At 39.8% G+C, this 144,179-nt stretch overlaps 1 protein-coding gene and 1 pseudogene across 2 annotated transcripts; one reads left to right on the plus strand and one right to left on the minus strand.

Moving 5' to 3' along the window:
• Positions 1–19,051: 19,051 nt before the first annotated feature.
• LOC126106439 (uncharacterized) lies at positions 19,052–88,152 on the minus strand. Of its 2 annotated transcripts, none has more exons than XM_049912720.1 (5): positions 88,015–88,152; positions 87,056–87,250; positions 57,929–58,074; positions 44,915–45,105; positions 19,052–23,418 (listed from the first exon to the last, which is right to left on the minus strand). In XM_049912720.1, exons 2-5 carry the CDS (start codon positions 87,247–87,249, stop codon positions 23,167–23,169), a joined length of 783 nt encoding a protein of 260 aa, XP_049768677.1. In that variant the 5' UTR covers position 87,250; positions 88,015–88,152; the 3' UTR covers positions 19,052–23,166. The 2 variants fall into 2 exon arrangements, with proteins under 2 accessions (XP_049768677.1, XP_049768676.1); XM_049912719.1 differs by lacking the exon at positions 88,015–88,152 and adding an exon at positions 87,335–87,790.
• On the plus strand, positions 70,250–70,367 carry LOC126106931 (5S ribosomal RNA; annotated as a pseudogene).
• Positions 88,153–144,179: the final 56,027 nt, after the last annotated feature.

Here is a 144,179-nt window from a genome sequence, read left to right on the forward strand (position 1 = left end):
CCGTTAGACATTCTTTCTCGTCACTATTCACTTGCTGATACACATTTTTTTCTCCTTTCAAGGCCAACACTTTGTTTCCTTTGGCATTCAGAAAGAAAGCAGTTTCATCTAAATTAAAAGCTCTTTCGGGACTTTGAAGAATTGACTTAAAATTGTTCTCTGTTAAATATTTATCTATCTCATCAAACCAGTTTCTTATAGCCTCCGGCTTTACTCCTGCCCTACTTGATGTCAGATTTTGTGACATTCTAATCCCAATATTGGGATGGCGCTTCAGAAAAGCACTGTACCAAGTTTTCCTTGGGCGGTTATAAAAAAAGGGATTTTTATGTTTCAGTTGTTCAATCAGGTGCCGCACACTGTCCAGAAGTTCGAGTTTTTTTATGGGGAGTCCGGCCTTAGCCATAGTACAAATCCAGTGTTCTAATAAATTCTCCTCTTCTTTGGTAAGAACTGTATGAGGACCCATGCAATTATTTCTAGGCATCTTCCCTCTGGCTTTGTACATTAAAGTAATTCGAGGAACCGAGAAACTTTTTGCTGCTGTAGAAACAGGCATTCCTTTAAGTACTGCATCGATGGCAAGCTGCAGTTGTTCCTCTGGATAACTGAGCATCTTCCCTTTTAATGGTGGCATTATAATGACCTAAATAATATAAAACATAATGTCAGAAATTCACAGTACTTGAATGCCAGTAGTTGACATGGTATGAGCTAGTGGTTGACATAGTGTGTCAACTACTGGATCTATACATGCAACGATAAATTTAACATAAACTCCACAGAGCTAAGCTTATGAGGATACAGCTAATGAAAAAGGTATTAAAAAGTTGTTGGACTCAGTAGTAGACAGATGTGTCAACTAGTAAAAATGAGGAACATATTAGCACCAGTACTTGACACCTGATCCCTGACCATACCATAACCTAAATTCACAAATATTTCAGAAATTTGCTTACTTTGTTTAATACTGGAACCATCTAAAAAACTATACACAAAAAATAATATTATCTTATGTTTGCTTTGCCACATCAAAAAACTTACCTCCTTATCGATTTCGAGAAGAAAATCAACAAAAGCAGAGAAACACAAACACACTGTTACAAACAGAAGCACCCACTTCAAGATGGCTGCTAGAAAAATATGATAGTTATCAAATTACACTGTAGATGGCACCACCATACATCAGTCACAACTCTCTCTCTGAATAAAGCGATTTTCTTGTTTTAAGAGCTTTTATTTGAAAGTGTCAACTGCTGGTGTTTGTCAACTACCAGTGCCTTTACCTTACGATCTGAGAGAGAGGAAAAAAAAAAAAAATCTAAAGGTAACGATATCCAACTCCAGGATGCTGGTAGAACAGTGTAAATCAGTACAGCCATTACTGATAAAACATTATAGTTTAAGTCATCTTGTGACTTACATTCACACAGCTTTACCGACAGTGCAAAAAATTTTAACAATAAAATATTGTTACTGAATGACAGACGAAAATTTCAATGCTTCACACTGCACGCAGCATGAGAAGCAAAAATTAGGCCATGTATTGCAGATTACTCTTACCTCGAAAAGTGATGCGTTGATATTTTCAAAATCTTTTCTGGAATTGATGAATTGAATTCTCTAGGTTTAGTGATAATTTTCCCTTCTTCTTATTGTTTATTTGTTTTTCCCTTTCTAAATGTAAATTCTTCATTGTTGTCATGAATATAAGAGTCATAAGACGGAAAGGACAATTATGATGACACAGAAGATGAAAATCAGCAGGCCTGTGTTGTAGGCCTATATGTAACACAATGCTGTGTGATTGTGGGGGAGTGAATAATCAGTCTTGTGCGTCAGAATTAACTTTGCAATAAAATGAGGCTTATAAATTGGCATCGGATTTCGTTACCATGCAAATGAGTGAAGATCAGTTCATTTTTTGGACCATGCTGTGAGCACTTAAGGTTCTGCCAATGGTGGCCGATCCATTGCATCATCGTATTAAGATGACCAGCAATGAATATTTGCAGGAAAACAACAATTATTAGATGAGGTGTGTGGTTTGAGGTTTTCGGGTGCTGAACAGCGTGTCATCAGTGCCCAATTATTAGATGAGGACAAGGAGGAAATTAAGTACTACAAATGAATAAAGTAAGATTAATATAATTCAATTTATTTAAACAATCATTAAGAAATCACCCATCTGTTTACTAACACAACTACGACAAGACAGAGTATGAAACAATAATGAGACACACTAGCATTTGTCTTAAAAATTAATTTGTATTGAAAATAAATCAGAATATATCTCTGAAATTGGGGAACTGTGATGATAATGATAAACTGTGGGATTACAAATTCCTACAGGAAACTTATTTGATTAAAGAATCATCAGTGTGGTGATGAACCAATCGTTGGAAGAAAGAAATCGGATGTCCATGGCCATAGTGAAAAGACAATTTGAAATTAAAGTGCACTTTTTTGGGAGTTCTAGTTAATTCTTCATTTTTCTGAAAGAGCGAGGGAAAAGTGAAGGATTACTGTAAGCAATAAAGAGCAATGCAAAATACGCATTCAAAAATGCAAAACAGTGATCATGTTACTGTTGAACATTTTCTTCAAGATTTTCTCCCCTTTCATTTAACTGAACTTTGCATTAAACTTGTTGTACTGCGTGTACAAATACAAATGTAAATATCCATTTAAAAGTTCATGTCATCGTTAAATGTCAAATCCATACAGTATAAATAAGAATCAAAAGTAACAGACCTACCTTTCCATTTTTAAGTTACTCCAGGAGGTACCTATTTAAAAAATTAAAGAATATTGGGGAAATGTTTAGATTAAAGTTCATTTCTTTGCACCCTTGTATATCTTGGTAAAATTTGATGCATAATATCGGTATATATGCACATAAGGGATTAGCCATATCAAGTGAAAATGAATTTATGCTTCGTAATTTCACTACAATTAATAATTTTATCATAGAGAATGCCAGATGTTTATTTGGGACACTTAAGTCACAATGTTAATTTTTTTAATAAACATAAAATAGTTTTGCACAGTGAGTTTACATGGAATCTGAGCCAATAAGTGTGTTAAGTTAGGTCATAAAGAGTCTGATGGAGACTTCCTATAGATTATACTTAAACCCCTGCCCCCTACCCTTGCGCACACACGATTCCCATAATTACAGGTGGTGTAAACACAAAATGTTTTTTATATTAGTGATTATTAATTTTATAATAACCAAAAAAACCTGAGACTTTTTTTTTCATTCGACTTGATAAGTTGCTGTATTGTTGAATGCCTTGGTTAAATGGTGAATTTTTAAAGGGAAAGGTGGGGTAGGCACTTTTTCAACACAATTTTTCATTTTCTTTTATCCTGTCACTTTCGTATTTCTCCTGAATTCAGTGATGTTATTTTTAACAAGTACTGGTGTAACAATTGTACATTTTTTACTTATTTAATGCAGTCTGAAATATTTGTCAAATACCTCATTTTCAAATTATAAATATTTTCTGACTTTGCCTTTCCAACATTAGCAGTTTAAAAAAATTAAAGACAGTACATAGTTGTAAGCTTAAGTTTCCAACTTTAGTTCAACATTTTCCATACTGGAGCATTGTTGGGTAACTAAGAATGACCACAATGTTTCTTCCAAGATTTTTATTTATTGCTTTAAGTAAGACAGTTATAAGTTCGACGATTGTTCTTGGCGCAGTCCTTTAATAGGCATGGCCCTGTTGGATGTGTTGCCTTCCTCTGACCTCTGAACTAACTTACCCATCCAGTTGGTAGGGGAGACCAACAGTTTAAAGTGGATTGAAAACCACGGCACAACTTGACATTTTCCACACCAACAAACATTGACAGAGGTGAAAGATGTGATATGTGACAGGTAAAAAATCCAAGGAATTGACTGGGTACTGAGCACATGACCTTTGAATTTGTAGAATGGCACTTCATCGCTGAATCATCAATCGTTATAAAACATTTACTTCCCACAAGAAACTTTACTCCTTCATTGAAGACAAATTTGTTTTTGAAGAGATTTTGTAGAGGATTCAATTTTATGTATGTCATTATATAGGGTGAGTCTAAAAGAACTTAACAACTCACTTACATATACAACTTTACTGAGATGACTAAGACATGGTTAAGGTGTCATCTTCTAGCGCAGTACTTCAAGTTTCATCCACTAGGAACAACAGAAAACTGAAAATCGTGTGGTTAATCTTCTGTCTGGTAGCAAGAGTTTCATTCACTTATTATTGCAGTGCTGAAATCCCACCACTAGAAAGGACAGAAGACTAAAAAATCAAAATTGCATTTATCACAGGACCCGAACATGCTCACTGTGTTGGATGGAAAAAAGTCAGCAACAAGGGTTCAATGTAAATTTCTCACTGAGTACCTTAAGGAAGATCCTAGTAGGCGTACAGTTTACTCCTATTATCAGAATTTCGTTCAAATTCTTGTAGCATTCATCATAATGAAACTCAAGGTCACCCATGAGTTTCTGATGATGTCATTGAGCAAGTGACAGTTTTATCTGCAGTCCCATGACATTGACATATTGTGAGAGCTCAGAACTCCTCAATTGCCTGATTTAAGTGTGTCAAGAAAAACATTGCACCTGAAATCATACAGAGTGGCATTGCAGACATGATTCCAGATTTACTGAATAAAGTGCGGCAAGAAATTGAGTTCAGATGGGGTGGGGGCATCTGCTGTATGTTCAGCCATAGTAAAAGTGTGGGATGAAACTTGCAATATTTTGCTACAAGATGAAACCTATACTACCCATGCAAGCCTGTTAAATAAAATTCTGCATGTAATTAAAGTTGAAAAGCCCTTTTAGAATCACCCTGTATAATAAGGCCATATCGGTCAATCGTACAGATTTATGCTCCTGCAAACATCGAAAAAGTAGCAGGCTCTCTTCATAAACTATGGGTTTGTCTGAAGTTTCTCCAGATACTCCTCCCATGTGGTCACACCTACTGTACGGCAGTCTGTACGATAGAGGCAAGCAAGCCAACCCACCTTGCCAAGTTCCACAGTCCATGAAGCACTTCGGAATACAACACTTACTGCTATGCTCCCATCTACCTATAGCTGTGTTAAAGTAGTTGAAATGTTTTGGACTTAACAGAACTCAAAATCTTCAATTGTGAGTATTTTTGAGAACTGCGCTGTACTGCTGTAGGAGATGATGTCCGAGCAACTGACCTTCGTATCTGGTAAGTATGAATAAACAGTGAGGTTACCAGCTCCCGAACAAATATTTAATAAATATGAATGGGGGTGAAATGACTAACAAGTTTATCATACAATGAGGAGTAAACCAACAAAATGACACTCTCTCACTCCCACCTCAATCATATTGGCGTACAAAATCACTCACACCCCATGTAAAACAATGGAAAAGGGGTGAAATGTGCTACAACTGGGATTAAAACATGAGTAAAATAATAAAGGAGCTAAAATAACAAGACAGGGAAATGTAATTAGCTGCCACCCGAAAAAAAAAGAACCAGTCACCCTGATAACATGTGAAGAACCTCTCCCTAAAATGTTAGGAAACAGGCTGGACATTTCACAAAACCTTAAAACTTTCACCACTTTCATTTCACCATCACTCAAAATGTGGGCAAATCTGCCACGGCTCTGTGGACTGAAAATATAATGCAGTCTAATAAAATATGGTGCACTGTGATCAGTATGCCACTACCATCACGCATTGGAAGGTCCTCTCACTAGAGCAAGAAGCCGTGCGTCATACGGCTATGGCCTCTGCAAAGGTGAGTAAGGATGACCTCACCCACCCTGCATGGATGAAATGATGTACACCATGGCCATATTCTGGGCTTTACTAGATGCAGCTTACTGTCTGTCACTTCCAGCCACTCCTCCTTATATTTATGCACAACTCTGTACCTCAACAGTGAAGTGATAGCATGCAGAGGGATGGAACTCTGAACTATCTGAAAATCTTGACATGCCTCCTTGTCTGCTACATCTGCCCTTCTGTTCCCTGCAATACCCATGTACCCTGGCACCCAGCAGCGCACTACCTTCCCCAGCCTTTGCAGTCAGAAGAAGGGGGAGGGGTCCTGGACATCTGTAACACATCTCATCTGCTCCAGTGCCTCCAAGATCACGCATCATTCTGTGTCGAATACAGTACACTAGTGAGGCAATCTTAACTTGAGGACACAACCAGGGAAAAGAACAGAGTAACCAACAGAGTGCCCTTGTTTAGAACCAATCATAAATACAGCTACAGAGTTGTGGTGCTCAGTTAAAATCTCATAAAACAATATATTAAAAAAATATATTTAAAAAATATGGAGAAGTGCAAACTCTCTTGTACTGCATTAAATCTAATGGGCGGTTGGCAAAGAGGTGTTTCACAGCTGGACAAGCAACAGTATGGTGTGCTGGGGGAAGTGGGAGCAGAGACAAATTTACACTTCTAATGCAACCATGAAGAGTTACTGCAGGATGGCAAGTGCAGTTCACCAGCCTCAGCACAGAGACTTGGTATAGGGCTGATCCCCTCAATCTGTAGGTAAACAGGCCTCATTGACCCGTACACTGAGCACCCATAGTTCAGTCGTGATTGGAAAAAAGGCTATATGAAACTGGAGGAGATGTGCCCTGCCCACTCCACAATATCTGTGGATAAGACATTTCAGGATATTTAGTGCCTTCTGGGCTTTTGCCTTTAGGTGTGGTAACCACAATAGGTTTGAGTAAAAAATGAGGCGCAGAGCCTTTAAAAGGGAGAATGGTGTCAAACATTCGCAATTCAGGTAAATTAAAAATATGACAAGAACAATTAAAATGAGCACACATGCACACGCACACACAAACAATCAGCAGAAAACTCAAAATCAGTCTTTGCAGCTCGCTCCTCCAGCCACTGCAATGCAAGTTCCAATCGACAATTCTCTGTCCCAAGACTGGAGGAGGAACAGAAGAGAATTTCAAAATCATCCACTATTACGGAGCACTGTATAGGATTCCTTAATGTTGATATGATACTGTTTATGATTATGGCAAAGAGGGCAACACTTTAAACACTGCCCTGAGGAACACCATTCTCCTGCTCAAAACAGTCCAACAGCACATCACCAACTCAGGAACTAAAAAAGCACTTAGAGAGGAAGGACTATATGAAGATTGGGAGGTGGTCACAGAAGCCCCATTGGTGGAGCTGCCCTAGAATACTGCACCTCAAAGTAGTATTGTACACCTTATTCATATCAAAGAACACACCTATACAGTGATGATTGCATAGGAAATCCTGCTGAGCAGCCTCCTCTGGCAGGGTCAAGCTGTCGACAGTAGACCAAAATCTCCTGAATTCACAGAGAGCTCCTAAGAAGTTGCCTGGTTTCTAACATCTGGACTAGATGATGGTTAACCATTCACTCCTGGATCTTTCCTACACAGTTCACACAGGCAATCCTCCAGTAGCTACCACGGCACATTAGGTCCTTCCTTGTTTGAAGCAAGGTATCAAAATGGTCTTTCTCCATGAGGTGGGAAAGTGGCTTGTCTGCCATATCAGATTAAAATATCCAAGGATGATTCCTTTTGACACTGCTGGCAAATGTCGGAGTATGCTGTACTTGATTTGACCATGACCTGGTGCACTATCACAATCTTCAGGCAGCACAGAACCCAGCTCCGACATGGGGAAAAGGCAATTGTAAGACTCAAAATTGTTGGATCTCAAATCCAACTTGTTCCTTGCCAGAGTGGTAAACACCAGATCCTAGCTGGCATGGCAGCAGTCGTTTTAAACTGCCCTGCCAATGTCTGAGTGGTCTCTGGGAATTGTTTGGAGACAGACTTGTTTCAGCACTACTACTATTGGTAATCAATTGTATTTACTGAAAATCCTCCCGATGGCTTTCCGTACTTGGGTAGAATGAGTGGAACAATTTATAGAATCCAAGGACACTTGCCATGATCCTTTGTTTCTCTCTGTAATTACATGCTGAGCCATGGCTCTTGCAACTCAAAGGGCTTCGAGGTTTTCTGCTGTTAGGTGACAAACTGCCACAGAACTGCACGCCTGAACCAGATTCCTGAATAGCACAGATCAGTCAACCGAGAGATAGGTTACCTCTGAAGAATATCTGAGGACTTCAGGACGGAGACGTCAGTGACAGCACTCACCCCTGGACACTGTCACGGCATCCAAAAACAGCCAGCTGGATGAAATGCATCCTATCAGCTCTGCTGACCATTCATTGTGGCTGTGTGCTTTCAGCAAAAGCTCCATCCAGTAGGTGAATATGGAATGGAAAGAGGTCACTGGAATGTAGCTAATTAGTGATTTCCCACTGAACAGAGTCCTCAAGAGCTCAAGAGCAGAGGAGAGGTTGATCACTGTGGATGACCCAGTAGCAGCACAGGAAAGAGTGGGAGCAACTGTGTTGAGGATTCACAGCTCTTGAGACATCACAAGACTGTCCAAAACCCAACCCCAGGACAAGTAGAGGTCGGGTCGCACAATACAACATAGGCACTGAAGTCTCCCAGTATGAGCAATGATGTTCTATATGATCTGTTATGGCCTCAGAGTCTATCGGATTTTGTGGAGGTAAATACAATGAGCAAACAGTGATCCTCTGGTACACATCAACTTCAACTGTAGTTGCTTGCACATCAGCAGCTTGGGAGAGAGCAGAGGAGTGGTGTGCATTATTGACAGAGCCACTCCTCCCGAGTCGCATCATCCTTGTGATGAAGACTATAGGCCTGTAGTACAGGGGCATCAGACACTTTAAAATACATTTTCTTTAAACACAAGTGCAAGGGGTGTTCCTGTGCAAGAATTTCAGTTCCTCCACTTGTTTCCCAAAGCCATTCATGTTCCACTGTAGCATGAGAACCATTTATCATGGGTGTAGCACTCTCACTGTCTTTCTGCTGTGGAGAGGAGCCTGTAGTGGATGGAGGCTGGGGCAAGATAAGTGCCCCAGGCCAACATCAGTGTCCATCAGCTCTAAAGACAGATCATGAAATACATCAGAGAGAGCTTTCCTGTCTCTGTCAGCAGCTGACCCTTTACCTATGATTTTTTTGCCTAGGGAGGGAAGGAAGATTGGGTTTAATGTCTCATCTACATCGAGGTATTTAGAGACATGGAGCCCAAGCTTGGATTGTGTCAAGGTTGGGTTAGGAAATTGGCTGTGCCCTTTCAAAGTAACCATCCAGGCATTTGCCTGGAGTGATTTAGGGAAATCACAGAAAACTAAATTTGGATGGCCAGATGTAGATTTGAGCTGTCGCCCACCCGAATGAGAGTCCAGTGGGCTGATTTGGTTTTTTGCTTAGGGAAGCTTTGGAACCATAACTGTGGAGGTGGTAGTGGTAGTAGTAGTGGTAGTGGCAGTACTGGACAGTCGACCAGACTAAACCTCTGGTGCAGGAAGCTCCACACTGTCAGCAACCATGGCCTTTTCTGATGTCCGGAAGCAGGTACAGGCATCAAAGTAACTGAAACAGGATAAAATGACAAATGCATGTCCTTGTGCTGAGATTAGTATCCATTCTTCTAGCAGCTTCAATCTTCTGAACTGGCTTTTTAAAAACAGAAGCACAGGAGGTAGTGAAGGTGGGGAGGGGGATGGGGGAGGAGAGGGGGGGGGGAGACACAACATGGCTTTAGATATCATTTTGGCCTCACCATATGGGATTCACTTCAGATTTAAGTTCTTATCATTTATTCTTCGAGATACATGCTGCAGTCCCCATTCTAGACAGGGTGATCCCCAGAGCTATTAACACACTTCAAAGGAGATGGACAGATTCCTCCATGGGTGGTATCACATTTGCCACAAGTGGCTTCTCCTTTACACTCAAGAGTAGTGAGTCCAAAGTGCTGGCATTTAAAATCACGCATTGGGACATGAATGTAAGGCCACACACTTAGGTGAAGGAAACTTGCCCTGACATGCTCTTGAAGTTCTGTGCTGTTAAAAGTATATTCGAGTCTGACTTAAGCAAATCGCCATCCTCCCTTTTTTTTATGTCAACAATGACTTCTTGGACTCAATCAGCTTTAAGTTCATATTTGGTAATGTCCACAAGATCCCTGCAAGTAATAATACATTTTCTGTAGTTTAAGATGTTATGGGGCTCAGTCGGCTTTCTGAAGGTTTGTCACTTGTTGGCAACTTGAAGTTTTGATCAACAGTGTCCCACTGCACAATCACTTGACTCACTAAGATGCTTGCAATGCCCTCTAAGCTTTTTTGAATGTAGAAAGGTAAAACTTTCTCCAAGCTGCCCTCTTTCCTGTTAACTATTAAAAGCACATTCAGATTACCAGCATGTGCCCTGTTACTAGAGACAAAGGTCCTGCAACAAATTCTAAATCAGAAGGACTGTCTGCACAAGTCATCTTGTTTGAATGGGTGTCGGTATTTACCAGCAACTGACCCATTCTGCTGGGAGGAGAAGGAAAAAATTTCAAGGGTTCCATCACAGTCCCACGAGCAGCTACGAAATCAAGGGCCACCTATACAGATCCCCACATGCCTAGGTAAGCCACATACAACTGGGATGCAGAAGGTTCCCCAGAGGTTGCCTGTTAATGACTATTTCACCTCAACAGTGACACATCTCATCAGTGTGCGGCACACCATGAGATGGTTGTTGTTGTTGTTGTTGTTGTTGTTGTGGTCTTCAGTCCTGAGACTGGTTTGATGCAGCTCTCCATACTACTCTATCCTGTGCAAGCTTCTTCATCTCCCAGTACCTACTGCAACCTACATCCTTCTGAATCTGCTTACTGTATTGATCTCTTGGTCTCCCTCTACGATTTTTACTCTCTACGCTGCCCTCCAATGCTAAATTTGTGATCCCTCGATGCCTCAGAACATGTCCTACCAACCGATCCCTTCTTCTAGTCAAGTTGTGCCACGAACTTCTCTTCTCCCCAATCCTATTCAATACTTCCTCATTAGTTACGTGATCTACCCACCTTATCTTCAGCATTCTTCTGTAGCACCACATTTCGAAAGCTTCTATTCTCTTCTTGTCCAAACTAGTTATCGTCCATGTCTCACTTCCATACATGGCTACACTCCATACAAATACTTTCAGAAACGACTTCCTGACACCTAAATCTATATTCGATGTTAACAAATTTCTCTTCTTGAGAAACGCTTTCCTTGCCATTGCCAGTCTACATTTTATATCCTCTCTACTTCGACCATCATCAGTTATTTTGCTCCCCAAATAGCAAAACTCCTTTACTACTTTAAGTGTCTCATTTCCTAATCTAATACCCTCAGCATCACCCGACTTAACTTGACTACATTCCATTATCCTCGTTTTGCTTTTGTTGATGTTCATCTTATATCCTCCTTTCAAGACACTGTCCATTCCGTTCAACTGCTCTTCCAAGTCCTTTGCTGTCTCTGACAGAATTACAATGTCATTGGCGAACCTCAAAGTTTTTACTCCTTCTCCATGAATTTTAATACCTACTCCGAATTTTTCTTTTGTTTCCTTTACTGCTTGCTCAATATACAGATTGAATAACATCGGGGAGAGGCTACAACCCTGTCTCACTCCTTTCCCAACCACTGCTTCCCTTTCATGCCCCTCGACTCTTACAACTGCCATCTGGAGATGGTGTGACTGTTTGTAAAACGTTTTTACCATCCTTGTAATCTGGGCAGTCAATCCAAGTGCCCTGTTTCCTGATGATGATGATGTTTGGTTTGTGGGGCGCTCAACTGCGTGGTTATCAGCGCCCGTACAATTACCCACTCTTTGCTCAGTCCAATTTCGCCACTTTCCTGGATGATGATGAAATGATGAGGACAACACAAACACCCAATCATCTCGAGGCAGGTGAAAATCCCTGACCCCGCCGGGAATCGAACCCGGGACCCCGTGCTCGGGAAGCGAGAACGCTACCGCGAGACCACGAGCGGCGGACGCCCTGTTTCCTGTGGCATGCACAACATTCCATTGCCACACTGTACAGTAATAGCTGGAGTATGCCCAGAACGTAAGGTGAACAGAGGATATGCAGCACCTACTAGTCCCAAGCTGAGAAACAATGGGGTAGCCAAGCCCATACCTAGCAGACGAATGCTGAGCTCTTAAGGTCTAAATGCCATTTGTATACAATAACTCACATCACACCAGGAGACAAGTATTACTAGTCACATCCATACAGGATGGAAAGATTGGCTGTGAGGCTTACCCATATGAATTTGATCTAACAGGGTGGTGGTAGGGTGTTCAAGATTCGAAAATCGAGGGACAGACTTCATAGGACATCAATCAAAGAAGGAATACTTCAACCCACATGTATTAAGAAAACTCTAGCAATTATGCCCACCAGACTATGTAATCCAGGCTAAATTGTTTGGGACATTTATTATCTAACTTTAAAACTGTTGTTTGAAGACCAAGAAATATAGGATTGACCTCTTGACATCTCTGCAGTTTCAATCAAATGTGACCCATTTTAGTAATTTATTGTAATTTCATGCTATTTTTTGAATGTATATGCACAAATATCTCAACCAGGGGAATAATTACTACATATAGTTTGCCATGGCTAAATTTGTATTATTAAAAAACTAAATAATAATAATAATAATAATAATAATAATAATAATGTGGTAGAGAGTTGCACGTTTGCAGTTAGAAGGTTTAGATCTTTTTAACCTAGAGGTCCTCATGCAAAATGTAATAAAACGCAGACAGTCCTCTTCAGTCATTGTCCATTATTTCTTGAAACAAACTCTGAACAGCAGTCCCAAGTGATTTTCTGTATCAGAGGGTTTGTTTTATTTAGCTTAACACCCACCCCCCCCCCTCCCCCTCCACCAAAATTGTAACTGGTTTCTTTGATACAGGAAGAGGCATCGACAAGTTTCTGCAAATGACACAAACAATTACACAGGCCAACAATGGAAAAACTTTTTTGCTGAAAATATCTTATTATTATGTTTTTTAGGGTGGGTAATCCAAATATGATACTTAAAAACGGTATCACCCACCATTTCTTCATATTTTACAATTAAATTTATTAAATTAAGTAATTTTTTAAATAATATAACAGCTTTTATATAGTTAAAATAATATAAAAAGGAGGTGTAATGATTGTATATGACATTGGTAGCACTGCTGAAAAACATTTGCTGGCAAAAAAAGGTCGATTCTATTTTTGTGTTAATGGATGGTGTATTGTTTACTGTTAACCGAACTTCACTTTCTGGTTTCCTGTCAATGTGCTCAGTACAATGTCTAATCGTGGTTGTAAAAACACTACTGACAGTTTTTGTTATACTTGTGGTGAATTTATGATTAAAAACACAAAGAAACATTACAGACTTTGTGAAAAAGGTTTAGCTATCATACTTTGGATCTAAACTTGGTGATCAAGATTAATCTTGGGTGCTGCATGCGGTATGTTATGCATGTGTTGAAGATCTGAGAAAATGGTCCAGAAAGGAGAAAAAAAGCCGTTAGATTTGCTGTTCCTATGATATGGAGGGAGCCAAGAAATCACTCAAATGAGTGCTACTTTTGCACTGTTGATATTAATGGTCGTAATTTGAAAAACAAGAAGGTAATAATCTACCCTAACCTTCCATCCGCCACCTGACCAGTAGGGCATGGTGTAAATTTGCTGGTTCCTGAACCACCAAATGATTTAAATTATATTCCAGCAGAAGTATTTTCTAATGTACAGTCTGATTTAGATGAACCAGTTGATGATAATTCCATTGTAATACAGAAAGCCTAGAGCCAAAATTGTTTACTCAGACCAGGCTTAATGATTTGGTTAGGGATCTGAGCTTAACAAAAGGAAAAGCTGAATTTCTTGGCTCTAGATCAAAAGAAAAGAACTTATTGACACTTGGAACCAGCATATAGATTTATAGAAAGAGAGGGCAGCAATTTTCCAAGCTTTTTCAACAAGGTGATTTAGTGTACTGCTCAGACATTCCCGGTCTGATGAATGAGTTTGGTATTAAATACAAAACGGAAGACTGAAGGCTGTTTATTGATTCATCCAAAACTAGTTTAAAGGCTGTTTTATTACACAATGGTAACATGTATGCATCTAAAAGAAGGTGTCTTTGTCAGACCTGACATTAGAAAATTGATGTTTGATGTTAACTTTGAATCCACAATGACCTTAAATGAGAAAGAAGCATGGGTGTCATTCAAGCAAGTCATTACAAAGTTCTTAGGACATGAAAAAGACCCACAATATGTTTCTATTATAACTACAATGTTAAAGAAGTTAAAACTTTTAGGATGTTTAATGAACCTGAAAGTTCACTTTTTGAACAGTCACCTTGATTACTTCCCGGACAATATGGGAGATGTTAGTGAGGAGCAAGGAGAGCGTTTTCACCTGGGCATTAAAGTGATGGAAAAATGCTACCAAGGCCAATGGAACATCAATGTGATGGGGGACTACTGTTGGTAACTTCACCCAGAAGTTCATCAAGCGACTCTTCGTAGAAAAAGCTACAAATGTAGCTTCAAAGAAAAAAGAGAAAGAAAATACAAACCAATTCCAGCTGACATGTGAAACCTCTATTAACACATATGATTGTTTTACGTGGCTTACTGTAAATACAAACCATGTTTCTGTTGTAACAAAGCGTTTCATTAATTTCCGCACTTAACAGTATAGCATAGGATTTTTATACTATATAACAAAAAGAATATTGCTCAAAAACTATGGGTGATACAAAAAAACTAAGGCTAGATTTGCATTCAGCTCATAAAAATCAATAACAAATCAGCTATCAAAGTAAAAAAGTTTCTTTTTAATTTTTCGTTGGCCTGTGTTATCTGAATTCGATCTCAATTGTATGTTGTGAAGAAGGAATTAACTGACTCAAGGTGCACACTATTAATTCAACATCTTTGGTAGGTCACCAATTTGCAACATGTTATACTTCTCTTTTCTCAGAACCTGTGCACAACATTTCCAGCTGCATAAAAGGGCATGTCTTTAGTAAACTGCTCATTCAGAGTCAATAGACTTTTGTTTAACTTTCTGCAGTGCAAGACCACTGTTTGCGGTCAACAGGGAGTTGCTCTTTAATATGACACTGGAAATAGTGCCTTGGTAATGCTAGTAGTCTCCTAAATTTTCTGCTGTTATCAGACCTCGTACAAAGACTCTTTTGGACTCTTAGGGTTTTGGCAACACAGCGTACTGATGCATATGAGATAGTCACAAAGTTTCAATCATCACCTCAAAAATTGTTACTTGATTAATTTTTTGTTCGTTTGCTGATACACGTCTGCAGTCCCAGTACACACCGAAATCTGAATGAATATTCAAGTGATAATATAGAGATTGTTTTCATTAAGTACCATGTTTGCAATGTGATTATGTATTGTTCATCTTTGTTTTCTTTTTTTTCCAGTTAAGCAGTTATAAATGAAAAAATTTGAAACAGACACGATAACTTTGTATAATTCTAGAGACAATTATCATTTAATATGTCTTTCTGATGATCACCTAAATTGTGCTCACATTATGTGCAGCCAAAGCAGATGTTTTGCATGTCACAGTAGATCCCTGGGCTAAACTTCAGTATTAGTCCAGACATCATATCTGTCACAATGAAATTTATCGAATGCAATTCTGTCACTGGATCTGCCATATTATGTAATCAGTTATCATCATTAGTTGGCAAATGTTATGCCATATTTTGCATATATTCATAAAATATCAACATCCAGTTTATGGGATGGCAAGTTTTACCATCTTTAGCAGTACATAAATTCCTTGTCTACATTTTAGTATCATAGACATGTAAGTCCATGTCTTAATTGGTTCCAGACATCAGCTAAGTTTTAATCATCACTGGAAAATGCAATAAGATTAAGCCAACCTAAAAAATAATTTGTCATATTGACTGGATAAATAGTAAACACTCCCCCCCCCCCTCCCAATAGGTCCTCTGCATGTCTGGGACACTTGGATATGTTACGTGTGCAAACATTCAGTGGCAGCTGAACACACTGAACAAACAATTACTAATTGAAGTGCCTCTTAAAGAGGTGTCAACAAAGAATGCCAGTGAAGAAAATCTGATTCTGTTTGAGAAATTTATTTACAAAAATAATATGCTGCTTTTTAAATTTTATCTATCACAAACAACTATATATATATATAAAGAAAGATGATGAGACTTACCAAACAAAAGCGCTGGCAGGTCGATAGACACACAAACAAACACAAACATACACACAAAATTCTAGCTTTCGCAACCAACGGTTGCCTCGTCAGGAAAGGAAGGAAGGAGAGGGAAAGACAAAAGGATTTGGGTTTTAAGGGAGAGGGTAAGGAGTCATTCCAGTCCCGGGAGCGGAAAGACTTACCTTAGGGGGAAAAAAGGACGGGTATACACTCGCGCACACACACACATATCCATCCGCATATGTGGAATGTTTCCCTCTATTATATTCATATCATTAATTTGAACCCAAAGTGGAATGTTTCCCTCTTTTTAGATATATTTTTCCCACGTGGAATGTTTCCCTCTATTATATTCATATCATTAATTTGAACCCAACATACGCGGATGGATATATGTGTGTGAGTGTATACCTGTCCTTTTTTCCCCCTAAGGTAAGTCTTTCCGCTCCCGGGATAGGAATGACTCCTTACCCTCTCCCTTAAAACCCAAATCCTTTTGTCTTTCCCTCTCCTTCCTTCCTTTCCTGACGAGGCAACCGTTGGTTGCGAAAGCTAGAATTTTGTGTGTATGTTTGTGTGTTTATCGACCTGCCAGCGCTTTTGTTTGGCAAGTCTCATCATCTTTCTTTTTAGATATATTTTTCCCACGTGGAATGTTTCCCTCTATTATATATATAGTTATAATAGAAGGAAACATTCCACGAAGGAAAAATATACCTAAAAACAAAGATGATGTGACTTACCAAATGAAAGTGCTGGCAGGTCGACAGACACACATACGAACACAAACATACACACAAAATTCAAGCTTTCGCAACAAACTGTTGCCTCATCAGGAAAGAGGGAAGGAGAGGGAAAGACGAAAGGATGTGGGTTTTAAGGGAGAGGGTAAGGAGTCATTCCAGTCCCGGGAGCGGAAAGACTTACCTTAGGGGGAAAAAAGGACGGGTACACACTCGCGCACACACACACACATCCGTCCACACATATACAGACACAAGCAGACATATTTAAAGACAAATATTATATATATATAAGGGAGAGGGTAAGGAGTCATTCCAATCCCAGGAGCGGAAAGACTTACCTTAGGGGGAAAAAAGGACAGGTATACACTTGCACACACACCCTAAGGTAAGTCTTTCCGCTCCCGGGATTGGAATGACTCCTTACCCTCTCCCTTAAAACCCACATCCTTTCGTCTTTCCCTCTCCTTCCCTCTTTCCTGATGAAGCAACCGTTGGTTGCGAAAGCTTGAATTTTGTGTGTATGCTTGTGTTTGTTTGTGTTCTATTGACCTGCCAGCGCTTTCGTTTGGTAAGCCACATCATCTTTGTTTGTATATATATATATATATAGGGAAGCATTCCACGTGGGAAAAATATATCTAAAAAGAAAGATGATGAGACTTACCAAACAAAAGCGCTGGCAGGTCGATAGACACACAAACAAACACAAACATACGCACAAAATTCAAGCTTTCGCAACAAACGGTTGCTTCATCAGGAAAGAGGGAAGGAGAGGGAAAGACGAAAGGATGTGGGTTTTAAGGGAGAGGGTAAGGAGTCATTCCAATCCCAGGAGCGGAAAGACTTACCTTAGGGGGAAAAAAGGACAAGTATACACACACACACACACACACACACACACACACATCCGCATATACACAGACACAAGCAGACATTGTGTCTGGGCAGAGATGTCAGTCGAGGCGGAAGTAAAGAGGCAAAGATGTTGAAAGACAGCTGAGGTATGAGTGGCGGCAACTTGAAATTAGTGGAGGTTGAGGCCTGGCAGATAACGAGAAGAGAGGACATACTGAAGGGCAAGTTCCCATCTCCGGAGTTCTGACAGGTTGGTGTTAGTGGGAAGTATCCAGATAACCCGGACGGTGTAACACTGTGCCAATGTCTGCTTGTGTATATGCGGATGGATATGTGTGTGTGTGCGCGCGCGCGAGTGTATACCTGTCCTTTTTTCCCCCTAAGGTAAGTCTTTCCGCTCCCGGGATTGGAATGACTCCTTACCCTCTCCCTTAAAACCCACATCCTTTCATCTTTCCCTCTCCTTCCCTCTTTCCTGATGAAGCAACTGTTTGTTGCGAAAGCTTGAATTTTGTGTGTGTTTGTGTTTGTTTGTGTGTCTATCGACCTGCCAGCGCTTTTGTTTGGTAAGTCTCAAAATCTTTGTAGGGAAACATTCCACGTGGGAAAAATATATCTAAAAACAAAGATGATGTGACTTACCAAACGAAAGCGCTGGCCGGTCGATAGACACAGAAACAAACACAAACATACACACAAAATTCAAGCTTTCGCAACCAACGGTTGCTTCATCAGGAAAGAGGGAAGAAGAGGGAAAGACTAAAGGATGTGGGTTTTAAGGGAGAGGGTAAGGAGTCATTCCAGTCCCAGGAGTGGAAACACTTACCTTAGGGGGAAAAAAGGACAGGTATACACTTGCACACACACCCTAAGGTAAGTCTTTCCGCTCCCGGGATTGGAATGACTCCTTACCCTCTCCCTTAAAACCCACATCCTTTCGTCTTTCCCTCTCCTTCCCTCTTTCCTGATGAAGCAACCGTTGGTTGCGAAAGCTTGAATTTTGTGTGTATGCTTGTGTTTGTTTGTGTGTCTATCGACCTGCCAGCGCTTTCGTTTGGTAAGCCACATCATCTTTGTTTATATATGAGAGAGAGAGAGAGAGAGAGAGAGAGAGGAGAAATCTTCTATGAGGGGTATTCAAATATAAACCCATCTGAGAAACACTTGAATAGGGTCACAAGGATGTTAGAAAATTATTTTTGCATACAAGGACAGAATGCAAAAAGAGAAACAATTACTTGGAAAATATGTTTATTGGGTCCATTGTTCATCTTGCATGATGTGTCACTACTGGATAGCAAAGACTGAAAAATATTTATCTTATTTTACAATAATTTACACCAGTCATTCACATAATTTACGTTTCATAGGCGCTCTTTCTTTTACACAGTTTCCTAGCGCTAAGACATAACTATAGCTGCACTCAGTTGTCAGCACACACTGCCTTTATTTTATTACTATGCACCACTATGGTACATACCTTGATGAAAATAAAGATAACCAACTCTGAAACGTTACAGCCAAAAACTGAAGCTAACCTCAGCAGTAATTAATGACGAATATTGCTACTGCCATAAGCACAAGTGAATTTTTCTGAGCGAAACGCAGTGAATCTTGTGCTTTTAAGTATTACCCACTCCCAATTCAACAACATAAATTTGGAAATATGATCAACTTATTTATGTGCCTACTATAGCTCAACACTGCATTATACAGGGAGTGGCCTTTTTTTTTGTTTCTTTTGTTAAGATTTCATGGTACCCCTCTCCTTCAGGATTTTAAACTATCACATTCCTTTGCTTTATTTCTATCTTTGTGAGAAACTTCTATGTAGACATTCTACACACCAAGCAAAAAATATTTCATGATTGTCCTTCTCCAGCATATATAGTGAAGTAATTTAGTGTATACTGTAATCTACATTCAAACTGGAAAGTTAAGTTGTCTTGAGGATAATCAGAACATCATAATTTTTAAAAAAAATTGATAAGAATAGATTTAAGACATGAAAAATAGTTGTAAAAGTTTAATAATAGTACAAATAACACTTAAAAGCATACCATAAAAACAATGGAGGCCACAAATGTCTTGCATAACTAACACAGTCAACAGTACAAAGTCATATACAATTAGACACCAATCAGTTACAAAAGAATGATCACACTATTTATGACACTCAAGAATGAGCAGAAAAATGACTATTTTGATGTAGTTAAGTCGTGAATCTTTAGTGGCACGACCTCTGAGAAATAAATAAATTATTTTGAGTAACTGGATGGCTGCTTCGATTTTTCCACACACTTTGCAGAGGTGGGAAAGTATTTCTGGAATGATGCAATGTTTTCTGCAAAGCAGTTGAGTGAAGTAATTCAATGGCCCATCTTATTAACCCCCAAAAGAAACTACAAAATGCCACAGCAATTATTCAAATTATTCTAACAATAATTACTTCTCCTCTTTCAATAAATACAACATTCAACATTACAACAAGTCATAAACAAAACAACAGAATTATAACATCTGAACAGATCACTGTCTAGCCCTTACAATCTCACAGAAGCATCAGAACACCACCATCAAAATATGTTTTCAGAATACAATGTTTCACACATGATTCAACAACTTGATAATTATGTTTAACACTTCAGTAACCAAGGCACCTGACAAGAACAATCACTCATTAATTAGTTATATTAACTCATTGCTCGCTGTTAATTTAATGATGTTATCATGTATGTATTAGTGTAAAAGTCTGATGTTGGTTATATGCCTTTATAATTTAAAAGTTGCATTTAAAACAGGCAGCTGCGGTTCTGTTAATAGGAACCAGCCATACTATTATATGACTTGTATTTCATCTGTTTTATGTTTTAAGTCCATTAACTGGACAGATCATTTCACTTCAGATATAAAGATATGCGGGTCATTTCACGAGTTGTTGTGATGTAGTTTACTCTTGTGATAAAACTGCAGCTGAGAAAATTCACTAAATATGGCACACAAGTCTGCTGTAATGGTCTTCAAAAGATAAGGGGGTAGTTATTAAGTTATTTGTAAATGTAAGTAGTTTTATTACACACACAATAAGAATTCAGAAGTATATCATAGAGGTATACTTCAAATTAGTCCCCAGATTTACCAGTAATGGGTGTTTAACAACACAAGCTGACTGTTACATCAATCACTGACTGACAGGTTAATTAATAATGACCAAATAAGCCAGAATCTCTCTAGCTCCAACCAGATGATATGTCTTACCAGTGTTCTGCCATGGAGAAGTAATATTCTTACTGTTAAATTTCAATAAATTCCTTCCTCCTCAGAGAAAGACCAGGAACACTTTCTAACACACTCCTAGCTGCCAGTTCACAAACACATGGTATTCATTTGTGTGTGGCATACACATGACCAGATGTGTTTCCAAACCTTAAGAGTTACCACATGTTCCGAATACACAGCATTGTTGCCACTTACAAGGAGGCAACAACAAAGTATCCCATAAGGATAGGTCAGTATTCTGGGAGCTGATAAAAATGGTAATTTGAAGCAAAAATATCCTTATAGGCATATGCTCTGAATCAGATTAGTCCTCAGAAAACACTTATCATTATGCAATTGTTTTATTTTTTTATTTGTGTTTGTTGTAATTGATTATTTTTCAGGTTACAGGTTTTCTACTGTTCAAGCTAAGTTTTTATGGAATCCACTGTGGCTTTCATTGCATTTTGTGCAATGCATCTCTGTACTGAGATAAGAGTACAGTCATGTCTGTGATGCAACGTATCAGTTTATCTCCTATATATCATTTCCTTTGTGGATTTAAACGTTCACCTGATCCCATAAAGAGAAAAATAAGTAGGAGATCCAGGTGGCAGGTAATGGTAATGCCACAACCAATGCACCAGTTAGGGAAAGTACTGCTGAGGAGTCCTGCCCCCCCCCCCCCCTCTCCCGCAACCCACACTTGGGTAAAATGCTAGAAGTATGAGTCATTCTTTGTACGCGTAAATACACACTGTGTTTTCACATTTTTAGTGACCACCTACGCAGTGAAATGGTGACCTGTTACATTTGCATTCATACAGTAGTTGTGCAAAAAAGTAAATAAATAAATAAAGGTTGATATCCATGTCCATACTCTGCAAACCAATGTGAAATGTGTGGCTCAGCTACAAACTCACCATGGTAGCAAATATATTTGGAGCACAGATGTTTGAAGAAAGAGGATATACAAAACAAAAAATGCACTTTACTGAGGGCAGGGGGGTGCACATGAAATCCTGAAAACCATTTAGAATATTTGTATTCATAACACAATCTTCCTGCTTCAAATGATCATTTGCCACTGCCCAAAATAATGACTTACCATTCTGCATGCATAGATAATAGGATGTGACTACTTGTATCATAAACACAAGAAGAGTGTTGCTCTGTAGAAGTTTGTCAAGCTAGAGACAACAAATATTGGAGGAAACGGCTGAAGTCCACCACTTCGGTAAGAATTTTGCAGTAAGTGTAAGCTGAAAGCATTGCAATGTGTTCAGTACCAAGAAACAAAATAACAGATTCATTTCCACATCCATGATGCATACTGTTAATTTCTCTAATTGGTCTTTTGTAATTCCAACCTAGTTATAATTGTTCATCTGTGTGACTGACATGTTTATTTTTTGTTGATATTGATCAAGATTAATGCAGTGAAAACCATTGTCACCAATATTCAGATAACAATGCCTGTGAGAGTTTCTGTTGTAATCTTATGTGATTAAAGATTTAGCTTCCGTCTTACATGCATTCGGTACTGTTAGTGGTTGTTGTTGTTTGTGTATTTGTTTCACGTAATTTTTCTGATAGCTCAGTCTCTCAGGGGCATATCCTAGAAATAAAAATTTAGAACTTTCTCTATGAATTGCATGGTCATGGTGTCTGTCTGCTGACAACATACTCATTAATTATTTCAATCTGTCGTATGTTTCTACCTCTTATTGGAGTCAGCTTCCACTGCAAATTACAGACTGATACAAGTACCTGACAATATTCTTGGCAACAAACAGAATGCAAATATCATACAGGCTACAATACTTTGTTTTTCAAATACCATTCAGTACTTGAGATATAGAATAAATACATTATAAAAATAATACAATACTCAGCAACTCGTTGCAGCTGCCAACAATATTTCAGTCACAACAAGAACAGCCTTCTTTGACAATCCAAAGAAGTACTATTACCTCTAATCCTACAGGGTGTATAGCACACACTGCTATAGGCTCCTCAGTGTTTCCCTGTGGTGTACATTAAACACTATATTCACAGCGCACAAATTTTGTTCAACAAAATAAATGTATACTACGAATCAGATTTAAGCTTCTTGAGAAGTGAGATAATTTGCTTAGATGCTATATTGGACTCGTAGAGTGACAGCAAGTGGTCCGGGAGAGCCGTATATTTGCGAGCCTCCAGGTCGATGCAGAGAAGTATGTACCAGGCACTGCTGTTTTCTAGTGGGGGCTGTCCCATCAGCAGTTCCCGTGCGCGGATCATTAGCTGAGCTATATCGTCTGATGCATGTAGCTGCAGTTTCTCTCCATTCATCACCATCTGCAATCAGAGCAGCACTCACATTATTCACAGAATATCTTAAGACTTGTCTTCAAGCTGAACTGGGGGAGGATACATTTGAGTTCATTTGAGTTCTGGAAAAATGCAGGAACATGTGAAACAGTGCTGATAATACAACTTAAATTTAGGTGAAAAAAAGCATGGCAATGTTTACTGGAACTTGCACTCCGGAATTTTGAAGATAGTAGGGATAAAATACAGGGAGCAAAAGGTTAGCTATAATTTGTATAGGAACCAGACTGCATTCAGAAGAGTCAACGGAAACAATACGTCAGTTAGGAGTGAAACAACACTCCCACTAAACCCCCGATGTTATTCAATCTACACACTGAGCAAGTAGTAAAGGGAATTGGAAAAATTTGCAAACAAAAATAAAATTCGACAGGGAAGAAATAAAAACTTTGAGGTTTGATGAGAATTTTATAATTCTGTCAGATGGCAAAGGACTTGCAATCAGCTGACTGGAAAAGATAGTGTTTTGAAAAGAGGTTATAAGATAAATATCAACAAATGTATAATAAGTATACCAGAATTTAGCTGAATTGATCAGATGATGCCGAGGGAATTAGATTAGGAAGTGAGTCACTAAAAGTAGCAGAAGAGTTTTGTTATTTGAGCAACAAAATAACTGGTGATGGCACAAGTACACAGGGTAGCAAAGAAAGCTCTTTTGAAAATGTGAAATTTGCTATCATAAATATAAATTAAAGTGTTAGGAAATGTTTTCTGAAAGCATTTGTCTAGAAAACAGCCTCAAATAGAAGCAAAACGTGAACAATAAACAATACAGAGCACTACCTCTACCCCTGTTCTTGTTGTACACCTCAGTCTCCACAAGTATGAAGCCTTCACGTGTCACGCCAAACCTGGCAAACTGCACCATCAGGCAATCCTGACTGATGTGTATGATCAGTGTCTTACAAGGCACTCATTTGAAAATAATACAATTCCCAAAATCAGCAGATACCACACTGCAATAAAGACTTTATACTCAGAAGTGAACAACAACTTATTCTAAATAATTTATTATGGCTGCAAAACTATACACAAAGGAAATGTTTGGAAAATACTGCAATGAAACAGCAGCCTCTGCATATTAAATCAGTCTCCAACAATGGAACATTGAGGATGGATTGTAACAATATTATGAGAAGGAAAGTAGCTACTCACCAAATAGCAGAGATGCTGAGTTGCAGATAGGCACAATAAAAGAACTCACACACACACACACACACACACACACACACACACACACACACACACACTGCAGCAACTGAAAACCACACTGGTTGCCTGAGACTACAGGTGTGTGTGGGGGGGGGGGGGGAGGGGGGGGGGCTCATGTATATCTATTGTTGACAAAGGCCCATGGCTGAAAGCTTTAGTTTAATTGTGAGAGTCATTTTGTTGTGTGTATCTGTGACTCAGAATCTCTGCTATGGTAAGTAGCAACTTTCCTTCTCAAAATACTGTTAATGCATTCTCCTATATTTTAGAAGTTAATGGCATCTGTTAAATTATAATGTTATTTCCAGTTTGATGATGTGAACTTTTAAGGATTCCTTAGCTTAGCAAGTTAGCAGTTTACAGTCGGTGGCTGTTCTGCTTTGAATTGGTAAATTTTTTGGGGGAAGAGAGGAATGTGAAGATGAGAGGAATGTGAAGATGACAGGAACAGGAGCTGACTGAGGGAATAGCATTTACAGCTTTAGGAAGGAGAAAGAACAATAAGCATAATATTTAGTGCCATTTTTTGTTGTTTAATTGTGCTCTTCTGAAGACTACCTGAGGAGTCATTTAAAGCAACAACAATGCTTTCAACAAACTTTTCGCAGATGCGTTCTTTCAGAAAACCGTTCTCAGATGCCTCCCTTCAGAAAATTGTTTTCTTTAGATTTTCAGGATGACATATGCACTTAAGTCTGTCTTCCACTGTCACATCTACTGCTTCCTCACGTACATTCTGCACATCTTATTTCTGCATATGCAATTTCTTGTTAACATTTCTTTCACTAAGGCTCACATATTTTCTATCATGTTGTAATGAAAGTGGTAGCTGCTACCATATTTAATCTTTAAATCAGAATGCTTCTTCCATCACTGCATTTTCTGTATAAGATTTTGGAATTCTCCACTGTAGTACCAGCCCTCTTTGAAAGTGATCTTGTCGTTTTAAGACGTCTGCTAACTTCTGATTTTTAAGATATTTGCCACAGTCATGAAATTCCAATAAAGTACAATGATCAGTGTATTTCTGGAAATCGTCCAAATCAGTGACAGTCCTCCGTCAACTAATATCCTTTTATGAAGATTGAAAATTAATTTTGCTGATGAATGGATAGTGGCATTAATGCCACATCCCTTCCCACATTTATTCCATTTTTTTTTTCTTTCTTTTGTTGCTATGTTTTAATGCACACATAGAAAGATTTTTTTAAGGGGGTTCGCTAATAGATAGGGTCACAAAACAGACTCATCAAAGGATGTGCCAGATAATCACATAGATTGAGAATGGCAGGGCGAATAAGAGCTATATCATACTGGAGCAGAGAGAGTGGAGATTAACCTACCAGGGTGGGCGCCGAGAAATGTTAATTTACTGTTCCAACTAGGCTGATGCATTACTTGCACTGAGAACTTGTTAATAATGATTTCAGTATCACCCATTTCATCAGAAAACGATCACTACAAATTTTAGTTACTGTCAGTGCTTATTGATTGGAAGGATAGACCAATCACAAGTCCACCCTGAGAACGCAGGTGCCAAACTGCTAAGATAGCTCACTAGCAGTCTACGATCAGTTTCCGAGGAGGTAATACATGAAACTGCATATGAAATCTGATCTCACGTAAAGGCGGAACATTTTGTTGAGAAATTGCCTCGGATGAAGTGCTTGTGCAATGTTGTGTTAATTCAAGGCAGTCTATGATTACTTTTCAAGGTGGCAACATGAGAACTGGTGTGTGAGGTGCAACTCCACATCCAGCAGAAGTAGCTGTTGTGGTTGCCTCAGAAAACATATTTATGGATCTCATGCTAATTCAACAATCATGTACAGCATTTTTGTGATTTTTGTAGTGCTCAGGAACTACAGATTAATGACTGGGAATCTGGCACAAAACTGCTACGGTCATTAGTGCCCAGTCTGTGACTTAGGAAAAGACAGAAATGGGAACGAAACACAAAAAATTGGAGAAAATAAAAATACAAGGAAAGCTTAAAAAACCACTATAGAAGGGGGTTGTTGTCCCCAAAAAGAGCTTCAAATGACTGACGTCATCTCACTGGCACTAATAAACTCGAGAACATGATTGGCTGAGTGCGTGTCATCTGCTAAAATGGAAGATATATCAGGCAACAGCTGGAGACAGACGCGTAATGGAGTAAAATAGGGGCACTCAAGTAAAAGGTGTCTTACTGTCCACAGCTGAGAGCAGTCGTGGCAGAGTGGGGGAGGATCGCCACATAAAAGATGTCGATGGCTAAAACAACAGTGCCCTATCCGGAGTCTAGTTAAAATTACCTCCTCCCGGCGACGCGGTCGGGAGGAAGAGGTCCAAGCACAGGGAAGAGCTTTCACATCCCGCTATTTATTATTGGGAAGTGTCGACCAATGTGCGTGCCATAAAAGAGTAGCACGACGACATAAAACACTCCGTAGATTGGCGAAGGGAATCGTGCGAATAGCTGGCCGAAGAAGAGAGACTGCAGCCTTGGCCGCTATATCGGCTGCCTCATTTCCACAGATACCAATGTGTCCTGGGATCCAGAGGAACGCCACAGAGACACCCCCCAATTGGAGCAAGTGGAGGCAGTCCTGAATCCGATGGACCAGAGGGTGGACAGGGTACAGAGCTTGGAGACTAAGGAGGGAGCTGAGAGAATGTGAACAGAGAACATACTGTATCCGCTGACGGCGGCGGGTGTTTTGGACAGCCTGGAGAACAGCGTAAAGCTCCGCAGTATAAACCAAACACTGGTCGGGAAGCCGAAATAGAGTTGGGGTGTCATCAACAATATAGGCACTCCCTACACCTAACGATGTTTTCGAGCCATCAGTGTAAATAAATGTGGCTTCCTTCATTTGTGCACATAGAGCAGCAAATGCCCGACAATAAACAAGTGAAGGGGTACCATCCTTGGGAAATTGACAGGTCACGGAGCAGGCAGGTCCGGGAACAGAGCCAAGGCGGTGCTGTACCCCAAGTTGTCAAGAAGGTTTTGGGAAAGCAGAAGGAAAGAGAATGGAGCAGTTGACGGAAGTGGACTCCCGGTGGTAGTAGGGAGGAAGGGCAGCCTACATACCCTACATCCAAGGAGGCGTCGAAAAAAATGTCATGGACCGGATTAGCAGGCATGGAAGACAGATGGCTAGCATAACGACTGAGAAGGACTGCTCGCTGATTGGACAGCGGAGGTTCAGCAGTCTCAGCATAAAGGCTTTCCACAGGGATGGTGTAAAAAGCTCCAGACACTAAACGTAATCCACGGTGGTGGATAGAGTCGAGACGCCGAAGAATAGACGGCCGAGCAGAGGAGTAAACTATGCTTCCATAGTCCAATTTCGAGCGCACTAAGGCACGATAGAGGCGGAGAAGGACCACTCAGTCCGCTCCCCAGGAGGTACCATTCAGTACACGGAGGGTGTTGAGGGAGCGCAGACAGCGAGCCGAAAGATAGGAAACGTGGGAGGACCAGCACAGTTTTCTGTCAAACATAAGACCCAAGAATTTAGTAACGTCTGAAAACGGAAGGTTGACAGGTCCTAAATGTAAGGAAAGTGGAAGAAACTCCTTACGACGCCAAAAATTTACACACATGGTCTTACCGGAAGAAAAGCGAAAGCCGGTTTCGATGCTCCAAGAGTGGAGGCGATCGAGACATCCTTGAAGACGTCGTTCAAGAAGGCTGGTCCGTTGAGAGCTGTAGTAGATTGCAAAATCATCCACAAAGAGGGAGCCTGAGACATCGGGAAGGAGACAGTCCATAATTGGATTTATGGCAATGGCAAACAGTACAATACTTAGCACGGAGCCCTGGGTACCCCGTTTTCTTGGGAGAAAGTACGGGAGAGAGTAGTGTTCACCCGCACTCTAAATGTGCGCTCTGCCATAAATTCGCGAAGAAAAAGGGGCAGCTGACCTCGAAAGCCCCAAGAGAACAGTGTGCGGAGGATGCCTGTCCTCCAACAGGTATCGTATGCTCTCTCCAGATCAAAAAATATTGCTACTGTTTGGCGTTACCAGAGAAAATTGTTCATAATATAAGTGGAGAGAGCAACAAGATGGTCAACTGCAGAACAATGCTATGGGAAAGCACATTGGGCAGGTTTTAAAGGTCTGCGGGACTCCAGCCACCAAGCTAAACAGCAATTCACCATGCGCTCCAAAACCTTACATACACTACTCGTGAGAGAAATGGGGTGATAGCTAGATGGGAGATGTTTGTCCTTTCCAGGTTTCGGGGAATGATGATAGCTTCCCGCCATCGTCTGGGAAAAGTACTGTCATTCCAAATTCGATTATAAAGGCGAAGGAGGTAACGCAGACTATGGGTTGATAAATGCAGCAACATTTGGATGTGAATACCATCTGGTCCTGGGGTGGAGGAGCGAGAAGAAGAGAGTGCATGTTGGAGTTCCCGCATGGAGAAAACAGTATTATAGCTTTCGCGATTTTGAGAGGAGAAAGCAAGAGATTGCACTTCCGCTGCACGTTTCTTCGGGAGAAACGCTGGCGGGTAATTTGAAGAGCTCGAAATCTCAGCAAAGTGTTGACCCAATGAGTTAGAAATTGCGACGGGGTCCACTAACGTATCATGCGCGACAGTGAGCCCAGAGACCGGGGAGAAAATAGGTGCGCCAGATAACCGTCGAATCCGACTCCAAACTTCCAAGGAGAGAGTGAAAGTGTTAAATGAGCTAGTAAAGAAGTTCCAGCTTGCCTTCTTGCTATCGCGTATGATACGACGGCATCGCGCACGGAGCTGCTTATAGCGGATACAGTTGGCCAAAGTAGGATGGTGGCAAAAAACGCAAAGAGCACATCGCCACTCACGTAGTGCGTCCCTGCATGCCTCGTTCCACCAAGGAACTGGGGGGCGCCGGGGCAATAGGGAGGTGCGTGGTATTGAACGTTCCGCAGCTGTAAGAATAACTCTGTAATATGTATGACCTCATCGTCGACGCTAGGAAAGTGACAGTCATCGAATGTCGCTAGAGATGAAAAAAGTGTCCAATCGGCTTGGGCAAACTTCCAGCGTCGCGGGCGCATATACGGCAGTTGAGGCTGCAGTCTAAGGACACATGGAAAGTGGTCACTCGAGTGTGTATCGTCAAGGGCGAACTATTCGAAGTGCCGAGCTAGCGGAACAGTACCAACCGAAAGGTCCAAACGAGAGAAATTTGTCGTGGAGGCAGACAAAAATGTAGGGTCCCCAGTGTTGAGGCAAACAAGATCTGCTTGGTGGAAGACGTCTATCAATAGTGAGCCACGCGGACAAGGATGTGGAGATCCCCAAAGCGGGTGGTGGGCATTGAAGTCCCCAACCAGCAAATAGGGGGGTGGAAGCTGACCAAGAAGATGAGGAGATCAGCTTGTGCCATTGGTGTGGACAATGGAATGTATACAGTACAAAGAGAGAAGGTGTATCCAGAAAGGGAAAGACGGACAGCGACAGCTTGGAAGGAAGTGTTTAAGGGGATTGGGCGATAATGGAAAGTATCATGGAGAAGAATCACAAGTCCTCTATGTGCTGGAGTGCCTTCAACAGAGGGGAGATCAAATCGGATGGACTGAAAATGGGGGAGAACAAAGCGGTCGTGGGGACGCAGCTTTGTTTCCTGACGACAGAAGATGACCGGTGAGTAGGATCGTAAGAGGATCGACAATTCATCCCGATTGGCTCGAATGTCGCGGATATTCCAGTGGGTAATGGACATAAGGTGAACAGAAAATGGAGGAATGTGACCAAGGTTGCCATCAACTCAACGACTGCTCAGAGCTTGCGACCGACAGCATGTAACGGCATTCAGCCGAAGGCAGAAGATCCTGATCCATAGGTTGGTGAGGAGCAGCTCCTGCCACAAGCGATCGGCCGGTTGATCAGCCGCCAGCAGTGCGCCTCGGCGACACAGAAGACGGTCGAGGGCGGTTACCACCATGTGATGCTGTAGACGAGACACGCCTTTGCGGAGAAGGAGAGGAACTGGGTTTCTTATTAGCCTTCTTGGAGACATGATGTTTACATGAAGGAGGAACCAATGGTTGTGAAGTTGGGGTACGTAAAAAATCTTCACAAGTATGCTCTTTTTTTGAAGTCTTGATGTCTGACTTTTGGGCTCGAGACTTAGCAGAACCCGATGAAGGGTGAGCCATAGAGTGAGCAGGCGAAAGTGGGGAGGCTGAACGGGCGATCTTTGCGCTCGCCGATTTGACGACCGTGGCACTAAAGGTAAGGTCACAAGTCTGAGTGGCTGCCTCCTTTGTTGGCCGAGGAGAGGCAAGGACAGTGCTCTATTTTCCTGTCTGAGGCACAGTGGGCTTTCGACTGGCGAATAATTTTCGAGCAGCAAAGGTCGACACCTTTTCCTTCACTCTGATTTCCTGAATTAGCTTTTCGTGTTTAAAAATGGGGCAATCAAGAGAGGAAGCAGTGTGGTCACCCATACAGTTGATGCAACAAGGGGATGGAGGTGGACAAGCACCCTCATGGGCATCCTTGCCACACGTAACACATTTGGCCGGATTGGAACAGGACTGGCTGGTGTGATTGAACCGCTGACACCAATAGCAACGCATAGGGTTTGGGATGTAAGGGCGAACGGAAATTATCTCATAGCCTGCTTTGATTTTCGATGGGAGTTGAACTTTGTCAAATGTCAAGAAGACAGTATGGGTTGGAATGATGTTCGTGTCAACCCTTTTCATGACTCTATGAACAGCCGTTACGCCCTGGTCAGACAGGTAGTGTTGAATTTCCTCGTCAGACAATCCGTCGAGGGAGCATGTATAAACGACCCCACGTGATGAATTTAATGTGTGGTGCGCTTCCACCCGGACAGGGAAGGTGTGTAGCAGTGAAGTACGCAGCAATTTTTGTGCCTGGAGGGCACTGACTGTTTCTAACAACAAGGTGCCATTTCGTAATCTGGAACAAGACTTTACAGGACCTGCAATTGCGTCGACACCTTTCTGAATAATGAAAGGGTTGACCGTGGAGAAGTCGTGACCTTCGTCAGACCGAGAAACAACAAGGAACTGTGGCAATGATGGAAGGACTGTCTGTGGCTGAGACTCATTGAACTTACGCTTGTGAGCAGACATAGTAGAAGATGAGGAAAACATTGTGAAAGTATCCCCCATGATTACCGGCGTCTCCGATGGCGCGCTCCTTCCTTGTGGGGGGCCTCTCTGAGGGCACTCCCGCCTTAGGGGATTGTTCACACCTCAGGTCACACCTCCCGACAAACGGACGGAGGGACCAATCGGCACTTTCGGAAGGTATCAGCTTGGGTAATCACCCCTCCCTGGGCCTGGCCGTTACCAGGGGGTACGTACGTGTCCTACCTGTCTACCTGGGGCGGGGAATTACGCGTTACCCCGTCACCGGCTACTCATGGAAATGCATGGGTCGGCCTTCAGACACGCACAGGGAGGAAAAAAGAGAAAGGGAAAAAACAAAGGGAAAGGAAAATAGAGAGGTCTCAATCGCCGCAGCGGAGAAAAGGGCAAAGAGAAGAGGCAAGGAAAAGAGAAGAGGCAAGGAAAAGAGAAGAGGCAAGGAAAAGAGAAGAGGCAAGGAAAAGAGAAGAGGCAAGGAAAAGAGAAGAGGCAAGGAAAAGAGAAGAGGCAAGGAAAAGAGAAGAGGCAAGGAAAAGAGAAGAGGCAAGGAAAAGAGAAGAGGTAAGGAAAAGAGAAGAGGTAAGGAAAAGAGAAGAGGTAAGGAAAAGAGAAGGACAAAGGAAGGACGAAGACTTGCAAGCAGAGAAAGCAAAGAATGTGTTACATTTTCGAGCGTCCGTCTCCGGACGTAGGCACAAAACATACTCCCACAGGGGGAGAAAGGGAAGGAAAGAGGCGGAGGTGGGAGGGGGGGGGGAGAAGATGTGGGATGGGGAAGGATGCGGAAAGGGAAGGTATGGCAGTCCGGAAAGGAAGGAAGGCCACATTAGCTCGGGGTCCCGTGCTCGCTATGCACGTATCCACAAAAGAGTTGTGGACCCCCTGGGGGGCTTGTTGAATTTGTTTTACTAGTTTTGCAATTAATAAAAATTACAAAATTAGTAGGCATCCTAACATTTTATGATTCTTATTATCCTTATCATATAAACCTACCCATTTGTCACATCGTTATATATTGTTTATGGCACAAATGTTAGAGCTCATGACCAAAGGAGAAGAAACCAAGCAGAACGACAGGTATGGGATACATCTTTTAGAAGATGTGAGGTAAGCAACTGCCTCCAGTTGTGCAAGGGAAAGTGATCAAAAACATTTCTTGCTAAAATCCACCCGTTGTTAATCCCAACACACCTTTAAGGTGGAACATTTCATTTACTGTAACCCACTGTGTAGTGTAGGGGGGTCAAATCTGCATTTATTCTGAGACTATATTTTACCACCAACCCTTACACGTTACACTTGGCATCCCTGTGTGTGGATGTGTTATTTAAGTGGCAGACTACATTTTGAACAAGAGCTTTTGCGTTCCTCATAATATTTGTTACAGGATTCCATTGGACACGATTCTATAAATATTCTCTGTACGGATCATAGTGAAACATGATGCACCTTTAACGCTGCTGTTTGCAGTACTGATAAGGTATTGTTTCTCTCACTATTGTCTGAAACTGCAAAGAAATTCATGTGCCTCATACACGATTCCCTTTGTGTGTACTGAAACTCAGTCATCTTAACTCTCGAATGAAAATAGCAATACTACCCAATGAAAATCACTGATCTCTTTGCAAACATAAACCTCCATGCAGCGCACGTTGTTTTAGCAACCTTGAACACAAACATAAAAGAATGCTGGATAGTGGGTAGCAACAAAGTTGCAAAGCCATGAAAGCAACAGCATAAATGAAGTGGAGCACTACCACATAAATCCCATAACTAATAACTGCTCATTTGGTAGCTGTCGTTCTTTAAAATGCTAATGGGAAAAGTTCGAGGTGGAAATGACTTTATGGCAACAGTGTAAGCTTAGAGTTACAGACCAAACTGGACAAGGTCACAGGCTTCTCATTGGCACTTACAAAACGAAGGAAGACGAGGGATCGGAGAACTGGCCTACACTTCTCTGCCAGCAATTTCTCTGCTCCCTAGTATAGTGAAGAGCTACCAAAATTAGTCTGGGAGGAAACATTTTATGGCACAACTAAACTAGAAAAGAAGTGATACATTGTTGGGGCACATCCTGAAACATCAAAGGAATGGTTACTACTACAATGCAATGAAGAGGGGTAGGTAGAGGGGGAGGGGGGGCAAAAGCTGTAGGACACGGCCAAGGCTTGCAGTTCAAATGCATGTAGCCCACAGTAGTTATTTCAGATGATGAGGCTTGCACAGAACAGACTAGCATGGTGAGCTGTATCAAACAAGTCTTTGGACTGACGACCACAACATTCTAAGACAGAAATGCCAATTTATTGTAAAGTACAGTACTGTACAGAAGTAAAGCATATTGAAAAAAGGCAAACATATTTGTTAAATAAGATATATGTTGGCTCATAAAAAAAGGTAACAATCATGAAAATAGCCAAAACATGAAGCCTATTATTAACACTTTGAAAGGCAACAAAATTTCTTCCACAGCAATAAAAAGTTAATAGTTATATGGGTGCAACCCCAAAAAAAGGTGCCCCACTTTTGATGACGTAGCCGCACTGTTGTGAGTGGCTATGCAGACACAAAGAACAACCTATTGTCATGGGTGACAAAACTTGTGCACTCCACTTTACACCTGAGACAAAACAACAGTCACATGAATGGAGGAATCCCTCCTCACACAAGCTGTAAAAATTCAAACGCAGTCGGCTGGTAAAGGTACGGCAACCGTGTTTTGGGTCTGGAATGGGGTACTGTTGATCAACTTTTGACTACATGTACAATAATAAAAGCTGACAGGTACCGTGAAACACTGAAAAACTCAGAAGGACAATACAGAACTGGAGAAGAAGAATTGTTAGCATGGATGTAAGCATTGTTCACAACAATGCGTGCTCAATCATCCCCTTCAAAACCATCAATCTCCTGCAAAACTTTGGTTGGAACGCCGTCAACCACCTACCGCACAGTCCAGACTATGGACTGAGCGTCTGCCCCCTCTTCTCTAACTTGAAGGAACATTTACCTGGACAGCAGTTGGGCTCTGATGACAAAGTGAAAGGTGAGGTTTGATGATTCCCAAAGAACACTGTATCAAGCTGGTATGACATGGGCATTGTCAAACTGCCTCAGTGTCTACAAAAAGTTGATTGTGTAAAAAAATAAAGCATTCTTCAACTTTTAAAATAAAAACTATTGTAGAAAATCCAAGAATATAGGAGACCTTACTTTTGGGATTGCCCTCATATGTTTACTCCTAACAGCAACACTTGAATGGCAGCAATGTGGCACAGCTGCTCCTATCCCAAGAAAGTTATACACAGGTTTGGAAAGCATTCCGAGATGGCTAACAGATTGCAACTACATTTCTCAATACATCCTGGCCACAATCTGTAGCGGGATGACTCAGACACAGTGCTCACAGACAATCAGGACAGCAAGGAAATTGGAACAGGACATGCCTTATACAGTAATTCAATTTAAAATTTTCCTGGTACTTACAGCATTGGAAGGTCAATGCCCAGACATTAAGTCACTAAACCAGTACATGTACTTCTCAAAAAATACTCCAAATAACTGACTTGAAGATGTGAAGAGCTGAGCGTTGCTAACCATAAAAAAAGCTCTGAGCTGCTTTTATGCAGACCTACCTACAGCTCTATGCATAGCAAGTCACCAGTTTTATTCTCACTAGGCAATGTTTTTAAAAAATTTATTTGAATTTTTATTTACCATCAAACTGAAATATTTATTAACAAATACTCAGTTACAATTTTTAATAATGAGTACATTTTTTAGTTTCAATTACTAATCAAACAAAAATGCGAGTATTCTTCGTAATTTAAAATTTGTGTACAGAAATTCCGAATCTAAAAAAGAAAATGTACTTTCATTTCTACAAATTACAGATAGATACAAACATAGGGAATGGTACATAGTATTAACAAATGTGCATTGGCTGGGTGGCCCAAAGTTGCTGAGCAACAGCAGTGTTAACACGCACTTTGTTATTTTACATACACAGGCAGCAAGTAGACCACTGTTCCAATGGGCTGCAGAACACTGCTGGACAACAACAGTATGTACCATGAGGGTGCAGTTGCAAAATAATTTGCATTAAGGTTTGAAAACTATCAAAGTATACAATACCTGTACAATATAGCTGATTCTGGCAACAACAACAACAACAACAGTTAGCTATGTAAGGGTATGTGTCAGGGTGCTCCAGGTAGACTTAAACAGTATATTAATGAAAAAAGGAAATGGTTTTAATATAAAAAAAGCAGTGTGTGCTGCAACGTGTTGGTCGGCTTGCATCATCTTCATATGATTAAAAATTCACAAACATGTGTAGTGACTTTTGCGACGCCACATATGTATTTGCTAAACAACACGTCCATTTGACAATAAATATAGACTTCCAGTAACTGTAAATAAAAATATATTTGTCTAACAAGAATCAAACCAGGGCTCTAATGATTACAAGACTAGAACACTATGCACACAGCAACAGGGTGCCCTTTTTAGCTGGATTGAAATTTTATATAATTAACAGTAACTGAATCTTCAAATTTTCAAAGTTATTTCTTTGACTGTTGCAGTACTGCATTACTTAAATGATATCCAGGCACTGATCTTCAAATCCTGCAAGAAGGAATAAAATTGAACATGTATGAGCAGTCTGCAAAGTCTGCCCACAAGTAACACTCATACTTCATTACATCTGTGGAGCACAATATTCTTTTCTTTCACAAACATGAAGTATTTGGCATAAGACACTGAGACACAGTACCTCTTCAGTGTCAGAACTCAAATCAGAAACCTTTCTGCATTTCTTTATCAGTTTCCTAATGGAAGAAAAGCTGTTCACAAGAAAAAGTTAAACAGAAAATGTACATGACCTTGACTGCATCTCTGTGCAGCTGGGCAACTCTTCTACATTTAAGTTGCAGTACTGACATAGTGAGTTCCTGTCACTCATCAGAATGCAGTTTTGTAAAACAATAGTTGGTAACTACATTTCCAAAGGACACAGTATCTAGTGCAACTGAAAAATGCAAACTGCGCAAGTACTGGAACCTCGTCCCAAACTGCTGACAAAGTTGACAACTTTTGTTGATAAAACTACTAAGCGTATGCCTCGAGGTAACTGTAGCAAACAAAATGATGGATTTCCTGCACGGAATTTGTCCATGGACGCACTAATTTTATCACACATGTTAATTCACTGAGCAACAGAATTAAAGGATCAGTTTCTCGAAACTCCATAATTCCCACACATTGGGCTCATAAGTTTTGAATTTGGCTCATAGGTGCATATGGCCTTCCTCTGTAATAGTGCAAAAACAAGACAACGTGCAATGTCATCCTCAAGCTCGACAACACCTCAAATAGAAAGATATCGACACTTGTGGGGAGGGGGAGTGGCTACAGCTCAGTAGTTCATGTACTGTGTAAGACGAATTAATGGTGTCACATAGGCACCATATTGCACCACAATTCTGCCTAATGCCACCACGGACATGTTACATGATCGGAAGGAGGTCACGGCCCCTCTTATCTACATTTCATCACTTCTTTTGACGCGTCTATAGTTCAATTCTTTTATCTTGGCGGTTTGCGCATGCCCGCCCAGACACGGGAGATTGCTGCATTGCCAGTTGTACACGCAAAGAGAAGCAGCGCTACTATATACTAGTTCGCAAACTTACGTTTAGGGGGGAGCGCGCAGTCTATGAAGTAAAGCCACCACGGCCACATTAACCCTTTTGCTGCTACAGAGACGTGCTCCCCGCATTCCACGATGTGCGCGATTTTGTCATCATTGCATTGCTCGCATGTGCAGACACAAGGTGTTTCGACTGCTTTGACACACTTTATCATTTGATTTCATAAAAACTATTTGGCCCAAAAATTTGATTTTTACACATCTTCTTGACTGATACCTTCTCCCCACAAATGACTTAATTTTGTTTTGATGTTCAACGCAGTTATTATGCAGCATCAGATGTAGTAAACCATTGCACGAAATTTTGAAGAGTTTGCAGAGGTAAAAGTCCATAGCGTATACTTTCCATATGAACGATTTTAGTTGCCACTAGAAATTTCAAAAAATTACATTCAAACAAATAAAATTCAAGAAGTAAGACACTTCAATATTGTTTTTAAATGAAGAAAATATAAAGCACCAAACAAGGTTTGAACTCAGAACCTTTCGCTTAGCAGCCATTCACTATGACCATTACACTAACGCAGCTCGTCATTCAATGCATCTTCCGGAGGACTTTAAAATATCACGCAAAAACCGACAAACACTGTTGGTATTACTATGAATTACTCACGTTTCGTCAAAGTACAATAGGAAATAACAATTACCGCTGTTCTTTATTGCGAAAAAAAAAAGCGGTTAGTGAGAATGATACAAACACATTTCCTTGCTATCGCCTGAATTAGGAGGCTTATTGCTTGTTTGGTTTAATTAGTTAATAGAATATGAAGCAATTGGTATAAAGAATGCTTTTTCCAAACTTTCTATAAAAGAAAGTCTGCTATCAAGACATTGCTTTTGTTCAAGTACTTTACTTATGACTGAACGTTTCTAAAACTGAAGACACTCGTCCATGCTCTGCACTGTAGTCGAGCTCTGGCAACGTCGTTCTCTGTTCATTGGCTGACTGTGTTTTGCGACGTCAGATGCGCAGAACGAACCTAAACTCGCCCGCCTTCATAAATGATGCGCACTTTAAGAAGAGGTTAGAACCCTGATGCCCAGTGTTGAAACCACACGGTTTTCTTATGAATGGCTGATGAAAACATTCCAGAACTGTCATGAAAAGATTGTAGGTGGTGCATTAATGAGCTTCAATGAAACCACCCCTTTCTCTGGAGCACTTATTCCCACATATCTGGTGGTCAAAAACGACAATTCGCAGTATGATTAGCAACACAAAAATATTCTTCATGAACTCTCACACTGCTGACATCTCAGACATTTCACCCCTTCTCTTAGGACATTGTGGGACTGCATTCCCATCGAATGTGACTGCACTCATTTGGAGCTCAGCACGACCACAATTTTTGCTCTCGTGTACAGATTGGAAGCACAAGCAGCTAAGGGTGCTCATGCTTTTTCAGCGCTACTATTTTGTGTCGTCCTGTGACATGGTCGCGGGGCACATGCAACATTGACACGTGCTTGTATAAAATGGAAGAGAGTTCCTCCAAGACCCCCAGTTCAGCAAAACCCTCAGTGACACCAGCCCACCTTTACTGAGGACATACAACTGTACAGACAGAACCCGTGACCACGTCTTAGACACTCGCAGACTGGTAACCCCTACGCCACACACTGATTCTGAATGGCCTATTATCTATCAGGAGGAAGAGCAGCATTGTGGCAGCGGAAGAGCAGCAGTGTAGCCTGCCTGCAGTTGCCTGGTACTCCCATCATGAGTTCTGTCTGTACATGTGCATTTTTAAAATTCTCAATACAGATGGGCAGGTGCCAAATAAGCTTTTCCTAAACTGGTCTTAGGGGACCCTTCATCGTTTCATTCAATTGTGTGTCAGTGACACATACCCCCATAATTAAGCAACAATAGGACACAAAACAGGAGCACTGAAATAGCACAAGCACGATTAGCTGCTTCAGGTCACATTCAAATTTCACTGCACAGTCCATAACGGTTCCAACCTGTACACGAGAGCAAAAATTGTGATCACACTGTGTTCCAAATAGGAGCAATCAGATTCAATTGAGATGCAGCTCCACAGCATCCTTAGAGAAGGGCTGAAACACCTGAATGTGTCAGCAGGTCAAGGGTTGTGCAGAACATCTTCCTGTCACTTATCACACTGCAAACAGTTGTTTTATGCTGTGAAAATTGTGGGAATTAAAACCCCAGGGAATGGGGTGGTTTCACTGACACGCTTTATGCCACCTCCCACCCCCTCGGCCTTTTTGTGCCAATTCTGACCAGTGGTATGCCTGGAATGTTCGTCCTCAGCCGCTCATCAGACGGTTTGTTTGTTGTTGCTCGATTGCATGGAGGGGGGAGGGGGTGCAGAGGAGGGGACCAAACAGAGAGATCATTGGTCCCATGACGTAAAGTGACAGAAACTGAGGGAGGAGCAACACGAACAGAACAGTCCAGTCAACAGGAAAGTAAAATAGGCAAACAGACAGAAGGAACACCAGGAGGCAGGAAGAGTAATGAACGGGAAAAGGAGGGGGTGAAGCAGGGGAAGGCCGAGAGCAGGGAGCTCTCCAAAGGTGATACTCGCGATGGGGCACCAGCACCACCACCGATGCACCCTGATTTCCACATTGTACCATGATCCCAGCACAACGGGGCCACCACCATAGGAAGAAGCAGCAAGAAAAGGGAAGACAAAATGGTACAAAAGACCAGAAGAAACATAGGAAAAGGGGGGATGGAAGAGAACACGGCCAGCATTGAGGCATAGCCAGAGGCCTTCCAAACTACTCCCAGTGCTAATCGAGGGAATCCAATTCTGGAAGGAAATTCAGGTACTTAAATCTGAGAGAAAGAAACACTTTCGTGAAGAAAACCAAGGACTGATGTAACCATGTGAGGGTTACCATGACAAACAAGGAGAGTAGGAAGACATATTTACTGTGTAGGGCTTAAAAAGGGGGGCTGTCCATCAAAATATGGACCACCATGAGGGAGGCAGCGGCAACTACAAAAATGGGAGGGAGGGGTGATGTGTTACGAACTAAAAAACCATGGGTCAACCTGGTACTGCTGATAGGAAGCCAGCAGAGGATGATATATTCCTGTCTGGACGGGCAGAAGGAAAAACGCCACGCAGCGGATGACCCCTTGTTCGCAAGATGAGTCTTCCATAACAATTAGCGCAGACAGGCTGCGGAGCACAGGAGCTCTCCTCATTGAGGGGGCATCCACGTTCACCACAAGGAGCGTCCAGTCTACAGCAGAAAAATGTGCCAGGACATACGGCTTCATGTGACATGAATCAACCCTAATCCTGACCACCTCTGGGATGGTGTCCCCCTCAAATGCCAGAATGAAGATGCTGGTATCGATGCAACTATCCTTTTGGCCTTTCTGAACACACCGAACAAAATGAATGCCCTGTTGTTCCAGATTGCCCAGGAGTTCCTCATCAGTTTGAATGGTGAGGTCCCAATGAAAAGTAACACACTGACTACATTCCATTATCCTTGTTTTGTTTTTCCTCGCCAATCATTCTATAACAGCCTTTCAAAACACTATCCATTCTGAATTGTAGCATGTAACATGGCAGTGTGTAACTCGATTATTTGGTGCATAAGAAACAGTTTGCTGTAATCAAGTTTCTAACTGGAGAAAACTGAAAGCACGAATTCGAAGAATTCATTCACCCACGGAGCACCCTCTCTTTCAGCATAACAATACCAGACCACACACAAGCGCTGCGACATCTGAAACAATCCGACATCTTGGGTTCGCTATCGTCAATCATCCCCCATACAGTCCTGAGTTGCCCCTAACTGATCTTGACATGTTTCCAAAACTTGGAGAACACCTTCAAGGACCTCACTTTCATAGTGATGAAGTGGTGCAAGCAGAGGTGAGGTTGTGGCTCTGTCAACAAAGTCATCCATTCTAGAGTGAAGACATCAACAAACTAGTCTCTCAGTGAGAGAAATGCATTTGTTGCCAGGGTGACTATGCTGAATATGTAGACATGAAGGATAAAGATGTACCATGTTAATAAAATTTATTTTAGTTAAAAAGCTTTACAACTTTTTACATAAAGAAATTGGAGAGGCATTACTTTTTAGCATGCCCTCGTACAATATCATCAGCAAACCTCAAGTTTTTATTTGTTCTCCCCGAGTTTTCCTCGATTTTATTTACTACTTAATGTAAGGATAGAATAAAAATGGGGACAATCTACAACCCCTGTCCGACTCCCTTGTTAACCACTGCTTCCCTTTCATGCTCAACTCTTACAACCACAGTTTACTTTCTGTGCAAGCTGCATTTAATTGTTTGCTCCCCGTATTTTATCCCTGCTACCTTCAAAATTTCAAAGAGTGTACTTCAGTCAACATCGTCAAATGCTGTGAGTCTGCAAATGATATAAACATATGTTTCCCTTTCCTCAACCTATCTTCTAAGGTAAGTTGTAGTGTCAGTATCAAGTCGCATGTCCCTACATTTTTCTGAAGCCCAGACTGATCTTACCTGAAGCCATCTCATACTATTCTTCTGTAAATAAGCTGTGCCAATATTCTGCAACCACGACTTACTAAATTTATGGCTCAGTAATATTCACACCTTCAGCACATGCCTTCTCCAGAATTAGAAATTATACACTCTTCTTTAAGTCTGTGTGTACTTTAAACAACCTTTTAATTCAATAACAGTACAGCAAAGACAATGCTTCTTACCAGTAGAGTAAAACCTCCACTGCACAACATATCATGAAAAGTGTCCTAATGCTCAATAAATTTCGTGTGCAAGTTTACATTGTTGGTGGGAAGCCATGAAAATGTTGGCTGATGGCTAATGCACTTCAAAAGAGTTTATTATAAAGTGAAACAGCTATTGACAAGTACACATATTTTTGAGATGCACTTACAGCACAGATACACTGCACATTCGACATTAACACTATGAGGGAGAGGAAAGCAGAGGGACATACAGTGGTAGTGATTATTTAAGCATTAAATTATTCTGTGAAGTTGAAACTGAAATCTTGTCAGTACAAATTACAAAATAATATTTTACATTGCTTACAGCAAACAAGTACGTGTTTGCTGAAATTGACACCGAGCTTAAATTAATCAATACCAGCCGAATTGTACCAATATACCTCTAATTGTACCAATATACCTCTGCTACTAGCATTTCCTGTGATAAGTGTCAAGTTTACTGAAAACGTTGTCTCTCTCTCTCTCTCTCTCTCTCTCTCTCTCTCTCTCACACACACACACACACACACACACACACACACACACACACACACACACACAAAGAAAATCAAAGAATTACGATTATAAGTGTATTCCTTTATAATGTTTCACCTTTGTGCAATGAGAAAGTATAATTAAAAATAGGCGTTCAACATGAAAACAAAAATTTTAGATATATTTTTAGTCACACTGGATATTAACCAAGTGGTGAAATTCATTGCTCATGTTACTTACATAGACTGAAGAACTTTATTTCCAACAACAAGCATCAATGTAGGGATGGCTCAGTAATATTCACACCTTCAGCACATGCCTTCTCCAGAATTAGAAATTATACACTCTTCTTTAAGTCTGTGTGTACTTTAAACAACCTTTTAATTCAATAACAGTACAGCAAAGACAATGCTTCTTACCAGTAGAGTAAAACCTCCACTGCACAACATATCATGAAAAGTGTCCTAATGCTCAATAAATTTCGTGTGCAAGTTTACATTGTTGGTGGGAAGCCATGAAAATGTTGGCTGATGGCTAATGCACTTCAAAAGAGTTTATTATAAAGTGAAACAGCTATTGACAAGTACACATATTTTTGAGATGCACTTACAGCACAGATACACTGCACATTCGACATTAACACTATGAGGGAGAGGAAAGCAGAGGGACATACAGTGGTAGTGATTATTTAAGCATTAAATTATTCTGTGAAGTTGAAACTGAAATCTTGTCAGTACAAATTACAAAATAATATTTTACATTGCTTACAGCAAACAAGTACGTGTTTGCTGAAATTGACACCGAGCTTAAATTAATCAATACCAGCCGAATTGTACCAATATACCTCTAATTGTACCAATATACCTCTGCTACTAGCATTTCCTGTGATAAGTGTCAAGTTTACTGAAAACGTTGTCTCTCTCTCTCTCTCTCTCTCTCTCTCTCTCTCTCTCACACACACACACACACACACACACACACACACACACACACACACACAAAGAAAATCAAAGAATTACGATTATAAGTGTATTCCTTTATAATGTTTCACCTTTGTGCAATGAGAAAGTATAATTAAAAATAGGCGTTCAACATGAAAACAAAAATTTTAGATATATTTTTAGTCACACTGGATATTAACCAAGTGGTGAAATTCATTGCTCATGTTACTTACATAGACTGAAGAACTTTATTTCCAACAACAAGCATCAATGTAGGGAACACGGCTTCCTTCAATGAATTTATGTAGGCCCTGTAAGAAACTTGGGGAAAACATTTGCATAAATGTGCTTAGCACTTCTGTAACACTTCCATTCTACGACACACTATTTCATCAGTGGCTTCTTGTACATCACTCATCATTAACTGTTCTTCAATCTTCTACAGTAACAGTCGTGACAATTCCAGTGTAGCCAACAACTTTCTCAGAACTGCTTTGCGAAGTGACAACTTTCATCCCAGAACACCCAAACCATGGACTGCTGCTTAATTTCCGGCTTGTCCACATGTCAAAGTCTTATCTCCTGTTGCCACATTGTACACAAAATTTTGTATTTTCTTGGTTGAATTTTTAAGTATTTCCTTACATCAATTGCCAAAAACCTGTTTCAGGGCTGTGATTAAATTGAGCAGAATCCACCTAGACCAGACTTACCTCACAACTAAACGTTCACACAAAAACAAACATGCTGCTGTCTTCAAAGTGCCTAAGGATACTTTTATCTCGCGCCATGTCCCGTTTTTTGGAACAATAACTAATTTTGGTCACTCTTCATGAAATTCAACAATGACAGACTCAAAACAAGGAGAAAATTCAGCATACCAATGGACATTTATGAGGGAAACTGGTTACATAAAATGCCATGAAGCGATTTGAGGCACTATTATCAAGTTAGACGTTCACAAGAATTGTTGGGGGGGGGGGCGGGGATGCCCAATGAAAACCTCCACACAATCTCTCCCCATCTTCCACCACTGTTTCTTGAAACACTCACTGAACTACTTAGTCAATTCCTGAGCTGCCATTGTTTTAACAATAGCAAAAGACAAATTTTAAAACAATAGTAATGTTAAATTCCAGTACCATTTATAAAATCTTTAAGCTGATCCTCATATTTTTAATGCACAGCTACATAAAAGTTTCAATTTCACCACTGTCAAGCGATTTTCTGCTAAAATCAGTAATCTGCAGCAAATCTCTACCTGCTGCGTGAAGATCTCAATCTTGGAAGCGCTGCGCCCAAGCACCATGCCGAGGCAGGTCGCCAGCGGGGCAGCCAGGACTCGGAGCGGCAGCCCATTCCTCAGCACCACCTTGTGGTACAGGTCACCCAGCAGGCACACAAAGTTCATCAACTTGGCTCCACCGTCTGCTGCCAACATCTTCTCCCGATCTAATTTGCAGAAAGTTATGGGATTATTTAAGATGCTGGACTGGAAACCAATTTTTGTATAAAAATTAGAAACAGTTATTTGAAAATAAAAAAGGAACAGCTACAGTTTTTATTTACCCAGTGAGAATAAATTAATGTTGACAGCATTTTACGGGCACTACAAGTAAATGAATATTTTGCATTGCATGTAGAGGATGTTTGGAAATTCCCGTTACAAACTTCTAGTACTTGTAGAGGGGAGAGAGTAGATTTCAAAATGGAACTTATGTCTGTCTGGTTGGTTGGTTGGTTGGTTTGTGGGATTAAAGGGACCAGACTGCTACAGTCATCGGTCTCTTTTTCCAAAACTTAAAAACACCCACACAGAAGAAAAACGAACAATGGAAAAGACAACAGACAACACAGGACAAGAAAGACAGACAGAGACCAGACAAAAGGAATTAAAATCACACAGAGTGTGACAGTGGTTGGCCGACCATAGAGACAAAAAAGGAAAAGGCAACCACCGAGAAACACACTAAAAAGTCAGACTAAAATCACAGGCCACAGGCCAGAATCAACACAAAAAGACAAACACTTAGATGTCTGGAAACTTACTATTTCTGTGCTACAACCATTTGGAAACAAATAATTGATGCAGTGTGACCCTTTTACAATTTTGCTCATTAATAGCAAGCACTTTGATGAGTTCTCTTCAATGTGGTGTAGTACGGCCTCCTCCACTTTGGGTATGCAGTGTCTCCTCGGAGCATCGTAGTCCGCTGCTGACAGTGAAGGTATCCTTCCACAAAGCTGTTGTAGGATTCTGGTGAAAGGGTATGCAATGGGAGTCGGACATCGCAGAGAACAATCTCGATAAAAGTGACAAGCAGCTCTTCCATTAATGTGAGTTTCTTGTCAGTGTATTCTGGAAACATGTACACAGTCCTTTGCTCTAACACTCACAGACATGTGAATGGGGCTCAGACTAGTCAGACAGGTAGAACAGATGTCAAATGACATCAGCCGGACTGACGTAACCATTTCCCACTGTGACTACACTGCTGCATACCTCCCTAGCAAACATTTTTTCAAACGGCTATAGCACAGAAACAGTATGTTTCTGGATGTGGGTTCATATTCAAAATATTGTGTACTCACTCCTATCTACAAGTCCTAGAATCCTAGAAGTCTGTAAGGGAAATTTTTGAACACACTATATGCAGCTATCTCCAACACGCACAAATATCAGACTAACAATATTTCAATAAGTGTATAAAAATCTCTTTGGCAACAATAATTGTTTTCACAATAAGTTGTACCATTAACAGCTAGCTTACAAACAGTGTGGACAAGTGCATTTTACTTCGTCTCTTAAATAAATGCACTATAATGGCATCTTGTGTAAAAATTATTTGCACAAAAACTACTTCTTGCTTCATTATGTAGAACTTAGACGGTTGTATTGCACTTTCAGACTCCAGCGGCACTGCTACACTCTGCAAATGGATATAAAACTTCGAGGGCATCTCCACATAACAGATAGGAAGAATTCCTAAACTGTGGTTCACGAAGTCAGTTGAAGGACAGACTAGCTTAATTATCACAAAACTCAGGTGGGTAAAACATGGCCAGTTATACTGTACACCCCTTGTACACTACCTACAGACTCACCAGCTAAACTGAGACATTTCTGGAGGTTTAGAACAAGTGGGGAGTTTTTGCAAGGTTCTGTGGATATGGACACCATAAAGCCACCAGCTATCGTCTGGCAAGCAACAGCACGATTGAGCGATGGCATCATTCCCTCAAAGCTTCACTTGTGTGTCATGATACCACCTGGACGAATGCTCTTCTGATAGTCCTCCTTGGTCTGCAGAATACTTACAAGCCACACACGGATTCCTCAGCAGAAAAACCGGTTGATGGCAAAGCATTTGGTCTCCTGGGAGAATTTATTGATGCAAATTCTCTGCAATCACCACCTCATGATCATCTAGACTTTATACAACATTTGTGGCACCATATAGCTTGCATCCCTCGCAAGTCTCTAGACATGACATACCATTAAATTATGTGCTAAATGATTTGGACAATTAGTTGCACATAATGATTTTGTATGGACAGCATGAAACCACCATTACAGCCTCCTTATACTGATCCAACGGGCATTTTAAGGAGAGTTACATGGACACTAGACACTGTGGCAAATGGCAAAACCACAACCTTCTCTCTTTATTGCACCACGCCCACCTACAACTTCCAAGAGGCACTTCCAGCTGAAGCACCAAGCAGACAAGATCATTTTCCGGTACCGGCACCACACCCACAACCACAGTGACAATAACTGTCCTGCACTTTTTCTTGATGGCACTTCACTTCTGCCATGAGGACCACTGTAGTATCAGGCAGCTGTCATCTGCCATATGTGAATGGTAGTGTTAACAGGGCTGTTAAAGTTGTAATTATGCACAAACCAGTGATGCCGTATACAGCAGCAGCTTTTGCACAACTAACCCTTACCCATGAATTTTTTACGTAGTTATGCAGTTTTCCCATCACACCTATTCTGATATTTGAGGGACTGATCTACATTCATGTATAATGTTTCCCATGCCTGTTAATTGAGTGTGTTATTCAAGAAAACAAACTTCTTATATTCCTCACTCCCAAGAGTGCTAATTCAGGATCTACCACTCGACTTTATAATAACAAGGATTGGATTGCCTAATTCAAGCAGTATCTGACAAATATATTTAAAAGTTCTAAATTAATGTTTGGCCCATCCACTGGTAACTGCATAACTTTTTTTAGGTTTTCCAAATCAGTTTTTTTACACTTACGAGTCAATCATTTGCCATTATATGTTTCAGAAAAAGTGGAAGCAAAGAAATTGTTATAAATGATTTGTCTGGTCCCAAAATCATACACACAAATCCATCTGGATCTTCTGAGATACAGTATTCACACTCTCTTCAAATTTTAGAACAATCATTTCAGATTTGTCAATGAGGTCATGTACTAGGCCAACCCATTTACAGTGTTGTAAAAAAACTTCTGATTTTTGCAGTTGCATTTTCTTTGCACTTTGACTATGCATAAATAACAAAGGGAATAATTCTACAAAATCTGCTGGGATCCAAACTGACAAATAACTCTTGACAGTGCCCAAAACCCATAAAATTTCCGCTCATGTATCATCATCCGATAATAAACAGGATTGCACTGTACGGTATTCTACAGAATGATCTGTGGCTCGGAATACACTGCCTTATTTGATACTGGAACTCTTATTAAAAAACCATAAATAATCTGTACTAGCTTAATAAATTGTACTTCCAGGTTAAAATCTGCTTATACATTTTCTCAAAATTGGGACAAAATTCACAATTCCCTCCTTCAAAGTATTAATAAAAATACTTCGGAGTGATGTATGACTGATTGTGTTGAAAACTGTAGTTGAAGATTTGGAAAATTGCGTGAATGTAAGTGGCAGTGACTTCTGCAAATATGCACTGAAACTCTGGTACTTCACGTTCTTGGCGTGACTTTCCAAAGCACTTTTCCCTGGCTGGAAATGCTGATCACTTTCTTGCACCATGTAAAAATAGCATATGTACTGTTTTTGGGATCAGGAGCAACCCCTGAAAACAGAAGCTCATAAGGCTTTTGATATTGTGTTGTACTTGTACACGATTTCGACATTGAGACTTTAACATCCTCAAGGTGAAAAAACTAATATAAATAAATTGTTGACATGAATTTGTTTAAAGTCGTACTTCAATTTTGTTCTGTTCATTCTTTATTGTTTATCCATATGTCGTTGGACACACAGTGTCACCAACTCTGATTTCCAAGAGTGGGATCTTCTATTTGATGGTTTCCACAGTTGCAGATTTTATTTTTTTATGTCATTAGTGGGTTTTCTACCTTTATTCAACTGCTTAAAAGTGAAAGAACTGGCAAATACGCAAAAACATTTGAAAGAAAGTGGTTTTCTCGGTTCCTTGGACCATGTACTTTGCGCTGCTTGGAACTACTGACTGCAATCCAACATAGTGCGGCTTCGCAGTTAAGTAGCCATTAGACTGTGAACAGTCACTTGTTTGCAGGTGATTTGTGTTGATGTGTAAGCAGAAAAATGAATGAAGAAGCTACACCGAGGTTAGCGATGTCTTATAATTCCGTTGACAAAGGGTAAAGCAAGAAAAACTATTATAAACATTGGGCTGCGACAAGGAGAAAATAAAAACAGGCGAGTACATTTGTGGGGTGAATAATTGCTCAATGCTGATAATTGTATTAATGCAATCGCGAATTACCCCATGGTGAAACTTCACTCATAACATTATGTCAGTCTGTCACCATTAAGCAATCGTTCGACCCCATAGATCTGTTTAATACATATCAATACAAGTCTGTAGTCTTCATGATTCTGAAATCTTGTTTTCGACTGCTGCCAACAACAGTGAACTATCAACTGTTACAATAAGTGTTGCAATAGGTTTCATTTAATTTCAGGTATTGTACTAAATCGAAAAAGAGTGACTCTATAAAGTGCTTTGAAACTTATTACTTCTGTGAGTTATTTCTACCACAGTAGCTGATCAGTACTTCATGCCTGATCTCAAAGCAACAAATTTCACCTTCCCTCCTCATCTCTCACATGGCAGCATGAATCAGCTTCTTCAAATCTCTGCTTCATGCGACAGCTCAATTGATATAAACCTGTTATGAATTTTTGTGTACACCGATTCACCATCAGGTAGTATGTGTATTACATGTAGATTTACTTTTGAACAGTCAAATGCTATTTGAAATACCACATATGGTTTAAACTGATAATATATGAAAATAGATTGTATATACGGGAAAAATTTTAAAAGTCAGTGTTTTTGAATTAAACTCTCCTGGTACTCAATTTAAATCTGGCACCAATGTTAGCACTGAATAGGGGATCATGGAGGAACCGTATAAGGGGGGCTATGCTCCAGACTGAACGCTGAAAGGCATAATCAGTCTTAAATGATGATGATGATGATCATCATCATCATCTTTTTTTTAATTTCTACAATTGTGTGATATGGGGAAGGCAATAACACAAGTCTATGACTAGGAAATGACAAATCATCCAAATAACTCTAAAAACTTCAAAAAAGGCAGTGTTGCCGACATTTTCGGAATGGGTTCATGTTGTAGAGAATTACTAGTATGTCCTTTTACTGTGCTAGTGATATGCTAGTTTAAATCCAGTTTGAGTTAAAGCATACTTTGTATTAGCATAGTCTGCAGTTTATGTGGCACACTGGTGAAAGACTCAAAATGCAAGGGTCATGAGTTCGAGTCTCAGTCCGGCACACAATTTTAATCTCCCAGGAAGTTTCGTATCAGTGGACACTCCACTGCAAAGTGGAAATTTCATTCTGGAAGGCTTTATATGTTCACATTGCAGAACCAAATCTAGTTTTTAGATGTTTTAGGACAGTCTGTCTAATGGAAACGATTTAAAAGCATTTGGAGAAGACTTTTCTGTAAAAGTGGGCCAAAAAACACATTTTTGACGTTTTTCTAAAAATCATCAATTTTGTCCTCAATCTGTTAACTATTGGAGAATAGTAACAGAATAAAATTTTATATTCTTGGTCATTGAATTGGAAACTTATAACATGCAATGATCAGGTTTATCCCTCAGTTTCTTTCAGAGTTACAAGAAACTGAACTTCACAGTTTTTTCGATTATTTTTTCAGCTGATTTTGCTTCAAATTATCCATACTTTGCTTAAGAGAGTGCAAGATTTACAAGATGGCCTATTTCCAAAAATGAGACCACTTGGATGGGAATGGCCCAGGACACAGGAACTGGTAGACCAAGGAATCATCTTTTGATACACACCCAGCAGCAGTTTAACACTGCCCAGAAGATGCTCTTAGAGAAAACAATACACACAAAGAACTCTTATCAGCTTAAAACAGAATATTAGACTGTATTGGTCACTGAGATGATACATATTGTTGCTATGTCCCCATACATGTCAAGTCAAAAATAATATGCTGTCACATAACTTAAATGCTTATTTTGATCAAGTGGAAACTTAAATGAGTATGTGTGGTATGGTGGCTCAGTTCTGCAGTGCCAGATTACAGATCCGAAGGTCCAGAATTTGATCCCCAGTCACTCCTACTTATGACTTCTCTCATGACTGGCAATGTTTGTTACTGTGATAAATAGAGTGTTGCACAGTGCTAGTCCAAGTTAAACTGTAGGTACCCTACAACTGGCTGGGTAAACCAGTTCAAAAAACTGAAGAATGTAATAACATACCACCTTCATTAGGATTTTGCCTGGCAAAGCATTGTGGTGTTCCAGTGATATTTAGTTTGATGACAGCTTTACTGAGTGTGTTCTAATTTTTTTTTTTTCTAAAAATATAAAGAATACCGAAGCGAACCATGTGCAAACATTAAGAGAAACAGAAGCAAGTGAAACAGACAGATCATTAACCCACCACTGAAAGTAGTAACACTGATCAATTCAGATTGTCATTAATGTTACTGGATTTCCTGCCTTAACTGACTTGCTATCACAAGGCCCCAGCACTAATCAGCCACACACAATGAGAACAGTGTGCATAGTGAAATACTACAACAAATTTCCAACTCGAGTGACAATAATTATTTAAATAAAAATCAGTTTTCATAAGGGGCGATCAAAAAATTTCTGTTCAGAAGTCCGACAGTCTAGGACTGGTATGCCGATCAGGAAAAATCACCTCAAACACTGACCCATCGATGCACCTGGTTGAAGATATCTGTTTTCACACTGTGTCCTGCTGTGTGAAGAAATTCTTAATTGCATGCTGCACATCCTCATCTGACAGAAATTGGTAAGCCTCTGAGGCCATTTTTAGGAGACTGAAGGTGCGATAACTACACGGGGAAAGATCAAGACTATAGGGTGGGTGGTTGAGTGTCCCACTTGAGTTGATCCAGAATGAATCGTGCTAGCCTCCTAGCTTGATCAACATCTTGAGTCAAATCGTAACCAGCACAGAACTTGGCTCGCCATTCCACAACAGTCATTTTCAAAACACATGCTATCCTATACACATTCTTCTATCTCCAATAGATGCTTACCAGTGTTTGTCCATCGGCAGCCAACAAAATTACAACAGCACATTGGTCATGTTTGGACGCTTTTGGTAATAACCTAGCCATAGTTTACATTCCCACATTTACCACACTCACATCGAAAAGACACAAATGCCACAATAATCCCTTGCCTACACGTCTATTCTTATACACCCGCATCACAATCATGCTATGTTGCAGCAACGCCCTCCAACAGAAACTTTTTGACCACCCCTTATATTTTTAAATCTGATTAAAAAATATAAAACAATTTCTCCTAGACACATACAAATAGCTCAGAAAATATGTGATTGTTAATCTTTAACAGCAATGAAAATGCTTTAAACAAAAAACATGGGGCACACACAATACACCGTTTTAAGCCTGACAAGTATTTTCATAGTTATTAAAATTTCACAATCAAAAATATTCAGGACTATCTGTACAGGATTAGGAATCTGTGTGGGGAAGGAGAAATTATTTTATTCTTTCTAGTCTGATTTAAAAATGTAGTATATTAAACTTGATTTTTATTTGAATAATTATTTTCTGCTTTTTAGTACAGCTTGTGTGAAATTTTTCATTTGATTTCAAACTCTGCCACGCATCAGATAAAGATGTGAGTTAATATTGAGCTGTCATCCAGTTCTGAGCTATGTTCAAAGTTTCAAGTCTCTAGCTCATTGGGAAATGACAGTGGTAACTTTCCCTCCATACAAGTTTTGCCACTTGCGTAGAAGAACAGCTCCACGCTCACAGAGGTCTTTCTCTTTTGGCCCATATTTAGTACTGTACCGGCATAGCTGCACTGGCCCCTGTCCAGTTCAGTAGCCACTGAACTGCAGTGACATTTTTCTCACTGGCTGCTCAGTAATGACACCAACAGTCAGGCTTTGCCCAATATTATGATTGTACGGTTTTTTCTCTCACCAATATCTTTCCCATACCTACTACTGTTAAAGCCCATCTTGTTATAATCATGTAGCTTGTTCATACAACGGCCTCCTCTACTAAGCTGACTTTCGCCTTACAATCCGAATTCTATCCTAATTTTGATATCTTTGCTGCTGTTCATAATTGTGGCAATGACTCTGTGTTTATATATTCTTTTGAATGATTTAGCACACCTCTGGGAATTGGTATATGCAAGGACGTCGTTTTTCGTGAACATCTAGCAGAATTAGTACATAACATTACGCATTTAATTGTTATCAAGAAAATATCTTATTGAGAAATTATATTTAATGTCTGTTTTTCCATTTATGTAACATAAACAACATATATTACACAAAAATTGTTTTCTACCAACTGAACTTCAACCACATGTGTTACAGACTACATAGCTACACAAGTGCCATTTTAGTGGAGCACGCTAGAGTTCAAGGTGCATTGAGCCTCACACAGCATTGCAGAGATTTACCAGTATCTGTGATACATTGTATATCACAATACACTATTAAATGCTACTAATTATCATGCTGACAATTTTGAACACCCCGTCCCCATACAGGAGTTAAATAAAGATGATGTTTCTTCAGTCATCATTTTGTGGGTTATTCATTACAACACCAATTTGAAATCACTATTGTTTTACGTAAAATCAAAATTTACATTTTAGTGATATCACTCAAGACATTAGAAACTTCCAGTACACTTAAAACTGGCGCATTATCTGAGGCCAATAACGACCGTCCAGCAGTGTGAAAGATATACGGGAACAATGTAGGTGCCACAAAAAGCTCATTCCCTGTGATAATCAAAAATTTCAGGACCATGTTTACTTTTACTCATGCTTTGAAAACACTTCTGTATAACTTGCTGGTGGATTTACACTGAACAAATTGGTTTCATTTAAATATGCAAGGCTGACTTGACAGAATGTGCTATGAAAAACACATGGGAAATAGCCTACTTATGGTGTTCATCACAAAGAGCAATGCTCTCTTGCAAAGTTAAGAGTGATTATTCTGCTTTTTCTTCAAAATGGATGTAGGCTGCAGTTGTTGTTGGGAGATGGAGAGGCTTGCATAAGATGGAGCAGCATGGAGAGCTGCATCAAACCAGTCTTAAGATTGGTGATCACAAGAAGTATACACTCATACTTAAAAACCACCAAACAATGGAAATTTGATACAAACCCCCAATCAATGGAAAATTTGATACAGACCACAGAAAGAAAGTGCCGATTAGCAGACAGCAACCTCAGAGAGGCATTCAAAACAGCTTCCAGTCATCTCAGAACAGATAAATATAGGTCCTGTGTCATTTTCAAGGGACTCTTATACCATTCATCTACATCTACATCCACATCCACATCCACATCCACATCCACATCCATACTCCGCACGCCACCCAACGGTGTGTGACGGAGAGCACCTTACGTGCCACTGTCATTACCTCCCTTTCCTGTTCCAGTCGTGTATGGTTCGCGAGAAGAACGACTGCTGGAAAGCCTCCGGGCGCGCTCGAATCTCTCTAATTTTACATTCGTGATCTCCTCGGGAGGTATAAGTAGGGGGAAGCAATATATTCGATACCTCATCCAGAAACGCACCCTCTCGAAACCTGGACAGCAAGCTACACCGTGATGCAGAGCGCCTCTCTTGCAGAGTCTGCCACTTGAGTTTGCTAAACATCTCCGTAACGCTATCACGCTTACCAAATAACCGTGTGACAAAACGCGCCACTCTTCTTTGGATCTTCTCTATCTCCTCCGTCAACCCGACCTAGTACGGATCCCACACTGATGAGCAATACTCAAGTATAGGTCGAACGAGTGTTTTGTAAGCTACCTCCTTTGTTGATGGACTACATTTTCTAAGGACTCTCCCAATGAATCTCAACCTGGCATCCGCCTTACCAACAATTAATTTTATATGATCATTCCACTTCAAATCGTACCGCACCACATACTCCCAGATATTTTAGAGAAGTAACTGCTACCAGTGTTTGTTCCGCTAGCATATAATCATACAACAAAGGATCCTTCTTTCTATGTATTCGCAATACATTAAATTTGTCTATGTTAAGGGTCAGTTGCCAATCCCTACACGAAGTGCCTATCCACTGCAGATTTTCCTGCATTTCGCTACAATTTTCTAATGCTGCAACTTCTCTGTATACTACAGCATCATCCGCGAAAAGCCACATGGAACTTCCGACACTATCTACTAGGTCATTTATATATATTGTGAAAAGCAATGGTCCAATAACACTCCCTTGTGGCATGCCAGAGGTTACTTTAACGTCTGTAGATGTCTCTCCATTGAGAACAACATGCTGTGTTCTGTTTGCTAAAAACTCTTCAATCTAGCCACACAGCTGGTTTGATATTCCATAGGCTCTTACTTTGTTTATCAGGCGACAGTGTGGAACTGTATTGAACGCCTTCCAGAAGTCAAGGAAAATGGCATCTACCTGGGAGCCTGTATCTAATATTTTCTGGGTCTCATGAACAAATAAAGCGAGTTGGGTCTCACACGATCGCTGTTTCCGGAATCCATGTTGATTCCTACAGAGTAGATTCTGGGTTTCCAGAAACGACATGATACGCGAGCAAAAAACATGTTCTAAAATTCTAAAACAGATTGACATCAGAGATATAGACCTATAAGTTTTGCGCATCTGCTCGAGGGCCCTTCTTGAAGACTGCAAACTGTGGCAATTTGATGTAATGATGGTGGAAGTGGATAACAAACACCCATCCTTCTCTCCAAGGTCAACATCAAAGGATCAGTAATACTGAGATTTGGTGGCTGTGGTGGTCTGGGGTAATGCGACAATTCACCCTTGTGCTCACAAAACCACTCCTGGACCGTGCAAGCTCTGTGAACACCGGCCCTGTTGACACATAATCTTCAGTAGTAATGCAATCCTGGAGAGTAACCACTGAGCCCATGGAATGACGTGGTATGGCTGCCCAAATTGTCACCAAATCCCAGCCATGTATTGCTCTTAGAACATATACTTGGCCAGAAGCTGGAAACAGTGTGAAATAAGACTCTTGCCACCAAACGACATTCATCCTTTGATCCTTAGTACAGTTCTACGGCTTTGGCATCATTTTTCCTGTTAGTATTTTCATCAATGATGAGTGGTTTTGGAATTCCGGCTCTAAATGCAATTCCCTGCTTACGGAGCTCCCTTCGTGTTGTTTGGTGGTAACAAGGGTTCATGAGCATGACACTCAAATCTCTTCATGAGCGTGACACTCAAATCTGTAGTGACTTTTGCAGCTGTTGTCCTCTTACTTTCATAACAATCCTCTTCAATGAGCACTTGTCCCGATCAGTCGACACATACTTTCTTCCTTGTTGTGATGTAGTGGATGATGATCTTCCACTTTCCCTGCACGTGTTCTACATGTATGACATGGTGCCTCAGGAAACACCAAACAATTAGGCTACCTCGGTTACACCACACGAGCACCAACAATTTGCCTTTGTTCGAATTCACTTAGCTCCGACATAATTCACTTGCAACAACACAGAACACTTTCCTGATCACAACTGACACGTGCAAGATATTGAGGACACTGTACAGGTCAGCGACTGTATCTGATGTGAGTGACAATATTTTCTGGGGTGGATAGTGGGGCACAGAAAAGGCATTTTGCATGAAGGATAGCAGGGTAGACATAGGGAAAGATGCTAGTTCTGCCTGTGCGAGTATACAGGAATGTGGTGGGATAGGATACGCCTGGTAGGTGCAGCATCAGCAAGCTACGCTGGGAGGACGGGGTAGAGATTAGATAACTGGAAACGTGTGATGCATGGGATACAAGGCATGCAGGTGTATGGATGGAGTGGGAGCAGGAAAGAGGATAGGCAGATGGTGGACAGGAACTAGTGAAGGTTGAGCCAGGGCAGGTACAAGAACAAACAATATGTTCCAGGGAGAGTTCTCACTTGCATTTTTCAAAAAAGCTGATATGCCAGGAAGAATCCAGAAGGCACAGGCTTTGAAGCAGTTGTCCTAGTTAAGCACACAGTAATGGTTGGCATGTTTGGCAACTGGGTGATCCAGCTGCCTTTTGGCCACAGTCCTATTCCCTACAGCCTTCTGTCCTACCAGTGCACCTGCATAGTCCTTTTCTCTTCTCTACCCCACCTTCCCCAACCTCTCCCCATCCCACCTGGAGCACAGGTTCCCAATGCTGCATCTGGGAGGACCCCCATCTTGTTGCCACCATGTCCGTGTTCACTCTGACAGGCAGCATCCCCCCTTCCCAATCACATATCTCATCTGTACCCCCACTGTCCACCCAAGCATAGATCACTGTTCATCTCAGACACAGTCCTGCATTAGTCCTCAGGGATGACAGTGGCTGTGTGTGTGTGTGTGTGTGTGTGTGTGTGTGCGCGCGCGCGCGCGTGCGCTGCATCTGGGAATGGGTGTATGTTTTGTTTTGTCTACGACTGATTGAGAATTTTGTTCAATAGTTAACAATATTTAGCAGTCTCTTTTCGATGTGCAGTCTGCCAATAGACACCTCTTCTATATGGTGAGCAGCAATATATCCTTTTCATATTGTTTTTATTTACAGATTATGGTATATAAAAATTTTGTAACTTTTCCTGAGTAAAAATTTGCACCTTAATCGCAGTTTTTCTCTTGTCATTCAGAATCAGACTTGTGAATTAATGGGAGTGAAACTAACTAAATGGGAAAGACATGCAACCACACAATGAGTTCCAAAATGAAGTAACATCCATACCTTCATAGTCAGACTGCAACCTGTTCAGCACAGTCTTTCTGAAGCCTTCCAGTTCCGTCCCTGTTAGCCTGGCCAGAACAGCTCCGCCAACTCTTCCAAAGTTACGGTCTCGTATGCTAATGTTGTATATAGTGTCCACAACCTCTCTGAAACAAGGAAAACAATTAGCTGAAAAAACAGAAAGAAGAAAAGCACTAAGGGACATTGTGCAACTCGAGTATTTCAATGTACATCTAAAAAACAGATGGGTAGTGAACACAAAATACCCAGTTTCTGATAGACGGCAGCTTGAGTGTGTGTAAATGATCATTGGGAGACCGATATGGACGAGGCAACCCAATGTGACTCTAGCCCGATGTAGGACTCTGTGTGCCCTTCGAAGTGTACCATATTAAACACACTGAAAACCAGCTTAACAAATTCTGGCCACAGCAGGAGAGGATTACCAATTTCTATATCACAGTACACAACAAAATCATTTTTGTACCTAACAAAGTCTCTAAAACATTGTTACCATCACACACAACTGATTAGCAATGAGTAGTAGCCAGACAGTTACACTCTTACCAAGGACCTTGCATCACAAAATGAAAAATAGTGCACATAGAACGAAGGAATCTTTTTGTTGGCAAAGACAATTCACCAAACAGCTACAATTTTTTCTTGAGTCTTATTTGCAGTCTGGTTCTGGAAAGTTACTTTCCATTCTCAATGGTAGTAACTAAACATTTCATAGCACACACAATTCTCCATATCTATTTCTGCACAGTAGTTTGCCTTTTCTTAGGGCATTGTGGCAGCTACAGTTTACATGAGCCTCAAGACTGCACAGTAGTTGTCAGTGAGCATATGAATCCATTTGTACCACAGAATACGAGTAGATACTGTACATCCACATGCCACATGTCACCACTTCATAAAACATTGAGTCTAAAAACGAGTAGCCATAACAGCAAACAGTTTGTAATATATGTAATACAGCACAACTTTCACTGTGTAGTAACTACATGCAGTTCATAGTGGGAGTTTGTTACCTGAGCATGGAGACAGCTCCATGCTAGCTTCCAGCTGTGGATTTCTGGGAACTGTCTTGATACTGTGGCACATTGCAGCAAGTGTCTCTCCTTTTTAATAGAACCCAGCATTTCACGGACAATGATGTTCTTTGCATGCCAAGGTATTGTCAGCAGCCTGACTCAAAGGATTTGTCATGCTGTGCCTCAGTGAAGTGTGATACAACTGGTCTTGTTTCCTATATACGAGGGCCGTTCAGAAAGTAACCTCCGGTTGATTTAAAAAAATACACCAAGTTAAATAAAAATATTTTAATATATACATCTTACAACTACATCTTTGAACTATTTTTCTACATAGTCTCCATAGCGATTGAGGCACTTATCGTATCTCTTCACAAGCTTTGAAATTCCTTCTGCATAAAAATCACCCGCTTGTGCCTGGAGCCAGCCTGTGACCGCATCTTTGAGCTCTTCGTCGTCATCAAACCGCTGTGACCCGAGCCATTTCTTCAAATGCATGAAGAGGTGATAATCACTTGGCGCCAGGTCTGGGCTGTAAGGTGGATGGTTGATAACGTCCCACTTGAAGGACTCAAGAAGGGCCGTTGTTCTGCGAGCAGAGTGAGGACGGGCGTTATCGTGCAAAAAAACGATACCGGAAGTCAGCATACCACGGCGTTTGTTCTGTATAGCCCGTCGTAACTTTTTTATTGTTTCACAGTACACGTCTTGATTAATGGTCGTACCACGTTCCATGAATTCAACCAACAACACCCCTTTGGCATCCCAAAACACCGTTGCCATCAGTTTTCTGGCAGAAAAATCTTGCGAGGCTTTTCTTGGTTTGGTAGGCGAATTTGAATGTGCCCACATCTTTGATTGTTCTTTTGTCTCAGGGTTCACATACTTAATCCAGGTTTCGTCACCGGTCACGATTCTGTTTAACAATGGTTCTCCTTCGTCCTCATAACGTGACAGAAAGTCTAATGCAGAGGCCATTCTTTGAGTTTTGTGGTGGTCGGTAAGAATTTTGGGCACCCATCGTGCACAGAACTTACGGTAACCCAATCTTGCTGTCACTATCTCGTACAAGAGAGTCTTAGAAATCTGTGGAAAACCAGTGGACAACTCCGACATTGAGAAACGTCGATTTTCACGAACTTTTGCATCAACTGTCTGAACGAGTTCGTCAGTCACCAATGATGGTCTACCACTCCTCTCTTCATCACGAACGTTTTCTCGTCCACTTTTAAGTAAACGTACCCATTCACGGACAACTCCTTCACTCATAACTCTTGGTCCGTACACGGTACAAAGCTCACGATGAATAGCTGCTGCAGAATATCCTTTGGCTGTAAAAAACCTTATGACAGGACGCACTTCACATTTGGCGGGGTTTTCTATTGCAGCACACATTTCAAGCTGCCACGAAAACTAAACTAGCGCAGGTACGACGTTCACTCGACCACGGCTTGATGCCGACTGACCTGTTGAGTGCGTGAACGCACAGATGGCGTCGCTACTCCCCCCACAACCCGCACTGTGACCGATCGGAGGTTACTTTCTGAACCGCCCTCGTACATAAACAGTCTGACACATAGGGTGACTAGTAATTTGCGACCATTTGCTGATGACACTGCAGTGTATGGACAATGACTATAGAGGGATACAGGAGGACTTCGATAGAACTGGTGAATGTCAGCTTGATATAAATGTGGATAAAATCAAATTAACAAGGATGAGTATAAGAAACAACCCTATAATGTTCAAATGCAGTATTAGTGTTGTGCTGCTTGACATAATCGTGTCAATCGCATGTCACGGAGCAACACTTCAAAGCAACATGAAGTGGAACATCTACATAAGGTCTAATGTAGGGAAGGGGAATGGCTGACTTCAGCTTATTGAGAGAATTCTTCGAAAGGCAAATGGTCAAAATCAGTTCCCTGGGAGAATCCTAAGAAAGTTAACTGATCTATAAAGGAAACCGTACACAGAGTATTTGTACGACTTATTCTGGAGTGCTGCTCAAATGGATGGGATACCCACCAAGTCAGATTAAAGGAAGAATCAAAGCAATTCAGATTCAGGTTTAAACTACGCATGATTATTACAGAAATGCTACGTAAACTCAAATGCGAATTTGTGGAGAGAGAAAGTTTTTTTTTCTTTTTTTTCCGTAAAACTTTATTGAGTTTAGATACTTGGCATTTGGCTACAGTCACCCACCTTCAGCCTGCTGCCTAAGGTGTAGCGGTCACGGATAATCTAGTGTGTCACATAGGAGACTTCAGGTGTCATTTGTTTTGCCCAAGGGCTATGCTGCCAAGGCACATCCTAGTGTACCTGACGATGTGGATCTGCCCTCACTCACAAAAGGGTGCATGGTGAGTGGCAACACATTTGCATCACTCGAGGCACAGGGTGTACGTGGAGACTGTGCATCTCACCCTACCTGTATGTCCTGTGAGTGAACAGGTGGCCATTCCTTCAGCAAGATCCGAGCAGGCATTTGTGGGGAGGGGGTTACTAGTTATCAGGAGCTCCAATGTTAGGTGTGTTATAGAACCTCTTTGGAAAATAAAAATAGCATTCAGGCCTGGAAAGACAGCTGATGTGCACTCAGTATGTCTGCTGAGGGTGCTTATTTGAGATGTGGAGGCAGCTCTCAGGCGCACAAGGTGCAGTCGTCTGCAAGTTGGGGCTCACGCTGGCATTGATGACACTGTCACACGGGTTGTGAAGCCATCCTCAGTTCATACAGGTGGCTGGTGGTGGTGGTGGTGGTGGTGGTGGTGGTGGTGGTGGTGGTGGTGGTGAAGGATGCTGGCCTTGCTCACACTCAGAACATGCAATTTGCAACATTGCTCCCAGAGTTGATCAGGGTCTTTTGGTTTGGAGCCAAGTGGAGGGTCTCCGCCAAAGGTTGTCAACTCTGTGACAGTCTTGGCTAGTGACAGTCTTGGCTCCAGATTTCTAGACCTGCACTATCGGGTAGGGATTTGTAAGACTTCCTTTGATAGGTCAGTGGCGCACTACACAAAGGAAGCAGCTACTTGGGTAACACAGTACTTGTGGAGTGCACATGTCGGTATTTAGGCTACACGGTAGTCTGAGGTACTCTGATAAGTGCTCGCCAGTCGATACCCAGGAAGTAAAGTCCAACCACATTCAGAGTACACACACTTTAACTGTCAAAATTTTAGCAGTAAATTGTCCAAGTATTCTTAATAAAGTTCCCGAATTTACTGCCCTCCAAGAAAGTTCTTACCCTCATATTAGGCTTGAGACTGAGAGCTGGTTGAACCCAGAAGTAGAATGCTCTGAGAAATTTACACGGGATGTGGAGCATTCATGGCAGTTGACAAACGTATTTAGGTCAAAGTTGAGCGTGGCAGTGAAGTTACACGGTCACGTACGAGGTTAATCCCAAAAGTAAGGTCTCCTATATTTTTATAAGAACATAGACCTGTTTATTTCTACAATGGTTTACATCAGCTTACAGCTTGAACATTTAGCTATTTTTCGACATAATCACCATTTCTCTTGATGCATTTTTGTAGACACTGTGGCAGTTTTTGTATGCCCATGTCATACCAGCTCGCCGCCATGCTGTTCAGAAAGTTATGAACCTCTTCTTTTACCTCGTCGTCGGAGATGAATCGCTTTCCAGCCAAATGTTCTTTTAACCTAGGGAACTGGGCGCCAAGTCAGGACTATAGGGTGGGTGATTATTTTCCATTGAAACTGTTGCAGGAAAGCAATGGTTTGCCAAGTGATGTGTGGGCGAGCATTGTCACGGAGAATGTGTATGCCCTTGCTCAACATTCCTCTTCTCCGGTTCTGAATTGCCCGTTTGAGTTTTTTCAGAGTCCCACAGCACCTGTCAGCATTAATTGTGGTCCCAGCGATTCAGCTCCGATGACAAGGTGAAAGATGTGGTTCATAACTTTCTGAACAGCATGGTGGAGAGCTGGTATGACATGGGCATACAAAAACTGCCACAGCATCTGCAAAAATGTATTGACAGAAATGGTGATTATGTCGAAAAATAGCTAAATGTTCAAGCTGTAAACTGATGTAAACCATTGTAGAAATAAACAGGTCTATGTACTTATAAAAAACAGGAGACCTTACTTTTGGGATTACCCTCAAATAACAGGTCTAGGGAAACCGAATTAACTGTTGGATAATTTTAGTGACCACCCAATTCTGCTGCGATAGCTGCAGAGTCATTAACAGGAAGTCTATGGTCAGTAGAACATAATAAATGCAGAACCAATTAAAGGTGATAACATACTGAATGTAGATTGGGAGATAGATGGATTCACTGTAGGTGGTGGGGTGTACACAAGAGACAGTATTGGGAACTACTTATGAACACGTTTTTTGAAAATGTGTCTTGAGCAGCTAGTTAGCATGGAAATATCTTAAATCTTGTAGCTACAAATAGGCCGGACTTCATAAACAGTGTCAGTATAGAGATGGGGATTAGTTATGTGCTTATAGAACTATTGTTCTGAAAGTTTAAATCAGTCAAGAAGGCTAGGAGTGTTTCTGCTAGAAACAGCAGAGAAGCAGTTGTCAGCATTTCACTTAGACATTGAACTGATATCATTTTGTTTCAGTAAAATAGAGGCACACGAATTACAGGCAAAGTTTAAACAGACTGTAAATCATGGTCTGGAGAACTGTGTGCCGAGTAAGAGGATTAAGGACATAAAATGGTGGGTACCATGGTTTAATACTGAAATTCGGAAAATGCTGAGGAAGCAAAAGGTGTTGCACTCTCGGTTCAAAAGAGAATCTGCAAATGACTAAAGGCAAAGATTAGTAGAGTGTTGTGTGTCTGTGAAAAGGTCTTTGCACAAAACATACAACACCAGTGTCATACCTGACTGAACGATCTGGCCGAGAACACGAGAAAATTCTGGTCCTATGTAAAATAATTAAGGAGGTCTTACACTTCCATTCAGTCAGTCATTGACGAATCTGGTGTGGCAGTTGAAGACAGCAGAATGAAACCCTAAGTTCTAAATTCCATGTTTAAGATATCATGTACACAGGAGAATCGTACAAACAGCTCATCGTTTGACCACTGAACAGACTCTCATGTGGACGCCACAGTAATAAGCATTCCTGGCTTAGAGAAACAACTGAAAGAGTTTAAAACACATAAGTCACCACGTTTGAATGGAATCCCAATCCAGTTTTAAGAATAGTACTCTACAGCATTGGCCCCTTACTTAGCTTACATTCATCGTGAATATCTCATCTGCTGCAAAGTCCCCAAGTGATTGGAAAAAAGTGCAGGCAACTCCGGTATATAAGAAGGATAAATGAATGGAACTGCAAAATTACAGGCCAATATCCCTAACATCAGTTTGCTGCAGAATCCTTTAACATATTCTCAGCTCAAATATAATACATTTTCTTGACACCAAAAAGTTCATATGCATGGATCAGCATACTTTTAGAAAGCACCACTCGCAGAAACTCAGCTTGCCTTTTCTGACATCATAAACTGCAAACTATGGATGAAGGGCAGAGGCAAACTCATTATTTCCAGATGTCTGGCAAGCATTTGACATGGCACCCCAGTGCTGACTGTTAACAGAGGTACGACTATATAGAGTAGGTTCCCAGACATGTGAGTGGTTCAAAGACTTCTTAAGAACTACAACTCAGTATGTTGTCCTCAATTACAAGTGTTCATCTGAGACAAGGGTATCAACAAGAACCCCAGGGAAGTGTGATGGGACTGCTATTATTTTCTGCACACACAGTGATCTGGCAGACATGGTGGGCAGCAATTTGTAGTTGTTTGCTGACGATACTGTGGTGTACGGTAATGTGTTGAAGTTGAGTGACTACGGTAATGTGTTGAAGTTGAGTGACTACGGTAATGTGTTGAAGTTGAGTGACCGTAGGAGTATACAAGATGGCCAAAATGAATGACGGCAAACTCAAAATGTAGAAAAATGTAAGTTAATGTGGATGAGTGGGAAAAACAAACCCATAATGTTTTGATACAGCGATAGTAATGTCCTGCTTAGCACAGTCATGTTGTTTAAATATCTGGATGTAACACTGCAAAGCAATACGAAATAGAATGGGCTTATGAGGATTGTGGTAGGACACGCAAATGGTAGACTTCAGTTTCTTTGGAGAATTTTGGGAAAGTGTTGTTCAACTGTAAAGAAGACCACATACAAGATACTGGCGTGACCTATTTTTGAGTACTGCTCGAGTGTTTGGGATCCGTACCAGGTCAGATTAAAGAAAGACATTGAAGCACTTCAGAGGCAGTCTTCTAAATTTGTTACCAGTAGACTCGAACAACACACAAGTCTTCAGGAACTCAAATAGGAATCACTGTAGGGAAGGCAATATTCTTTTCGAAAACACAACTGAGAAAATTTAGAGCACAGGAATTTGAAGCTGGCTGTAAAACGATTTTACTGGCACCAACATACATTTCGCACAAGGTTCACATAGATAAGATATGACAAATTATGGCTCATACTCAGACACGTAAACAGTTGCTTTTTTCTCACTTTATTTGTGAGTGGAACAGGAAAGGAAATTATTATTATTGTTGTTGTTGTTGTTAGTAGTAGTCAAGTTAATGATTATGGAAATTGCTTCTCTCTCTCTCTCTCTCTCTCTCTCTCTCTCTCTCTCTCTCTCTCACACACACACACACACACACACACACACACACACACACACACACACACACACACACACACACATCTTAACTGGTTGTCACTATACTTACAGAACAGTCAATTGATGTATAATTTGACTTGCTCCTCATCCCTGAAGGCTCTTCTTCATTGTGAGACTTATGGAACACAATAATCTGTGATTCAATGTGGAGTAGGTGGAAGTGAAGCCCAGCATGGGGTAAAAATGTGCACCTAGCTTTTGCAGTGACCACCACTGATTCAGGAGCTGACCACCAAATGACAACATAGTCTTATTCTTCCATGAAAGTTCATCACTCAACATGTCACTCCAGAGATGAGAAAATGAGGTAAGTTTGTTTTTTATTACTTGTATGTAACTTCTCATATGTATTACTTGAACACTGTACAATTCAGCATTGCTAAAGAAGAAACAACAAATTACATGCCACATTCAAGCTTCACTTGTGTGTGGAAGTCATTGTTCCACTTGATCCCCAAAATCAACATGGCTTATTTTTCAGAAAATAGGGCAAATCCTTACAGGCGTTTTGGGATAAATGCCCCAGCTCTTAAAGTCCTCACCCAAACCAAAACTGTCATTTTTTTATTAACATTTACACTTAGAATGTGTTTTGTACAACTTATTCTCTTTTAAAAGGTAACCAGTAGTGAACGCCTACCCACAAAGTTTTAAGTTGTGAAGAAATTTTATAGTTTTTATTTAAATTTCATAATTATTTCAATTCAGTTTTTTTTATATTATATTAATTTTAATTTTTTATGCATTTCTGTTTTATTTTATGGTCTAGACTCTAAAAAAAAAAAAAAAACAGAATTTAGAGCTCAATTAACCACACAAATTAATTGCAGAAGATTCCTATTTGTAAGGCAGCCATTCAAATTGGCTTTCACAAGAGTACACTAAGGGACCAATTGAAGAAAGAGGTAGGCTTCAAACCTGGGAGGATTTTGAGTAAGCTTTACACAGATCAAGAGAAGGCACTGGTGAGTCACTGAGTTGCTCTGAACTGTAGATTCCTTTGGTCTCACTCTGAAATCTAAGGTTTTTTTTTTTTAAGTAAAAATGTAGAGAAAACAAAATAATTACTGATTTTGTGTTCAATCTCTACATGCTGGTACAAAGTTTAACCATGAAAAACCAGCATTGCTAGTGCCAAGGGTTATAATACTGTTCACTTTAATCAATACTTTGATATTTTGGGGTTCTACCTTGAAAACATACAACCAAATACATAGGGTGAAACACCTAAAACTTGCACTGCAAATATTTTGGAAATGGAAAATGCTATCAAAGTGTGGTTTTCACAGAATGAATTAATAGTCACATATTGTTAACAATCATCATCACATTTTAATAATACTTAGAAAGTGTATTTTTGTCCAAACATACACTTTCTTAAATGAAACAATGCCTATTGACATTAACAAACTAAAAGTAGGGTAAGCTAGAATGTCAGTAATGTTTGTTGCAGGATTCTAGTGCAATTCATTCACCAGATATCACATTTTGAAAAGTTTCCACACTGAAACTTTTACAAAATCTGTAGTAGCACACACTAAAGAACACCACAAGTGCGTACACTAGTTACATGGAATCTGGCCAGATAGCTGACTATCACAGGTTCTGTTCAAAATGACCACCAGCAGCGCCAATAAATGCTTCCGATATGGTATGGAATGACTGCTGCATACTTGCTAGCCTTTCACTGGAGATGTCTGAGCAGGCTGCAGTAATACTTCATTGCATTTCATTGGACGTAGTTGGTATGTTCTTGTAGACAATGTCTTTCAGCTCTCCTCACAAAAAAGTCTACAGGCATCATATCCCAAGAACGGTCCAGCCAAGGTACAGGTCCTCTGCGTCCAATCCGACGATTAGGAAACAATTCATGAAGCCATGCTGTAGTACTTCACGCACTGTGGGTTGGACAGCCATCACATTGGTACCACACATTCCTCCTAGTCTGCAGAGGAATGTCTTCTAGCATAGTTGGAAGATGGTCTGTTAAGGGGCTGTGATACTTGTATGAGTTCAGTGTTCCCATCTATGAGAAACAGGTCTATGAGCTGATGGTTCAGTATCCCACACCACATATTTAAATTTCATGGACACTGATGTCCCGCCTGACTACGCCAATGGAGGTTGTCAACAGACCAATAGTGCATATTTCGTTGGCTTACCTGCCCACGACTGGTACATGCGGCTTCATCACTAAACAAGCTACATGAAACCATCTGGAGTATCCTGTCTTCATGCCCGTGTACAGAAGTTAACACAATTCTCATAACCGTTTCCATGTAGCTCTTGGTAAAAGAGAGATGTGATATGGATGGAGCCTATGTCGATGGAGGATGCGTAGGACACTTGCCTGACTCATGCCACTTCCTCGTGCAATTGCATGGGAGCTAAAGTCCGGATCAACTGCAACAGTAGCAATAACATTAATTTCCCCCTCTTCTGTAGACATTTGTTTCCTTCTGTTATGTTGTCTAGGTGTTACACTACAACTTGGTTGAAGAGGTTGATAAATAATTGCCGAGATGACTGACATCTATTGGGATACCTTGCCACATACACCACACAAGAACTCTCCATATAATATACCATGAGCATGTTGGTTTTTTTCTGTGTTGGTAAATCCCATCATCCACTCATGACCTAGTGCTTGGACTATCACACACTGACTAGCAAGTTGCAATGCACTCAAGGAACACACAAGCACACTGTAAGCAAACATAACATTGTACCTATCAACTATACAGGCTGAATGGCACTAAGAAGTGTCAGTGTAGAAAAATTTCAAAATGTGGTATCTTGTAAACTACTCACACTAGAATCCTGCAATAAACACCAGTGACATTCTAATTTACCCCACTTTTAGTTTTTTAATGTCAATAGCCATTGTTCCATTTAAAAAAATGTATGTTTCCACAAAGCTAAACTTTTTAAGTATTATTAGAATCTGTTTATTGGCTAATATGAGCCCCTGTCTATTAATCCATTCTGTGAAGACCGCACATCAATAGCACTTTCCATTTCTGCAATATTTGTAGTGCAAATATGGATGAAATTGGTGTCCAGACAGACCCGAACAAACTTTCTTTGCATGTTATTCCCAAAGGAAAAAGGAAAGTGGCTAAATGGTTGCACCTGAAGATGGGCATGGATGTGCCTGGACACTACATTCCACCTTATTTCAACTATGCAGTAGTAAGACAGAACTGCCAATTGCTTCCAGGTGGTCCAACAGTATATGACATGGCACCTTCACATAATGGGTATATGAATGCCCCAATATTCATCAAATAGCTGAAACATTTTGTGAAGCACACCTAATCTTACCAGTTCTCAACAACATGTTTCAAATAGAAGACTGTAGACGGTAGTTACTTTGGCAAAGTCTAAACATGTCCATCTATTAACATTGCCAGCACACAGCAGCCACAAAACACAATACACAATCATTAGATCGTCTTTTTTTTGTGCATTCAAGGGTTATTATGCTGCTGCTGATTCATGGGATGTTTCTGACCCAGGTCAGACCTTTGACACTTATAGCACTGCAGCAACTTTCAAAATTGCCTCTGAAAAAGCTGGGACCACTAACTGCTGCTCAACGTTTCAAATCAACAAACTGCAAAATCTTTACAGAAGCTGACTTTCTGCTATAAGAAGTTACAGACCAGGAGCTACGAGAAGACGAATGCAACGAAGATGGCGTGGTAATTGAATTTGAATGTCTTGACACTGAAAGTAATGTGACTGAGCCAGCAGTTTTGGAGGAACTTTATTATGATCTGGGACCTAAAGATATAATCCCACTGCCTAAAATGAAGGTTATTAGGAAATGTTGGTCAAAGTAATTAAATCTGTACTTCTAACATTGACAACCAATAAATAACTAATAAAAGAAGAACCCATGGGAAAAGAAAAGCTTGTTAGTGAGAAGGAAAGATGTGACAATGGAAGGAGTGTGTGATAGAAACAAAACAACATATGCTAGCTTTTACTACATAAATGCCAAAAAAGAAAACTGGTCAAACAGCCAACTGATTATTTATCAGAATCAGACTTGTCAGTCCATGACAATAGCTCAGATATAAATATGGACTTACTATTGAGTTAAAAAGTATCTGAGTAAGATGGACAAGAGTCCGAGACTTTAAGGAAGATTCAGATTTCTGCATCACTCAATGACTTTTCTCTAGTAAAAGTGCAGGGAAAAACCAAAAACTCACTCTGACTCTTTTTGGCCAAAATAATTTCAATACACCAAGTGGAAGGCTATGAAAATGTGTTTTACAAAAAAAAACTTTGAGGAGCCTACTCGTTTACTCAGATACTGGAAGGCGCATTAAATGGCAATATGATAATGAAATTGTCAAAACCCACAGGGATGAACACAGTACGCTTCTATAACATAACATTCTCAGAGTAGCTGACAAAACACAATAGAGGTACCTAGATACCTTAGCTTCAGTCACCGAACTCTTTCTTTATGATTAGGCTATAATTTTTCTTTCTGGTTACCCCACTTCTCCTCCATTCATGGAGAAGAAAGTATTATTTTTGTATCAGTATTTACAAGCATGCCAACGACCTTGCCGCAGTGGTAACACCGGTTCCCATCAGATCACCGAAGTTAAGTGCTGTCGGGCTGGGCTAGCACTTGGATGGGCGACCAGCTGGTCTGCAGAGTGTTGTTGGCAAGCGGGGTGCGCTCAGCCCTTGTGAGGCAAACTGAGGCTACTTGACTGAGACTGAGACGTAGCAGCTCCAGTCGTGTAAACTGACATACTGCCAGATGAGCGGTGTGCTGACCACATGGCCCTCCATATCTGCATCCAGTGACACCTTTGGGCTGAGGATGACACAGCGGCCGGTTGGTACCGTTGGGCCTCCCGAGGTCTGTTCGGACGGATTTACAAGCATGCTGCTCAAATTTAAGAGATATTAAGTTCAATATTATATGGGGTAGCTTGGCTGCAATAAAACAATGTTACAAAGTGTTATTTCAAGTGTTTCTATTATGCAGTCATCCACTTTTATTCATGTTTATCTCAAGTGGGGCAAAGACCCACACTGCAGGGCTCTACCAGAAGACTATCAACAGGGCTACTGCAAAGGACACTAGGGGCCAAACAGATACCACAATGGTTGACTGGGTCCAAGAGGAGCAGTGTGGAAGAGGCAGCTGAGCCATAAACTTGACAACCATATTCCAGATGGGACAGAACTAAGGTCCTATAAAGACAGAGAAGAGTCAAACAATCTGTGGCCCAAGAGGTGTGGGCAAGGAAGTGAAGGACATTTAGTTTATGGAAACAGCCAATCTTCAAAAGGCAGATATGAGGCAACTAAGTAAGCTTGTTGTCAAAAAGAAGACCCAAGAAACTGAAATGGGGGCCCACAGTCAGATGTTGGGTGTCAAGATAGAGCTCCAGATCATGGTGAACCATAGAACGGCAACAGAAATAGCCACCAGTGATTTATGGCATAGAACTGAATACCATGAGAAAGACCCCACAGAAACATGCCTGGGGTAGCTCCACAGAGTCCACCGACTGGGAACTGGATTACATTTAGAAATCATACACATACAGAGCAGGAGTGACCAGCGGTTTGACAGAGGCCACCAGTCCATTAACATATATGAAGAAAAGAAGGGCACTTTATACAGAACCCTGTGGAACACCATTCTCCTGGGTCTGTGGTGAGCTGAGAAAGGTGCCAACCCGAACTCGGAATGACCAGTGGGACAGGAAGTGGCGAGTGAAAAATTTAGAGGGCCCAAAAAAAAAACATTCATAGGGTGTAAGTAGGATGTGAGGGTGGTAAATCCTGTCATAGGATTTACAACGATAGAAGAAAATAGCATCAAGATGGCAGCACTGAGGAAAGACCCACCCAACTGTGGTTTCCAACCGAAGTAGCTGATCGAACAGAGACCGTCCCTCCCAAAAGTGGCACTGGTAAGGAGACAAATGGTCCAAAGATTCGAGGACCCAACAGAGCCAACAAGCAACCATTCATTCAAATAACTTTAAGGGACAACAGTCAGGCTGAATGGTCAGCAGCTACTGAGAGGCGACGGATCCTTAACGGGCATAAGGACAGGAACCACAATACTGTCCCTCCACTGTGAGGGAAAAACACCTCGGAGCCAAATCCAGTTGAAAACCCAGTGGAAATACTGCCTTTGTTGAGTGGTGGTGGTGGTGGTGGTGGTGGTGGTGGTGGTTGTTAGTGTTTAACGTCCCGTCGACAACGAGGTCAGTAGAGACGGAGCGCAAGCTCGGGTTAGGGAAGGACTGGGAAGGAAATCAGCCGTGCCCTTTCAAAGGAACCATCCCAGCATTTGCCTGAAATGATTTAGGGAAATCACGGAAAACCTAAATCAGGATGGCCGGAGACGGGATTGAACCGTCATCCTCCCGAATGCGAGTCCAGTGTGCTAGCCACTGCGCCACCTCGCTCGGTGCCTTTGTTGAGGTTTGAGATGCTGAATCAACCGGTTATGGATGCAATCAACGACAGAGGCTGAGTTGTGGGAAGAGGATAGGGCCAGAAGGTGTTCTCACACAGTAGAAGGTTCACCTGACAAGGGGTAATACATGAATGGGATGCTTGGGTCCACTGTTTCTGGAGGAAGACAGTGGCCGGAAGGAACCTGACACCAAGTCATCACAAAGTGGGCTGTGTTCTGTGGGAACTAACAGATCTCTGTACAAAGGCCACCCAAGATGGGAAGGCCTACAATGGGAGATGGCAGTTGGCAACCTTGGAGGGTGCAGGGCATATCCCACACCCGTGTGAAGTGACAGAAGAACCTAGGGTGAAGATGAAGTGCTCCCAACCAACCTGCTTGCTCTGTTTCATTAAGCAACAGCCTTGGGCACAAAGTTGTTTAAAGGTAACAAGATCAGTAAGGGACAGGTGCTACTTAAGGCATTGCAAGACTTGACAGCCATTACAGATGGCGGTGGCAATGGCCGTGCTCCAACACAGGACTGGCCAGCAGCGAAAGGAGCCTTCAAGTAGGGGATAGCAATGTCAGCAGCATGAATTCATCAATACAACCTGACAAAGAGGGTGTAAACATGACCAGTGAGATGAAAAGGCCAGCAGGGTAACCTGGTCTTCGTGAGGCGAGAAGGGATTGAGAGAATCAGTGGAGAGAGAGGAAGCAACCTTGGGGTACACAGAATGTGGGTCCTGAAGCCAACTTGTGGTAGGAGGCCTTGAGTCTGCAAGATTCTGGGGGGGGGGGGGGGGGGGCATGGCAAGTCCAGTGGGGTGCCTCGTACCCTGCAGGTGCCAAAGACAGTGGCACTTCTCCAGCTGGGTATGAAGAGCAACACCCAGAAGGTAGGAATCACAGGGGATTGGAAAAGGAAAAAGGGACGGGACTGGCTTAAGGAGCAAGGAGAAGGACATAACACAGGCAAAGTTAGATGTCTTAAACACAGGGTGAAGACCATCATATTTCTGAAGGGCCTCACACTACTCTATCTCCTTTTTCTTCTTATAAACTGGACAATCTGGCGACTATGGAGAGTGATGGTCATGACAACTAATGCACATGGTCGTGGAACATAGGTGCTCCCCTCATGAGGTAGGTGTCTACACTCATCACATAAAGGGTTCGCTGCACAGGAAGAAACACAAACACCAAAATCATCTCATGGGTGGCTGGATGTAAGGCTTCGAAAGCACCTCATGGGTGGCTGGAGGTACAGCTTCACATCATACCTAAAAAACAATAACTTTGACTAACTCCAAGAGGGTAACCTCCTCAAATGTCAGAATAAATGTGCCCATAACAATGTGATTGTCCTTTCGGCTTTTCTGCACATGCTGAAGAAAGTGAACAACCCACTGTTCCAGAATGGCCCGGAGTTCATCAGTTTTCAGGCTGAGGTCCCTATGAAAAATGACACCACGAACCAAATCTGGGGACTGGCGAGGAGTAATGGACAACAGGATGTCACCAAGATGGTCACAGGCACAAAGGGCCACAGACGGGATGCAAGAAGTAGTTTCGATCAACAGGAATCCAACCGCATCTTACTCAGAAAGATCACTTTGCCAAACTTGTCTTCGATAGTTTCAGGTTCCACAAAAAATAAAGACTTGGTAGCAGTGAATGTGTCCCCGTCAGTCCTGGTACAGACCAGGCAGTGGTTTAATCCCCATTCAACAAGCGAACCTCATTTCAGGAAAGCTGAGAAAGCTCGAAGCTGATTCCACGGCATCTAGCCAATATCCTCCAAGCACTGTGGCAACTTTGGCTACTGACATGCAACTGGTTAGTTTCACGCCCACTCTGGCACACAGTAAGATGTTCTGTATGTGCCAACCATCGAATTACAACTTGCGTATTCATGTGGGTGTGCTGCTTGCGTGTGTATGTGTCACAAAGCAGTTGGAGGACGTGTACACAATGCTGTTACATCATGTCTTTTAAAGGTTTTGTCCATTCAGTTTACACCTAAACTATAGTACTGGAATCGGACACGACCAGGAGACATTGGCTGACCGGCTAATGGTGTCGACGGTGAGTTGCCAAGTTCCACTGAAAGACAACAACAATGTATGGACAACAAACACAACATGGCAGAATGACAAGTCCGGAGAGTGAACCAAATCAAGAGCCTAGATGTAGCAATATCAGGAACCAAACAATGATGAGTACAACGAACAACATGAGAGAGGAGTTGGAACAGGACTGAGGTCCGGGCCTCTGCGCTACTAGTTTCACACAGGGTGTATATGTGGGCAGGAAAAAAAAATTCCCAATTTTTCCTAGCTAAAAATACACTTTTTCTCCAGTGAAAATGCACTACAACCCTCATGAAAGGTCATTTTTTTGTGTTAAGTGACAATATTAGTAAGTGTAACCTACTGCATATAATAAAGCGAAAATCCCCATTAATGTATGAGTACAAAATAAATACCCAGTCTTTAGAAGCGGTAACATCCGTCAACTATATGGGTAAGACTATTCAAAATTATCTCAAAGGGAACAATCAAATTACACAAGTAATGGGTAAGGCGAACTCTATTAATTATAGATTGCAGTTTATTGGTAGAATCCTGAAGTGATGCAGCCCTTCAATGAAGGAAATCGCTTACAATACTTTAGTTTGGCCAGTCTTAGAGTATTGTTCCTCTGTATGGGACCCTTACCACTTCGGTGTGATTCAAGAGATTGAGAAGGTCAAAAGAGGAGTGGCAAGATTTGTGACTGGTACATTTAGCTATCATGAGAGCATTACAAATCATAGAAAGTTTAAAGTGGGACACACCTGCAGATAGATGACGCGCTAAACGGAAAGGGCTGCTCACTAAATCCCAAAATCCGATCTTCGGCGAGGATGTAGAGCCTATATTAGTACCACCAACTTTCAAATTGTGCAATGATCACCATTCAAAGGTAAGGGAAATTAGGGCTCGTATTGAGGCATTCAGACAGTTGTTTTTCCCTCACGCGATCTGCGAGTGGAACAGGATGGCGGGGGACGGGGTGGGGAGGGATTATGACTTTGGCGCGAATAGTGCTCTCAGCCACACACTGCTTGGTGGCTAGCGGAGAATAGCTGTAGATATACATTCCCTTGGAGTTGTGAAACTTATCAGTCCTTTGAGTGGTCAGGTTTTATACAAGGCCACAGAACTTCTCGGCACTTTAGGAAAGTTGACCCAAAGAAAGACAACACATTTTGGAAAGATCTTTGATCTGCAAGAACATTTACACTTCATATTTCATATTACTAAAGTAGAAAAATGAATTCCACCAAACACAGCATGATAGCTTCCAAAGAACTGAAATTGAGACCGAGATGCACTTTTGTCAGCCAATCACAGCTCACGTCACATCTTGCCAGAAAATGACTGCATATATTCAGACCACAGGACACGTGATGCATTCAGCCAATAGCAACATCATTGTTGAGAAATGCGAACACACCAATAGGAAAAGTTAATGGTTTAAATTAATGTACATACAGTATAGCTTCAAGAAAAGCTAAGATTTCATATATAATGTTGGTAATCAAAAATTTTTAGCCTTTTTTTTGCCATTTGTTTGAGATACTAATTTTTGTAGTTTCAAAAGTTATGCAATTTTTATCACTTTTTGGAACCTTAAAATGGCTTATCTCCAAAACTTCTTGAATTAAAGGCCTGCAATTTGCACCAGTTTATTCAGTTTCTTATAAGGTTTAAAAAATATACACTATTTTGCTATATTCATAAAAGAGTTGAATTTTCCAAAACCAATCTCTTTCAAATTCTTAGAATCCCAAAACTGGAATATTTTTCTATTGGAAAAAAAAGTATGTTACTTATACACTACTTGTAAATGTGTGTTTTCCTGTGGGAACATTAAAATGAATTTTATCATACTGGTAAGCACAGAATCCAGCACATAGTAGGGCTGCACACTTATTACTAAATTGTAATGGAAACCTTACATGGCAAAACCATATAAGGCAGTCGAACGATTGTTATTTTTCATTTAATGACAATATATTACATTATTAGAATTTACAGTCTGTATTCGTCTTCCCAGGTTAATTATGAAAATATTTGAACATGCAACAAAACACTACATGCATAAGACTACAAATAATTTACTTAACTGTACCCATATTTTACAAATACATTCATATTAATTAATATTAGTGATTATACATTGGTGTAGCAGTTACTGTTTAACAGTGGGTTGTTACAGTGACCTTCAGTGAGAAATTTTGTATTCATCTTCAATAAGAAAAACCTTATAATGATCCAATTACTATCTTATTAGACTAAGGTTATATATCGCATTATTCCATTATATGACATTATCTAGTCCTCTAAAACAATAGTGACAGACAGATTACAGATGTAACAACACATTCTTTTGCAATATAATCTGTGAGACTTCCTCACAGATTAAAACTGTGTGCGAGACCGAGACTCAAACTGGGGACCTTTGCCTTTTGCGGGCAAGTGTTCTACCATCTGAGATACCCAACCACAACTAACAACCCTGTTTCCAGAATGAAATTTTCACTCTGCAGCGGAGTATGTGCTGATATGAAACTTCCAGGCAGATGAAGTTTGGAGGGTAGGAGACGAGGTACTGGCAGAATTAATGCTGGGAGGGTGGGTCCTAAGTTGCGCTTGGGTAGCTCAGATGGTAGAGCACTTGCCCGCGAAAGGCAAAGGTACCAAGTTTGAGTCTCGGTCTGACACACAGTTTTAATTTGCCAGGATGTTTCATATCAGCACACACTCCGCTGCAGAGCAAAAATTTCATTCTGGAATAATCTGAGAGACTTTTGGCATATCATCATCTGATAGTCTGTATATTATTCCAGTGGCAATTATAGGGTGTACTTTACAAATTATGAAGTTCTTTGGAACAATCAATTCATCTGGTCTTCTGGGGTGTGAAAAAGAAGGAGCTGGTCCACAAGAAGCATAAGTAAAATATTTACTTCTGCTTCTTTTTCATCTTTTGACAGCACACAACGCACCCACCATATGTTGTCATAAGCATAGGCGACAAATCCTCAACATGTAATCTGTTCAGATGGCATGTCATCTGCAACAGAACCCATCTGAATTTTATGAACGTCACAGTCTTCAAAATCAGAAACAACTTTTGCTTTAACCTTGTCTTTGCTCAAAGGAATAAACGCATAACATTTCTCAGTCCCTCTGACTGCTATGGCTTCATAAAATCTTTTTGCCAATATCCTTTCTTCTGCTGCATGCTCATCGTTTGACGAACAGAAAATTTGATTGATCGCATGACTACTTACCCCACCCAAACAATTGGAAGAGTGTTAATATTTCATTATTGATAGGATTTTGCAGACTAGCTTTGGTTGCAAGCCTTTTTACTGTGCTGCCAACACCAGCACACACTCATTTCCACGTGAAGTAGCGTAAGAATGTCATTCATCTACATCTACATGATTACTCTGCAATTCACATTTAAGTGCTTGGCAGCGGGTTCATCGAACCACAATCATACTATCTCTCTACCATTCCACTACCAAACAGTGCGCGGGAAAATCGAAGACCTAAACCTTTCTGTTCAAGCTCTATTTTATTTTGATGATCATTCCTACCTATTGAGCTCAACAAAATATTTTCGCATTCGGAAGAGAAAGTTGGTGACTGAAATTTCGTAAATAGATCTCGCCGTGACGAAAAACGTCTTTGCTTTAATGACTTCCATCCCAACTCGTGTATCATATCTGCCACACTCTCTCCCCTATTACGTGATAATACAAAACGAGCTGCCCTTTTTTGCACCCTTTCGATGTCCTCCGTCAATCCCACCTGGTAAGGATCCCACACCGCGCAGCAATATTCTAACAGAGGATGAACGAGTGTAGTGTAAGCTGTCTCTTTAGTGGACTTGTTGCATCTTCTAAGTGTCCTGACAATGAAACGCAACCTTTAGCTCGCCTTCCCCACAACATTATCTATGTGGTCTTTCCAACTGACGTTGTTCATAATTTTAACACCCAGGTACTTAGTTGAATTGACAGCTTTGAGAATTGTACTATTTATCGAATTCCAACGGATTTCTTTTGGAACTCATGTGGATCACCTCACACTTTTCGTTATTTAGCGTCAACTGCCACCTGCCACACCATACAGCAATCTTTTCTAAATCGCTTTGCAACTGATACTGGTCTTCGGATGACCTTACTAGACGGTAAATTACAGCATCACCTGCGAACAACCTAAGAGAACTGCTCAGATTGTCACCCAGATATAGATCAGGAACAGCAGAGGTCCCAGGACGCTTCCCTGGGGAACACCTGATATCACTTCAATTTTACTCGATGATTTGCCGTCTATTAGTACGAACTGCGACCTTCCTTGACAGGAAATCACGAATCCAGTCGCACAACTGAGACGATACCCCATAGGCCCACAGCTTGACTTGAAGTCGCTTGTGAGGAACGGTGTCAAAAGCTTTCCGGAAATCTAGAAATACAGAATCAACTTGAGATCCCTGTCGATAGCAGCCATTACTTCGTGCGAATAAAGAGCTAGCTGCGTTGCACAAGAACAATGTTTTCTGAAACCATGCTGATTATGTATCAATAGACCGTTCCCTTCGAGATGATTCATAATGTTTGAATACAATATATGCTCCAAAACCCTACTGCAAACCGACGTTAATGATATAGGTCTGTAGTTCGATGGATTACTCCTATTACCCTTCTTAAACACTGGTGCGACCTGCGCAATTTTCCAATCTGTAGGTACAGATCTATCGGTGAGCAAGCGGTTGTATATGATTGCTAAGTAGGGAGCTATTGTATCAACGTAATCTGAAAGGAACCTAATCGGTATGCAATCTGGACCTGAAGACTTGCCCGTATCAAGCGATTTGAGTTGCTTCGCAACGCCTAAGGTATCTACTTCTAAGAAACTCATGCTAGCAGCTGTTCGTGTTTCAAATTCTGGATATTCCATTCGTCTTCCCTGGTGAAGGAATTTCGGAAAACTGCGTTCAATAACTCAGCTTTAGTGGCACCGTCGTCAGTAACAGTACCATCGGCATTGCGCAGCGAAGGTATTGACTGCGTCTTGCTGCTTGTGTACTTTACATACGACCAGAATTTTTTAGAATTTTGTACCAAATTTCGAGACAATGTTTCGTTGTGGAACCTATTAAAGGCATCTCGCATTGAAGTCAGTGCCAAATTTTGCGTGTCTGTAAATTTTAGCCAATCTTTGGGATTTCGCAATCTTCTGAACTTTGCATGCTTTTTCCGTTGCCTCTGCAACAGCGTTCGGACCTGTTTTGTGTACCATGGGGGATCAGTTCCATCTCTTATCAATTTATGAGGTATGAATCTCTCAATTGCTGTTGCTACTATATCATTGAATTTGAGCCGCATCTAGTCTACATTTGCATAGTCAGTTCAGAAGGAATGGAGATTGTCTCTTAGGAAGGCTTCTACTGACACTTTATCCGCTTTTTTAAATAAAATTATTTTGCGATTGTTTCTGGTGGATTTGGAAGAAACGGTATTGAGCCTAGCTACAACGACCTTGTGATCACTAACCCTGTATCAGTCATGATGCTCTCTATTAGCTCTGGATTATTTGTGGCTAAGAGGTCAAGTGTGTTTTCAGCAACCATTTACAATTCGCGTGGGTTCGCGGACTAACTGCTCGAAATGATTTTCGGAGAAGGCATTTAGGACAATCTCGGAAAATGTTTTCTGCCTACCACCGGTTTTGAACAAGTATTTTGCCAACATAACGAGGGAAGGTTGAAGTCCCCGCCAACTATAATCGTATGAGTGGGGTATTTATTTGTTACGAGATTCAAATTTTCTCTGAACTGTTCAGCAACTATATCATCGATGTCTGGGGGTCGGTAGAAGGAGCCAATTATTAACTTAGTTCGGCTGTTAAGTATAACCTCCACCCATACCAATTCACATGGAGTATCTACTTCGACTTCACTACAAGATTAACCACTACTGACAGACACAAACACTCCACCACCAATTCTGCGTAATCTATCTTTCCTGAACACCGTCTGAGACTTCGTAAAAATTTCTGCAGAACTTATTTCAGGCTTTAGCCAGCTTTCTGTGCCTATAACAATTTCAGCTTCTGTGCTTTCTATTAGCGCTTGAAGCCCAGGGACTTTCCCAGAACAACTACAACAATTTACAACTACAATTCCGACTGTTCCTTGATCCAAGCACGTCCTGTATTTGCCATGCACCCTTTGAGATTGCAGCCCACCCCGTACTTTCCCAGAGGCCTTAGTGCCTCCAAAATCTTCAGCATGATGACATAAGTTAGCAAAATTGTATTCTGCTATGAATCATCACTGAAGCAATTTTTTATTTTATTTTATTTATTTTTTTTTTTCAAATTAGGGAAATCAAGCTTTATTAACTCTTTTAGAACACATGTATGTGTACTGTGATGTGTGTAAACTATCTTATATAAAACAAACCCTTTGTAGGTGGGAATATTTTTTTTTCATTATTCCCACTTTTTGTCTTATTATAAACAACAAATGGATGCACTGTGGCCACTGTAAGATATGTTTTCTATCATTTCCTCTTGAAGAGCAGGAATGAGGGCGTCCTTAAGAATGCTTGGCATTGGGGCAGTAGTCACATTCATTTGTAAAGCACCGAGTATCTGGTGGGTTGCACACAATTTTGAACACACAATGTTTTTATGTGGGAAGTGAGCTTCCATATTCTGATATGGTGACCTTGCTGAAGTTTGTGCCAGCTATCAGTTTCGCATTTTGATGAGCTGCACAAATGTAAGTAAGCAGTGTGTGTCCCACTTGTTCCAGCTATAGTACAATTTTTTGGCCTTAATTCAACAAATTTTGAGAATCCAATTCGGACTTGTGGGTTATTTGATTTGAAAAGTTTGTACATTTCTCTTGGCTTCGCAAAAATTAATCTTTTTAGAACACACATAGGCTTGCCATCACTATCTTTTCCCACAGAAATGTAACCCTTTTTCCCAGGCATTTGCCTGCTAATATGATCATCACAATAAAATTTTCACTAAGCGAACAGTTTTGGCAGACAAATACTGTCCAAGGTGCAGATCAGGATTAGAGTTTGCCCTTCCCTTCCACTAATTTTTTTGTTTTTCTTGCCATGTAGTTGCTTACTCCAAACTCTCTATGTGAGTGCATGGCAACTTTGTTAGTGATCACAACACTAAAATTTTTTCGTTTCTGTCAGAAGTGTGAAATGGTTTTTAAACTGATCAATCATTTCCATTTTTGGATCATCAAAGCCACATATTTCCTGATTATCACCAGTTTCTGCCTAAAAGAATGTTTCACATATTCTGCATGTAATTTTTTTGGTTTTACCTTCACAATGTTTCTTTGAGCTGATACATTTCTGTTTTACTACTGGGGATTCTTCCATTGAAGTCAAAAGAGGCATTCAACAAATGCAAGTTGCCTCCAACATCCACAAACTCAGGGTCAACAGACGCACTACAACTTAAATGCATCTTTCCATAAGAGTCTTTGCTTTCCATTAACAGTAGTTCGGGTTTTCTACCTTTAAATAATTTCAGTCCACTTGAAGTGCAGATTTCCATGCCTTCTTCGATACCAAAGATCAGATCCATCATCGAAGAAGTTACATTTCTAAGATTCTTACTCACATGGCATGAGTTTTTTTTAAGGGATTACAACAAAATTTTCACTACTTTTTATTCATAGTTTGTTTTCTTTTTAAGAAGCAAATGAAAGAAATTACAGGCATCAAAAAGATGAAACTTATAAGAGATATAAAAAAGTAAAATTGATTCATTTAACTTTTATTAAAAGAGTGATTATGAAGAGTAGAGAAAGTACAACTTTTCTTAAATATCGCCTTACAAACCCAGTACTGTAGTACAGTGATGATTCATGCTGGAGTCCTCTATGCTGGAGTTCTCAGACTGTAGCAACATTTATTTCATTCTGTATACAACGCCACTACTTCCATTTCAGAATGGCTGCTATATGTGTACCTGACTCATGCATCACATGTACCGCATTCCAGGAACCTCCTCAGTTTTCCCCCTCCAGTGCTTTGTTAAATTAGTTTCAACAACTGATCTTCACTGAAGTGTGTTATGTCAGTAGAAGTGAATGTTTTTATTTTACTGTTACATATTGGTAGTACTTATCTTCTGTTGTGTTGCAAAAATAAAAAACCAAATTCAAAGTTATATCAAATGAAAAAGATATAATATCCCTTACACTATTTAGGTTGTTTTATTTCATTGTTAAAATCATAAACTGAAGTCTGCTTAGTTCGGATACAATAATTTCATTTAAAATTAGGTTTTATGAACCACCTGCAGAAGTTGTGATGCAGTTTGCAAAGCAAATTGCAGTAAAATAAAATTTATCTTCATATGTTCCCATTGGAACACCACCATGAAATTTGGCACACACATTAACAAATTGTGTACAGTTAACTACATACTTTTTTCAAACAGTGAAAACGTTAGATTTTAAAATTTAAAGAAATTTTGATTTTGGAAATTAACTATTTTATGAATATAGTAAATTAGCATGTATTTTTGAACCTTATAAGAAACTTAATAATTTGGCACAACTTTCAGATCTGTAAGTCAAATTTTATTTGGTTGTAGTTTATTCTGTTGGTGTGGCTGTGGACATTGTTTTCAGTTGATTTTGGGAAGGTTGTGGTAGTGTGGTTTCATCACTTTTGTTGTTCAGTTTAGTGGCATATGTTCATCTTTAGTTTGTCCCCACCCAAAAAACCCCAACTTCCCATGCTTGTCCGTTAGTTTCATTATATTTTTGGAGGAATGTGTGTTTGACAGTTTTTTTTATCTACTTTTGTGTTTGTTGTCATGTTTACGTAATTACGTCATAGTCACGATGTGGGAGTTGTTGTGAAGGGTCGTTTCCTCCATACTGGTGACGTCATTGGTCAAAGCAGACGGGTGGAATCGGACGTTACCGTTAACCCCTGCTGGATGCTGCAGCTGGTCAGTAGTTTTTGTAGGTGATAGCCAACTGGGTGATAATATACAGTAGGCAATCGGAGCTGCTGAATCTAATTGTTTCAGCAGAACATACAAATTTGTTACTTTTGTTTTCGACACACATACACACAGTGTGAGACTGATGGTTATAGATCTGCTATTACGGATTATAAAGTTGGTTAATGGTTTTCATACATATTTCTTGAATCGTATGTTTCTTTGAGGATTTCTTGGGATATTGTCTCACGTTACAATGTAATACTTTGGTTGTGAGATGGCGATGTCAACTAATGTGCCTTCAGGAAAACTGGTTGTGGCGATGGACCAATCTGTAAATGTAGTTGAAGGTCTAGGTTAGGTTGAAATGTTACAGTTTGGTTGCGAGTTGGTTAAGCCAAAGAATGTGACTGGAGGAAAACTGTATGTGGTGACAGACTGATCAGTAGCATAAACCAATGATTGTTTTGAAAACTTTTGGGGTATTTCTGAGGTTGTAGTTATGCAGAAGCCTTAGACCACAGTTTAAATTTTGCAGAATATTTTGTTCTATATGACAACTGTTGTGTTGGCAGAAGAGCCAACACCGTGTTACTAGAGGAGGCTGAAATGCACACTTTTTAGCTCACGCAGGCTGGCGTGAGGAGGGAAGAACTCTAATGACGTGAGGTCTGGAACATGACAACGAATTAGAATTCAGAAAGCAGATGTAATTAGTTTCATACTTAACTTTAATGCATTAATGATGAACATCGCTCTTGACGATACATGATTCACAATTTTATCTGTTCAGATTATAGTAACTGAATATGGCGCCTTGCTAGGTAGTAGCCAATGACGTAGCTGAAGGCTATGCTAAACTGTTGTCTCGGCAACCGAGAGCGTATGTAGACAGTGAACCATCGATAGCAAAGTCAGCTGTACAACTGGGGCGAGTGCTAGGGAGTCTAGACTAGACGTGCCGTGTGGCGGCGCTCGGTCTGCAATCACTGATAGTGGCGACATGCGGGTCCGACGTATACTAACGGACCGCGGCCGACTTAAAGGCTACCACCTAGCAAGTGTGGTGTCTGGCGGTGACACCACAACAACATTCTGCACAATACATTTCATTACGCCGCCACGTCTAATTATCAGACGTCATTCATCGTGATCATTTCCCGTCATTCATTGCACAAACAATTAACTACTGTAACACACAACTCAAAAGCCGGTCACACTTAAGTACACTTTTTCCATTTACGGCCCCATTGGAGTTGGTGCGTTATCACCTTCCTCCAACCTCGAACTGACACACCCAGCCAGTTTTTGGAGGACGTCTGGTTTAACAAACAACTCCAAACCATGGTCTACCTTGGCATTTTTCATGTCAACAAACATTGCCAGAAGTGAGAGGTTCTTAACTCCGGACCAGACTAGTCTGATACTACCACTGAGCCACCATGTCAAATCTCTTCCTCTGTTATTTTCCTTAGTAATATCTGATAAAGCGGCAGCACCCCTTTTCTCAATAGCTTTTAATACCACGTCCCCTCAGCCTTACCCAAAACAAATGCACCATAACCCAACTGTAGGCTTAGCACGGATGACATATAACGCCAGCAAAACAAGACTTGTGAATTTCTACTACAAATCTTCCACTTCCAATTTTTCCCTACTACTAATTACATCTCTACAAATCTCCCTACCAAAATAACATCGGTCTCTCTCTTTTTAATGACACACTCCTCAATATAGACAAAATGTATACGCCACCTTAAACAAAGTAAACAACACAAATGTAAAATTTTATACAAACCAAATTTCACCCAGTCAAACCACATACCCTTTCTAACTGACCGCCATACTTTATCACGCCAACAACCCGTCTCTAGTCATAGTAGAGGACACAGTTAGGTTACTACATTTAAGACATCTAAATCACGTCCCATCAATTGTTTCTGTCACTACAGAGACTTATCAGAGAGACAGTGTCATCTGAAATGTGGAAGCTAACATTTTTCTCTTTTCCCAAAGCAGGGACACTGGCATGTCAAACTCCGCTACCAACAGGCTCTGCAATGACAATAACTATAAACAAATTTTAAATAGCATTACACAAAAACCAATGTGAACCAATCACAAAAATCTAATACCCACCGTACCATATACAAGAACCAGACATACTGATAAACAAAACATTTTAATGATGCCTACAACTGGAAAAAAGTCATCCATGCATGCTATCGTCATGTCATATGGCATCATAATATAAGTAGGCCCTAATATACCGATGCCTCGTTTCGTTCCCTAGGCCCAGAAAAAAGAAAGCAGAATAAAGGTATTACTGGTACTGTGTACATTCACAAAAGCTGCTAGGATACACATCAGAATTAGCTTATCTGAGGAGGAAAAGTTCTGTCAAGACATCAAAGCCCCCACAACTTAAGCCATGGGTCTTTCCTATAAAATTTATGAGGTCTACAAAGTAAATCAGACATACCTACCAAAGTTAAAACACAACACCCTATTCATGTTCATTTGGCAATATTCATGATAAACACGATTAGGAAAATTTAGCCCACATTTAGTGGTGTCAAAGAATGTTATGGTATAATTCAGTTACCAGTAAAACCTTGATTCTTTAAAGAACCGAACTCCCATGTATAAAACAACTTCAAACATATGATTACCTTACAAATGGGTCAATGTATTAAACATTTGACGCTAATATTTTCACTACGAGTTGTGAAGCAGATAAAATTTTAGTTTGTGTTGGAAATTTATTTTATTATCTATCAAATTCCTTGTATCACTGACTAAGTAGTCACAGAATTGATTGGGACAGATTATCTCACTCACTTCTATGCCGCAATAAGGCTGAGTGATGGATTGTGCAACTCATTTCCTCTCACAGTATTACGTTTATGAATATCACTGTCCTTTTTGTGCTGCGTATGTCGTTTGTGTGCCACAAATGGAAAGTCTATATAATTTCTTACTCCTAGTATTGTATTTATACATATGCCTATTACTCTCAAGCTGAATTGTATTGTTGACAAATTTAATGAAGATACAAATTTAGTGTGAGGCAACGGTCAATATTCCCAACTGCATAAAAAAATTAATGAATTTTTTGGGTTGTCAAAAATGTGTAAAATATGTTAACATACTGGTTTGTATGTGCCCAAAACTGGCAAAAATGTTCAGGGTGAAATGGTCGATTGTAAAAAACTTTCTACCAGTTCAAGTTTTCGGCAATATGAGCATCCAAGATTTTAAGGGCTTTCTACCAAGTTTATTAGTTTTGTTCATGCATTACTGTGATACCTGACCATACAAACCACCCAGTGATCTGTGTGTTTTCAAAGTTTAAAGCAAGGACAATTTGTGTTAGTTATATGCAACATACGCATAAATTAAATTGTATCGTGTCACCATAACAAAGCATTTTTACTATTCAAAATTTTCTTATATTAAATTAAGTTTTATACCATCTGTGCTAATCCAGTTCAATAAGAAATTTAAAACGCAAAGAGATAGGAGAGTGTGAAGATTAAAATTAAAGAAAAGACAAAATGGACACACTGATCCTTCATGTACGGAATAAAAATTTGTAAATACTATCTCCAACTAGGCCCTACAATCTGAACATATGCTTATGTCCTTGACGATCGAGTGGGCAAAGATTTGCAATTTAGTGCCACCTCACCACTGAACTGATGGTAACAAGTGATTTCAAACTTGAACACTGAATTCTGTTAGGGATAGCACCGACACTTGCTTTTGGTAAAAATGTAGATTAAGCCACATTCTGTGTAATAGTTTGTAAATTGAAAAAAAATTCTATAAACAAAACATGTTCACTTCAAAATGAAAGTACACATACTCAGTTGCAGTAACGGATGAGCATGCTGCAATCACTTGCTTTTCCACATAATCCAGCATGGTTTCCGCATAGTCCACATCTGACATTAGTGCGTTCATAGTCTGAACATAGTCTGGTGCATTAGCAGGCTGGCCAGGACGTCGCAGTGGGGCGGTATACGCCACTCTTCCACGGCCCCGACCAACTGAAGTCATTCTGCAAGGTAGAAACCTACATTGGAATGCATATAACGAACACCCAGGCAAATGAAGTTAACGAAAATCAAGACTGAAAGACAACCTAATTTTAAAATCCAAAGTTGAACGAGGCATTTTACGTGCTTTTATTTCATATCTTCTATCATGTTCGAAACGGGGTAGACACCGACAAACTAAATACAATTCAGTTAACTAGATCTGGATTAGACAGACTTTGTTTATATCAATATACTTAACCAAGTGTGCCCCGAAAATTCTTATCAGTTCTCGCTTTTCCTTTGTGTCTGTCTCTATGGCCTACAAAAATCTCGACAGGTAATCCCATAAAGAACACATTTCGGACGCTATGCAAAACAACCAGCAAAATAAAACTGCGCAAGAAATGCTATGTTATATTGGCGAACACATCGATCTCTTAAAATTCTTTAATTAGCTTCTTTTCGTGAGAGGCTTACGCCACATTAAGGCGACGACTACTGTCCTATCAATACCGGACCGCAATGATGATACAGATATCATTTTCAGTGAAACAACCATATGTAGTCATAATCGCTGGCGCATTTACAGAAGTTTTACACACATGACAGGTCAGTCTCCTCTGGGTGTTTAGCACGCTAACTTGCTCGGTAGCAACAAGTTATCCATGCAGTGACAGATTTCTAATATTTTATTTCCAACATTCACTCACATTATTTGTGGGGCGAATTCGTAGCTCACATTTAAGGTTAAATTACGGAGCAGTAATCCACAAACATTTATTACCTTGTTTGTCAGTGCCTGAATTTTAAACACGTCGATCCAAACACAATCGGTATAGATAATACTACAGGCCCGAAATGTAGTACAATATCTTTGCGCTGCCATGGGCGCTCATGATATCGATAAGCATTTATTTAGGCCTGTTCCCGTGCGAGGATCTGTGTGCGCATATATCTGCGCAAATGTCTGTGCTGCAACAAATGGCCGCAAAATCTCGTGCGTTTACACAACATAATTTCAGTCTACTGCTGGTCCGCCTTATGTCACTCTACGAAACAATTTTTAGTAGAATGCGGCAACCCTCTTTCAAAGGATATTTCAATACATGAAAGTACCTGATTATGCAAGAAATTCTACTGCGGTCTGTGTTCGTAACTAGTCATAAAGATGTTAATAAAGCGCCAGAGGAAGAAAGAACGATCTGAATAGACCGTGGCTCCTCAGTCGACGGTAAATTTACTTCGCGAGTTACATGGCAAACCCGACGGCTGGCGAAATTATTTGCGAATGGACATAGACAAATACAAATATCTATCGACAGTAATAATTTCTCTATTAACATGGCAAGATATTTGTATGATGTGAGTAATTTCACCAAATGAACCGCTGATAGCGACATTGCATATTCAGGAAACAAGAATAAGTCACAAAGGTTTAGAATTTTCAACATCAGTACCCAAACATTGAGCGAATCAATACCTGGCACATTCACAGCCATGTAACTGGCCTAAAGAAGAACTCCATGCAGACAAGTATATTATCTCAGTGATGTAGAAGTTACAGATAAAATTTTTACATTTTCAGATGTGTTTTGAACTTCAGATATTCTAATAAATTATAGCGGTGATCAATAAGGTGTCTTTTCTCTTAGTGCTGAAAATTTGGGAATTTTTAATTACCTGTTTAAAATCTACCAGCAACATGTTATGAATTTTTTCACGAGAATATAAAACTCCATTCTGAACTGCAGATAGGGATTCATAGACTTCAATGTACGAAAAATTTTAGTGTTAATATTGTGCTAGTGAATAGCACCATTTACCTTATTTCATTCTTGTCATGGGCCAAATATTCCATTAGAGAGTAAACGTGTTGACACAAAAGTATAAGAATATCACAGAAGACATTAATGTAAGATGTTCCTTTTCCTACTAATATTCCGATGCACTCTTTTGTAGACTAAATACTCTTATTTTTACTTTATCCACACTGACACATAAGATTATGGTACAGGGCAGTATGGCATCTTCGTCTATGCACATAAATAATTGCATGCAACCTTTAAAGGTACAAAATTAACTTCCATTTGTGAACATTGAAATAGAAGAACGTTACACAAAGACAGATAACTAAGAAGCATAGAACTTACAAGTGATGACAAAGATAAAAATGCATGTCTCAGAGGTCACATCTAACACTAAGGACCGCCAGTCTTATAACACACAAGCACAAAAACGTATCACTAACACCCTGTCCCCCCCCCCCCCCCTCCTCTCTCTCACTGGTGCTGAGCACCTAGAATTCTTAACGTTTGAAATCGATCTGGCAAAAAGTTCTTGTGTGGGTGAGATGTTCGCTGGTGTGAAAAACTGCCATCTGCAGCACAGACATATCCTCAAGCTGTACATTCAGGTTGGTCAGTGTCAAGGAAGTGTGATCTGGTGCAATTCTACATGTGTGCAATGAAATGACTGAGGTGTGGATGTGTTCCCAGAGGCATATGTGTTGTCGATTTCGTGTAATACATCACAAACAGGGCGGACTCTGGTCCCTGGTACTCCACTGCTGCTGTGGCTGTTTGAGTAACTATACAGTGAAGTACATTTTCCAGAACGTTGACCAAAACATTTGTGGTTCCAGCACACCCCGAAGGCATTGTTCTACTGTCACTGCCGTTTTCGTGATGACGACGCCTGGTTGAATTGGTGCTGGGTTTGACTGTCGCCACCCTGGAGTTGTTGATGTGCACACATTTGTGCTACAAGGGTCTCCACTGCAGTTTACAAGCTTCTTATCCCCTAGACTCATTCGGCAGGTGTTGTCTTCTCAGGCGAGCTTCGTAGGCATCTGTCGGTTTCAGCCTGTGGTATCATAGGTCGATACCACCCTCACCGGCGTCTCACAGTTGAGTATAGAAATACCCATTTCCGACAGTCGAGTGGGGACCCAGAAGTTCCAATGGTGCAAACCCGCTAGGTCACGCCTTCAGCTGCTCCGACTACTAGTGCCCTCTGCTGTCGCAATAGAGGATGTCCAGCGGCTGCTACACAGCCCAATCTCAGTCAGTCTTCGACAGTCTTCAGTCTTAGTCAGCCTTCGTCAGTTCTCTCATGCATCAGTAGTGGGAGCATGACAGTACACGATGCTCTTGTAAAAGCTGGTCTCTATTGTTGTTTATTCTTTTGTAAAGTTTCTCTGCAAAATTCTTGGCAGTTTTGTATTACTTTTCGCGAGTTTTTTTTCCTTTCCTTAGTTCAAAATGAGTGCCATGCCAAAATCGCCTGCTGCGCTGCCTGCCACTGATCTAACTCAGGTTATTGATTTTCACATTCAGCAAATGGCGCAACTGTTTGACGCGATAATTCGCTTCATGATGACAGAGAGTGCTTCGAATACGACGTCGGAACCAACGGTAGTGCTACCGACCCATGGAGGTAGAATAAGAGGAGATGGCGCTACAGACTTACGCTGTACGTTGTTTTCAAGCCAGTGGGCGGGGCTTGCCGCCATCTTTTATCCCCCAAAACATTAGCAGACGACTGTTTACAATTGCTTCTTGTTCGTTATTTCTGTCGTGTGCACGCGATCTTCGTTTTATATAGTAAATGTTACACTGTTTTAGTGAAAAACAAAGCATAAGGAACGCAACTTCAAACGTTTTTCTGGTCTTAAATGGGTATTCGATACAGTAATACGATACGAAAATATGAGGCTTCTGGCCTCAGTACTGTAATTCCTTTTTGTTTATGCACTTCGAATAATCGAGAAGAGAAGTATGTGCTATGAAAAGCGTGCTTTCGTAATCCATTTCTACTCACTTTCATTGTGTTTGTGTCGATAATTGATAAAGCCAGAACTCCAAAAGCAATTATTTATAGTTTAGAGGCACTGATTTGTATTCGTTGTATTTCCAAGTCGAATGCAAATTTTAAATGTTCCAGTTTGCAAGAAACTTACCTCGTTTCCTTTGGTGTCCCATAGATGTATGCAGGGATGATATAAACAAACCAGCTGTCATGTCGACAAAGTGAAAGATTCATTAAATTATGAAGGAAAAGAACTGAACTTAAGATTGTCAGGCCCATTGTAGTTTACACATCTGCTTTGTTTTTAAATTGTACCTACCAAATGACATTCAGTGTGGCAAATAACAGCAATTTACAGGGTAACACGACAACACAGTGATTAATGTAATGATCTAAGCCTGGTCTTAGACAGGGAACTTTGTAACCCTTTAAGTATTTATAATTTAACCACTGTAACAGGTGTTCCTCACAAAATTTACTGAAGATTTAATTAACTATATGAAGTTACATTACTTTTATATTAAATTATTGCATTTTAAAACATTAGTCCCCATTTCCAGGATATTTCTTGCCAGGACTTTTCGGTTACTTGGGAATAACCAAACAATGAAAACCAACTGTATTGCTCACCTCCAGAGAGCTCTTCGCATTGGATTGATAGGAAATCTAAAGACAAATCACAGAAATAAGACCATACTGTAAAACTTTACAGTGCATCAGAATTTCAAGTATATATAAGAAAATAGCGCTTGAGTAAGCCCACTTACGAATGAAATGTGATTTGTTTAAACTTTAGACTACAATCAGAACGATTATACACCCGTAAGCCACGCAAGCCGGCATTTTTTTATCAAAACACTTCACGACTACACGGAATCAAACCACCATAAGCGAATGTTTTGGGGTAGCTAACATAGCGGATCTTCACTTGGGTCGGCTTCAAGTTTGTGACGTCATGACAACTCCTCTTATTTTTACCTCCATGTACCGACCACACCGCTTGTGCCTGTGCCACTATTTGGTGAGTTGGGCGAAACAAAGAAAGACTGGAATGAATACCTCCCACACTTCTTCGTGCACATCGCAGGTCATCATATATGGGGTAACGACAAACATTCTTATTTCTTGGCCACATTAGGAGTGACTGTATATTGATTTTGCGCCAAACTCTTTCCCACTCTGCGCCCAGAACGTGTAAAATATGTGGAATTATTAGAGGCACTTACAAAGTAGTATGAGGATAGGAAACAACTGGGGTCCGCCTGTTAAAATTTTTTTACATTGCTTAAGCAACAAGGACAGATGTACCATCATTGGGCGACTGGTATGCAGGGCCTTACTAGAGAGTGTAGATTCAAATGTAACTGTGGCGAACACTATAATGATGCAATGACTTGTGATGCCATCGCACACAGTGTAGCTAACTCTCAAATTCGAGAGTAGATTCTTAAATACCTAGACACTTCCTTGCAACAGGTTCTGCAGATTCTTAACTATCAAGATTTTTGCGAAAACGCAGTAGATAATTTTGAGGTAGTGCATTTTTGTTCTATAGATAGACAAGACAAATAGGCTTCACAACCTGCTAGCAAACAGTGGCCTGGCCGTAAACTCGTGTCACATCCGGCACAGGTTGTGCAGTCATGCCCTCGCTATAATACTCCACATGATCACCGATCTTGCCCCTCCCAGCGACTTGGTTTTCTTGCGGCAAACAGGGACATGTACAGTCTGTGTCCTTACAGAAACGAAGACCCCTCTTCTGCCACTCCTTCCCGTAAATCTGTGACAAACAGTGTGTAGTCTATTTTCAAAGCTCCACAGTGTCATTAGTGAAAAACGATTGTGTAACGGCCATTCAGGAAATCTCCTAACTCATCTGCAGTACTACGTGAGGAGAACAAACATTTTGTGTCTCTTACCATTGGTGGACAATCCATCTGTTTGCAACTTGACACTGGAGTTTTAGTGACTTTGCTAAGCCATAGCACTTCCGAATTGCATGGGAAATCTCAGATGTGCACCTCACACCATATGCTGATGGCATAAAATGGCACTACTTGTAGCCTTCCTACAATCTTTCGAGATATGACAAGGACAGTGACATTGACAATACTTTGCTCCCAAGACAGTGCTAACAGTTTTGACGTAGATATTTTGACTCGTTGGGAGTAAGTATTCTGGGCAGTGTACTTCCTGTCACTTATTTTGATCCTTGGGGAAGTGTTACAAAGTTATGTACAGAATTTCAGGATTAGTTTGCTGAGGCTTTAGGCACAGTCAATGATTTTGTTGCACATGTCACAATGAAGGAAAATGCACTGCAGCATTTTGGCTGGGCTCGTCCTGCAGTTGGCTCAGAAACTTACTGCTTTGTAAGACAGTGAGATCGTAGCATCCATTACAGCCTGTCAGTGGGCATCCCTTATTGTTATCTTAAAGAAGGTATCCAGCAAACTCCGGCTGCGTACCAAGTCTCAAAAAACTATGAATGCTCAACCGATCATAGGCACTTATCCTTCACTGTGCCTGGAAGAACCGATGGACAAATTGGATACTGGGCATTACTTATCAAAAATTTACTTTTGTGATGCTTATTTGCAAATACCTTTGGATATGTAGTTGCAATGGGTGTCTGTCATTAATAATCTTCTGGGTCTCTTCCAATTTTTGAGATTGCCATTTAGCAGTGCTTCCACACTTGCCATTTTTCAGTCCTTTCTGGATCAGCCAACTGCAAAAGTTCCTTTTAACTCGAATTATTTAGAAGACATTGTTGTCTCAGGTCGGACTCCTTAAGAACACATTAATGATCTTCGTACTCTATTTAAATTGTTGTCTGCAGCTGGTCTCATATGTTACACAGACAAATGTGCATCTTTTCAGACAGAACTTGAGTACATAGGCCATGTCATTAGTAGCCAGGGTGTTCACCCAGTGCAATCACATTTGCATGTTATCTGTGACCTTCTGCCTCCATGCAATGTTGGTTTTTGCAGACTGTTTTAGGGAAGCTCACATACTACATCTGGTTTATTACTAATGTTGCACAGATCATCACTCCCTGTTCCTTTTTTCGTTTACATGAATGTCAGCCTGCTTTCCAGAATTTGAAAGATGCTTTGGTTAGTGATCGATGCCTTGTTCCTTTTGATCCCGCCAAACCGGTCGTCTTGGCTGTGGATACGTCTTTCTATGGCTCTGGTGCAGTTTTGTCTCATAAATTTGGTTCTGCTGATAGACTGATTGCCTTTACTACGAAGTTGTTGACCAAAGCTCAATGTAATTATTCGCAAATTGAAAAGGAGAATCTCGCAATTGTAAATGCTGTAACTAAGTTTCATGAGTACCTCTTTGGCGGAAAAGGTTACTTGGTGACTGACCTTAAACCTCTTCAACTTTTGTTTGGCATTTCTCAGTCAGTCCCGACTGATACAGCGCAAAAGCTGCAATGATGGGCACTTCTTTAGTCAAATTACCAATGTGAGGTTGCGTATCAGCCCATATATAATCATGCCAACGCAGAAGTTCTTTGTGCCCTCCCTGCTGGCCCAGATTCAACATTCGATGAGTCCTCTGCTTCTTGTTGCTACATCGATGCACAAGGCTTGCATGTTTTGCTCAGCTTTCTGATTAATCACTGGAAAATTGCCTAGGCCACAGCTTAGATCCTGATCTGCGGATTCTGTTGCACTACACCCGCACTGGTTATCCATGTTCAGCCAGACAGATTCGTAGCTCTGTGGTTCGCTGATATTTTTCCCGTCGGCACGCCCTTGCAGTTCACCAAGGTGCCATTTTCCTTTGCACTGATAACAACCAATCACGTGTTGAAGTACGCCAGGTTCTCCAACCTGACATGCTGTATTTGTTACACCATGATGACTGGGACATGGTTCGCCCCAAGCATTTGGCGCGACAACATTGTACTTGGCACGGTGTGGATGTGCAAATTGAATAGCGACTCCTCAATGCCGAAACTGTACTGAACATCAGTCAGCCACATCTCAGCAGGTCTTGGAATGGCCCAAATCTCAATCACCTTGGGACCATTTGCACTTAGATTTCACGGCTCCTTACTGCAATATACGTTGGCTCATCGTCGTTGATACTTTCAGCAAATTTCCCTTTGTGGTTTCTATGCACACTACTATGACTCGTTCCACAATTCAGGCCTTGATATCTATCTTTTGCCACAACATTTTTCTGAAGTAACTGTGACTGACAACGGACCTCAACTTGTGACACTGAATTTGGACAGTCTTGCACTGCCTCCAGCATTACCCACACCCCAAATGCATCGTTCCACTTGCAGTCCAATGGCGAAGCTGATAGCTTTGTACGAACATTTAAGCAACAGAAGGACAAAATCTATGCTTCCCAGCCACAGGATCAAGCTCTGTTGCTCTCCTTGTCTTCCTACCCCACCCAGCCATGCAACAGACTATCACCAGAGGAGTTCTTACATGGACAGCACCACAGCAACTTGCTTCAGTTGCTGCACACGCCAGGTTGGACAGCAAAGTATCACACTAACGATTCGGTCTCCTACAGTGTGCACTGCAAATGGAGGTGCTATGAGTAAGGCATCATTGTATGACTTCTTGGATGTTCTATGTTTTTTTTCTTCAGGGACCATGTGGATTGCTGAGACGCCACCAGAATCAAATTCGTCCACATGAATTGTGTGATCCTGACACAGGCTTTGTGCTTTCAGATTCCACGCCTGCCTGGATTCAGCAGCCCTTGCTGCACCAGCTCCTGTGTGTCCAGGGCTATCGGAACCAGTCCTGGAGCTGATTGAAGTCGAGCCTTTTCACGCTAGCCGCCATCTTGAGTGCCGCCATCACCTGGAAATGGGGCACTCTTTCTGGTGTCTGTCCCACATGCTGCCTCAGATCCCTCTGCAGTATTGAGATGCCTCCAACTCCATTTGGTGCTCTGCCTCTGGTTGTGGGTGTGTGCACTCTTCCCAGTTTTTCGTCTGGGATTCCTGGACAAGACTAGGTCATATGCTGGGGTATGAGCAGGAGCTCGGCACCAGGCTTCATTCTGGCGTCCGTCTCCTCATTGCCAACTACATCCAGCTCTGCCACCTATCTTCGTTTGCTCATCAGTGATGGAGAGGTGGAACGTGTGGAGGGATGTGATATCAAACATCGAAACCACTCTCACTAGCCTCTCACAGTTAGCAATGAAAATTCACATAGCAGTCACATGGGGGACAGTGGATCTAATGACGAGCGCCCAGTGATTCATGTCTCCAGCGGCTCTGTACTATTAGTGCCTTCTGCTACCGTGATGTAGGGTGGCCAGTGGCAGCTAGATGGCCCACTCTCAGTCACAGTCTTCGACAGTCTTTAGTCCTATATTCCAATCCGCGAATGATTGTGGTTCATGCATCTCGAGGCACCAATGAGGATTGCATTGTTGACGATTCCAAGTGGCAGTTGAGGTACGCACCTGAAATTATGAGGTAAAAGGAAAGAAAATAGCATTCATACAAACCATTATAATCAATGCATACTACGCAATTATTACCAGTAACAGAGCCAGTGTTAGAAGCTGAAGCAAATAAATGAAAAACGAAAAAGTCAGAATAGGTAGACAATGCCTAGATTTTTGTACTGAAACGGAGTATACATAGTCTCCAAACAGTGCTACCTCACAGAATCAATGAATCATTAACAACTGGAATTTTTCCAGACTTTCTGGATATGACAATAATGTTGCCACTCTTCAAGAAAACCGACTCTGGATATGCTAGGAACTACAGACCGATTTCGCTATTGTGCTACTTCTGAAAAGTATTTGGACTGTTGTGAGGGAAGCTTGATATGTTCTTTTTAACAAGTTCAATATTCTCAGTAAATTCCAGTATGGATTTAGAGTAGGTAGAAGCACATAACATGAGATTGTAGACTTTACAAAGAATATCTTAGATGCATTGATGAAGGAAAAAAAGAGGCAGATATCTTTTCAGATTTATCAAATGTTTTTGATACAGTTGATCAAGTCATTTACCTCCAGAAACTGGAAGCACCAAGAGTAACAAGTATTGCCAAGCAATGGTTCAAATTGTACACTCATCATCATCATTTGAGACTGATTACGCCTTTCAGCTTCAGTCTGGAGCATAGCCCCCTTATAAAATTCCTCCATGATTCCCTATTCAGTGCTAACTTGGTGCCTCTTCTGATGTTAAACCTATTACTTCAAAATCATTCTTAACCGAATCCAGGTACCTTCTCCTTGGTCTGCCCTGACTCCTCCTACCCTCTACTGCTGAACCCATGAGTCTCTTGGGTAACCTTGCTTCTCCCATGCATGTAACATGACCCCACCATCTAAGCCTCTTCACCCTGACTGCTACATCTATAGAGTTCGTTCCCAGTTTTTCTTTGATTTCCTCATTGTGGACACCCTCCTGCCATTGTTCCCATCTACTAGTACCTGCAATCATCCTAGCTACTTTCATATCTGTAACCTCAACCTTGTTGATAAGGTAACCTGAATCCACCCAGCTTTCGCTCCCATACAACTAAGTTGGTCGAAAGATTGAACGGTGCACAGATAACTTAGTCTTGGTACTGACTTCCTGCTTGCAGAAGAGAGTAGATCGTAGCTGAGCGCTCACTGCATTAGCTTTGCTACACCTCGCTTCCAGTTCTTTCACTATGTTGCCATCCTGTGAGAATATGCATCCTAAGTAGTTGAAACCGTCCACATGTTCTAACTTTGTTCCTCCTATTTGGCACTCAATCCGTTTATATTTCTTTCCCACTGACATTACTTTCGTTTTGGAGATGCTAATCTTCATACCATAGTCCTTACATTTCTGATCTAGCTCTGAAATGTTACTTTGCAAACTTTCAATCGAATCTGCCATCACAACTAAGTCATCCGCATATGCAAGACTGCTTATTTTGTGTTCACATATCTTGATCTCACCCAGCCAGTCTATTGTTTTCAACATATGATCCATAAATAATATGAACAACAGTGGAGATAGGTTGCAGCCTTGTCTTACCCCTGAAACTACTCTGAACCATGAACTCAATTTACTGTCAACTCTAACTTCTGCCTGACTATCCATGTAAAGACCTTTAATTGCTTGCAAAAGTTTGCCTCCTAGTCCATAATCTCGTAGAACAGACAATAACTTCCTCCTAGGAACCCGGTCATATGCCTTTTCTAGATCTATAAAGCATAGATACAATTCCCTGTTCCACTTATAACACTTCTCCATTATTTGCCGTAAGCTAAAGATCTGGTCCTGACAACCTCTAAGAGACCTAAACCCACACTGATTTTCATCCAATTTGTCAACTAATACTTGCACTTTCCTTTAAACTATACCTGAGAAGATTTTACCAACAACGCTGATTAAAGAGATACCTCTGTAGTTGTTACAATCTTTTCTGTTTCCACGTTTAATGATTGGTGTGATTACTGCTTTTGTCCAGTCTGATGGAACCTGTCCCGACTCCCAGGCCATTTCAATTATCTTGTGTAGCCATTTAAGACCTGACATTCCACTGTATTTGATGAGTTCCGACTTAATTTTATCCACCCCAGCCGCTTTATTGTACTGCAATCTATTGACCATTTTCTCCACTTCCTCAAATGTGATCCTATTTCCATCATCATTCCTATCCCATTCTACCTCGAAATCTGAAACATTGCTGATCGTATTTTCACCTACATTGAGCAACTCTTCAAAATATTCCCTCCATCTGCCCAAGGCATCCACAGGATTCACCAGCAGTTTTCCAGACCTGTCCAAAATACTTGTCATTTCCTTCTTACCTCCCTTTTGAAGACTGCTAATTACACTCCAGAGTGGTTTTCCAGGAGCTTGACCCATAGTCTCCAACCTGTTTCCAAAGTCTTCCCAAGATTTCTTCTTGGATGCTGCAATTATCTGTTTGTCTTTGTTTCTTTCTTCAACATAACCTTCTCTGTCTACCTGAGTTCTAGTATGTAGCCATTTTTGATACGCCTTCTTTTTCCTTTTACAGGCTGCCTTGACTGTGTCATTCCACCAAACTGTTTGCTTCATCCTACTTTTACACACTACTGTTCCAAGACATTCTTTAGCCACTTCTAGTACTGTGTCCCTGTATTTTGTCCATTCCTTTTCCAATGACTGTAATTGACTACATTCAACTAACTGGTACCTTTCTGAGATCGCTGTTATGTACTTGTGCCTGATTTCCTTATCCTGAAGTTTCTCCACTCTTATCCTCCTACATATGGACCTGACCTCCTGCACTTTCGGTCTCACAATACCAATTTCAGTGCAGATTAAATAATGATCAGTGTCATCAAAGAATCCCCTGAATACACGTGTATCCCTCACAGCCTTCCTGAATTCCTGATCTGTTATTATATAGTCAATGACAGATCTGGTTCCCCTGCCTTCCCAAGTATACCGGTGAATGTTCTTATGTTTAAAAGGAGTTTGTGATTACTAAGCCCATACTGGCACAGAAATCCAAGAGTTGTTTCCCGTTCCTGTTGGCCTCCATATCCTCTCCTATTTTACCCATAACCTTTTCATACCCTTCTGTTCGATTTCCAATCCTGGGATTAAAATCACCCATGAGCAGAATACTGTCTTTGTCCTTTACTCTAACAACTACATCACTGAGTGCCTCATAAAAACTATCCATCTTATCTTGATCTGTCGCTTCACAATGCAAATATACTGACACAATCCTAATTTTCTTGCTAGACACTGTCAAATCTATCCACATCAGTCGTTCGTTTACATACCTTACTGTAACTACGCTGGGTTCCATTTCTTTCCTGATGTAAAGCCCTACACCCCATTGTGCTATTCCTGCTTTGACTCCTGACTGGTAGACCTTGTATTCTCCCACTTCCTCTTCTTTCTCACCCCTTACCCGAATGTCACTAACAGCTAAAACGTCCAGCCCCATCTTACTTGCAGCCTCTGCCAGCTCTACCTTCTTCCCAGAGTAGCCCCCATTGATATTAATGGCTCCCCATCTCATTACCATTTGTTTGCCAAGTCGTATCTTAGGAGTCCCTGGTTTGTCAGTTAGAGGTGGGACTCCGTCACCTCTAAAGGTCCGAGACATTTTGCTCTGATTGTTGCCAGCATGATATTTAAAGTACCAGGGAAGCAGGTTGCTAGCCGTACTTGCCTCGAGTCCCATCGAGTTTTACCCCTAACGGCTGAGGGACTAACCGGTGGATTTGGTAGTCTTTGCCGTATGAGCACAAAGGTGACCACGACTCAGAATATGTCCGAGATGCCCAGCCTTATTCCAAAGTGGCTGGTATCCCGACTGTCGGGACCACTTACTTGGCCACTCATACGTTGCCCGTGGTTCATGAACTAGGACATGACTACAGGAACCCACACCATGAACCACTGGTGGAAAAAAAAATCGGAACTCAAAAAAGGACTTGTGCTACATAAATGAAAGTTGATAGGTGTGTTTCTATCTGAAAGGTGATGTATAGTCAAATTTTGCGCCAGTAGCGTAAAAGTAGCGCTGAAAACCAAGGTTGCTTTAAATATACACTGTAATGGCTGTGTTAGTCACCTTCGTGTCTGGTGAACTGATGTTATTAAGAATGCCTTTAAGGCGATAAAGATGCCATTATCAACACCTCACTGAGTTTGTACGAGGTCGTGTAACAGGACTTCGAGAAGATGAAAGTTCCTTCTGTGATACTGCAGAGAGACTTTGCTCGAATGTAGCCACTGTATACGACTGCTGGCAGCGATGGTCACGAGAACATACAGGCGCAGGAATACTGGGCTCAGGACGGCCACATGGCACTACCGAGAGGGAAGACCATCGAGTTTGGTGTGTGGCTCTGCCACATCGTACTGCATCTAGGCCTGCAATTTCGGCAGCAATCATCACCAAAGTGACACAACGAACTGTATCAAATCCGTTACTTCAAAGACAGTTCCGAGTCAGACACTCTGCACCATGTACTTCACTGATACCAAACCACCGTCTTTTGTGACTTCAGTGGTGCCAAGTAAGAGCTCATAGGAGTTTAGGGTAGAGGTCTGTTATGTTTTCTGATGAAAGCTTGTTCTGTCTCAGGGCGAGGGATGGCCGTGTTGGTTAGAAGGAGGCCTGTTGAGGGTTTGCAACCAACCTGTCTGTGGCCCAGACACGCTGGATTTACACTTGGAGTTATGGTCTATTGTGCACTTCATTATGACAACAGGAGCATTCTCGTGGTTATCCCATCCACCCTGAATGCAGATTTGCATGTCTGACCGGTGCTTTTCTGACATTCATGATCAGCAGTATAATGTTCGACCACATCCCGCTATTGTAACCCAAAATGCACTACAGTGTGTCGACATGTTACCATCACCAGACATGTCTCCAATCGAGCACATATGAGACGTCATTTCAGGACATCTTCAGCGTCATCCAATAACGGCATTAACTGCCCCTGTATTGATCTAACAATTGCAACAGGCATGTAACTTCAACACGCAAACTGACATTTGTCATCTGTAAAACACAACACATGTATGTTCGCATGCTTGCATTCAACATTTTGGCAGTTCCCCTGGTTATTAATGAGCCAGCATTTCACATTTGCAATGGGTTACCTAGTGCTTACATTAACGTGTGACCTTGAATGTTAATCACTTAAATATGTTATCTAGACAAATGTATTACCAAAATTTCATTACTCTTCATTAATTATTTTTTGGTGATGCGATTTTTTTCTGTCAGTGTACTTGAGCAACAGTGCAAAAAGTAGGTATTAATCAATATCCAAAAGATCTGAAATGGTTAATAATGTATTCATTTAGTGCTAAAAAACTAAAAATAGGTGTCCCACAAGGACATATCTTAGGACCAATACTACTTTTGATGTTTATGCCATGGTGAAATAAATATTGTTGAAGATGACAATAACCTAATAAACACACCCAGAGTATCAGAAGAGCTACAGACAAAGGCAAATTTAGCTGTTACTGATTATTGATGAATATAACAAGTTTTATGTTAGTTCAAAATCAGAATGAGACTGCATTACAAATGGTGAAGGAAGAAACTGAATGCATATCAAAAGCGAAGTTTTTGGGTATTACAAGGGAAACTAAGGAAACATTACTAAGGAAATTCCTCATTATGTTATAATCTTAAAACTCTGAACCCTATGTGTGGCAGCATCTGCCTTTAAACATCCTATTTTGTCCATGTTCATTCAGTATTAAGGTATGGTGTTCTTGTTTGGGGAACAAACCCAAGAATCTTTTCTAGCATATTAAAGCATCAAAAACATGCAGTAAGAATCATAACAAGAGGTATAAGAAATACACACTGTACTTATCTGTTTAAAATGCTTGATGTTCTAGGTTGTCCTTTTTCTTATATGCTCCAAAGCATAATATACGTTAGAAAACATTTTCAAGCATCACAAACAGCTGTACTCAAGACTAGAATTGAGCAGAGAATTCACAAGTCAAGTAAAACAGAAGTAAAAACTTGAAGAGTTTTCCCTGCCAAGGAATACTAGTGTTTCATTATTCTTCGGATGCTGTGATGACACAAAAGAGCAATAAGAGAAGAATTCTACTTCCACTATGACTCCACCCTCCAAATGAAACACCACAAAAAACGAATGCCTTACACGTCCTGAGGTTCTGTATGTATAAGTATGAGACAAAACTGACCTGACGAAATGGATTTGTGGTTGGACCTTATTTTACTGAATGTCTTCGCATACTTTCTTTTTGCTTATCGATTAATGGCAGAATAAAAAAGTAAACATTTTCTTCTTTTCTACTGGTATGGTTATTATTACTTGTTTTTCTCTCTTTAGACATCCAACTTCTGAATTAATGCTGTCAAATACACAACAACACTGACCATAATAATATATAATGAAGTTGTTAGCTTTTTGTTTCTGCACAGACATCATGTTAATTATTATCATAGAGTTAATCATGCACACTGCATAGGTCAATTCACCTGTGGGTATGAGGTCGATACAATACAATTGTCCCATTCCTTTCACTGGAAGCAGAACGTGCACTGGCAGTGAATGGTGCATGAAAGAGGTTTTATTCCTCAGTATTACACTGCATACATATAATGTATAGTATATTTATCAAGCTCAAGATTTGCAGGATACCATTCTTTTAGGCAGTATGTGTAAACATACTTTTACTCCCCATTGTGCCATAGCTTCCTTGTACTTTCCTGGCTAGGAGATGATTTACTATCTTTATTTGCAAACAGAATCAGTAATAAATATATACATATTATACATTACAACTAATACCAGAAGATAAACAACAGTAGAAGAAATTTTAACAATTAAAATATCCAGTGCCTCTTAAAAAACATTATTTTTTCCTTTTTCCTAGTAGCCCCTTTTCAGCTGAGTTTTTGAAGCTCTCGCAGGTGGTAATTCCATAGTTCGACAATTACAACGTAATAATGGTAGGCTACTCTGTATTGACGGTGTACTCATTAGGTTACAACCAGTCAAAGCAGCTTAACATTTGAAGATCATTGTGCCGTAGACTGCAAGGAAGCCTACACTGACGTTCACTGAAACATTTCGCTCCTGGAGTGCTTCCAGACACTCTTACCACATGATATTTCATTATCTAATAGTTAAACTCCTTATTTGCACATCACATGTGTCAGCTCTACACATTTGTACTTAATTCTTAATCACTTGGATGTTTATTCAGATCACCTGTTCCATTTTAGTTATAGAGTACTATAGTCTCATGTCCATGTCATTTTTCTATGATCATTATAGATAGTATTTTTTACATTAATCAAACAGTCCATCTGTAGGTCCTTTTATACAGAAAGTAACTACTTACTAGCTACTTACTTATTACATAAATTCATTACAATGCATTTATCACCTTTAAAATTCGAAGTTAGTCAAACATTTTTGTCATTCTCCTTATAGGGCTCCCACAAATGTGATACAATACAGTGCATCAACTTAGGATGCCAAATCCATTGAATTATCCGATCGTGATAAAAGCAAAGCCTCCCCTTTCATTTGCTTGAAAGGAAAAACCAATACTTTTCTTTACTCAGTGCGAAGTTTATCTTTGCCTATGTAAGTCAGAAATATTCACTACTTCAAGCTACTCATAGAAGCAGAAAGAAAACCACTTTAAGTAGAGTTTAGCAAATTAACATTCACATCTTTCACAGTCTTCCATTAGTGTTAATCTATGTGCTAAACAACAATTCTATTTCCTAGTATTTTTACCTGTAGAGTTTATTACCTACATATTCGTATTTACAGAAAATAAACAGTTGGATAATTGATTGTCATTCAAAATGCGTTGCCTCTATGTTTCTCATATAAAGAGTTCATTATTGGCTTATCTACAGCTTATTCTTCTTAAGAAAAAATGTGGTTACACACAGTGGTAGTACTTTCCAAGTGTACTGTTTTAGTTGGTACAAATTTGAAAAATGCTATATATATATATATATATATATATATATATATATATATATATATATATATATATATATATGTGTGTGTGTGTGTGTGTGTGTGTGTGTGTGTGTGTGTGTGTGTGTGTTCTATCAGTCTTGGTCACATAGTTAAATGAAGACAAAGACATCAATGTCAGTTTTGTATTGTTGTTATCCCATTGTAAAAAGTTACTTGATTACAATTGCTAGAAATACTTAGCTTATTCTTTCAGAAAGTCTACACATGTGCATACTTTCACAGTGTGAGCTTACTTGTATGTTACTGTTATGTAGTACAAGTTCATGCAATCCCTATACATCATTAATCAAGTGAGTAGGAGAAGATCCTGTAAGTTGCCTGTCACTCAGTGTCTAGGCTATTTCTTGCTGTACGTGAATAAGCAGAAAATAATCGTTGTATAAACATATTTTTAACATATTCTTCTCAGAGAGACACTAATGTAGCCTGCAGCAATTATGTTTTCGTAATTAGTTTTACTAAATGCACCTTCTTTACTGAAATGTAACATCCATTCATTCATTTATAAACACTTAAAACTGCATATTTCAATGGTGTAGTGGTTAATAAAAAAAGAAAAGGGAGAACAAAAGAAAAAGAAAAAAGGTTGAAAATGTGGGAAGAAGTCATAAGTGAAAATTTTTTTTTTTAAATCGTTAATGACTGTGGAAAAAGGGAAAGAATGAAAAGCAAATCGGACTTCGTATTACAGAAAAGCTATTGTTAGGGGTGGTCCTTGTGGCGTTTTTGAGCAAAAGTTAAACCAGTTTCCACTACAAAAAGTATTGAAAAAGAACAGAGAATACCAAAATGTAACTGACAAGGGAAATGGCATTGCTTTGAGTTCATTCTTTACCAGGTTAACATGTCTTCTTTCGGGCGGCGTCCAGGTCTTCAAAAATCTCCTTTTTCTGCGTGAAAAGTCTGCTCCTAAATCTTGCAATAGTCCAGGAATCACTAATTTATACCAATTAAAATCATCTTGATACTGTATGCAATTTAATTTACTCTGCTACTTCCATCCTCCGAATTTCTTTACAACTTCCACAATATGTCTACACATTAAAATCAGATCAAGACTAGCTAATAAGTTTTTTTTAACGTCTTCATCAGATCACGTTTGCCTTAAGCTTCGGCTATCAAGAGACAATTAAGAAACGAATAGAAAACAAAAAAAGTTACAATTTTAGTAGTTTCTCTGCCGTCGAGCGCTCATACCGCTGCGACAAGGGAAATGGCGTAGCTTTGAGTTCATTCTTTACCAGGTTAACATGTCTTCTTTCGGGCGGCGTCCAGGTCTTCAAAAATATCCTTGATTTCTGCGTGAAAAGTCTGCTCCGAAATCTTGCAATAGTCCAGGAATCACTAATTTATACCAATTAAAATCATCTTGATACTGTATGCAATTTAATTTACTTTGCTACTTCCATCCTTCTCTAGATTGTCGCACAGATGACAAAATGGTAGATATCGAAATAGACGACAGAGGGATAGAGAAACAATTAAAATCGCTCAAAAGAGGAAAGGCCTCTGGACCTGATGGGATACCAGTTCAATTTTACACAGAGTACGCGAAGGAACTTGCCCCCCTTCTTGTAGCGGTGTACCGTAGGTCTCTAGAAGAGCGTAGCGTTCCAAAGGATTGGAAAAGGGCACAGGTCATCCCCGTTTTCAAGAAGGGACGTCGAACAGATGTGCAGAACTATAGACCTATATCTCTAACGTCGATCAGTTGTAGAATTTTGGAACACATATTGTGTTCGAGTATAATGACTTTTCTGGAGACTAGAAATCTACTCTGTAGGAATCAGCATGGGTTTCGAAAAAGATGGTCATGTGAAACCCAGCTCGCGCTATTCGTCCACGAGACTCAGAGGGCCATAGACACGGGTTCACAGGTAGATGCCGTGTTTCTTGACTTCCGCAAGGCGTTCGATACAGTTCCCCACAGTCGTTTATTGAATAAAGTAAGAGCATATGGACTATCAGACCAATTGTGTGATTGGATTGAGCAGTTCCTAGATAACAGGACGCAGCATGTTATTCTCAATGGAGAGAAGTCTTCCGAAGTAAGAGTAATTTCAGGTGTGCCGCAGGGGAGTGTCATAGGACCGTTGCTATTCACAATATACATAAATGACCTGGTGGATGACATTGGAAGTTCACTGAGGCTTTTTGCAGATGATGCTGTGGTGTATCGAGAGGTTGTAACAATGGAAAATTGTACTGAAATGCAGGAGGATCTGCAGCGAATTGACGCATGGTGCAGGGAATGGCAACTGAATCTCAATGTAGACAAGTGTAATGTGCTGCGAATACACAGAAAGATAGATCCTTTATCATTTAGCTACAAAATAGCAGGTCAGCAACTGGAAGCAGTTAATACCATAAATTATCTGGGAGTACGCATTAGGAGTGATTTAAAATGGAATGATCATATAATGTTGATTGTCGGTAAAGCAGATGCCAGACTGAGATTCATTGGAAGAATCCTAAGGAAATGCAATCCGAAAACAAAGGAAGTAGGTTACAGTACGCTTCTTCGCCCACTGCTTGAATACTGCTCAGCAGTGTGGGATCCATACCAGATAGGGTTGATACAAGACATAGAGAAGATCCAACGGAGAGCAGCGCGCTTCGTTACAGGATCATTTAGTAATCGCGAAAGCGTTACGGAGATGATAGATAAACTCCAATGGAAGACTCTGCAGGAGAGACGCTCAGTAGCTCGGTACGGGCTTTTGTCAAAGTTTCGAGAACATACCTTCACCGAAGAGTCAAGCAGTATATTGCTCCCTCCTACGTATATCTCGCGAAGAGACCATGAGAATAAAATCAGAGAGATTAGAGCCCACACAGAGGCATACCGACAATCCTTCTTTCCACGAACAATACGAGACTGGAGTAGAAGGGAGAACCGATAGAGGTACTGAAGGTACCCTCCGCCACACACCGTCAGGTGGCTTGCGGAGTATGGATGTAGATGTAGATGTAGATCCTCCGAATTTCTTTACAACTTCCACAATATGTCTACACATTAAAATCAGATCAAGACTAGCTAATAAGTTTTTTTTTAACGTCTTCATCAGATCACGTTTGCCTTAAGCTTCGGCTATCAAGAGACAATTAAGAAACGAATAGAAAACAAAAAAAGTTACAATTTTAGTAGTTTCTCTGCTGTCGAGCGCTCATACCGCTGCGACGGGATATTTTTTATCTGAGGGAACGAGTGTAGCGCAGCGAAATTCATAGTCCCGCTACATCGCCCCCTCGACTGTCACGCTAAAACATTTAGCGTGGCAGACTAGCAAACCTAAAAGTCAATATATGCATATTTTCATTGGAAAGGCCACGTGCATCCATAGGGGATAACCTTTCCCAACACTTACTTTCTAAACCTATATACTAAATACAATTATTACAGTTTGGATCCTTTGTACACAATTAATATATATATTTACATACAGTTTGTTTGAAAAAGCTGCTCGCCAGCGCAGTTAATGTTGTGTGCTCCCAGCGTTGGTTTCCCAATGCATCTCTGGCAGCATGTAGTCTTTGCGCATGCGCAGTAGCATCACTGAATTTCGCGTGCGGCAGTTTCAAAATCCCTGTGTTATGACAGTCTTGAACAGTATTCACTTTCACATAGTGTTCATTACAAGTTGTTATTCCAGCATAAATGGCGTGTTAAGTCCGATGACACCATAAGATTGAGCGTGTGCGTGATCTGAAGCAACATCCATGTCTTCTGTTACGACACAACACTCCGGGTCCTTGTGCGTTTTCATGACTATTGTTCCCGGGGCATATATGGTCGATGTAGTTTTTTAGCCTTCACATCGCCTACGACAGGTGCTGAGTTTATTGTCTCCAAAGCATCTGAAGGCCGGCCAGGAACAACGGCGTCGATGTTCGCAAAGGTAGATGTTTCACCACATTGTTTACACTTGCCAACAAACGTTCATTTGCAGTGTGAAAATCCTCATTATCGTCGAAGTAAATTGCAGTTTATATTGATTTTCAAACAGTTATTTGGTTTATGCACCATAAGTTTCACAAACAACACAAAATTCGTCGTTTATAACGTTCACTGTTTAACACAGTTTGCAACACTTTTTTGCCAAATTTCCATTTTAACAAAGTTCACTTTGCCCAAGCATGTTTACATCGTTAATTATGAAAGCTCACATTTCGTGGTCACATTTCAAAATATGTTGACAATATGCAAAGTTTTTATACATATACAAATACATATAAATTTACAAGAATATGCATGTGAAATATTTACACTAAAAAAATTATACTAAGTTCCATTGGCTTTCTTTTATTGGGGTATTAATTTTTTATTCAGGTTTGGGCGTGCCAAGGGATATAAGACTTAAAGTTTAAAAGCACGGGCTTTCCTTCATTTATTATTTCTTTCTTTCTTTTGATTCCATATCTTGGCTGGCTAGTGGTTGACCAGGCTTGTAATGCCATCAATATTCAGTTTTCTTCATGTCTTTTTATTTACACCTGAAAGTTTACTGTCACACAATATAGTCTTACATTCCATAAACAAACAATACCCAGCTGCAGTAGGTGGTAGGATAATGGAGAAAGAAAGAAAGATAGACTGGAAGAAACTATTCACTACCTAAAAACTGATAAATCCTACAGCTAATACATAAAAAAGAACATAATACATTATAACGTTTGCATCACCTTCAAGGGGTGTGTGAAAGGAGGTGCTTACAATTTACCAAATCATGGGTAAATGTAAGTGTCCTTACGTCAAGTCTGTGTAGTGTAACATCATGACAGATTCTCTGTTTGTGTTGTGATTGTTCATATGACTTAGTGTATTATACCTTAACAAATCCTTGCATGAGTGAATCGCATATCTGCTCAGTACTTCCTCAATATCTCCACTACTTGTGGATACCGTTTATACAAATGGAAAATGTATCTCAGAGATTGTCTCTCTCATAATGTGTATTATATGATAACGTATCAAATTTCCTCTCAAGAGTTCAACCATGAACTTTCTTCTACTTTAGTGAAGGTTAAACATCATGTATGTGGTATATATATATATATATATATATATATATATATATATATATATATATAATTTCTTTCTATAAATCATAAATAAAGAACATAGTATTATAATTGACAGTAAAATGTCTCTTTCTCAGTGTCCGTTGCTGGACGTCGGCTGCACGGATGGTCACTGCTCCTTTGCACTTACCTTGCATAGCCTGAAAAGTCATATGTCTTCAACGTAGATGTAATTTTGTCATCTGTTCGCTTAAGTGGAGGTGCTGTACGAATCGCAAAACGGTCTTAATAACTCTGCTATCTTTTGCTTCCTCAGGGTTTTCTGTTGTGTGTAAGTATAATAAAGGCTAACATGGCACTAAATTTCACTTATGTTAAAAAAATTATACAAATGTATTCACTTGAGGGCTGTGTAAAAAACTATATTTCGACTTAAGATCCTTAAAATATCATTCTCCTGTCTGAACACGAAATATAAATGTTTTCTTCCACACAATGGTTTAACAAAACTTAACGAAAGGTTACTAAGTTACACTTCTGAAATAAATTAAGGCTAATGTGTTTCCAAGTTACATTCTTTTTACACTTCTTTCCACAGCTGTAATCATCATTAAGTTCACTCTGCTTTTCTTGCATTCGTTCATTTTCAAGGGCACTGTAAATAGATTCACCTTTAACGCCTTGTACTCACGTGTTTTAACTCATCACAAATGTTTTCTCTCAAACTGAAAATCTTGTGTAATCTTAAAGATGTAGACTGTTTACTCACTTCTCTATGTAGCACAATATTACCAAACATTCTCACTCATTCCTTACTCACATATTCATCATAATATATATATTCTTTACATTAAACATATTCCTCATCAAGCATTAATATATCACATACGTGGGGCACTTCCATTCTCATAAACTTCCAATAATATTTTCCTCAAATAATCTCTCGTCTCCATCAACTACTTCACAGTAACTTACCTTCTTATATTAACCTAAATATTAACTCATTCATACTGATCATTCATTCTTATGTCCTCATTCATTCTGCTATATACATATGTCATTACTGATCTCAATAGCTATTATTTCCTCTCATTGTAGTGCCTTGAAACAACGAACTAATTGTTGATTCACCTTATAATTTACAATTAACAACAAATGTAACCTGCGTAGACTTCATTCCTATATGAATATCTTTTCTCATTCAGTAAGTGTACTCACCTGAGTTTACATTCTCTTCATAATTATGTGTACAAGTGTAACTGCAGTATATAATTTCCATAAATTAACGTTTGTGTTCTTAGGCTGTATAACTTAATGTTCGTGTATTCAATACAAATATATATGATCTCGTTTTCGCAGCAGCTTGCTCATGTTCAAATTAGTTGTCATTTTATTATGTTGTTTTAGTGCACAAAGGGTTTCAAATGTCTGTGGGGATGCAGCCCCCTCGGCTTGTGAGATAACGGGTATTCTAGGGAGTAACAACCTGGGTGAGGTATGCTTGCTATTCTGAAAGGACCTGAGTATAATAGCTGTCATTTTCGTTCAGTTGTTTTAATGTTGTAGACTTGGGACGTGAACGCAAAAGAACAAGGTCATCAACCTGATAGGTTTCTTAATTCCTGATTTGCTGTCATTTTGTCATCGTACCTGAGGAAACAAACTGTCTCAGCCGTTGCGCTCTTACAACACCTCACGACCAAAGCTCGGTCATCGACTGTTTTCCGTCGTCTGCTGTGTTTGGCGGGTTCATTGACCAGCTCCAGCCGGTTGGCGCCCATGCGTCAGCTAATGGCGCGCCGCAATTGTTATTGCTACTTCGTGGCGGGGAGTGCATAACTGTACTGGAGAACGGGGTCGGATTCCGTGGAGGGTTATGATTTGTCAGGCGTGAATTTTGTGTGTTCCACATATTCTGTCGGTGATTGTTGGGATTGTTGTTGTTTTGGTGGTAATTATGTCTGTCATATGTCATGTTCCTGCCAAAGTAGCCCGGGTTGTACCAGTTATTCGCACGTCTCCTATTGTTGTTGTTGTTGTACTGTCTGTAATTTTCATTTTGCTTGTAATTACCATTTTGATATGGGTGATAATTATTGTTATTATTATTATTCCACGAATTTCTGCGGTTGTGCCTACTGTCATACACGTTTCCATTTGAATATGTTTTGCGCGCAGGCATCGTATTGTGTCGCGGTGCGGATGGATGGTTCCACCAACCACCATCACTACGGTTCCTTTGGGGTGGGTGCTGATTTTGGTTACTAATATGAGTAAAATTTGAATGGCGTGAATCGCCTCTGCAAACTACGTCCATTTGATCTAAGAAGTTTAAGAAAGTCTTAACGTCATTCTCCGGTACTCCTATTACTCTGTCTCGGTATGGAAAGGGTAAGTGGCTCTTTAAAGTGTCAATTATCGCTGGCAAGTCGGCTGGTTTGCACCAGTACAGTGTCTTGTCTAGGTACCTCTCAATGTATTGTCTTAATGTCTCTTTTTTAGGGTCATAGGTCTCGGGGTTGCACACTTCTCTCCTTAGACTCTGTTGCTCATTCTCGGACCAGAATTCGTCCAAGAAGGCTTGTTCGAACTGTTCAAATGTAAGGCACCGCCGTTTCATAGATGCACCCCACTTAGCTGCTCGTCCTCTCATGAGATTGGTGACGTATCTGATTTTATCGACTTCTGACCAACTACGTGGAAAAACACCGTCAAATGATCTAATAAACACAATAGGGTGAACTTTGTGCTTGTCCTTACTGGAAAATGTCTGGAAATGCCCATGTCTTACAAACGTGTCATCGGCGATGCCGGCTGGCATAACTGTATTGACGTAGTTTGTGTCACTTGCTTCTCTAGGTGTCGTACCGTAATATTGCTCGTTTGGTGGAAAAGAAAGCTCCACATTGTAATTTTGATTGGAAATAGGTGATTTCACAATAGGTGTTCTGTCTGTGTCATTAACCATGGTTTTAGCTGTTTTGTCGTTTCTTACCGATGCGTTTGCACCAATCGCCAAACACGGCACAACATTGTCTCGTAATTTTGTCACTTCGTCTTCTATGTGTTTTGTCTCGTCTTTAACATGTGTCTTTGTTTTTGAAAGTATGTCCTGTGTAATTGTTTCAAGTTTTTTGTCCAGATAGTCGTCACACAATTTACATTCATGTACGATTCTTTCGGCCATGTTGGTGTCGTTGTTTAGTGACGCGAGGTCCGCTCGGTCTTCTAATTTTTCTATCTTTTCCTTGAGGTGGGTTTGTTCAAGAACTACCATTGTGAGTTTTTGGGTAATATTTCCCACTTCTTCAGTCAGCTTTTCTTGGGTGGAGCTAGCTGAAGTGTGGGCCTGAGCTAACTCTTCCACACGGGTGTTCACTTCCTGCTGCACATTAACTATTTGAGTTAACTGATTCTCACATCGGGCGATATTGTTTTTTGTTTCATGTGTGAATGTAACCAAAGTTTCTTCCTGTTTAGTGACTCGGTCGGACAATGTCTCAAATCGCTGGCTGAGCTGTTGAGTGGTGTTATTTAATTCTGTCATCTGTTTTGTTGTTCGTTCAAAATTTTCGGTCATAGTACGGTTTAAGACGTCAAATTTTTCGTCGCTTTTATCTAGCCTTTGTTTAAAGTCCTGACCAAGTGCGTCCAGTTTTGCGTCAATTTTCTGACTAACGTCTCATTTCATGTCTGCAAATAACTCTAATAGTCGGTCCAGTTTGTCAGTTTCCTGCGTCCGATTTCTGTCACATTGCTGAATTTTTCTCATATTCAGTTCTGACATTGATGTTAACAATGTCTCTGACGGTCTAGTCTCGCTCCCATTCCACATTTCGTCATTTAAAGTCGCCATCTGTGTATTATCACAAATGTTGCGAGTTTGAGGCAAAATCATTGCATTGATCTGTGAACTCGTCCACGGAGGGAAATGCGGACTTTCTTGTTGGTTGAAAGATGAATCTACTTCACTTAACTCATCTGCCGAAACTATCTCTCCCTTACCGCGTTCCATTGTAATAGGATGTATAATCGTAAGTCAAAAAGGGAGTAATATAAGTCTGATTAATGATGATTTGACTCAAATTTATGTTGAAATATTTTCTCGTCAATGTAAATGATTGCTCTATTGCAAACAATGGTTGGGAAATATGCAGCAGGGCGGACGAAATTTTTCGTAACAAATGACTGTTTGGCGGTCAAATTCACGATCTTCACATGCTACAACAATACTACAATTACCACAAACTACAATAGAGATAGATAATTTTGGAAAAATCTAGAAGAAAGCTACAGGATGTGAGGAAAGGGAAAAATGGATTCTGCAGTTGGTTATTGAATGTTTGAATGAAACATAATTGTGTGACTCACCATTAAATTTTCTGTCCTGCAGCGGCTGGTCAAACACTTCTGCATAAATCGTATTCGTCAAAATATGGATTTTCTTAATACATCTCCATCGGATAATCACCAAAAGGTCTCAAAATAACAGTTTTGCATCAATATATGCCATGGAAAGAAAACAGATTGAATTAGTCACAAAAATTCTTTACAATATTGTTGTATAATCATTTGCTTAGGTACAATGAAGTTGGTCTTTTCGTTACCCTTTAAATTTCAGGATTTTTGGTTATTCTCTGTTGGGAAAAACTACAAACTAAAGTTTCAAATTTGCTCAAAAACGACACATCCCAAAATTGCGTCCTGTCGCGGGAGCCAGTTGTAGTGGTTAATAAAAAAAGAAAAGGGAGAATAAAAGAAAAAGAAAAAAAAGGTTGAAAATGTGGGAAGAAATCGTAAGTGAAAATGTTTTTTTTTTAAATCGTTAATGACCGTGGAAAAAGGGAAAGAATGAAAAGCAAATCGGACTTCGTATTACATAAAAGCTATTGTTAGGGGTGGTCCTTATGGCGTTTTTGAGCAAAAGTTAAACCAGTTTCCACTACAAAAAGTATTGAAAAAGAACAGAGAATACCAAAATGTAACTGACAAGGGAAATGGCGTAGCTTTGAGTTCATTCTTTACCAGGTTAACATGTCTTCTTTCGGGCGGCGTCCAGGTCTTCAAAAATCTCCTTGATTTCTGCGTGAAAAGTCTGCTCCGAAAACTTGCAATAGTCCAGGAATCACTAATTTATACCAATTAAAATCATCTTGATACTGTATGCAATTTAATTTACTTTGCTACTTCCATCCTCCGAATTTCTTAACAAGTTCCACAATATGTCTACACATTAAAATCAGATCAAGACTAGCTAATAAGTTTTTTTTTTTATCGTCTTCATCAGATCACGTTTGCCTTAAGCTTCGGGTATCAAGAGACAATTAAGAAACGAATAGAAAACAAAAAAAGTTACAATTTTAGTAGTTTCTCTGCCGTCGAGCGCTCGTACCGCTGCGACGGGATATTTTTTATCTGAGGGAACGAGTGTAGTGCGGCGAAATTCAAAGTCCCGCTACAATGGGATCCTATTTCTGGCCTCTATCGCTGTCAAATTGTCTCAAATATTCATTTCCATAAGAGGAACATGTCTTACCATCATTTCCTACATATTTTCATTTAGTAACTTGAACCTACAAATTCACAGCATCTGGCTGCATACTATTTCAGTCAGGTTAACAATCATTAAATATTCATCCACACATCTTAGTATTTTAGTTGCATACCAAAAAACAAATTCAATCATCTTCTTGAATGGTGCACACACCATTTTATGTTACATTTCATATGCAAATTGATACATAGTAAGTTGTGTTTATGTTCCGTTTCACAGTATCACATAATTCTTTAAAACCAATTGCTAATGTTGTGCATTGTGACCTTGTACAACTAGAAATGTTATGCTCAGCTTTCTTTATTAGCAGTATATTGAGACTGTAGTTTTTGTATATAATAGGCATATATTTAGTTCCTTCATTAACTCTATATACTTTCACTTATAAATCATTTCTTAGGTGATGGTTACATACTCTTCCATGTACAAATGAAGGGCATATTTCAATATTGGTACATGTCCCTTACTTCCACTTTTCTGTCTATGATGCTTCTGAAATTAATGGTCGAAACAAACAGAAAGAAAGGTTCATCTCTAGCAAGAAGCCGTATGCTTGAATATTTCTGGTATCTCAACTGCAGATTTTTCAGTGCTCATTTAACTTTAGGACCCAGTATCTCAGAATGGACAAAAATGGACTTGTACCACTATTGAAATAAGCCCTTCATATGTAGTTAGGTAGTTCAGAATGTACACAATTAGTTTCTTCAGCTCTCTGTAATGTAATGAATAGCTGTAGCCAGCCGGTAGATTCCCTGCTGGTTTAGCTGCAAGATATATCTTTTATGCGATGGATAATTATACTAAATGCTACGCCTGAATCCATCAAAATAGAGGTGACAACTTGAACGATTGTTTCCATGTGCAATGGGATTAAAAAACATCAGCAGCATACTTACACTTTAAAGGAAAGAAAAATGTAGGCTCTAAATACTCTTTAGACAATGTCAGAAACTGTAACTAAAAGTAATAAAATCCTATACTATACAATATATCTCGGAAAATATCCAGATATATGTGGTGATGTAAATAAATGGAAATGCCGTGTGGCTAGGGCCTCCTGTCGGGTAGACCGTTTGCCTGGTGCAGGTCTTTCAATTTGACGCCACTTCGGCGACCTGCGCGTCGATGGGGATGAAATGATGATGATTAGGACAACACAACACCCAGTCCCTGAGTGGAGAAAATTTCCGACCCAGCCGGGAATCGAACCCGGGGCCTTAGGACTGACAGTCTGTCACCCTGACCACTCAGCTACCGGGGCGGACTGTGGTGATGTGATCCACAAAGACGCAGTCAGTACTGAAAAAGGAAAAAATATTCATCTATTACACAGTCTTATAATAAAAATATTTACATTACATATACTCCTGGAAATGGAAAAAAGAACACATTGACACCGGTGTGTCAGACCCACCATACTTGCTCCGGACACTGCGAGAGGGCTGTACAAGCAATGATCACACGCACGGCACAGCGGACACACCAGGAACCGCGGTGTTGGCCGTCGAATGGCGCTAGCTGCGCAGCATTTGTGCACCGCCGCCGCCAGTGTCAGCCAGTTTGCCGTGGCATACGGAGCTCCATCGCAGTCTTTAACACTGGTAGCATGCCGCGACAGCGTGGACGTGAACCATATGTGCAGTTGACGGACTTTGAGCGAGGGCGTATAGTGGGCATGCGGGAGGCCGGGTGGACGTACCGCCGAATTGCTCAACACGTGGGGCGTGAGGTCTCCACAGTACATCGATGTTGTCGCCAGTGGTCGGCGGAAGGTGCACGTGCCCGTCGACCTGGGACCGGACCGCAGCGACGCACGGATGCACGCCAAGACCGTAGGATCCTACGCAGTGCCGTAGGGGACCGCACCGCCACTTCCCAGCAAATTAGGGACACTGTTGCTCCTGGGGTATCGGCGAGTACCATTCGCAACCGTCTCCATGAAGCTGGGCTACGGTCCCGCACACCGTTAGGTCGTCTTCCGCTCACGCCCCAACATCGTGCAGCCCGCCCCCAGTGGTGTCGCGACAGGCGTGAATGGAGGGACGAATGGAGACGTGTCGTCTTCAGCGATGAGAGTCGCTTCTGCCTTGGTGCCAATGATGGTCGTATGCGTGTTTGGCGCCGTGCAGGTGAGCGCCACAATCAGGACTGCATACGACCGAGGCACACAGGGCCAACACCCGGCATCATGGTGTGGGGAGCGATCTCCTACACTGGCCGTACACCACTGGTGATCGTCGAGGGGACACTGAATAGTGCACGGTACATCCAAACCGTCATCGAACCCATCGTTCTACCATTCCTAGACCGGCAAGGGAACTTGCTGTTCCAACAGGACAATGCACGTCCGCATGTATCCCGTGCCACCCAACGTGCTCTAGAAGGTGTAAGTCAACTACCCTGGCCAGCAAGATCTCCGGATCTGTCCCCCATTGAGCATGTTTGGGACTGGATGAAGCGTCGTCTCACGCGGTCTGCACGTCCAGCACGAACGCTGGTCCAACTGAGGCGCCAGGTGGAAATGGCATGGCAAGCCGTTCCACAGGACTACATCCAGCATCTCTACGATCGTCTCCATGGGAGAATAGCAGCCTGCATTGCTGCGAAAGGTGGATATACACTGTACTAGTGCCGACATTGTGCATGCTCTGTTGCCTGTGTCTATGCGCCTGTGGTTCTGTCAGTGTGATCATGTGATGTATCTGACCCCAGGAATGTGTCAATAAAGTTTCCCCTTCCTGGGACAATGAATTCACGGTGTTCTTATTTCAATTTCCAGGAGTGTATAAGACAATGAAAATTTCCACTTAGGATTCACTGTGTGAACTTCCATTGGTTCCTTTGTAAAAGGAATTGCCCTGTCGTTATTTATGTGTTCTCTCTCATATCGATAACTTAAAACTTCTATGTAAAATATCATTTATCCAGAACAAGTGTTCTGGTATGTGGCACAACTGCTTTCTTTTTCTCTTCCCTTATGTACTTGTTAACCAGTTGTAGTTCTGATACCAATGTCTGAACCTTTCGTTCCATATATATTCCATGCCAGTAAGTAACAGTTTTATTGTACACGCTTTCATAAATCTTTTTGTGGGAGTAGGTCACCTAAGTTACTTGAGCTGAGATAGCAACCAGGATGTGGTAAATCCACAATTAAAAATGTACCTGAATATAACAACTGCCATTTATGGTTTAATTGTTGTAATTTAGTTAATTCTGGGTCCATCTATAATAAAACTTCCTCTCCTTTGCTGTAAGTGCAAACACATTTTAACAATTTGTCAAAAGGTTTTTTTTTTCTCTTAAGTGTTTTGTCAGTCAATGTTATTAGAACTTGGCGAATCTTTTCCTCTAATGATTTCTGTCAAGTGGTATCTGAGGTAATACTTTACCCCATTCATTATATTCCTTTTCTTGAAATATAAGCTCGGTTGGTGCTAAAGTTGTGGATGAATGTGGAAGATTATTCACTGTCTTCTCGAAAGGACACATGTATTCTACCCGAATGGTTTGTTTCATTCGATACTTTGTTTAAATAAATCGATTAAATTGTACAAAAATTTTTCTAACTTGTTTGATTGTGAATTAAAACGTGAAATTCATGTATGCTTAACCTGACATACTTTCAGAAAAGTTTTCCACCTCTCTGCAGTGGTGTTAGAAGATTTATCTGTTAACAGAGCGATATGCTTGCCAACTCTATGTAAGCAATCCTCTGCAGTACACTTAATAACTAGTAGAGCCATTATAGTTTAGTTGGTATTTAACCAAACATAACCAATATATCATACAGTGCAACCCAATCTTGCTTTAGAAAGCGATACTGCCATATCTAAAAGGGACTAATTCCAATGTTTTTGTGGGAACAATAGGATGTCATTCAGAATACTGGTAGAATATTTGGCTTTCTGGCAAATGATACAATACTTAAAGTATGTCAGTGCTTGCTGAACTCAAGATCATATATTCGGAAAACAGCAATGTGATACAATTTTGTCTGTACATTTAAAAAACTGTATAATGTCCCTGTATGCAGTGTGTATTAGTAACGAAATTCTTCACACATTCATCTAGTATACAAATGTATCCACAAGTTGAATCAGTTGTGCAACAGCATAACAGGAGATTGTTGAATGACAATAAATAATTTTTTAATGAATGAACACTATTATGTTGAAGCTTTTGTTTAATGGTTTTCCACTGGGAATCAGTATCTTGCAAATGGCACATATTTGTACATATTTACAAATAGTATAGTTGAAGAGTTTCATTCTGCATTAGCAAAACATAAAAATCAGATGTTTGTTCTGTCAACTCAACAAAATTACTGAGTCCCTGTAGAAGACAGGAAAGTGCATTTGAACAATATCCGTGTAAACAATCTCAAACCTGAATTCTTGTAAAATTATTGTCCAGTGAGCCAAACATGCATGAAGCAACTTCTAACTTAGAAAAAAATGCTTGATGATCACTAAACTTTTAGTGTAGTTTACCCACAAGTAATACTGAAATTTTGATATTCTCAAACCACTGCTAACGCCTCTAACTCTGTGACAGAATAAGATCCCTCACACTCTGAAAGAATCTGGCATTTCAAATTAATTACACAGATAGTGAGTTCACCATTAACATCTTTATTCAGACACAATCATATCCTCAGTCCACTGAAGGATATGTCAGTGCTTAGACACAACTCCTTACCCATATATAGACGGTGTAATAGATTTGCATTCACCAAAGCTGTTTCAATTTCATCAAAATCTCTCTGGCAGTTTTCTGTTCAAATCAAACTTGAATTCTTCTGTAATAAGCGAAGTAAAGCAGTACCATTAAGCAGATGGTTTGGTACAAACATACGAAAGAATGAGATTGAACCACGAAATGCCTTCAATTGTTGTTTTGATAGCATCAGTTTTCTTTACTTAGTATATAATTACAAAGGGAGAAACAATATGACCTAAAAATTTAATTTCTCCTGTTTCTAAGTAAGTCAACTGTTAAACGTAATACAGAGGTGTAAACACCTGCACTAACACTGAGTCCAGATGGAAGGATACAAAATTGATAGTTTCTACCAGAAGAAAAGAAAGCTGTATACTTGTGACTGTCTAGGTGTAAAGCGACTTACCAGTCTGAAATCAATATTAGTCAGATAATTGGTAGCATGAAACGTTAAAAGCTATTCATCTAAATTTTCGGGTTTGATCCTGAGTGGGAAGATAATTTTGTTTATCTTCCTCAGATTGAAAACCCTGCTTATGCTTCCATCAGATTTAGCAACTGTAATAAGTGGATTACAATATGGAGACTGCAAGGGTTGTATTATTTTTGCAAAATATCGATCTGTCAATTTCTTTCCTCACTGCTTTCCTCTTCACCCATAGTATGGCATATGAGGAGTGACAAAATGTCTCATGTGACTTTACTTCCATATTGTAGAGATAAGCTAGTATTGTACCTGATAATTTGTCAAACACATTTCAATATTTGCATAAGAAATCAACAAATTCAGTTTTTTGCATACCATCTAAGAAATCTGATTCTACACCAGTACTCACACCATTGATACTGTAAACACATGATTCATCAAGAAACAAAATTTGAGGTCAAACAGATTGTACACCATTTATCGTGAGCCGATCTAGCCTTTATGAAATCTATAACAACTTCTTGTCCATCTACACATAAGTCCATCATTGCTTTGTATTTCCTGAAAAATTCCATCCGCAGGAAAAACATTACAATTAATTTTTCAACAACAAGGAAAGGGAATTTTACTGCTGTATTGCCGAATGTAATCTAAATTTGAGTTTGTATTTTCCCTCCGTTCGATCGTCTTCCTATAGCAATTTGTGTTAAGGAATTTTGAATCGGAAGCATGGGTACAGCAACCACTTTATTGATTTGAGAGAAGAGATCAGCAGAAACTGCATTAGCAGCTTGCCCTATCTAATCACCTATACTTTTACAAGGAGTGTCATCTAAACATAAACCATCTTTCATAACTTGTTCATGATAGTATCTTAAGCATTTAATTTGATTTGAAAAATTGCCCCCAACAGTGCCTTCGACCAGCACCTGAGGGCATAATAACTTTGATCATAGTTTTTCTGCAGTAGTGAGATAAGTTTACCATGTTCTGTCACCTTTGTAATGTTTGAAGTAGGTTTCACCTTACACCAGTTGGTATCAGTATTAATAGTTAAGTTTTGTATACTTCATTGAACATCTCTGTTGTGTGGCTGTTCATTGTTTATCGATCCTTGATTCCTGCACATGTAGTTGTTTCCCCATTGATTATCTTAATTAATGTGTCAATTAAAATTGTTATCATTACTCTTTGTATGTGATTGGTGTCATTGATTTAATAGGTGCTTTACTTGCATATGATCATTATTATTACTGTTATGAAATTTTGAGTTTCCTTCTGTGTTGTTTCACTGTGAATTATTTGGAGAGTATGTGTGGTTATTCACGTTGTGATTACCATTATTTGTAAGTTCTGTGAACCTGAGTGGATGTGACTTATTTACTTATCACTTGTCATCTTTGTATGTAAAAGTCAAGAACAGAAAGAAAAAACTCTAGATCAGTCTCTGGAAAAGTAATTAATTTTTCACGTATGCTAGATGGTAGTTTCCCTTTCAAAACTCTTAGTACATCAATATACAAAATGGGATCACTTCAATATCTTGTTTTATTAACGAATTTTTCAAAATATCTATGGAAACTACCTTGTTTACTATTATGTGGCTCTGGGTTCAGTACTTCCTTCCTAAGGTGCTCTTGTACAGAGTGTGACCAACATTATCTAAGAATGCTTCTTCAAACTGAGAATAAGTCTGGAATTGCTCTCCTATATCAGTTCCCCAAAGTGAATATTTGAGTCAGACAATATAATTTGAAACTGACTGCTTAATTAAACTTTCGTCAAGTAAGACCGATGGGAGTTAACGTGTTGTCCCTGTCGTTTGTGACATAGTCACTGGTAATGACACAGGAAATCTAAATTATTTTCTAGCCTTGCAGGTGACTGAGCATTTCTGTTATAATCATTTTCAGGTAACGATATTGTTGGTAGAGGTGAGAATATGTCTCATTCTCCACCGTTACATCTCGCTACACGTTTGTGAAATTAGCTGTATCCAAATCAGGTGGACCAATTCTACAACCAGAGATTTTGTTACGAATCCATTGTTCTGCGTTCTTAGTATTCTCATCTGCAATATTAATGGCACTCTCCTTATCAGAAATTAATTTCTTTACACCATCCAAATAAATTCCATGTTGTAGTACAACTTTTTGTACAGGAGTGTTGTCACTGTCGAATATGCCTACTTCATTGCAATCATTACAGTTCTTAATATCTGCACTGACTTGCTTCTGTTCTAATTGTGTGAAACACAAATTTTTTGTCCACTTTAGAATAATTAGATTGTAGATCAGGAACATCAGCTCGTATAGTGTCATCATTTTTGGTAATAATAGTGCTGTTTCTAGGGTAACCTGTTAGTGTTGAGTTCAACAAACCTACTGCTAGTTTTCTTTTGCTCATTCTTCTTGTTCTCAAATGAAAATTCTACTTGCAAATCTGTAAATTGTTTATTGATTGGGGGACATTGCTGACTGATCTGATCAAATCGCTGATTCACATGTTTAAACTGAGTGTTCATTTTTTGATTAAGTGGTTTGTTGACTACCCCTTTCAAGTAAATTGTTGGTTAAATGCCTGAAGATATTTTAATATTAGATTCATGCCATTTGTTGTATCAGCCCTGCATCTGGTATTACCTGTGTTAAGTGAACTTGCTAACATGGGAATCGTAGGAACATTTAATTCTAGCACTATTTATTCATTCACCTTGTTATACAAAACAGTGTTTTAATTAACTAATGGCAGTGACAAATCTTCAGAGTCGTGATGAGGTACTTCTTCCATCGAGAGCGCCACAAAATTACTTTTTTTCAAATTTGACTCAGTATACAGTGTTGATAACCCATTTTGTGGTTGTGTTTCTCCCTTACATATACATATGTGTTATTAATATGCGCTGGTTCACTAGTAATGTATGACACTTTCATTTTACTACGTTTATTTATGCTTTTATCAAAATTGCTAAGCGATTCTGTCTTACTCGTTTTGAATCTTAATAATACTGAACCTCTTACTGATACTCAAACGCTTAAAATGTTCTTTACACACAAACACAGTGAGTCTACCAAAGCAATAAAGAACTGCTCTTTCAACAATGGGAAGGTAAGTGATAGGAAGTGAATCCCATGGAGGAGGGGGCGGGAGGAGGCAGGAGGGGCAGTTTTGACCTCCCTTTCTCTCTTTCCTCCGTTTGTTTCGCTGATGTTTCCTCTCCTTTCTTCCTTCTATGTACCACAGCTATATCTCAGGGTTTTCAATGCAGAAATGCTGTGAGCAGGGGACACATGTATGTGGTGGTTCACGATATCGTAATCTGTGAGGAAGCGTCACTCATGCCTTTGGTTTGAGAAGACTGATGACTGAAGTACCAACATTTCTCAAAAGAAAAACAGGTACGTGCTCTCTTTTCTTTTAAAACTGTAAATACCAGCGTAGCTAGTATTATCTATTATTCAACTAAACTGAATGAGCGCTATGCCACTGATGAAGTTTCAGTCTCAAAACAAGTTTATTAATACCAATTAGCTGATATTAAAAAAAACTCATCCAATCCAGAAGCCACTCACAGTTAGAGTAATTAGTTTCTGATGTGTGTGTAGTGGTCATTGATACTTAAAAGATCATTTCAGTAAGTCTATCACTGTCTGTTTATGAGTTGCTAAGCAATGTATCAACAAACTGACTATGCAATGATTAATATTTGTCGTATCCCGACAGTAGACCGCTTCTCACTTGCTTTAAACATCACGACGATTACTATGCCACTCATGCAAGTCTTTGATAGTTATTATCAAGCTAATGTCCATAAATTGCGGTTAATGTTACTGAATCTTACACGCAATGATAACGCCTGATATCCAGCCACGTATCTTAAGCTCTGCGCCAATATTTGAGAATTCGTGGGCGATTCGTCTGCACCAAAGTCGAGCTGTGGTTCCCCAGAAAAATTTTTAAATCAACTTCTGGCTCTAAATTAACAATTCTATGCCCGTTCATGAAAGTTACAGAAGATCCGCACTCGACAACTACTCAGTCGCGCACTCGAGCAACATGGAAGTTTTTGTTCTTACAAAGAGGAAACATGTCATACATAATGCAACAAGGTTATTTGCTATGTCATAACTTATTTATATCTATCTCAAGAAAACTCAATACCTATTAAATGTTGCACATAATTAAATTCTTTACTCTGAAAATAATCAATAAAATTTGGAAATGAATTACATGTATAAAAAAACCTCAAGTTGATATGACATCATGGGTCACTACTGCTTTTTGACTCCCCTACACTCATGTGACACAAAGTAGATCTGAGTATATTGGACATACTCATGTAATGTTACATCTCCCCCCAAACCTTAATATCTTTGAAAGGTCACAGATATTGGAGGTTTCTCTGAATGATGGTAATTGGTGTTGTCTACTGCTGTTTTTGAACGAGTCATTTCCGTGATTCTCTTACCTTCGTGGATATGTTGGATGGTGGATTACTGCATGCAGCTATTTACTTTTCTTTTTATTCTTTCTGTGTATATTTATATATTCTGTTACTCATATACTTTATTTTGTGTATTATATATTTCTTTCCTTTTCTTTTCATGCATCATCCACAAAAAGATGAAAGTAAAATTGATTAATACATATATTTGCTTACTCAGTTTTACATATATTTAGTTATTTATAAGTTAGTTTTGTCAGTGGTCGCCAAATTTAATGGTTTATTATTTTTTGGATGTGATGGTGTCACAAAAGAGCAATAAAACAAGAATTCTACTTTTTTTATGATTCCACCCTTTAATGAAACACCAACATAAACGAACGCTGCTCGGTTTTAATAATGTTCTACACTAAGACTACAAGATATGCTTCGTATATCACCTGTTTGTTAATATTCTTCACAACTTCTCACTGAATGTCTGTAGTAATAAATGTTCTTATCATTTATGTGCCCTGAGTGGTTGTATCAGTATCAGACAGAACTGGCTGCACCTAATGGCTTTGTGGTTTGACCTTATTTGATTGAATGTCTTTGCATATTTCCTTTTTGCTTATAAGTGAAGGGCAGAAAAAATAAACAATTTTTTCCTTTTTTACTGGTATGGTGATTATTTATTGTTTTCCTCTCTACAGACACATCTCTTGTATCAATATCAGACAGAACTGACTGCACATAATGGCTTTGTGGTTTGACCTTATTTGAGTGAATGTCTTTGCATATTTCCTTTTTGCTTATAAGTGAAAGGAAGAAAAAAATTAACAATGTTTTCCTTTTTTTACTAGTATGGTTATTATTTATTATTTTCCCTCTTCAGACACATACAAGAATACATCTGAATTAATGGCTTCATTTGCAACAACACTGGCCAGAGCAATAGATAACAAAGTGGTCAGTTTTTCGTTTCTACACAGATATTCTTGTTAGTTATAACCATAGAGTTAATTATGCACTCTGCAAGGGTCATTTCACCTATGAGTACCTGGATGATGCAATATAGTTGCTCCATACTGTTCACTGAAAGAAGAATGTCAACCAACCTCAAATGGTGCCTGAAAACCCGTTTTATTCATCAGTATTACATTATATACATAGAATATGTAGTGTATTATCACCTCAAGATTTGCAGGATACCTTTGTTTTATACAATATCTATAACCACGATTTTACTCACCCAAGTGGTACAGCTTTTATTTGTTGGGATTCCTTGGTTTTAAGGAGTATGACATTGATAACTGCTGTTACTCAATAGATGAGGATATGTTTGTGGGATCGTGAGTGTAAAAGAATAAGTAAGAATTACTTTATTGAGTGAAAAAGCAATTGAATGTCACATTTATTTGATAAATTATGTTTTATTTGGAACATTCAGGTCTGTAAGGCCCAACTGAGGAGCAAATATCTTGCTCATGGAATGAGTCAGTACATGAAAATAACAAAAATGTTATCGGTGGCAAAAATAAAATTTACACAAATCCTCTGCCAATGACAAGATATTGAGTATATGCTATTATAATCAGCAATATAAAAAAAGTATTTGCTTCATTTTTATCCAGGTACTCCCTGACAAAATTGAAGGAGTGAGCCAAAAGAAAATTCTTCTGTTTGGATTTGAAAGTGGGTGGATTATTGTTAACATTCTTTATTGTTGTTGTAACGTACTACAAATGGATGCAGCAGAATACTGCATGCCTTTCGACAAGCCAGTCAAGAAGGTTTAATCCAAATGCAGACTGGATCTGTGTGCAGTATTAATCGAGCAGCTAACTCTTAGGATTCAGGTCATATTGTTAACAACAGATGAGTTTAGAGGAAATATATGCTGAGAAGCCAATGTCAGAACTCTCAAGCTTGTGGAGTCAACAACAGATTCATGAACATATATGACAAGTTGCTCAAACTGCTCATTTCTGAGTCACAAATACCCTTTGTGAATGGGGAGCTTTAGGATTTACCACAGAACATAATGGCATGTGTTATAAGCAAATGAAAACAAGCAAAGTAGACTAATTTTTGTATTGGAAAATTGTTTATTGCAGATGCTGTTCTGGTGGTAAATATAGCAGATCCTGAATATAGGCTTTCCATCTATCTGACATCTAGGTTTAGAAATTTTTGGACACACTGATCATATGCCCAGTCTGCATAATCAAAATGTTTTAGTTGAATTTAGTGTTCTAATGTGTAAAAACTGAGTCTTACTGTGATTTAGCATATTTTTATTTTGTATTGTGTGAGTAAGTAAGATCTGAATTACTGAATTACACTTCTGTATAAGAAATGTGGACATTTTTGTGTCTAGTTTGTGTATCTATTTGCTAGTTCATGGAATCACATATGACCACTGAAAACAATAATTATTTGTATATAAGGACTTCTGTAAAGTGAACACCATATAGACTAAAATTTATGTACTTGTGTTTGATGCTGTAATGTTATATTTATAGCTTTACATGTAATCAGAATAAATCCATACAACATAAATTGTTAAAGCATGAATAAACAAATTATATAAAAAATTCTGTCTATAACGATAATTGTTCCCTGTGATGAATCTCTCTCACTCTCTCTCTCTCTCTCTCTCTCTCTCTCTCTCTCTCTCTCTCTCTCTCTCTCTCTCTCTCTCTAGCTCTCTCTCGTATATGTGGATATGATGATAGGGAGCCTTTAGTACTATGGCCCTGGGATGATCAGATTTCACCGAAGTAGTGGATTCTACTCACCATGGTGTACTGCATTCTACTTACTACTGCAATAAATTGATGCAGTGATTTTCAACAAGAAAACTTTCAGGATAACGCTGGGAAGGACAGAAATAAGAGAGTCATAAGAGATGTTAGCACTGAAACAAACCTTTAGCATGAGACAGAAACGAAATAATGTAATTTTGGCATATTGTATCAATGCAAAGAGGTGATAGTTACAAGTTCTCAGCAATAAGTAGAAATTTTATTTTCACCGCATTTTATGTCAGTCAGTGTGAAATGCCAGCGATCTTTATTGCACAAAAATGTTTGAGGACTAACAAATAAAATTAATGAACCACTTATCAGCATTGACGAATCAAAGAACTCAACCACAGTTGACATAATGGTCCCCTTTGAACATCATATGACCACTGGTACAGATGTGTTATGTGTAACAGAATTAAGGTTATCATCTCACTTCTTTAGAGCAGAAATGGAGGAAGAGGGAGCTGCTACATTCCTTGGCAATTGTTATAAAGTTAAGAATGAAACTATGTCTGACAGAAGTAGAATTTCATAATAAATTCTTCATAATATTAAGAGTATTCCAACCACCTTCAGGTAATTTTGATGTTTGTTGAAGCTCTACTTGCCTATTTAACAGCAAAAAATGAAGAAATAGTGGTTGGTGGAGATTTTAATGTAATATTTGCTGAATAGTTTTCCAGTGAGAATTTGTTACAGGTAGGAACACTATCATTCAACTTAAATCCTCCTGTAAACTTCCCGACTAGGGCAGCTAATTGCCCACAAACAGCCACTGATACAGTTATAGAAAGGTCTAATAAAAACGAACTGTGTTACAAAATCAGTAATCAAAGGCCCCTCAGACCATGACACATTCCTTCTGTTAAATTTTAATACCAAACGGGATATAAAATCTACTAAATCTGTGTTTAAGAGGGTAGTCAGCAGTCCAAAAATTAATTATTTTAGGACAATAAATTATAAATAAATTATAATTAATAAATTATAAATTGATAAATAATTTATACATAAATAATAATTAATTTATAAATGAATAATAGTTAATAAATTATAATAAATAATTAATTTCTTTAGGACAATCCTCAAAGATATGGACTGTAGTGACATATTCAGTGCACGGGACATGAATGAAAAATACAACACTTTTATTAATAAATTCCTTATCTCATTAGAATACTGTCTCCGTCAAATAATAATTCAGATTAGAACAAAGTTTACAAAGAAGCCACCAATTACTCAAGAAATAAAAGTATCTTGTAAAACAAAAAGCAAACAGCTCTAATGTTGATACTATAGCTCATTATAAGATATACTGCAAAATATTAAAGAACATAGATCATAACATCTGATAATAAAATAAAGACAATATGGAATACAGTAGATGAGGAGACTAGTAGAACCAGATATGAAGATGAGCAGACAGCAATGATACACTGATGATGAATGTGTAGAGTTGCAAAATTTTGTAACAAGCATCACATAACTGTTACTGAAAAGTTAGTGATGTCAAGTTCAGTAAATGTTGCCATGGAATATCTCAGACCAGTAGTTACAAATAATTTCAGTAATATGAATACGGCTCTCACTACACCAATAGAAGTAATGTGTAACATATAGTCTTTAAATCAAAAAATCTATTGGTTATGATAAAGTATCAGCAAAGTAAATTAAAGAGTGTGCTTCTGATCATAGTAATGTATTAAGTTATCTACGTAACCAGTCATTTATCAATGGAGCATATCCTGAATGGTTGATGTCTTCTGAAGTTGTGCTTTTGTTTAAGAAAGGAGATAAAGAAATACATCAATTTTCTTACTGTTTCGCTTTTTTCAGTATTTTTGAAAAGTTAACTAAAGTTGGTATATAATTGATTTCATAACAATGCACTGTTAAAGTTACAGTTCAGATTTCTACAGGGTTTTTGTATTGAGAAGGCTGTCTACACATTCAGCGAGTTTGCACTTAGTTCATTAGACAGTAAAATGCTAATTACTGGTGTATTTTGGGGTCTGTCAAAGTATTTCACTGCGTAAATCAGATTATCTTTTTAAATAAGTTAGAATAGCATAGTGTAATGGGAAGTGCAGCAAAATAGTTCAAATCATAATCCCTGACATGAAACAAAGGACGTCAACAGCAAAGAAACATGTATTAAGCTATCAGGCATAATCCAACTGGGAGCTAATTACATTTGGTGTTCCATAAGGTTCGATCTTAGGGCCCATATTTTTCACAAGTATATAAAAGACCTGTCATCTGTAACATTACCATATGCCAAATTTGTTTTGTTTACAGATGATACAAATGTTGCAATGAATTACAAATCGTGTATAGTCTTAGAACGAACGATTAATGAAATTTTAACGGACATTTGTAAATAGTTCTTGCCCCATCTTTGTCAATAATAACAGAAAAAACGCACTGTATACAGTTTATAACTTGTAATAAGTTTCCTGCCAGTATATGCCTTAAATATAACGACAAGCAGATCGAAAGGTTGACAATGTTAAAATTTTTGTGACTACAGCATCATAACAAAATTCAAATGGGAGGAGCATACTACAGAACTTCTTAGGCCCTAAACAAATCTCTACTTGCAATGTGAATCTTGTCAGACAAAGGTGGTATAAAAATAAAAAAAGTTGGCATCCTACACTTATTTCTATATTGTCATATAGGATTATTTTTATGGGTGGCTCATGAAGCCAAGCTAAAGTTTCCCAGTTCCAAAAACGTGTAATAATAATTATTTGGATTGTGGACTCACGAATACCCTGCAGAGTCCTGTTGGGAACTAGGGATACAAACTACCACTGCCAAATAAATTTATTCCTTCATGAAATTTATCTTTCTCAAACCAACATCTAAGCTTATTGAATCAAATAGAATAGAAATAGAACAATCTTCACAAAGATTTGGTCAAAAAAGGTGTCCGTTATTCAGGAACACACATTTTCAATAATTTGCCAGCAGCCATAAAAAGTTTAATGCCAATAAAATTTAGTATAACAGAAGCCAAAAGAATTTACTGGTGACCAACTCCCTTCACTACACTGATAAATTTCTTAGTAGTATCAACTGATGTGTGTGTTACTAATAATATCATTAATGCAAGTACTAGATACAATCTGACTTCTAGACAGACTCAGTGCAGTAACATGATCATTTTAAATATATGCCATAAAATTATTTTAATGTTTGATTATGCATGGCTACAACAGCCTAAGAATTATCAATGCACATAGGAGTATTAAACTTTAAGTGTTTTGTGACAAGTTTGGTATTATATTTTAATGAAAACATGCTTGAGATTTTTGGACATATTCCTTATCCACAGGTACCATGTCACGTGGATTCTGCGGATTGTGCATTAGCATATTTGTTTTTATTTGTAAATATTTATTCGGTATTCTTGTTTTCTGATATGTTCTACATGCTGGAGGATCTTGTCACTTTGGATCTACGTCACATTTGTTACTTACTTATGTGAACACATAGAATAAACTGCTGTACTTTCATATGGTAGCAGAAGTTAAAACTATTATTCTTATTTTTTGACTATCATAATTCTGACACTTTGTTAATTTGCTATTGTTCTGCAGTTCTTCTAAGTTATAATTAAATTTCATAAATGGTTATTTAATAAAAAAAGTTCTGGTGCTTTGTTAGTGTTGTATCAGGCATTTAAATAACATTTTGCTAAGATCTAGATTTGTTTTTTATAGAAATGAAATTGGGCAGAGGAGGGATGGAGGTACAAATAAACTACTTGTCTAGAACACGAAAGTATATTAAATTAGGTTAGATTAGGTGCATAGTGAGGAGATTTTTGTAGATGGCAAACCTACAAAAAAAGCTACAATATATTTATGAAACAAATTATATGTTAATCTTTCTTCCACAGATGGTTATGAAAGAAAAATCAAATATTTAGTTTCTTCGTCAATTAATTACAAAGCTATTAAGCTCAGTGAACTACAAATTAGGTACATCTATAGAAATCATTACAAATACCGTTTGATACCGAGAAATTCCGACCCTGGAGTTGATAACCCCCTGCATTCAGGAAGTGAGTTCGAAAGGTTGTCCAGGCACTTCACATCCAAGTTAAGCCCATCACCGAGAATTTTATCGCGAAATTCCACTAACCTGCAGGGATGCTGATGTCGTCGTTTTACCTGTTGTTCCAACATCTCCCACACATTTTGTATGGGGTTAAAGTCAGGCTGCCTTTCAGGCCAGTTGAGATGTTAAAGAATGGTGGAGTGTTCAGATTACCAGTCACATATTCTTCCAGCCCAATGAACTTCGTTGTTGTCGTTTTTATGCGCAAGTCCGAGCAATGGCCTCCTGCGAGGTGACTGACTCCAAATGTTCACTGCATGTAGTTCCTGTCACAATGTTCTTTCGCTAAGATGTGGGAATGGATCTTGATTGACTGTCTGCAGCAATTTCTGTCGTGTTTGGAAGCAATTTTGATTCACAAGCAGTGAAGCGCGCCTCAGGGCCTCTCAGTCAGGATCTTTTTCGGACCACAATTCTGACGTCGTGTTTCGTGGCCATGTGTGTTACACCATTGCTTGTAGACACGTTACGTGGTGTTTTGTAGCCATAAGTATTACGTCATTTCTTGTAGACCCATCCAGCAACCCGCCACATCATATGGCCATGGCTGTGGCCAAACACAGTTCCCCTTCTGTCGCTCTGTTACATCCTTACATTTACCCATGTTTACACACAATGTCTGCACAAATCGTAAACGTCTCACTGATTGCAACTGCCTTATACTCACACGGAGACAGTCTGCATGGGATAGAGAACGTGACTTGATCGCTGCACCATATGAAGGCTCAATGATTCACTTGTGCATGTGCACTGGTGAGACTAATTTCTTGTCCAGTGAGCTTATATATACATATTCAAAGATGATTGTAAGACTACTGTAGCAAAGCATCATCAAAATCAAAATCGTTTGGCAAGGCTTTGTTACGTATTGATATTCTTATTATTAATTGTGTATGATAACATACTTGCTGTGTAACGTTTTATGTTGACACAGCTTCAGGGCAGCAATGCAATCTGCATAAGTAAACCATTGCATACTGTGGTTTTTACATCTGGAAAAACAGGCTGGCATCTGAGACTGCTATTGGTGATACACTTACATAAATTTTCAATACATGGGGAGACGCACCTTTGCATTATATTGAAGTACATACTATGATAAGAATCGAGTCATATTAGCACTGGATTTTTTTATCTACAGTGTTTACTCTTTTATCGTAGATTACTCAGGATAAAATTCGCACTAAGTGCCACAGTGTGGCAGTTAAGCTAAGTTCCTACATATCCAACATGGAACTTCAGTGATGTCACTTGGCGATAAAACCCAGGTTCTGGTTGTTTCATTATTATTTCAAGTTGGATTAACTCAGTTACAGAAGTAAGCTGGCATGTTGGAAGCACTTTAGTGTGCAAATATGTATCATTTTTATATATACTCATTATATGTACACATTGTTAGAAATGTAAGACGTAACACCCCACTTCTGTTTTGCAAATGGTTCAAGGTATCGAAATGAGATTTTCTGAAAATGATAAAATACAGATAGGTGTATGATTTTATTACTCAGTTATCAGTCTTAACTCTTATATCAACTGAAATACAAAGCAAGTATGTCTCTTTCAAACATATTGTTGTATGGTGGAAAATTTCAGTAATGGATAGCTCTGAGGAAGGGGATAAATGTCCATTATTAAGATGTGTCCACTATTCAGGTAAAAATGTAGGTTGTTACACAAGAGGATCAGCAAACTACAGTATTTTACAGAAATAATCCATTATTTTGCTTACAGTTTTCTCTCACTATTCAAGGAGTAAAACACATTAGGTGAATTCAAATCTATTAAAGCATTCTCATATATAAATTTCAAAAAGAAACATAGTGTATTTTCTAGTGTAGTATTTTATTAAATTACTGAATTCAGAATGCTTTGTCATATTCATGACTGTAGGTTCTAACATCCTGTCACCAGACCAAGATTGCCAAGTATAATTATCCATCTTTTTCTGACGCTTCAATTCATTATAACTATCTTTCCATTGTTTGCTGCAAATGCGTTCTTCATCCTTCGCAATAAGTAATGCGTTGACTTCCTCACCTCTCTGATAATTTCTTTGCTTGTAATTGGAAGGTAAAAGATTTCACAGATGTCATTGCCACTGTGTTTCTGAAGAACATAGAATTTACTTCCATCTGAAGACAGATCTTCCACATACAGTGTGTTCATAATACTAATGTAATTCTCAGATTCACCCATCAGATGTAGTAAATCATGAACACGTCTTCATTGACATCATACTCTTGGAGACTGCTATTGTTGGCTGAAGTCAGGTCGTGGTTGCACTTAAATTCAGCTTTTTCTTAGTAGCTGTTGACAGTAGAGAAATAAACTGTAGCTCAAGGCAGCAGATAACCACAGAATTTTGCCAAATGCACTATTAGAATTGTTAGTTCATCTGCAGGTTCAAGATAGTTCATTGGGAACAAAATAGACCTAAGTCTCCATGATATCTCCCCAGACAAAAGCATAGAATTATGAATAGGCAGCCTGCGTGAAATGATGTTCGACAGCAGAAAGAAAACGTTTACATTAGTTAGTGTGGCTTTGGAGTGAAATGCAGAGTTGTCAAGAAACATCAATACTTGCCTATTACGCTTTCCCATTTTTCGATCCAATGCCAACAACTACACAGTCACTACTGCCTTCATACCTAGGTAAAGTCCTTTGTGTACAACTCCATGTTTAGTTTACTCAAATCAATTTCCTTAAAACATCTAGATACAGCAGCCTTGCCTACAATGGCAGGGTTTGTAGAAATTCAACTATCTTTCTAACATACAGTAAGGTTGTATGTTTTTTTTTCCACATTTCTCCTCCCGTACACTTTTCACTTGTTAAGGATACTGTATTATTTGCTTTCTCTCTGAGAAAAAGAGCATTCACAGTGTAAAGTGTGTGTCAGAACTCTCCATTAACATAAAACAATATATCCAACTTAACTCTATTCTTTGAATTGTGTAAGCATTAAGATATCGATGATAACAATCTGAGGGCGAAACTTGGGAGCGCGATTCTAAGCATTTTGTGAGACAAGGTCTGTCTGCGAGAGTGGAAGTAGTAGTATCAGTCGAGAGCTCGGAGACAGAGGATGTCTCACGCCACCCTCATGTCGGTGATGGCAGATCTTACTATGCTCAAGGCCTGATTTCATTTATATAGCCAGGAAAGATTTAGATGACTTAACTTCGCATGAAGATGGAATTCAAGGCCAAATTCGCAAGAATAGCACAGAAGCAATTGCATGATTAGGCTCTTGATTGCTAGCCCGAGTTTGCAATAATTCCATGTCTTGCTTATCAGTTAAAGAAGCCTCCTCATCCTCCAAATAATAATAATTATTTTCCACATCTAACTAATATATGACTGCTGTCGTTATTAAATGTTAATGAAACTTTGAAATTGAAATAATATGTTGATCTGGCACTCAGCCATTATTGACATATATGTCATTGTCATTATTAATACTTGTTCATGATGATTCTGAAGTTTTAAATAGACTTAATTAATGAAATCCCTTCTCAAAAGTTATCAGGACCCCAGTTAACAGGACCCAAGCAAACTCCTTATTGTTAAATTCATTTCTAGTAACAATAAACTTTAGCCGCTGCTGCTGCGAATTGCTGTAAACCACATGGAAAAAGGCAGTCATCTAAAGAGATGAGGCCAAAACTTGGGTCAAAACAGAGACACTGACACACCACAACATGTCATGTACTCTAAGCCAGTAAATTCCGTTACACAAATCAGTTTCTGTATCACTTGAAAATTCTTGTTCGAATACGCAGTCAGTTAGCTTATCCAAATGTTAGTTTTAAGTTTTTCATGTAATGATCTGTTGAAGGCTTAAATGACAGTGAAACTGACACTCATACAACATGCACACAGTGTTATGAAGGCTAGATTTCGTTTACTTGTAGCTGAGGTTGTTTATCGAGTCCATTTTCACAGACGAACATAGGCAATATTTGTTGCATATACGTTACATATTGGTTGTAGCTACACACATATTGGTTGCATATACACTACAACAGTTAAATACGTTTCTTTCTTTACAGCCTTCACAGATTACAGCTACCCTTTTCTCCCACCCCAACAAAATGTTTCTTGTCTGCTGAATCGGATTCGTCACACTGATTTCGATAAGAGATAGTCTGTCTAATCATAAACTTATAAAGCCAACCCACAGACGTTTTAAAGTCATAACATCTTAATTTTTTAGCAACATCTAACGCTTTTTTTCCAATGACTGTCCCCCTCACAGTACAGTTGTTGCTACAAACATGTCAGTACCATCCTTCATGACAGGTTGACAACTTCTTAACATAGTTTATACGAAAATGAACGTTTAGCACAGAGATTTTCACTGCGCATCCACAATTTAAAGATATAGCTTCTGTTTCTCAAAATACCACTTACGTATATCTATCCACAGCAATCAGCGTCACAATCTGTTTTTCATACGCGATTATGATTTCGCCTCTTTCCTTTAGTGTCAATTGTCTGTGTTCGTGCAACATCGTAGCGCATGTGGCGCATACTTCTCAAAGCATAATCACAAAAGGGACTGTGCACCATCTGTACTTTGTAAACAAATGCGTAGTAACATGAAACAATCTGTACTGGCTCCAGGCACTGTGCACTGTTGTCTAATCAGGAACTGAGGGTAATTTCTATCGGGCTGCCATTTGTTTAGTACATGCGCCCTTTGCATGAGCATTAGTTATTGAAAATTGGCTGGGAATTTAGAAGTGTCCGTATTTTAGCAATGTCTGCTGTTCAGAAGAATCCATTAGGAGGAGGTTTTCTGCACTTTTCTCGATGGCGTTATAAAACTGTCGAAGAGACAAGAGCTGTGATATACAGGGTGTATCAAAAAGAATCATCTGATTTAAAAAAAATTATAACATTACATTATTTGAGGTATGTGCGTCGGTAGTTTATTGCTGGAAAGAACAAACACTCGAGTTTTACACGTCTCTCGTTAGGTAGCAGCAGTGTGTGCCCCCGCTTCAGTTCTAAAAAAAAAAATGGTGTCAGGACAACAGAAAGTGTTTTGTGTTCTACGTTTTGCACAGTGCGCGTCAAAATAACTGTTCAGTGTGACTTTCGTACTAGGTATGGTGTGGATCCTCCTACAGCAAAGAGCATTACGCGATGGCATAAACAATTCCGAGAAACACATTGTTTGTGTAAAGGCAAATCGCTGGGCCGTCCCCGAGTGTCTGACAAGGACGTTCAACGCATCCGCCGTAGTTTCACAAGGAGTGCACAGAATTCCATTTGCCGTGCAGCTCGACAGCTGAACATGTCCCTGATGTCCATCTGGCGTGTGTTGCGTCGACGTTTACATGGCAACCACACAACATTCAGCTGCTGCAAGCCCTTTGCGAAGGTGACAAGCTACAATGTGAGGACTTCTGTAATTTCGTTCTTGACCATGTCGCAAGACCTGACTGTATGTGATTAATTCTTGTGGGTGTTTATAAAAGACTGTTTATGTGCCTCCGTTAGCGACAACAATGTATGGACTGAGACATCGTATGATAGTAGCTGTGGAAGCTGTAACTCAAGATATGCTCGCTGCAGTGTAGGAACAAATTGATTACCACATTGACATCGCCGTGCATCTCGACTGGGGCATATTGTACACCTATGAAAAGGTTTGAAAAAAAAAACTTTTTGAGTTTCCCATTCATCAAAAAAACAAAATTCATTGTATATGCTAATTATTTTCAGAAATATAGACTGCCAAATCGGCTGACTGTTTTTGATAGAACATGAATAACACTTTTTAATGTTTTCGTCGAAATATTTCACAATAGTATCTGAGAAATGTGCTGAAACTAAGGCCTAAGATGGTCAGAATCCAGTATTATGGAGCTCTCAAGTGGGCCGCATTGTTACATCTGGCTTGTGATAAACCTGAGGTCATTCACGTATCTGAAATATTCAAACGCTTATAGGAATCCAGCAAGGTGACGTCTTGGACAGCAGCTTATATTTCGACAGGTGCACATCCTACCATTATCAAGGAACATTGGCACCACCACATAAAGTGGTACGCATTTCCAGATAATCGGGTAGTCTTATTATAGAAGCAGTTGAGATGAAATTAGCATGTGATCTTATAAATACATGTGGAGGTGTTTGCTTAAATTCTTTTTGGGATTCTGCTCTCTCTGTACCTGGTCAAAGAGCAGGCAGACAGAGTTAATGCTACTTGCCCACCCATTGGTAATTAATGTGCACTATTGGTAACTTTCGACAATGGTCATCTGTGATTGTGTTGTGGACAGTGAGAGCAGAAATGACATACAGTTTTGCACTATCCCCACCATGTCGTCCCAGCACTGATCAAGCAACCAATGAAAAATCAGAACTGTAAGGCCAAGTCTCAGAGCTAAGTCTCACCCACGTGCATGTAAACTGAATTAACTTTCAGACTGGGAATAGCTGGTTTTTGTTGCCCATCTAAAACACAGTAAACAACCCACACCAAACACAAAATGCCGTTTGTGAAAATGTTTAAACTCAAGTACTAATGTCTAACAACATGGCCACTTTACTAGAATACAAATGAGGCACTGAGACCCATAAGGACCTTAAGCACACCGCCGCCGATCTCACATTTAACTGAATAACAGAGAAACAAGTGATACAGCTTTTTGTGAATTTTCGTATATATCATATGGGCCTACAGCACAGATAAACTTGACTCACCGCAAGATCAACGGATTTCAGAAGTATGAATAAATGCTACAATCTCATAATTGGCGGTGTTGTCCTTTAGACCCTTAAGATTGTCAGTGCCTCAAATGGTTTACTGTATGATAAAATTCATAACTTAGTTCACAATAACTCATTCAGAAACCCACAAAATAGGTTTACTATCATTACATCTTTAACATATACCGACGTCTGATCTAATTTTACTATAGTAAATAGTGAATGAATTAGCGTATCTGAGGAGTGTAATATCATCTAGCAGGATTTATGCCAAGCTAACGGAATAAAAGCCTGGTGCAGTGTGCTGCTACCTGGTGGCTCTGACGTAAACTTCAACCGTGCACATTGTTTATCAAACCTTTATGTGTTTGGCCTGTAAGGCACTTACATCACATGAGTTGCATATGCTTAAAAACTGCTTAAAACGTGCACAGCTGAAGTTCTGCTCGCGACCCTGATGCCAAGTTTCACGGGGTCTAGAGCAGCAGTGGCGTAGTAGATTTAAGTGCCGATTCTTTCATATTGCAGCATCTACGTTATGTTTAACAGCATTCAAAGACAAATAACCAATAAATCCTGCAACGTGTTGAAAGTTAGGGTGTTCACATGCTCTTGTGCTCTTACACAGCTCCGCCACTGATCGAAGGTGTCACCCGTGAGTTGTTTGAGGATTTTATGGGTTGGGAGAAACTCAAGTTCCGCATATTTGATACTGTTTTCCTAGTCCTATTGGTACCTTGAATTTCTGTCATATACAGTTTAAGGCCCCAAAGAACAAGCTTCTTGAATCACCCATAAAATTTAGTTCTTATGTCAGGACACATCTCGAAACAGACCAAGTTATTTAAAACAGTAGTTTCAGAGTGCTGTCCACCCTTGCCCTATGAATACATTTCTGCACACATCCAAGCTTTCAAATGCTTCGATTTGTAACAGCAGTAAATAGAAGTTTCCTTTAAAATGGTGTGCGTTTTGTATTAGCCACGTGTTTCAGTTATCCTTGCAGTCTAGGGTCCGCTTTAGCCTGGGTAATTGGGAGGTTGCTACAGTTCAGTTCTGAAAAAATTACAGGATGGGGTATCTAGCATGATACTATAGCACTGTTCTCAGCCACATTCGTAATTTTTAATTTTGCAAGGCCATTTCCATTAACGATTACAGTATTCAGTAGCGAAACCGCTTTATAAAAAAGGAGAAATGGACAAAGTACACAATTTACGGCATATTTTCAGGGCACCAGTGTTTGCAAAAGTTATTGAAAAGGCTGTATATGAGTATATTATAAGGTTAATTGACCGTATTAGTTGACATAATTTTCTGGGAGGGATAGCTCACAATTGATTCCTTTCATACTCTAAGAACACACAACAGAGGTTCTTACCCACAGTAATGAAAACGGCTATGAGGTGGCGTGTGATTGTGGCATAATTATGAGGGAGGGGGGAGTGAGGGAGGTGCCTGAGGGGTCAATGCTGGTACTGCACTATTGTTTCTTATGTATGTGACAGATATGTCTTCTGGTATTTCTGTTTGTTTATGACACTATCTTGGTAGCGGAAGATGTTAAGAGCAACATACTCAATGAATCATAGTAGTACAGTTCAAGATATATGTGCACTTTTTGTAGAAAATCAGCTGATGCTAAATCACAGTTTTTACAGTTGATAACACACAATTAAACTACTACTGACATCTTAATTACACAGAATGGGCATATGTTTAGTCAGTCTGAACAAAACGAATTCCTAGGTGTTGAGATAAATGGTAAGCTGTCATGGAAAGCCCACGTTCAGGATTTTCTTCAGAAACTGAGTGCTACTGTATTTACAATTAGAACAGTACCTGTAATAAGTGATAATCCAATTCAAACATGAGTTTACACTGCTAATTTTCATTCACTTACGAATTACAGCTTTCTATTGTGGGCTAACTCATCCCTTTTTGGCCCAGAAAAAGGCAGTTCGAGCAATATGTAGCCTAAGTTCACGAACCTTATGTCAACCTATGTTCAGGCGTCTGGGAAATTTTGACATTGCTCTCTCAATACACATTTTCTTTAACGTTACTTGTTGTGAAAAATGTGAGCTTATTCCCAAGAATTAGCAGCTTTCATTCACTTAATACTGGGCAAAAATCCAGTCTGCATTTGGATAGAACCTGCTTGTCCCTTGCTCAGAAAGGCACACATTATTCTCCTTCAGTCATTTCTGTAAGGTACCACAAAATTTTTTTTAAAAAAAGTGTGTGCAGTAATCCTCACACTTTTAAGTCTACCATTAACTGAAGAATTTCCTCATGGTGACTCCTTCTACTCTGTCGGGGTGTTCCCAGGAAAAAATCAAGCAAGTTTCTGTGTTATATTCTAATATACTCGTAGCTTGTCGCCTACATAGGATTTGTGTAAGTTTTATTTCAATTATTATTAATTTTTCTGATGTAGTTTCATATCCTGACTCATTCCATGTGCGTGGGAATTGGGCCCTCAATTTGGTGCTATGGAACTAGATATGTAAAATAGAAAAAACTAAACAAAGAAATCTGACGTATCTGGGGTGTCCTCCGTTAGTTGCCTCAGTCCATATGAATGAAAGAAAGCATATCAGTCACATACACATTGCTTAGCAATAGGCCTCTCACATTGAAGCAGTCAGACATGATGAGTTACAGGATTCTCTTTTGTATCTTTTCCCATTATCAGAAGATATGCAAGTTTTATCCTTTCTGCATATGGTACAAACACAGAAAAAAATAGTACCAGTCCTCTGAAATAATGAAAACATCAGCAGATGTTTAAAGTCAAATGGATTATCGTTATAGTCTGACGCTACGGAGCTCCGAAAGGTATAAAATAAGTGTATTCAAACAATGAAATTCAAGAATATATACTGTTCAGTTTTTAAGACTACAGGTAGCTTAATTGGAAATGCCAGTTGCTATAATTGATGAAATACTTGAGCTCAGCTAAATTTGCAATATCCATGATTCAAAATGTAGGTGTTTTGAAAAGGGCGAAAATGTTCTGGGTATTTCCCATTCGCTATGGAGTTACAAGAAAGTTTTTGAGTAACTGAACTATCAAAGATAATATTTTCAGAATACAGATATGTATAGTAAAAATTACATTTGGTGTCAGTTGTGGGACATCCTGAAATCCTGCAGAGACTGTTCGAACAACTTAATACTTCACCATGTGTTATACCACACATACAATCATTAGTTACCTTCACCTTACAAATATATCTCTTTTTTTTTCAAAAATTACTGCAAAACAGGAGTATAACGTTACGACCAAAAATAGCCCGAACAAAGCTTTCATAGTTTTAGTATCAGTACAGAAATGACTCGAGCATTTTTAGACTTAGAGAAAGCTTTTGACAATGTTGACTGGAATACTCTCTTTCAAATTCTGAAGGTGGCAGGGGTAAAATACAGGGAGAGAAAAGCTATTTACAATTTGTATAGAAATCAGAAGGCACTCATAATAGGCGAGGGACATGAAAGGGAAGCATTGGTTGGGAAGGGAGTGAGACAAGGTTGTAGCCTATCTCCGATGTTATTCAATCTGCATATTGAGCAAGCAGTAAAAGAAATAAAAGAAAAATTTTGAGTAGAATCCACGGAGAAGAAATAAAAACTTTGAGATTCGCCGATGACATAGTAATTCTGTCAGAGACAGCAAAGGACCTGGAAGAGCAGTTGAACAGAATGGACAATACCTTGAAAGGAGGATATAAGATGAACATCAACAAAAACAAAACGAAGATACTGGATTGTAGTCGAATTAAATATGGTGATGCTGCGGGAATTAGATAAGGAAATTAGTTTTGCTATTTGGGGAGCAAAATAACTGATGATGGTCGAAGTAGGGAGAATATAAAATGTAGACTGTTGATGGCAAGGAAAGCGTTTCTGAAGAAGAGAAATTTGTTAACATCGAGTATAGATTTAAGTGTCAGGAAGTCGTTTCTGAAAGCATTTGTATGGAGTGTAGCCATGTATGGAAGTGAAACATGGACGATAAATAGTTTGGACAAGAAGAGAATAGAAGCTTTCGAAATGTGGTGCTACAGAAGAATGTAGAAGATTTGATGGGTAGATCACATAACTAATGAGGAGGTATTGAATAGAATTGGAGAGAAGAGGAGTTTGTGGCACAACTTGACTAGAAGAAGGGATCGCTTGGAAGGACATGTTCTGAGGCATCAAGGGATCACCAATTTAGTACTGGAGGGCAGCGTGGAGGGTAAAAATCGTAGAGGGAGACCAAGAGATGAATACACTAAGCAGATTCAGAAGGATGTAGGTTGCAGTAGGTACTGGGAGATGAATAAGCTTGCACAGGGTAGAGTAGCATGGAGAGCTGCATCAAACCAGTCTCTGGACTAAAGACCACAACAACAACAACGTGGATACACAAATATTTAACAGCCTATCAGAGCCTATTTTTCCCACATTTCAGAGACCCTCTCTGCAGAATATATTGAATATGTTTTACCTACTGTAAAATGTTATCATAACTGATATCCTTATTTTAAATTGTTTTCTGTATCTCATAATGTATACTAACAATTATATTCTAATGTATATGCATATTTACAGTAATGGTACATTTAAGAATCATAATCATTTCCAGGAAAGATTCAGCTCACAGAACTCTGTAATACAAAGCAGTGATGATACCTCAGGATCACAGAGGCCAGTCCATGCTGACGCCTTGGCTGTTACTGTTTTGTCACCTCCCAGCGTCATCAGCAAATGTCGTTCTGAGCGAGCCAAGATTTGTACAAGGGCGACACACAGGGTTGCTGATAGTTTATAAAAGCGTGGAGAGTATTGATAAGTCAGGGCAAAAGTCTTGTCATGTAGCTATTTTACGCTTTAAGACAGTAACGACCATAGCTGTACCAAGAAAAATTGGACATTATGTGTGACAAATAAGAAAGGGCTCAGTATGCATCCATCTGGCACACCAAGATTTATTTCTCGCTGGAAATTAGATAATGCAGAAGCGTAATTACATCTGTTGGGAATGAGAGAGAAGAGTACATCAAAAAATTTATTTCTCCATTACATTTACAGTGATTTACAGCCAACTTATTCTTATTTTTCTAAGTCTTGCGAGTTTATATTTAATGTTACGGTTCGTTCTCGAGCTCTTTGTGCACTGTGCTGCCCCTCGAATGCACACCCGGGCGTTTCTGGCTAGTGGTGTGCCGCTGGCAGTGCAAAGCGGCTCCAAGCACCGAGTCTATGTTCGTGGCGCGGGAAGTTAAGCTAGCGTCAACACGTAACACGACACACACTTTTCTCGTAGAGTCGTGTTCTTCAGTACACACAGTTACGCCGAAATAAGTGCGAGTTTACACAGAAACAATCAAAAGCGACTACGAATGCACGTACGCCGGCGTTCTGAAACGCGAGCGTCGTTTTTGCACTGTTATCTCTCTAGCGTGCCGGATTACCATTCACTGCGGAACAGATCCGCCACGAGGTTCCAGGGGCAGCCTCAGAGCTCACTAGCCTACAGAGCAGTTAGCACCAACAACTACGGAACTGTCTCTACAACAACTTAAGCGCTCTTGCCAAGGCAAGAAAATCGTGAACTGTCTGAGGTAGCACTTTTTTTTCACAACACATTGAAACATTCACACTTATCTCCGTCGTATCGTTCGTGTGCCATCAGTAATGGATTCTTCAGCAGGTCTAGCAGCATTTCGGAATGTTTCACCAACACTTGTCACAAAAGTGGACTAGACATCCAGTGTAACAGAAGTCACTGCCTCGGTAATCGACAATCTGTCACATTTAC

The sequence above is a fragment of the Schistocerca cancellata genome, chromosome 10 (assembly GCF_023864275.1).
Source record: "Schistocerca cancellata isolate TAMUIC-IGC-003103 chromosome 10, iqSchCanc2.1, whole genome shotgun sequence".
Taxonomy (NCBI): domain Eukaryota; kingdom Metazoa; phylum Arthropoda; class Insecta; order Orthoptera; family Acrididae; genus Schistocerca; species Schistocerca cancellata.

Coding starts and splice junctions, on each gene's coding strand:
- LOC126106439 (XM_049912719.1), bottom strand. CDS start 87,366: ATGCCTCGTTCAACTTTGGATTTTAAAATTAG. Junction 45,106..57,928: donor GTTGCAGTCTGACTATGAAG/GTATGGATGTTA, acceptor TCTGCAAATTAG/ATCGGGAGAAGATGTTGGCA. Junction 23,419..44,914: donor TTGAGATCTTCACGCAGCAG/GTAGAGATTTGC, acceptor CTCTGATTGCAG/ATGGTGATGAATGGAGAGAA.